We start from the raw sequence: 113,830 nt of genomic DNA, 5'->3' as shown, positions 1-113,830 counted from the left end.
TCCTGATTCCTGCCCCATTCTCTGTTTAGTGAAAGAAAGACAAGCAGCCTGTCTGGGGCCCACTCCAAATCTCAGCCTTGACAAGGGTACTTCCTGATGGGATGCAAACCACATAATCGCACATCAAAATATCATGTTAAACCCAGCCCAGGCCAATATAATTCAAAAGGATTAGGCAAGTTGTGGAAGATGGGTCTGTCAATGGCTATTTCAGTATTCAATTTGGGGGAAGGAGGGGTGGCCCCCAGCCGCTCAGCTTGCACCCCTGCGGGGGGAGGAGCGACAGAAGGTCAGGGGCACCCAACAGGAAGTCAGGGGGCAGGACCCCCATAGGCGCCTCTGCAGCTACAGGCCTGATTCAGTACAAGAAACCTTAATGGGTTTGGGGAAGCTGTACACGGAAAAGGGCTCGCCTCTACATCTCCAAACTCAACAGGCTGCTGACTCCTAAGGGCTCGGGAAGAAAAGAGCCTAGGCGGGCTTCCTTGTAAAAAAAAAGGCGACAGAACAGTCTTTCGTTTTCTTCTGAAACGCACCAAACCCCCGGCACGGAAGGGCGGAGCAGGCAATCCCAGTTAGTTTCGCTTTTGCAAAGGCCAGTCGGTCGGAGGGCGCCCCCCCCCCCGGAACGGCCCCGCCCCATTCCCCGAAATGACGTGGCGGGGCCCGGAGGTGGTCCGAAAGTGGCTGGCGCCTTTTCTAGGTGCGGAGGTGAAGCCACGATGAAGCCTGTGCGGTTTGTTTACTGGCGGCAGCTGAGCGGTTCCCGCGACGCGCTTGCACTTTAGAGGAGGAAGGGGCCGCTGCCTCTGGCGGGGCTCTAGCAGCCCAGGTAGGACGGAAGGCTTAGGGGAGGCGTGCCTGTCTCTAGGTATGAACTGGCCATGGCTTTCTTTTCCTGAGGAAGGGAGCAGCTTTGGGAGAGGCGTGGATGTGCAGTTCAAGATGCTTCCTCCCTTTTCGAGTTCTTCCCCTTTGCTACACTCGTCTGATTCTTCTACGCATTAGGGAGGAAGTCGTGAAGGAGATTGCAGCTCTTACCGATGTGCTCAAGGCTGCAGCGACCGTCTCTTTAAAAGGCTGCGTGCAGTCCAATTTGCACTTCCTCTGGTGAGGCTTGCAAAAAGCAGGGGTGAAGCAGCAGGTCGAGAGAGTGAGTTGGTGAGAGAAAGGGAGCCAAGGCGCTTCCCTGTCACCCCTGTGCAGCGTTACTTCCCAGTTTCCTTGGGCTTCGACTGAAGTTGCAAAAGGCTCTCGCTGCAAAATAAAAGTTAGTGGAATCTTTCAGCCTCTGGGGCGGCCTGTAAGAGGATTTGGATTCTGGCTCCTTGTTAAGGGAACGCCTGTTGTTTGCCCCTCCCACGAGATCCCCGACTTTAGTTAGGAAAACCATTTCCCTGCTTCTTCCTTGATCAACATAGGCGATCCTACCAGAGGGGGGTTACTTGGGTTAGTCTTCGTCAGTAAAAGTAAACAGGAGCCATATGGTTCCTTAAAGATAATTCCAGATGGTTGGTCAGCTTGTGGTAGTCCGTGGCAGCAAAAGAGAACAGGAATTCAGTGGTACCTTAAAGATGAAACCATAGATTTGGTGTAGGGATACCAGCCGAGGCCTGGGAATCCCTTGGAATTACAGCTCATTTTCAGACTACAGACATCAGTTCCCTGGAGAAAATTGATGTTTTGGAGAGTGGACACTATGGCATTATATCCTGCTCTCCCCAGGCTCCACCCCCAAATTTCCAGGATTTTTCCAACCCGGATCTGGCCCGTCCTTATTCTCTCCGCCCCCCCATCCCCTGCTGGTGGCCAGGGGGGACCTGGAAACCCTAATTTGGTGTGTGTGTGTATATATGTAGATCGTCAAGTGGAACCTTAACTTCTGTTTCAGTATGAGCTTATGCATGATTACAGATAGATATGTGAAGGGAAAATGGTTGGAATAACCCTGCATCAAATTATATGGTTATACTGATTTCTGGCAATTTCCCTCTGAGAATTTAGGAGAGCTCTCCCCCAAAGTGCTGGTACTCAGTACTAGTGAGTACCACCACGCACAAAAAAAGCTCTTTGTTTATATAATGTGGTTGATCTCTCAGGTGCCAGAGGGGACTCCTGTTTTCTTCAGTCACCTTCCAGGTTAAAACCTTTTTGTTAGTCTTTAAGGCTGCACATGGCTCCTGTTAGCCTTTACATGGTTAATGGTGCCTTAGTGCGTCTGAGTAATGTTGGTGAGGTGATGTATTTATTATTTATTTGATTCATTTATATAATGCCTTTCTCCCCAATAGGGGCCCAAAGTGGTTTACATAATTCTCTTCTCCATTTTATTCTCATCTGTGAGGTAGGTTAGGTTGACAGAGTGTGACTGGTCCGAAGTCACCCAGTGAGTTTGCATGGCACTAGTGGAAATTCAAACCTGCATCTTCCAGATACTAATGCAGCACTCTGAACCACTGACTTATATATATTTGGCCGCTGTGTGACACAGAATGTTGGACTGGATGGGCCATTGGCCTGATCTAACATGGCTTCTCTTATGTTCTTATGTTCTTAAAGTTTGCTTGCTTGCTTCAGAAAATTTGGCCTGCAAAGGAAAAGAATGAGAGCTTTTTTCCATCCCAGAGTTTGCAAACATGCCTCAAAATTGGTAACTTTTTGCCTAATTTTGATCAGTCTGTTATGGGACCAGTCAGGCCCAGGATCTGCTTTCCTGGCAATTCCAAAAGGTTATAGATTTGCCACTGGCAAGGGCATTGAAAATCTTAACCAGAACTGCAAAGCTGAGACCCCACTTAAACAATCTTCAAAGTGTAGGGGCAGGGCACAGAGACAACCACGAAATCATGTGATGCTTCAAAGACTAGTAATTTGTGTGGTATAATGACTGCATCAGACGCATGGCATAATCATTTAGCTGGTAGATATAGATAACCTTTGAAATTTATGGCAAGTGCTGTTGCCAGGGTAGGCATAAACTTCCATGTGACTCTTCCTATTTTGAATAGGTGTTTTCATTGAATACAAGTGCAAACTCCGGTTTACAGTCCTCCCTAGGATCTTAAAGCATTTCCCTCTCTTAATTTTAGGACTGGTGGATTGTGAATATGAAATTTGTACTGTTATGTTATATGGCAAGTATGAGTTCCAGTTTTTTAAAAAAAAACATGACCATGAGTATATTTTTATTGTTTTAGTAATAATAGTGGCACTCTGGATATAATCAAGATGAGTATTTTCCTTTTTAAAATAACAATTGATTTAAATATATTATTTTATTAAATATTATATTTGCTGACAAGCCTTTAAAATAAAGTCACATGATTTCCAAAGACCATGGGACAGTAGTTAAAAAGCATTAGGGTTTTTGGAAGGGTTTTAAACTTCAAGCACCTACTATTTTCTAGTAAATATGAACTTGAAATTCTTTACTTGGATTAATTTTTGTAGCAGTGCTATGACATTTTTAGCTTGTTCTGTTCAAATCATGTATAAACTAGGAAGTTAAAAAGAGGGACTTTGCTGCACCATTAAGGTTTTTTTTGCCTTCCACAAAATTGGTTTAGTTTTAAAATAATTTGTTTACAGTTTGTTCCAGTTTATGAAGTAACCAGAGGGGTTTTTTTTTGTATTATTGCAAAACATACCATTTCGTTTCATGCCTATAAATAAGTTTGTTTGCAATTCAATGCCTTAAGCATTAAAACTGATCAACTTATAAACAAGTGTTAAAATTTTCAACCAATTAAAAACAAGCAATGAACTCAAGACAATGTTAAACGACCATTTACAATCCTTGGAGGTGTTGCATATTACATAAATATTGGCATAGAAGTGAAATTTTTACATTTTCCCTTCCCTATAACATTTGAAGTTCTTCTCTAGAGATGTGAGATCCTGGGGAAAAACTGGACATTTTTTCTCCCTCAGTGCCTTCCCCTCCCTTAGCTGCTTCTGGCAGAAGAATTTGGGGGTAAGCACTGCAAAAAACCTACTTTTAAGTAAAATGCTTCTTAAGGAAAGGGTTTTTTTAACATTTCAAATATATAGCATGAAAAAATCTGAGGACTTACTACATTTTTCCAGTGGAAAAGAAAGACATTTTGGGGAGCACTGGAGAAAACCTCATATTAAATATTTTTATTTAGTGACTTAGAAAAAACTTGGAGTTGCAAAGCATTTCATTAATTCCCAGTGTACATCATGGAAAAGTCTTGAGGAAAAATTGGAAATTTTTGGGGACCACTGGGAAAAAACCCTTATTATGTAGGAAAGGAAAGGTCCCCTGTGCAAGCACCAGTCGTTTCTGACTCTTTCAAGTTTTCACGGCAGACTTTTTATGGGGTGGTTTGCCATTGCCTTCCCCAGTCATTTACACTTTCCCCCCAGCAAGCTGGGTACTCATTTTACTGACCTGGGAAGGATGGAAGGCTGAGTCAACCTGAGCCGGCTACCTGAAAACCCAGCTTCCGCTGGAATTAAACTCGGGTCATGAGCAGAGTTTAGGACTGCAGTACTGCAGCTTTAACACTGCGCCACGTGGCTCCTATGAATATGTAGACATATTCAGTATTTTCAGGATTTGTTTTGTTTAAATGCAAATAATTTTGGCAGCAATTCATACACTGTAATGTGTTTAATGATAATTATTAAAATCCAGTGTTTTCAGTGTTATAAAGTTTTTATCCAAACATGCTTGCAACTGTACATATTATGACTAAACATTGCAGCTGCAAGCATGTTTTAGAAAAATATTATGCTTGAATTTTTTAAAACCGAAAGTGAAAATATTAAATTTTAAAATTCCATCATTCTGCCAAACAGTGCAATTTCATATGCTGGTTATATATCATGCATGTTATGTTGTTCAATTAGGAAAAAGACTTTTAGATATGAAAGTCGCTATTGCATATATTTTACTTTTTCCCCATTAAAAAAAAGCCGTAGGGAAAACATTAATTTCCTATATGGCTTCTAAATTTCTGGAAATTTTCCATCTTGATTAAATTGAAGCAAGGTCACTTTTTTAAAAAAACCCTTTACTCCTTGTTTTTTACTGTTTGGTTCTTGAATGCACTAGTAGTGTCCAGAGGCCTTTGGTCTTCCCAGCCTTCTGAGCTAAAGATCAATTTTTTGCTATTAATGTGAGCAAGGATATACTGTGAGGGGTACAAGGTCATTGTCTAATGTTTTGCGTCCATTATTAACATGTCTTTTAGAGGTGGGTTGTGAAACTGCACCTCTAAAAACTATTGCTGTATCACAAGAAAATTAGAATTGTAATTGTGAGTCAAACCAAGAATAGCTGGAAACCAGCTTTATAGAGAGATTGCTTGCTTTTCAGTAAACTTCAGTAAGCTTTTCAGTGGAACTTCAAAGACTAACAAAAATTATTCCAGGGTTAACTTTTGTGACTCACAGTATGCTTAGTTAGATTCACTTGGTGCTTTTCAGGAGTCCACTTTATCCTCACGATCACCGCTGCCCCATAATGAGTGTTGGAGAGAGTAACTAGCCCAAGGTTACTGCATGAACTTCCTTGGCTAAGTGGGTGTTCAACTCTGAATCTCCTAGATTCTAGTCCTACACTATACCACTCTGGCTCCCCAAAGCTGACCATTCAGTCAAAACAAGCTGTTTAGTGAACTGAGAACATGGATCCTTCACTGGGCTCTACTTGAATGCCAGCTACTCTAATGCCACCTGCAGAAGCACGTTTTAGAAGCTGCTTTGAAAAATACCAGTTGCATACAGGTGAATCCATGAAGAAAGGACTTGTTTTCTTGATGAAGAGGGAAGTAGTTTGGAGCACTATCTAGGAGAGCCAATTTCAAATACCCCCTTTGACACACAGCTTCTTTGGTGACTGTGGGCCAGTCACAGATTCGCAGCCTAACCTGCCTCTCAGTATTGTTGTGAGGATAAAATGGAAGAAGAGAGAGAACTGCCCTGAACACATGAGAAAGATGGGATATAAAATGTACAAGAAGATATTGGATTTATACCTTGCCGTTCACTCTGAATCTCAGAGTGGCTTACAATCTCCTTTACCATCCTCCCCCACAACAGATACCCTGTGAGGTACGTGGGGCTGAGAGACCTCTCACAGAAGCTGCCCTTTCAAGGACAGTTCTGCAAGAGCTATGGCTGACCCAAGGCCATTTCAGGAGCTGCAGGTGGAGGAGTGGGGAATCAAACCTGGTTCTCCCAGATAAGAGTTCGTGTACTTAACCACTACACCAAACTGACTCACTATAATTGACTATTTGATTTTTTATCTTCAAACACTTGAGGTGTGAAAATATAGCAGGCAACTCTGTTTAATCCCAGTTTTTGTCTCCTGAAGAGTGTAGATTATTGCCATTTTGTATTTTAAAGCTGTTTTTAATATTTTTTCATCCCTCTCAAAAAATAAAGCAACATGGTTGAATACATATTACTTCTTTTTAGATGTCAGTGCTTTCGTAAGACCTAGTATGTTTATTTAGAAGTTTAGGTAGAATATATGGTCAGGTTCTCGTGAGACTTGAGTTCCACATGCATAAGTGGGCTTTCATGTTCGAATGTGTTCTCATGCAGTGATCCTTCAGATGTAGTGCTAGCTTTATAGAGTGAGCTAGTTGCTTTTAATGTGTCAGGTGGAGAATACCATATATTTCCTAGGAAAACATGGGATACATGTAAGAGTATCTCCTGTGTATCTCAAATAGATTCTGTCTGTCCCAATAATATCACCTGAGAGGAGTTTAAAACAAGCTATGGATCCCTAGGCCAGAACACTGTATCAACAGCCACCCCTCTCATAGTGGTCACAATTGAGATAAGTATAGTCAAATGGGCCAGTAATTTTTGCTTGTTTGTTTACTAGTTGCTTTTGATATCTTATTTACAAGGTTGGTGGAGAGTTTCTGGTGGCTTCTGATAATGCCATCCTAAGCAGTCATCCCATGAAGTCAATGCTTTAGAAGGGTATAACTTGTTTTAGGATGAGAGGTTGTTAGTACAACACATGATCTTCTTCGTAATCTCTGTGCTTCACACTTGTGGGATAGCGTGCCTGCGCTGATCCCTAGATCGGTACCTAAAAAGCCCGGGATTTTTCGCGCCAGGCCCCCTGTGAGCATGCACAGAAGCCCCAGTACACATGCTCACGAGGGCCAGCACGAGGATCCCACCAGTTCCTTTTTGACCGCCGCACTGAAAGGATCTCATCAGTTCTCCGGTCAGTACTTACCGTTTTCTTTCGGGTTTTCCCTTTTTTTCCTGCCTGTTGGCCTTTCTCCAATTTTCTCCTTTTTCCTGGACTTTGTTTCTACAAAAAAAGAGAGAGAGAAACTTTAGTTCTGGACTTTGCCCTTTGAGGCCCTTCCTTCTTGGACTCGTTTTGCCCCGTGTCTATGGCAAAACGTTGGAGGTTCTTCAAACGGTGCTTGCAGTGTGGAAGCAAAATTGCACCCCCCAATGGTCACTCTCTCTGCGTTCTCTGCCTGGCGAGGGACACCGTGTCAACTCGTGCCTACATTGCTCGAAATTTTCCATGCAAACGAGGAAAAATCAAGCGGCCAGGTTGTCAGCGGCCTTAGTCAAATCGGCTCTTCAGTTGCCAAAAATGGCATCAGGCCCTTTGGCACCGACTGGCGAGTCCACCCAGCCTGTGATTGCGGCATCGACGGGATCTTTGGCCGAAGCTACTCCTGTCAGTTGTGACCGCACCGTGAAGCGAGCAGCAGAGGCTCCGGCTGACTCTACACCGACAAAATAGCATCGGGACGACTCAGGATCCAAGCCTTCTGCTGAAAAAGCACAAGTCTAAGGAAAAGCATAAGAGACAGGATAGACTCTTTCGCACGCCTTCCCCACGCAGTGACACTTCGACACTGGATGCAGCGGCGGTGCAGACTGTTCCACCGCGCAAGCTCCTAGCTCTGCCTAGCCGCCGGAGAAGCCATCGGTGTCGGGTAGACTTGGCTCGCAACTGATCCGCTTTTTGGGGTTGGAGCAAGAAATCAACCTAACCCAGCAGACGCCCTCCTCTCGGTTGGGCTCCTGTCGGCGGAGTGACAGTGGATTGGTATTGGAAGTAAAGGCATCAGTTCCCACGGAACCGCTGGTCCCACTTCGACCGATCAGAGGACATTCACAGGAACAGGAGGTGGAATCGAGAGCTCCTTCGTAGACCTCCGCCACCACCTATCTGGGAACAGCGCCCGTGGCCATACTCTTATGGGGCTTATTCCTACCAATCACCGTATCCATGGTACCTTCCTCGTGAACGGTTGGACTGGAATCAGCACTCGGAAACTTCTCACTTCTCAAGGGTCTCGCACTGCTCGCCACCGCGTAACACCCTCAGTGTCGGTATTGATCCCCCCAACAGGCACAAGGAGAGGCTTGGGGAATCTCAAGGGAAACCATCGACACCGACACATCCTTGGGTTCACACGTCGACCCTGCAGCTGTCGGAGCATTCTGATGCAAGAGAGGTGTCCTCAACATCTGACTCCGAGGCCAGTGACAAGGACTTGGACAAGACACAGTTCGAACCATCACCTGACTCTCATATTGCGAGGGACCTTCCTGTTTCCCCCTCAGAAGATCTTAAGAACATAAGAGAAGCCATGTTAGATCAGGCCAATGGCCCATCCAGTCCAACACTCTGTGTCATACAGTGGCAATTTTTATATATATATACACACACACACACACACACTGTGGCTAATAGCCACTGATGGACCTCTGCTCCATATTTTTATCTAAACCCCTCTTGAAGGTGGCTATGCTTGTGGCCGCCACCACCTCCTGTGGCAGTGAATTCCACACGTTAATCACTCTTTGGGTGAAGAAGTACTTCCTTTTATCCATTTTAACCTGTCTGCTCAGCAATTTAATCGAATGCCCATGAGTTCTTGTATTGTGAGAAAGGGAGAAAAGTACTTCTTTCTCTACTTTCTCCATCCCATGCATTATCTTGTAAACCTCTACCATGTCACCCCGCAGTCGACATTTCTCCAAGCTAAAGAGTCCCAAGCGTTTCAACCTTTCTTCATAGGGAAAGTGTTCCAGCCCTTTAATCATTCTAGTTGCCCTTTTCTGGACTTTCTCCAATGCTATAATATCCCTTTTGAGGTGTGGCGACCAGAACTGCACACAGTACTCCAAATGAGACCGCACCATCGATTTATACAGGGGCATTATGATACTGGCTGATTTGTTTTCAATTCCCTTCCTAATAATTCCCAGCATAGCGTTGGCCTTTTTTATTGCAAAAGCACACTGTCTTGACATTTTCAGTGAGTTATCTACCACGACCCCAAGATCTCTCTCCTAAATCCTTAAATCTTAGATCTTAAGGGATCTAGTAAAGCGCATGGCACAAGCTCTCTCCCTCACAGTGGTGCAGCCGCAGCCTGTCATCGATGTTGTAGTCTTCAATATGATGCAACGAGACACGTCAACAGCTGTAGCTCTTCCCATCACCAAGGTCATTCTACAGGCAGTGAAGGACCCCTGGTCTAAGCCTGCCTCTATGCCAATTTCCTCACGACGCTTGGACCATATATACCATATTCAGGAAATGGGGGCGGAATTTCTGTTTACTCACCCTAAGCCCAATTCTGTGGTCGCCTTCTCAGGCAAACCCAAGGGCTCCCGTGCCCCAAAACACTTTCCTATGCTGTCCGCCATGCCCTCCTCGGCCCCACTCGCTTCCACCCCTACCTACCTGCTTGAAGGACCATCACCACAGACCAATGGGTCCTCTCCATAATAGAGAGGAAGTACATGATAGAGTTCGATCGGGTTCCGACAGATTCAGTCTTCGTCATCACACCACCCTCCCTCCCCCTTTGGTAGAAGAAGTTCGCAATCTTCTGGAGAAACATGACATAGAACCAGTTCCCCCCATGGTCAGAGGCATGGGGTTTTACTCCAAATATTTCCTGGTTCCCAAGTGGGAACAGTGGCCTGAGACCAATTGTGGATTTGCGGAACCTGAACAAATTCATCGTGTATCAGAAGTTTCAGATGTCCTCACTGCAGACCATTTTACCCTCCATCAACAAAGGGGATTGGATGGCTACCTTGGACCTCAAGGATCCTATTTCCTTGTCAGCATCCATCCATCTTTCAGACAGTACCTCCAGTTTGCAATTTCCAATACAAAGCCCTCCCCTTCGGGCTTTGTAGTGCACCGAGGGTATTTTCCAAGGTTTGCAATTTCCAATACAAAGCCCTCCCCTTTGGGCTTTGTACTGCACCGAGGGTATTTACCAAGGTGATGATAGTCATAGCCACCCATCTCAGACTCCAAGGTATCGTCGTTTTTCTGTATATCGACGATTGGCTGCTGGTTGCGGATTTGGAGAATCGGCTATCCAGTCACCTTTCCATCACACTTCACCTTCTCCAAACCCTTGGTCTGCAAGTCAATGTTTGCTCCCCTCCAGGAAAGTTCAATTCATCGGGGCACTTCTGGACACGGAGCAGCACCATGGCTTCCTGCTCCACCAGAGAGCGTTGGATGTCATTGTTCTTATTCATCTTCTCTGACTCAGAAAGTGGGGCACAATGCAACAGCTGCAGAGGCTGTTGGACCTGATGGCAGCAACTACCAATGTACTGCTGTTTGGGAAACTTCACATGAGGCCACTCCAAGTTTGGTTCTTAAAAAGGTTTCGCCCGCTATGGGACTCCCCCTGAAAGTTCCGGGTCCCTCCTCACGTCCTACAGTCTATGGAATGGTGGGGTGTGCGGGACAACATCTGTCAGTGAGCAGCCTTCCACCTACCTGTAATGGTAGTCACGATTGTCACAGACGCTTCCCTATGGGGGTGGGGTGCACACCTGCGTTCTCTGTGTGTGGGAGGGCCATGGCCTCAGCCACTGACTCTCTGCCATGTAAACTATCTGGAGTTATTGGCAATCCACTTTGCGCTCTGATCCTTTCGTCCCTTGATAATGGGCGCAAAGCTGTGGCAGTACTTACGGACAATACAGCAGCCCTCTGCTATGTCAACAGGCAAGGTGTGACAGTGTCTCGCAAACTCTGCGCACTCAACATCGAACTGTGGCGGGAGTGTCTAGACTTCAACATCTATGTGAAAGCTTCCCATCTCCCAGGGTTTCTTAACTTGCGAGCGGACTCCCTGAGCAGGGGAGCTGCATCTTCCCACGAATGGGAAATCATCTGGGATTACCTTCAACCAGTTTTTTGGCAATGGGGGCATCCACAGCTAGATATCTTCGCGACTGCTCTGAATCGGAAGTGCAGTTGGTTCTGCACCAAGGGATGGTGCAGCCTCCTTAGGAGACGGACTTCTGTTCCCTTGGGCAGATCGCTTCCTCTATATGTTCCTCTCCTGTTCCTGACAAGGGTAGTCAACAAGCTTCAGAGGGAATGGCCTAAATGTATACTAATAATGGCGTGGTGGCCCCGGCAGAATTAGTTTCTGATTCTTCTCCCGCTCGCTCAGGAAACTTTTCATCATTTTCCAGCAGAACCGGACCTCTTTTCGGCTCAGGGAGGTCAAGTGTTCCATCACAACGCACCTCTTCTCAAATTGATGGCATGGTTCATCGACCCTAGATTTTTCAGACAGGGTCCAACACATCCTCTTGAACAATAGGAAGTTGTCTACCCGCCTTTCCTATGAGAAGAAGTGGGCATGTTTTGTTAAGTTTTTGGCCGGAAAGGAAGGCCCGCCCCAACTGGCTGGCCTGCTTCTCATCTTCGACTTTCTTTTGTCTCTCATCGATGTCAGCCTTACCTTTTCCTCAGTCAGGGTTTATTTGTCGGCTATATCCACCCTGCATGTGCCAATTCAGGGACACTCAGTGTTTGCGCACCTGCAGACGAAACGTTTTTTGAAAGGACTTCTCAGACTTTATCCTCCATCTAAAGCGCCTACAATTTTGTGGGACTTGCCCTTAGTTTTGGATAGGCTGACTAGACGGCCGTTTGAACCTATGGCAACCTGTTCTCTGCAACTGCTGTCGTGGAAGACTGCATTTTTGGTGGCAATCATGACAGCCAGACGCGTGGGGGAACTCATGGCTATGCGTTGCGACCACTCATACTTAGTTTTTCATGAGTCTGGCCCCAGTCATTTCCTTTCTCCCCAAGGTGGTTTCTCAGTTCCACCTCAACTTAGAGGTCTGGCTTCCCACGTTTTACTCTACACTTACCTTGACAGAGGAGCGGCATCTGCATGCACTAGATGTCAAGCGTGCACTGCTCTTCTATATGAGTAGTTCCAAGAGCTTTCGTAGGGACCCACATCTTTTTGTGTCCTATGCTGCCCTTAGTTTGGGGTGCAAAATTTCCTCTCAAAGGCTCTCCAGATGGCTCACCAAGACTATTAAACTCTGTTACCTCTTAGCCAAGAAGCCGTTGCCTGAACCTGTCAGTGGGCATTCTACTAGGGCTATGGCCACGTTGACAGCGTTCCTGAAGGGTGTCTGCTTACTGGATGTCTGCAAGGCAGCTACGTGGTCCTTGCTGCACACTTTCATGAAGCACTACACCCTGGATGTGCGTACACAGCAGAGGACTAGGTTGGGAGCTGTGGTGCTGCAAGCTGTTTCTTTGGGTTGACCGTCTGTTCCCGCCTCCAGGTATGTCTAGCTTGCTAATCTCCCACAAGTGTGAAGCACAGAGACCATGAAGAAGATAAACAGGTTGCTTACCTGTAACTGATGATCTTTGAGTGGTCATCTGTGCATTCACACTACCCACCCTCCTTCCCCACTGCTGACGGTCTCCCTGTTATAGGGGCTTCCAGCGGTCAGAAGGAACTGGTGGGATTCTCACGCTGGCCCTCGTGAGCATGCGTACTGGGGCTTCTGTGCATGCTCATGGGGGGCCTGGTGCGAAAAATCCCGGGCTTCTTAGGTACCGATCTGGGGATCAGCGCAGGTGCACTATCCCACAAGTGTGAATGCACAGATGACCACTCGAAGATCATCAGTTACAGGTAAGCAACCTGTTTTTAAGATTGTTCTGACAGCATAGGTTGTGTTCTCTCCTCTCAGTAATTTTCAAAAGTAGAATTTAGAGTAAACCAAAACGCCTAGCAACAAAATATTAACCTTATTTCCAGTTAAGTGTTGTTTGGTATTTTAACTATCACGTGTTTGTGTGTATATTATATACCCTAGGAAAAAAGCCCTCCCCCAAATAAAAACATTTTCATTTATGTACACATACATACATATTTGAAGAGATCAATCTGAAACTTTTTTCCCAGCTAAAGCAGACTCGTAAGTGCTGGGCATTTAGAGATGCCTGGATCTTTCCTTGTGACTTAGTTTCACTTTTGCAATGTAGAATGTTTGCTGCGCTAGTTCCACTGATTCTTCAACTTGAATATTTTATTATTGATACATTTCCCCAGGAAAAATGTCATCAAAAGAAGAAAAACAAGGAAAAGCTTATTGCTCACTTCCTGTTATGGTTTCCTTCCTGTAGAAACCTTACTTCTTTTCATGTGCTTTTCATGTGCTGTTATGGTTTCCTTCCTGTAGAAACCTTGCTTTTTTCCTGACCAGTCAGGGTTACCAGACAATAGTCTTTAGTTGCTTTTTTTCTGCTCTTTAACTAGCTCAGTTATTTTACTGGTGAATACTCTTGTTGTTTTAGGTGGGATAGTTGTTGCATTAAAACTGCATTTTTTCCTTCTCTGTCAGAATGGATCCTTTCAGCTTTACAGATCCCTTTGCCTATGCTGAATTTATGAAAGCACAGGGGAATCATGACTTCAAAAATGGAAACTATTCTGTGGCCATCAGAAAGTATGATGAAGCAATACGTGCATTGCTTTGTTCACATCCAGCAGCACGGTAAGTTTTTAAAAATAAATGTTTGATGGATTTATACCCCACTTTTCCTTCCCAGTGATGATTTGAAGCACCTTCTGACATTTCTGTTCATCTTTCCTTTATCATCACAAAATGAGAGGCTGAGAGTGCATGACTTAACCCACACTACCATGGCAAAGGGGGATTTGAAACTGGGTCTCCTAGGCCCTAGCCGGACACTTGACTTTTTAATAACTTCCAGAACCTGGAGTACAGGTGGTGTTTGCTGTTATTGGACATGAATCGAGTTGCTTAAAGTTATTCATCATTTAATGATCATTTGAGGCTGGGTTTGTACACAAGGGCATCGATGTTGCATACAGCTGTGACTGTATTCATCTTTTTCATTCTCTACCCTGCTAGAGTAAGTATCTGGGCAAAGCGAGGAAAGATTACTGTGGCAGCTAGCAGAACCATCTGTGAGTTGGTCAGGGGTTAATTTAATCTGTTAAATTGTATATAATCTGCCACTGAGTATTTGCATAGCCTTACTGGGGATCACTGAGCCAAAAGTACCTTAAAAGAAAGTGTAGTGAGTGAATTCCTTAGGAATAATTAGTGTGAAACTAAGATTCAACAATGTGTTAAATCCTGTGTTAAAATTCATCCTAGGTCAACTCTATGTGTATTTCCTTTGGAATAGGAGAAAACAAGTCCCTAGCATCTCAAGAACATCTTTAAACTTGGGAATTCAGTAAGCAGAAAAGTGCAGGGGGACTGGGATCTGTTGTCTCCTTATTCTGCATTCCATACATTCCTGAGCCAAGAGATATTGTCAGCTGCCTCTTGCAGTCTAGAAGATAAAGGATAGCATAGCTAGAGTGAAGCCAGCATTTTATCTTTCCCCCTCATCTCTTCCATACAGGCCATCTGACCTCACTTTATTAAGGAATATGAAAGTAGCTGGCATGCTGTATTTGGTTTTTCTTTAAATACCTTGATAGTCCTTGATGCTTTTTGTAACTTTTATTAGGGGTCTATGTTGAAATGCTTTAAACATCTTGGACATAACCTGATTTGAATGTAACATTTCGTATGCAATGTTTACAATGGGGTAGATAGCTTTCAGTTGCTGACACTGCACCCCTAAGTAAAATTGTTCCATTAAAAAAAAAAATTAAAGGGAACAGTTTGCATAAAAGAAATTTGACAAATATAATCCCTCCCATGCAGTCCGAAGTGGTACAGTCTGCTCTACTGCCTCAGAACTTTGCCACTTAATTGTACTCCCTATGTATACTAGGCCTTGTATGTATGTGTTTCTGAGTGCTCACATATGTGTGTTCATGTGGGGCAGTGAAATCAGGGCTGCAGCACTGGAGAACGAGTACTTCATTGCTCAAAATAGGACCCTCTGGGCTGATTTAACACTGATACGTAAAAAAAGATGAGCGCAGTATTACATCCCCTTTTTCCCTGATCAATCTCTAAAATAGTCCAGGAGAATTGTTGCATTTTACATCCATTGAAGTCAAGGAGCTTAGAAGGATGCAACTCTGCTCAGAAGAAGGAAGAAAGCAAGTTTAGTTTATTGATTTAAATTAATTTTTGATTTAAATAACTTTTTTTTTTTTTTAAAGATGCTTCCTAAGTAAGGGTATGTGCTATTGGGCTGCTATAAACATAAAATATTGTTTTAAAACTGAAATAGACCTTAAGATCCAGGAGGGTGTGCTGTTTATGTTTAAAATATTTAACTTTATGAGCAACCTCCAGTCATTTTTTCAGCTGCTGAAAAGGGAACGAGGGAGTCCCCATTGTTCACCAAAGAATGCTTTGCTAGAGTTCATTGGACTTGCATGGACAGAAGTCTTGTGGGACAGGAGCTGTGGTAAGGAGGAACAGGCAGGACTGCATAGAAAAAGATGGCTGGATCTAGCCCCATATTTTCTACTATTTTTAGAAAATTATATTTTTAAGTAAGTTATTGCTCATTATCTCAGGTAACACAGATTTGTTTGTTTTTTTCTTTAAAGTCCTGCACCTGTGATTGGGTTTTGGGTTTTTTTTGTGAACTCGTGCTGGTTGGAATAAGTACCCACAGATTCCACAGCTTCTTTTTTAAACAGTGTTCCTTTCTAATTTCTTTCTGCCCCCTTCTCCTTTATCATATATCTGCCCTGCCTTCCAAAATTGAGCCTGCTTTGGTGAGGAGGGCGAGATATGGATTGAATAAACTATAAATAACCTCACTCAAAAGCAAAGGCTGGTGTTAGTTACTGGGAGGTGAATGTCAATGTATTTAGTCTTCATAAACATTTATAATTAGAGTATCAAGTCAGTGCAACAAACAGATAATTACTAGGCTTAAAAAAAGAATAAAAGCACAGCCAACTGCATCAGTGACTGACTTTCCAGTCCTTTGTCCCAGGTATCAACCCAGCGCATGAATTGTTGTGCTACAAGATGATTTATAATGCTGTTTCCTATGCAGAGAAAAACAGCCTTTTTTACAGGAGGGTTGTATCTCTTAAGAGTATGTTTACATTAAGTTCAGATTTCATTTTAAATCAGACTAGTTTTTAAATAATGCTGTGGCTGAAAATTGAAAACAAGCTTCTCTATGCACCCTGATGGTTTACAGGGAATGGATAAGTTGTGGGGGAGCTTGCTGTGGGACTGTTATGTGGAATTCACTGCCTCCAAACATGACTTTTTGGTTCTGATTTCCTCTTTGGGGTTGCTGTTCGATTTTACTGCCCTAATGGTAGCCGTAACTTGCAGATTCTGGACCAAAGAAGACATAAATTGCTTGGGTTCACTGTCCCAGTGATTCCTCAACATGCAAGCTTCCTTTGTGTAGCCACTTCCTTCCTGCAAATGCCACATTAGATCCATTTTGCAGTTTTTCTCCTTTTTTCAGCTTGAGGCTTCATTCAGATGTCTGCATAAAGCTTGACTAGTCTGGCACATGGTCATAACAGACCACATTTTATTCATTTATCTGGTTACCAATGACACGCCCAGTTTCTAAGCAGAATCTCTGGATGCTACTCTGAGCTCCTTGATATTCTCTGGCTGCCCGCTTGAAGCTTGCTGTGTAGGTCATCCATTTGCTATTGGCAGGGTGGGCTAAGTTGCCTCCCTTGTCAGATCTCAAATATTAGCTATCCTCTCCCTTTCTTTCCAGCTGCTTCGTTGGATTCCCTAAACTTAAAAAAAAAAAGCTCTTAAAATGAATGGATTCATAGCCTCGGTCCTTTCTTTCCTTCCATTTTACCGTAACAAAAGCTTGGGAAGAAAAACATGATCACTGATGGTTGACTTACTCACTCCATCTTGAGATATAACATTGAGACTGATCCGGAAACTGCAGTGGGTGCAGAATGCGGTGGCTCGCCTGCTGACTGCCCCACCTTTACGGGTGGGCATTCAGCCAGCACTCCGCAGTCTGCACTGGCTGCCCATTGAGTACCAGATCCGCTTCAAGGTTCTAGTGCTAACATTGAAAGCCTTACGTGGCCTGGGACCAACATACCTGTGGGACCGTCTCTTTCCATATATGCCCAGGAGGTCATTACGTTCGGCCTCCCAACATCTGTTGGCCATCCCTGGCCCAAGAGATGCCTACCTCGCCTCAACTAGGGCCAGGGCTTTTTCAGTCCTGGCCCCAGCCTGGAGGAATCAGCTCCCTATTGAGATCTGGGCCCTGGCTTATTAGCCTTCCGTAGGACCTGTAAAACAGCTGTTCCGCCAGGCTTTTAGCTGAGGCTGTGGGCGTCTATTCTTGATCTGGTTGGCCTCCCCAGCCAGCACTGTCATCTGTGCTAGGAACTGGAATAAAAACTGCCATCCCTATGAGATATCATGATGTGAGATGGCTAGGCTGGGCAATATGTGATGTCATGGTAATCTGAGTGCTGTTGAGTTGTCTGTTTATAAAATGTTTTTATTGTATTTTATTGTTTTATTATATGTTGTACTCCACCTTGAACCCTACAGGGAATGGGCGGAATAGAAATTTACTGAAATAAATAAATATAAGGGAGATAAATAAGGAACTGTGGGTAGGAAAGTATGGCAGATAATGGGCTGTGATTGATTTAGACTGTAACAATGTCCTGTGTAGCTTGATTCATATTGTATGTGTTGGCAAGGTACATAAGAGTAAGTGAGATCTTTTGTTCCATTGGCAATTAAATGATTTTCCCTCTGGAGCGGCTAAAGCTGCACAGTTCTGCTTAGTGAGTAATTAATAGGGGAGGGTATGTGTGGGTTGAAAGAAAGGAGAAAAGAAGGCACTGTTGATCGCTGAATCAACAATATTTTGTGGCTCTTTATACAGGTAGTGCTCCTGACTAAATCAAGATTTCTGCATTCAGAGATAACAAGTCATTTAATATGAACTACAGTTGACAAGTCAGGTGCAGACTGTGGTTTAGAATAGAACAGGGATCTAAATTACTAACTTAATGTTTAAACCAGAGATCCTGGTCCTTTTAAAAACCTGTGGGCACCTTCAGAATTCTAACACAGTGTGGTGGGCCCAGTCACAAAATGGCTGCTCCAGGAGACAGAGCCAACCACAATGTCAGATATAAAGGTTGTGCATAATTCTAATAGTAACTCTTCAACACGTCAGGTAGAAGCTCTGTTTTACTGGGACACCTTTTAATTTGCATAGCCAGTTGGGAATCACTCACTTTCCAAAAGCACTTGATGGATGCTGTGACGCCCAGGGGCACCATGTTGAGGACTCCCAGTTTAAACTGTATGGATTTGTTGACTAGCATAAAACTTGAACAATGGGCAAAATGTTACCTCTCCACTTTATGATCATCTATGCCTGTGGAACGTGTTATCCGGTGTTGGCCTTATTGTTAATAGTCTGTTTACAAGACTGACACCAGAACAAATTAACATGTTAATTTGTCTAACAAAAATCACTAGCAGAGCTAATATGTAACAATCTGTATGCAGGCTGAATTATGGACTTAAAATGGTAATTTGTTGGTAGTTTAAAAAGTTGCTTTATTCAACAAAATTTTCATCCATAGTTCAGAATCCTGGTTTAATACCAGCAGTCTTTCCTACTTTGGACAGCTTGCAGTCGGACATTGTTATGAACTTGAAACGTGATGGATTGCAGACCATGTTTATTTTAACCTGTTTCATTTAGCTCTTCAGTTTCTCCATTGATCTTCCAGCTTTTCTTCTCATAATTTTAAATGCAGGCAGTTCACTGAGACTGAAAACTGAAATCTTCAGCTGACCCCCACCCCAGTTTGACTGAATGCTTTAAGTACAGTGTTACTGGGAAAGGAAAAATTCTGTTTGCTAAGGTATCAGCAATTGGACATTGCAGTGACTTAGAGTTCAGTGAAGACTTTCTGCTGTCTTGGTGTGCCACATTGGGGTAGGAGGAAACTGATGTGTAGTCCAGCAACCCAGGTTCATGCCTACTACAAATAAACAATGGTTTGTTTGTGACATCTGAGTGCAGCCTTATACTGGGAAGAAGTGCTATAAGTTTTTGATTTATTAACAGTGCAGTCCTAAATAGAGTACTGTTAACCTTTTTTTAAACCTTTGTTTCCTAGCAGGATTCAGTTGGAGTTGTGCAGAGTAAATGTGGAATGTTTTACACTTTTTCCTAGATTACTTTTTCTTGTGTCAAGAAAGGGGAGGATATGTTTCTCTGGTTTGTTTTGTTTTCCCATGCTAGTGATTGAAAATGATGGTTTTGTTACATTGCAGTGCTTTTCTTGCAGGGCTTTTCACAGCCGAGAAATGGCAGTGTTGCTGTGCAATAGATCCAATGCCTTTTACAATCTAAATAAATGGGATGAAGCATTTTTCTCAGCAGAAGAAAGTATCCGCTATGATCCAACTTACGTTAAGGTACTCTGCACTCTGTGTTGTGCATCAGACTTTTTTGTTTGATTGTTTGTTTGATCCCAGTTTAAAGTTTTGAATACCAAATATTTTGAAGCAGTGCCCGACTTTGTAAGACGATTTGCAAGAGTGTGCTGCTGCTTTGCATTTCTGTTTAGTGAAGTGAAATGAGTTTGCTTGTGTTCCTGCTGCAGGAAGAACTATGGAATTGATATTTGTTTATTGGGTTTCACTGATAGGTTCATCACATTGGGAAACTCCTTATGACCTTTGCTTTGAAAGAGTTGCTTGAATGAAAAATAACATCATTTTACAGTGTGGCTACCAGTTAGAACAGTGATCCCATTTAAAAGCTACAGGAATGAATGGGAAGGTTCAGGCATCTACAGTGTTAGTGCCTTTGGAATACTTGGAATTCTATTTTTCTGCTGTATGTAATGCTGATGCTTTATAATTAATATACAAGTATTCTTCCAGTTGTGAATGAGATTGGTTGGGGTTTTGTGCTGGAGATTCAGTTTGGTGTAGTGGTTAAGTGCACAAACTCTTATCTGAGAGAACCTGGTTTGATTCCCCACTCCTCCACCTGCAGCTCCTGGAATGGCCTTGGGTCAGCCATAGCTCTCATAGGAGTTGTCCTTGAAAGGGCAGCTGCTGTAAGAGCTCTCTCAGCCCCACCTACCTCACAGGGTGTCTGTTGTGGGAGGGGGGAGGTAAAGGAGATTGTGACCGCTCTGAGTCTCTGAGATTCAGAGTATAGGGTGGGGGATATAAATCCAATATCATCATCATCCTCTTCTTCTAGCTAGTTACCAACTGTGCAATCTTTACACCCTTCTATGACTTCTGAAATGTTTCTAGAAGGGTGTAACTTTGCACTGTCTGGATAAGTTTAGGCCTGTGACAAAACCAGAAATCTTTAAACGTTCAAGTTTAATTTCAAGCTTGCATGGAAATAAAAAGCAGAGTGTTCTTTCGTGTTTCTCCACATCTATTCAAACTGCCTTTTTGGTGAGTATCATATTTGGCTATCAGTCATCGCATGTCGAGAAACCAACTGATTTAAAAAATGGGTCTGTTATAAGGATTTCTATGTCTAACTATAGTTTGCTTGTAAAACTCATTTTGAGGCTTCCTTGAAATATTTTGGTAGCAGAATGCGGAATCTCTTTGGTTGGACAAAATATAATACAGGATTCGGGATTAGCAATAAAAATTGCATTGTGTTGAATGAGTAAGAAATCTTTGGATAAGAATAAGTGTTCAGGTGAAGGATGTGTCATGTATTATGCTGGTATGTGAGAAAAGGTGGGCTAATGACTATAGGCCTCTGTTCTACCACTCTATATGTGCAGTCCTTTTCCACCCCCAGAAAGATCATTCCAAGGGTTGCAGGGTCCTGTTGAGCAGCTTAAAATCATTTAGCTTTCTACTGTTTTTATGCTCTGGTGAGTTTTTTAAATAGTGTCTTTTAGTTCATCACTTTTAATGTTTTATGTTTTTATAATGGTTTATTTCCTAAGCTGCCTCAGACAAGCTGTCCTGGAGAGGTACCTTAAAAGTTTTCTGGATAAGAACATAAGAGAAGCCATGTTGGATCAGGCCAATGGCCCATCCAGTCCAACACTCTGTGTCACACAGTAGCAAAAAACAAACAAAACCCAAGTACCATCAGGAGGTTCACAAGTGGGTCTAGAAGCCCTTCCACTTTGCCACACCCCAGGCACCGAGAATACAGAGCATCACTGCCCCAGACAGTTCCAATAATATGCTGTGGCTAATAGCCACTGATGGACCTCTGCTCCATATTTTTATCCAAACCCCTCTTGAAGCTGGCTATGCTTGTAGCCGCCATCACATCCTGTGGCAGTGAATTCCACATGTTAATCACCCTTTGGGTGAAGAAGTACTTCTTTTTATCCGTTCTAACCCAATTGCTCAGCAATTTCATTGAATGTGCACGAGTTCTTGTATTGTGAGAAAGGGAGAAAAGTACTGCTTTCTCTACTTTCTCCATCCCATGCGTAATCTTGTAAACATGTCACCCCGCAGTTGACATTTCTCCAAGCTAAAGAGCCCCAAGCGTTTTAACCTTTCTTCATAGGGAAAGTGTTCCAACCCTTTAATCATTCTAGTTGCCCTTTTCTGGACTTTTTCCAATGCTATAATATCCTTTTTGAGGTGCGGTGACCAGAATTGTATACAGTATTCCAAATGAGACCGCACCATCGATTTATACAGGGGCATTATGATACTGGCTGATTTGTTTTCAATTCCCTTCCTAATAATTCCCAGCATGCCGTTGGCCTTTTTTATTGCAATTGCACACTGTCTTGACATTTTCAGTGAGTTATCTACTACGACCCCAAGATCTTTCTCTTGGTCAGTCTCTGCCAGTTCACACCCCATCAACTTGTATTTGTAGCTTGGATTTTTGGCCCCAATGTGCATTACTTTGCACTTGTCGACATTGAACCTTATCTGCCACGTTGACGCCCACTCACTCAGCCTCAACAGATCCCTTAAATAGCCATGTGGGTTGGGTGTGCTGGAATCGAGAAGGACAGGGAGGTGAAATTTTTCCTCCTTTCTCTTCCACAAGAGCATCTCCGGTGAGGAAGAGGCCAGTTTCATCATTTCCTCTCTCTAGACAGCTGTTCTTTTGCTTTTCACTCCTATGATTTTTGTTCAGGAAGAAAGGCCATTATGCACTTGATGTTAAATTACTTGGCTCTGCCAATTCTATTCATATTTTACTGAAATATGACTGCTTTCTCCTTTTAGGGCTACTACAGAGCTGGTTACTCTCTGATTAAATTGTCACGGCCTCTAGATGCAGCTGGCGTATTTTGTCAGGGTTTGAAATTTCTGCTGAATTCAAGAGATGTGATTCAAATTTCAGAGTTTATAGTTGGCATCTTCTCAAGTGCTAACAGTAAGTAAACATCAGAAAGTATATTTTAAGTAGACTGTTGCACTAGGAGTAGATTCAAAGTCTAATGGCTCTGTATAAGACTGTAGTTAGTGTTATTCTTTGCAAAGTGGATTTTTTTAAAGCTTCCGTTATGCTGTAGAAGATGCTTCTGCTGCAGTACCCTTTTGTTTTAAGGTATTTGTTGTGATCCAGCAAGAGAGATACATACACCTGTATTACCTGGAGGTGGAGTTTTTCAGATTCTATTATCTGGTCTCCTGATTTGTAGAAGACTGGATTATAGGGTCAATTAGATACTGTGTTTATCTGTTCAGGGGATTGTCCTGTTGGGGCACTGTGTTTTTTGCATGGGTGATGGGGATGAGATGAGGGTTGTGTGAGCCCCAAACTTTCTCTTCCTGAAACCAGGCTGAGTAAAATGACATCTGAGTAGGTCTGGATGCAACCTATGTATATGAGAATTTACTTCATTTATACCATGCCTTTTTTGGGGGGGGGGTACTACAGCCGCTTCTCTCATGCTCCTCTAACTCAGTTTTATTTTCACAATAACCATGTGAGATCAGTTTGAGAGACTATGATTGGCCCAAGGTCACCCAGCAAGCTTATTTGCAGAGTAGCCATTCATTCCTGGCTCTCCCACATTGTAGTATGACTCTCTAACACAGTGGCCCTCAACCTTTTTGGCACCAGGGACTAGTTTCGTGGGAGACAATTTTTCCATGGACTGGTGGGGAGGCGGCACTGAGTTTTTTCCTACCCCGGGCTGCCCCCCACCCATGACACATCTCTGCCCCCCATAGGGGTCTTTAATGGGGGGGGGGGAGACTGGGGCTGTTTCAACTGATTGGCAGAGGTCTATAAATGAGGGGTAGGCTAAGGTCACAGCAGCTCTGCCCCTTCTGCTGGCCCAGGACCTGGGCAGACAAAAGAGTCTGGGCCACCTCTTTAGTTCAGGGTTGCTCTGTCTTGCTCCAAGGCCCGGTTGCTACTAGGCCACGGACCGGTACCAGTCCACTGCCCAGTGTTTGGGGACCCCTGCTCTAACAATTTAAAAAATGCTTTAAGATTCCATAATACAGTTCTTGGCAGATAATTTGAATGTTTAAATCTTCAGTGTTTGTCACTTTCCCTTTTGCGTTTAATCTGTGTTTGTAAATACACAATTTTAGTGTAAGCTTGAGGTGCCTTTTCTCCCCCTTAGATGAAAGAACTATTGCCCCACAGATTTTATCTATCGCTAAAGGAATTGTGAAAGAAAATTTTGGTCCATCAGCTTGGCAACTGGTGATTGAGAAGCTGGTCAGGAGAGGACAATGGCAGGTGGGCTTATATTTTTATTTATGTTGACATCTTGCTTCTCTTAAGCTTAGGGTAACTTTACAAATAGCATAAATTCAGACGATGTGGTTATGAAATCCTTTAAAATAACTGTGATCATTTGAGGTAAACTTGTGGGATCTACCACCTTCCAGGTTTGCAGAAAAATCTGAAGTTACGTTGGGGTTTAAATCCCTCTGCTGCCTGTGTGTGCAAACAGTGGACATGCCTTCTGTGTCTGAAGGAATCTTGGAGCCATTGTGGGTCAAATAATGACAATGTACAGGATCTGCTCTGGGCCTGGCAGGCAAGGGGGGAGGTCAAACTCATTTGTTAGGCAAGGGGAGTGAGAATGGGATTTTTCACCTCGAGTCTTGTGGGCCCCACTTTTCGTGCTTGTGTCCCAATGTAGTGCAAACAAGATGCTCTAATGCTGGCAAAAGGAAGCAAACCTCTCTTCTAGTGCTTCAGTATGCACACAGTGCTTCTTCACTTCTTTAAACAAATGTTCTCTCAAACAGGGTTCATCACATTCCTCCCCCAAAACATAATCACTGCTGTCCAAGCAAACAGCGTTGATCGTATTCTCAGAATTTGTGATAAGCAAATTCCCAGCATCTGTGAATGTTTGATGCTACATGGAAATTGCTGTGCAGATGAAGGCACAGTGTGTGGTGTAGGCAGCAAGTGCGTTACACTGCCTTGGCCCAAAATGGCTTTCTTCTTGGGCATTGATCCCCTAATAGAGGAGATAGCAAAAGTACCTTCAGTGGGGACTATGTTGCCCGATCTGCTGGTCACACCTGCCAACCAAAAGAGAGGTGCCTGTTGCTGCAACTTGGCTCCCATCTTTCAGGACAGCTTAATCAAATCTAAGTAAGAAAATAAAGCAACCAGCTTCTAACTGGAATCTCTCCCATCCATTGTGGTCTGGTCTGATGAATTCTGACTGAGTAGGTGCAAAAGCAGGATATAAGCTTGAAATACATCTCACAATTAAATTACAATTGGAGTAAGAAGTGCAGGACGAGGGCTTAGTAAAAGATAATATTACAAGCAGGGCAAACTTGCATTACAAGCCAACTGTCTTTCTGTTTCAGTGGCATTGCTATGCAGAATAGATCTCAAGGCTCTAGGAATGGGGCTTCAGAACTGTTTTTGTTATTTTTCTAAATGAATGGTAGTTGTTCATACAGACCCTCAGGATGATGCTGGTGTTAGAAACTGGTTTGAATTCCAGGCTAACAAAACAATTCTGGAGAAATTGCCTCCCTATCATCTGTGTCATTGATACCAGGCTGGTTTCTTGCAAACGTCACTGTAATCTGCAGAAGAATTGGCTTGAGTGTATTTCAGAGTTTATGTATATAAAAGGGCCATATGCTCACAAATATTTTTCCCCCTCTAGGCTTGTCTGTTGTTGGCTGCTGAAAAAGACAGGTTGCCAAGGGATCTGCGAGTCACCAATTTATCGTTGAAAGACCTGTTTGATGTGAGTACAGGCCTTCTAAAAGAAGCAGAGATCTGGATTTACCCTGATTGCCATTTGTGGGGGCCATGGGGGAGGGGTAAGAGGCAAGGCTGCCTTTTGCTGGTGGAGAGGGGTGGGGCCAGACCAAGCACAGGAAGCAGGGGCTCACCGTAGCTTGATGCGGGCCCTATAGGATGTCTTTGGGGTGGGTCAAAGGGCAGGGGGCAGCCACCAGTTACTTAGGACGCAGCACCACCTCTTCCTGCCCTCTTTGACCATCAGATTGCTTCCCAGCCCTTTAGTTAGGTGTTTTATCAGGAGTTGCATATGGTTTGTCTTTGGATTTTCTTGTCACAATTTGGTGGTATCAGCATGGGACTGGATCCATTCTCTGGAAAATTGGCCTGCGTGCTCACTTCCAGAGTATGGGGATCCTCTTAAGGGATCTTGGCATGAGGGGTGACTGAGGTGCCCAGCCCAGGGGCATGTAAACCAGGGGATTACTGTAAGAGAACCCGCTCCGACATTGAGGTGTGGAAAGAAAGATTTAGGAGACAATAAAAATTCCGGGAGACGTCTGACTATAGGAAAGGGGTGCGCACAAAGGTTGAGAGGGCATCTGTAGTCTTAGAAGACTCCTCTCAGAAGACTCCTCCTGCCTTTGTCCGTCCAGCTTTTATTGAAACCATGACCTCACATCATTCCACCAACATTAGCCAATTAATTATATGTGTCTGGTCAACGTAACCACAGATAACGCCTGCGCAGATCACACAAACAGCACGTTTCCTTATCATAACATAACAAAGCTTCAATACATTACATTCTGTGGCGCAGTTAAATTCTCTGCTGTTAAAACTGAATCCCTACAAATTACCCTCACGCTCAGGTGGCAGGGGAGACCACCTCTGGGCTTCTGCCCTAGTGGAATCTCTAACCTGCCATCCCAAGGTGACCAGCAGAACATCAACTGGCAGGCAGGTCAGTCAATGAGTGGGATCCTTACCCCATGCTGTGCCAAGGCTTACTGCAGCTGTAACCAATAAAAGTTGTGGCCAATTTTATTCCACTTTTTCTGAAAATGGTGTGGTTGTGTGTTATTTCAATTGAAACTGTAAACGAAACTAGAATGTGTTAGTAGGGAGGAATTTTGCCTGGGGTGCCTGCCTTGACTCCTCCCCTTGATGCTGGAGCCACAAGTTCATTCTCTTGGGACTGGTGAAGCAAACCTGGAAAATGGACTTCAGTAAGGGTTGTTGCATAAGTAGCAGATACAGTAGGTGATACCTGTTTAGCAACCCAGAAGTGCCTCATGCAGCACAAATACGCCCCCCCCCCCAATTCCCCTAAATTAGAAAAGTCTGCAGAAGAACAGTTTGAGAGTTTAATAGATCTGCCAAGAAAGTGGATCGATCGTACGTTTGTTGTTGCTTTTAATAATCTTTACCTTGATTTATAATAATGATTTTGCATTCATTCAGTGACTTTACCACATGTTATCTGTTGCGCAAATTAGAAATATGTTCTCTTCGGCCTGTATGAGAGAATGGAAAGGATACCCAAACTGGTGGAGTGGCTGATCTCCATTGGAGCAGACATAGACACTGTTGGCGCTTATTCTCTTCATGCGGTCATCAAACTTTGTATCAAAGCAAGTAAGTGCAAAAAGCAGTCTTTCCTAAATGAAGAGCTGCCTGAATGATTCTGCAGAGTATTTAAAGACCTAATTTGATGCTGAAGGCTATTTATTTATTTTCATTCACATTTTATTAATTATCACAATAACCAATAACAAACTTATAGCATTAAAGGAATTGTGAATGGTCTCACAATAAAATTAACATTCAGTTGCATTAAATAGTCATTTTTCACACACATTAAAGAGATAAAAAATAAAATACATATAGTTCCTAAACATAGGAAGTTGTTACTGTGTATTGAGTGAAGATACAACTGATTAATAAAATCAGGAATTCCTTCTCGAGGGACTAAATATTCCAATATTGGAAGCCATATAGGTTCAGAATTTATGTATTGAGTTATACTCGTTGATTGCTTTAAATTTTCTGAAGGTTTTCTGAAGGCTATTTATAAAAGAAGCACCTTGCATCGAAACTTTCGTCACAAACAACGAGGTGAATTTCAAAGCCTTCAGTGTGTTTGCAGCATGAGTGCTGTAAATGGGAAGGGCACAGGAGTTTGTGACTGTACTGCACTAGAATCGAAAATTGACCCCTCTGCTTATGGTATTGTCATGCTTGCCAGACTTGACTGCGTAGCACTGCTACCTAACTTAGTGAACAAAACTCTGTTGCTTGGCCTAGTAAAGAAAAAATGAACCAGTCTGTAGACCATGCACTAGTTTTATCACTCCTACATATTTCAGTCTTGACTTGTGGCCTGCTTGATGTAAGGAATGGCCAGTGCTGTCCAGCAGAGAGACTGCTTTTACCCAGAGAATAAATAAAATTAAGTGTGAACAAATGTGTTTTCGCAAGGAAGCTTACCTGCCCTCCTTGATCTTTGAAAAAGTGAAGTACAAAATGTGCTCTTAGATCTGCCTCTTAAATTATTTAGAAGGAAACCACCTTTTCAGATGGCTACTTGACCATAAACCTGAACTGAAGGCTCGTATCAACCAGCAGAATGAGGAGGGGTCCACAGTTCTTCACATTGTAGCATCCCAAGTCAGTGGATATTCTTCAAAGAGTAAGTTCAACATGATTGGGAACTTGTCTCCGTTGTAATATATATTTACTTTCTGTGGCACGAAATTGATTTCAGCTTTCAGCCTGTCCTCTCTCTTATAAGTAACGACCTTCAAGATACAAGGTATTAGAACACTTAAATATGAAAAAAATAAACTTATTTTTTGTGTTGTACCTGTTGCCAGCCATGGAAGTGTTGCTCTTATAAGAAGTTCTTTTGCAAAAGTTGCTTTCCCTAGAGGAGGGAACTTACAAACCCAAGGAGCAGCTGTCAGCAACTTCTCCATGTGATTTAGTGTCATTAGTGAGCTGAGGACACTGGTCTGTTCCATCCTTAGATGATCATGTGATAAAACCGTCTGTTCTTCCAAAGTAAGAGGAAGGTTTGGCATCTTAAATCTGCTGTAATTGACAAGTGCAGTTTCACTTTTGTCATTACTTTAGTGAAGCGTACTTTCATACATTTACATAAGTAAGTAAGTAAAATTTTATTTGTATCCCGCCCTCCCCCGCCAGAGCAGGCTCAGGGCGGCTAACAACAACGAAAAACAGCAATACAATAATAAAACATTAAATTAACCTTAAAACCAATCAATACATTAATTAAGAACAATTACTAACTCTGATAGCATGAAAATTAAATGAAATTGGATCTGACAGTAACATTGTTATTTGATGCTATGCCTGTCAGTTGGTATATCGATGGCGGATCTCTAAACTGGACCATTTTGATGTTTCCTTTATTGTACATTTATAGTTCAGCCATTCATAAACGCCAGTTTAAAGAGGGTGGTCTTGCAGGCCCTGCGGAACTGATCAAGGTTCCGCAGGGCCCGCACCTGCATAAGCATTGTGTAAACCAGTTGTAAATGATGCTATGATTTAATGTGACTGGTTTGCCTTCCTTTCTCCTTGAGTTCCTGTGTGGATTAATTTCGTTCAGAAATTCAAGGAGACAGCTACGGTTCTAGCATATTTGGCTTTACACAGAGTCAGAGCTGTTGCTGAGTCTTTCCGTGGAGTTCAAGTGTTCATCTCTTCTAGATAAGGGTAAAGGTAGTCCCCTGTGCAAGCACCATTCGTTTCTGACTCTGGGGTGGCGTTGCATCAACTTTTTTCACGACGGCAGACTTTTTTCACGATGGTTTGCCATTGCCTTCCCCAGTCATCTACACTCCCCCCCCCCCCAGCAGGCTGGGTACTCATTTTACTGACCTAGGAAGGATGGAAGGCTGAGTCAACCTGGAGCCAGCTACCTAAACCCAGCTTCCGCTGGGATCGAGCTCAGGTCGTGAGCAGAGAGCTTGGACTGCGGTACTGCAGCTTTACCACTCTGCACCACTGAAGTCTTCTAGATAGTGATCCACAAATTGAGGCTGGACTTTGGTGGCCAGCTGTAAAATGGAATCCCATCAGACTATTATCTGACTGTAAGTATAATATAGAGCCTGGACCAATTCAGCCATACACTGACTAGGTTCATAAACCCATTCATACACTTAATTTTTATTTTTTTCCCCTAACCCAGCAGGCATTTAGTCTCATTATTTTATACCTTGACAATTGTTCATCCTAATCTCCCTCACAGGGCTTTGGTGAGGGTAAAGTAGAGGAGTGAAGAACAGTGTACCCCGCTCTGAGCTCCTATTAGGAAAGGCAGGATTAAAAAAAATAAATAAATAGGAACCTCTCTTACTGAAAGGACTCAGTAGCATTTCAAATTTGTTTCAAATTAGAAGCATTTATTTTCCTCCTGGAGACTTGTTTAAGTCAGTGGGGCTTAAATGTGAGGCTTAAAAGCTAGTATCATCTTGCCCCAGGGATATATTTACTCTCTCCTTCCCCAGTGAAAAGCTTCCCTCATGGTTGGTGTCTTGGTTTTATAGAAGGCTATTTCTAGAGATTTTTGTGTAGAGCTGCAGCTGCGTTGTTGATTTTAAGCTTGAATTTTTCTTTAGTCCACTGGGTGGCACTGGGGAAACAGGTATTCATTCCAGCATCAGATGGCTGTGTGATTCATTCAAGTTCTCTTTCTGTAAAACAAAGATGGGATTATTAACATGGCTGGCTACCAAACCTGTCCCTTCCATCAGTTGTCCAGTGAGCATCATCCCTATAAACAGAAGACATTTTTTTTTTTACTTTAAAGTTAGAATACCATGATGACTGAATGCATAATTATCACCAGAATGGAATGGAGTGTTTGAGTCCAGCCTTCATTTGGGTATTTTGCTTGGTTTTTTGGCCTTTCGCCATCACCCCTCCCCACCTACTAGATCAGTGTCAAAAAGTAACATTGGGTCTTACTACTCTATACTGTGAGCTGGGAGGTATTAACAGGGTTCAGCCTTACCCCCCGGTGCTTTCCAACATCTAAATGAAACTGCTGGGAAAGCTTTCCAGCTTCTGTGTTCAGTGATGATTGGACCATTGTTCATCAAACATGCTTGCTTACCTTAAGTAAATGTAGTGTTTTTCTTCTCTTGTGGCTGAATATATGCACTCGTAATGGGTCAGACATAATTCCAGGAGCACTTTTTGTATCTGTTTGAAATCACAGTTTGAATTGCTGCATATCAGTTTTATAGTGGGGGAGAGGCTATTACCCTACTGGTTTCTCAGGGCTTTCCCCCTTGAATGCTTGGTAACTTTATATAAGTCCCGTTTGCTGAACTGTAGGATGCATCTGTGCCCCCTGTCACAAGGAAGGGACCAGGAAGGGTCTTCTCCTGGCTACCACCCCTCTGGTAAGGGTCTATCTGGGAGGGTCCAGAGCCCCCACTCAACTCCTGTCTCTCCCTTCTTAACAAACACCTATCTGTAACCAAAGAGATGTGAGAACCCAGGCAGTACAACAAGTTCATTAAAAGTGCTCAAGAAGAAACAAGTGGGATGTCAAAACTTTTAGTGCAACAGTTAATATGGAAACAGTAGAGGTAGTATAAAGCAAAATAGCAGCCCTAACGTGATTCGCTATATATGCCCTTCCTCTGATGCCTACAGACTCATCACTCCTTGGGTGAGGGAACCCTCCTGTTGCCTTTTCTCCAGCCCCAGCCTTTCCAGAGAGAACCCTCATGACTGCAGCCTCTCCAGAGAGAACAACTTCTCTTTCTAGCTGGGCTTTTTATTTCTTTCCTTCCGGGTCCCACCCCTCTTGACAAGTTGTCATGATCTTAAACCTAATGAGGCCTACAGGCTTCAGGAAACCTGTATCAGAGGAGCTACAGGATCCCCTGTGTCCCTCTGGGTGGGCAGCAGTTTTGGAGGGGACACTTGCCCAGATGGGTGGCACCTGGGAGGAAAGCATAAAAAGGCCAAGCTACAGACAGGGTGTGTTCTCTCTGCAAAGGCTGAACTGAAGGCAAGTTGCAGCTGTAGAGGGATCCCTCATCCGAGGTGGGTGAGTTGGTTTAATATTAGAAGAAGGGACCATTTTGTTACACTTGTTGGAACTTTCATTTCTTTGTACCAAGCTTTACTGTTTTCATATTCACTGTTGCACTAAAAGGTTTTACAAACCACTTATTGTTTTTGAACACTTATAATAAACCTGTTGTTGTTATACTGCCTGGGTCCTTCTTCAGTTACAGAGAGAAGGTGTTAAGAAGTGAGAGACAGGAGTGAGTGGGTGCTCTGGCCCTCCCAAACAGACTCCCTACCAGAGTGTTGGCAGCCAGTAGAAGGCCCTTCCTGGTCCCTTGCTGTGGGACAGAAGTTTTCCCTCCAAAACTGCTGCCCAGCCAATCAAGGACAGCAAGGATCCTGGGAAATGTAGGCTCTGTAGCAACTCTAACACAGGCTTCCCTGGAGCCTGTAGCCCTCACTAGGCCTAGGATCATGGCTCCCCCCATACCAACAGAATGAATTCTGCCAAACCGGTTGTGTAACTCTCACTTGTCTGGTGGATATTCCCACCTGCTGTATAGCAGGCAAGGATCAGATGAGAAGCTTGTGTGCTTTGGTATAGTGATGTGGAATGTAGCAAGTGGATAGATATTGGATGCACTTCTGACCATTTTCAAAACTGCTGTATAGCTGTCGTGTTCTGTTCAGAGGCTCTTTCTTCCTAAAAGTGTTGAACTCCAGATTTGAACATGTGATGTGATGCTTCTTCTGTTATGAATGGTTCTATATTCTTACATGTGTTTGGTAACTTAGGTCAAATTGAAGATGTGGTGATGCTTCTAAATGAAGGGGTGGATCCAAGGATCCGTGATGTGCACTCAAAGACTGCTATGGATCTCTTCAAAAAGAACAAGAAATTCAGGCCTGTAGAAATAATCAATAAGTACATGGAGAGAAATGCCTTGTTTTCTGAGGAATCATCAGGTATTTTATGGGACTTGCCTGTTCTGATCAGTAATTAGTTGGAGAAAATGTGTCTTTTGTCTGCAGTAGTCTACTGCAGATACTAACACTAAGCTATGATTGAAGGCCTAGGACTCAAAACTGGAACATTCTCCCCATATCCAGTCCCCTCTGTGCATGAATTTCCACAACTGTGATATCCATTTTAACCACCCGGCCTTGTCATTACATCGTTATGCATTAAAGCATGGTTAATGCTATCCAGGATGTGCTTGTAGTCAAATAGTTGAGTTTGAAAGTAGTGCAGAGCTGCTATCAATATTGGGAAGGTGTCACCAGTATAATAGATGGGCATTTGGTATCCAAAAAGGCTTTTTCTGCACATGTGGAGTTGGCAGAGCATTTTGGGGGTGGATTCAGGAACTGTTCCCTTGGCCACTAGCCTTACTGTCCTTTAGGCACCAGGACAAAACATTCTATTTTTAACCTCAGGTTCTAACTCCCAGATTCCCCCCCACAACCTGCTTTGTTTTCCCAGGCTGTTTTCATGGTCTGCATGTAGCCCAAGGGATTGTTTTATGGATAACATTTTAGGCTGCCAGATATTGTTTGATGCTGTTTTTGTGCATTGGCCTTTTTTAATATTGACAGTTCTTTTGTGATATTATTGCATTGTTTTTACTTGTGGGGCACTTCTAGCAGAGGCCACTGGAGAGGTAGAATATAATATTCCTCAGATAAACAGACACTCTCAATTAATATGGGACAAGGCTCAGCAGGGCCGGCAAGTATCCCACATGAATGAGCAATGACAATAGAATGCTCCCCTGAATTATGTGCAGTTGATGGCAAGTCCTTGGTGGGTGGTTGATACAGAAAGGTGGTAAGTTTGGAGATGAGGAATGAATTGTGGGTAGCTGGGAGTGGCCAGAAATGTTGTTCAGTCGGTTGTTATCTTGCTGTTTGGTGTAGTGGTTAAGTGTGCGGACTCTTATCTGGGAGAACTGGGTTTGAATTCCCCACTCCTCCACTTGCAACTGCTGGAATGGCCTTGGGTCAGCCATAGCTCTTGCAGAGTTGTCCTTGTAAAGGGCAGCTTCTTTGAGAGCTCTCTCAGCTCCACCCACCTCACAGGGTGTCTGTTGTGGAGGGAGAAGATATGGGAGATTGTAAGCTGCTCTGAGTCTCTGATTCAGAGAGAAGGGCGGAGTATAAATCTGCAGTCTTCTTCTGTATTCCAAATCTCTGAGTTCACCCCTTCCAAACAAAAAAGACTATTCAGTGTGCTTTTCAATGTTATTCAGTTGCAGAACAGACTGAAGCTGAAGCCTTGCAAGCTACTGTTGCTTTGCTGCAGGATGCTTTTGAGCAATTTGAGAGCTTTTGCCATTTGGAAAGCAGCGCACGTGTCACCAACCTGCTGGAGCATAAAGCTGTCCATAGGCTTTTGAAGCTGCTGTCTACAGTAAGAGGTACAGTGTGTTTCCTCCCTTGTAGTATTTTGTAGATGCTAATAAGGTTTCTCTGGTTTCTGAAGTGTGTCATTTTCTCTAAAGATGATTTATTGTTATAAAGATCAAGGTTAATGCCCTGACTTGGATGAGCCAGGCTATGCCCGATCTTGTCAGAGTTTGGAGGCTAAGTAGGGTCAGCCCTGGCTAGTATTTGGATGGGAGACCAGCAAGGAAGAAAGTCCAGGTTGCTATACAGAGACCTTGAAAACCCCACAGGGTCATCATGTGTCAGCTGGTGACGATGGCATTTTCTACCACATAGGTGAAAATAAATGCATGCTTTCTAATAGTAGTTACTTGCATAGAACTTTTGAGTATTTAAAATACTTCCATTACCAGGCAATCCTTGTAGTTCTTCTTAGGGCTTCCATTCAGAGTGCTAGATTTCTTTTTATGTTTGGGAACTTTTTAAAAAATGCAGATTCTCCCACATACTAGTGCAGTCTACCAGCAGCCCCTTGTTGCATCCATCGTTATTCCAAAATAATGAAATGCTTGAAGGAACAAAGGTGTGTAAAGTTTAAGTTGGTTTGCTTTTTGGATTAGTGTATTATGCTTATATAGGAGCTTTTCTTAGCCATGACTGTGACAGGTGGCTTTAGGGTAGCCACTTCTGAGACTGCATCCCTCATCTGCAGTATGAAGTTTTAAAAAAAGGTAAAAGCAGTCCCCTGTGCAAGCACCAGTCGTTTCCGACTCTGGGGTGATGTCGTTTTCACGGCAGACTTTTTGCGGGGTAGTTTGCCATTGTCTTCTCCAGTCACCTACGCTTTCCCCCCAGCAAGCTGGGTACTTGTTTTACAGACCTCGGAAGGATGGAAGGCTGAGTCAACCTGGAGCCGGCTACCTGAACCCAGCTTCTGCTGGGCTTGAACTCAGGTCGTGAGCAGAGCTTAGGACTGCAGTACTGCAGCTTTACCACTCTGCGCCATGGGGCTCATAAAATATGAAGTTAGGATATTTTTATATATCTTGGCCTAACCTACTTCCCAGAGTTGTTGAGAGGGGAAATTGGGTTTCCCCATTCTTATATGCCACCATGTATGTGCTTCTTAGTGGGACAGTAAACTGTAAATGGAACAAAAATTATATTCTACTTTTCTAACCCAAATATTATACTCAAAAGTAGATAAGGAGGAGGGATGGTGGCTCAGTGGTAGATCATCTGCTTGGTAAGCAGAAGGTCCCAGGTTCAATCCCTGGCATCTCCAAAAAAGGGTCCAGGCAAATAGGTGTGAAAAACCTCCGCTTGAGACCCTGGAGAGCCGCTGCCAGTCTGAGAAGACAATACTGACTTTGATGGACCAAGGGTCTGATTCAGTATAAGGCAGCTTCATATGTTCAAGGAATCTAGCCTAAGTATTAGATCTTGGGGAAAAAACTATCCTAAGCAGGTCTAATTAGAATTATGCCCTGTGTTATTCAGTTGGGCTTACTCCCTGGAAAGCGTTAGCATTACAGCCTGAATCCACAGCAGGTCAAGATTAAACAGTTTGAGCAGAAGAGAGAACAACTTTTTAAATTCACAATACTTTGCAGCATGGAATAAAAACCAGCATTATCTTACAGGCTGGTAGCTAATATTTCGATGAAGTACTTTGAACACTCAATCTATAGCCTCTGTATACATGTTAAGTATTGTTATTGACCAACATTATCAACTGCCTTTCTGAGCAAGTCACTAGCTTGGGTTTCATAGCATAAAACCCTGACAAATGGCAGTTCAGTTCCACTGAATACGGTGGCAGTTTCACTGCATTAATATTTGAGTGGGATCAGTGTAGCAAGTCAGGTCCTTGCCTCAAATTTTTTTAGGTTCTAATCTGGACAACAGACTTTGGATCTTTTAATGTGCAGAGAAAGCTGACCAGCTGAATTGAGGAACTGGGGCATCATATTGCATCATTGGATTATCAAAAGGCTTTGTCACCCTTGTCTCACTTAAAGAGCCTTTCAGTGTTTGCCAAGAAGTTTGACGTACCTTGGACTTATTTGTGATTTAGCGTTTATAATACATTTGTAATGGGAGAGGGTTCTGTATCCTGGTCACAAAGAGAAACTTTCTGAGATGTTGGGGAAGAAACAATGATGTTTGCAGCACATTGTTCTTATCTTAAATAGACTGGCGGAGGAAACATTCCCTGATTTTTAAGTGTTTGAGAAGACTTTATAATGCCTGTGTACTGTTTTAAACATCTTCCGCATACCCCTTTCTTTTAGCAAAAATATTCTCTGCTTATTTTTATGCATTATAAGACTCTGAGCTGGTATGCTAGTGATAGCATTTTTGTACCGATTGTCCTCTGAGAAGCTGGAAGAAGGCCCGCAGGTAAAGTGGTAATAGAGAAGAAGATGATGATATTGGATTTATACCCTGCCCTGCACTCTGAATCTCAGAGTCTCAGAGCAGCTTACAATCTCCTTTGAGAGCCAATTTGGTGTAGTGGTTAAGTGTGCGGCCTCTTATCTGGAAGAATCGGGTTTGATTCCCCACTCCTCCACTTGCACCTCCTGGAATGGCCTTGGGTCAACCATAGCTCTGGCAGAAGTTGTCCTTGAAAGGGCAGCTGCTGTGAGAGTCCTCTCAGCCCCACCCACCTCACAGGGTGTCTGTTGTGTGTGTGGGGGGGGAAGGTAGAGGAGATTGTGACTGCTCTGAGACTCAGATTATATGGCAGGATATAAATCCAATATCTTCTTCTTCTTTACCTCCCCCCCACAACAGACACCCCATGAGCTCTCCCAGAAGCTGCCCTTTCAAGGACAGCTCTGAAATAGCTATGGCTGAGCCAGTTGGATTGCCATTACAGACAATCTGGAAATGCTTCAGTGAAGCACATAGCAGGAATGATAAAAACAGCCAAGCTATGGTTGATCTGCTAGGCTGGAAGTCAGTGATGCATAAGATCCAGATTTAGTTTTGGAACTTTCATAGAAAAAAGCTAGGAACCCAATTTGTTTAATAGAATTTTTTTTTTAGCCCAGGTCCCCCATCTTAACCACGGTTCTTAAGTAGATTTGTAGATTTGCAAACTTACCTTCCAAGGGAACCTCATTAGATATGGTTAGGAAATGTACCACTAAACTGTGGTTACAACCAGCAAAAGAACAAAAAGCTGACAAATGTGCTGCAGGAACAGGAGGAGGCACAGACAAAATTCTGGCTCCTCATTTGCCAACTGTGGTGTACACTGAGCCACACTTTTGCTGCTGCCACCATCAGTGATAGGCAAGCAGGGTCACAGGGAATTCCAGAGGACTTGATGCAGTGAGGCAGCAGAGCACTGCCACTTGCAGAATGGGAGAGCAACTTGCATGTTTGTTTCTCTGAATTTTGGTTCTCGTTAGGCTGTCCTGTCCTGACTGTTGGTCTGTATGTGTGTGTTAACAGAAATCCCTGAAGAGATGGTCTGTGACGTTCCTCCTGTGTATGGTAGCAGCTTGATAAAGCTATTGCTAGAGAAGAAAAAGTGGCATGAAGTTCTGTTGCTGCTGACCCGAAAGGCCACAAAGGAGATGACGTCAGGAAACGGTCCTGTCAAAAACTGTGACCTCTCGGATCTTGACATCAGTGCTGTCTTGAATCACATTGACAGGAGTGATAAGCGACGAGTACAGCTCATAAGATGCTTGATAGAGAGAGGAGGTGAAAACTTTTGGATATTGAAATGTAGAAAATCTGAATCTTATCTATTCTCGACCAAAACAGATGTCTTAAAAGTCACAGTCTGTCTCCTTCATCTTTTGAAATATGAGGTGATATTTATAAAATACCCAAGAGGATCTTCTTTGTGCTCAGCTGTGATTTGAAAAAGCTGTAGTACTGTCTCATGGATAAAAGCTCATTGTTATTGGGGCAGCAGAGTCAGATCAGTACAGATAAATTCTGAGGGGGATGTAAGCACACTCGCTTGAAATTTTGGCACTGTGGCTGGCTTAGGATTCCTGTGTGAGCCATGTTGGCTCAGGAGAACTCTTAAATGACATCCATATCTGCTTCAAAGGAACAGGAACTAGTCTGATGTAATTTAAAGTGGTGGACTGATGAGACTCAAGTTCACATCCTGCTCTGCCATGAATACAGTGCATTGGGTCACTCAGTCAGACCTACCTCATCATGTTATTGTGAGGAAAAAAGTGGAAGAAGGGAGAACCATGTAAGCTGACTTGAATTCCTTTGAGGAAGAATAGGACAAAAACACTGTGGACACTATTAAGGGAAATTATAAGACATTCCAATTGATCAATTATAAAGCAGTATTTTATTTTTTTGCAAATACCCTGCTGGAAGAAGTGGTTGTCTACCTTCTTACACAAGGTTCATTTTATTCAGGATTTGGAGATGGATTACAACATCCTCTTCCAAGGGTATGTTACCGTCTCCCTTCCTCTATGTTTGGGCATAAGATTGGTAGCAAGACAATCTTTGGAGCTCCATCTTGCTTAATGCAAGGCAGTGCTATGAAGTCTGCCTGTATGTGTCTCTTAATCTGTCTTTAGCTGAAGAGGCTCTTGGAAGCTGTAAGAAAGCCCTGTTGCTGTTGCATAACAACTATCCTTTTAAAAATAAGGTGCTGTATCATGAAAGCTGCACATGTAGCCCATTTTGCCTTCTAGCTGAAGAGTCAAGACCCATGAGAACCTATTGTACCTGTCAGTAGCTTAAGAGGGCATTCAATGAAATTGCTGAGCAGTCAGGTTAAAATGGTAAAAGAAAGTGCTTCTTCATCCAAAGAGTGATTAACATGTGGAATTCACTGCCACAGGAGGTGGTGGCGGCTACAACCATAGCCAGCTTTAAGAGGGGATTGGATAAAAATATGGAGCAGAGGTCCATCAGTGGCTATTAGCCATGTGTGTGTTTGTGTGTGTATATATATGTGCGTATATGTATGTATGTATATGTGTGTGTGTACACACACACACACACACATATTGACCACTGTGTGACACAGAGTGTTAGGCTGGATGGGCCATTGGCCTGATCCAACATGGGTTCTCTTATGTTCTTAAGTGTAGATGAAAAGCTTTCTGGGTATTTGCACTAAATGTTGAATTTAATCTAAGGTATTCCATCACACCCACCCACACATCTCGTTACATATGACTATAATGTTGCTGTGTTTTGTAATCTGTTTTCAAAGCATCACCTGAGGGGACCGGAACCTTCTGTGAAAAACCACTTCAGAAATGCTTGCAAACCCATGATTTTGAGTTGGCGTATTTGCTGCTGAGCTCACACACAGATCCTCGGGTTTTGTCCATTGTGGAAGGTGACACTCCTTTACATGCTGCATTGTCCATTTGCTTTGACCACAAAGGTAAGAGTTTGGCTTGGAGAGGTTCATAAGCTTTGTTCTGTTAATGGTGCTGCTTCCTCCTGGTGCAAGGACCCCTTGCCTTGATGTCAATTTAAATAAAAGGTTTCTTGTGCTGTGTGCGGGAAGCACACTTGCTAATGGAATGATCTGTAAGATCCAAACCATTGACTTTTCTTTTGGGGGCCAGGAATGTCTATGGGTAGAATTGCATAGTTAGCACATTGTTTAAATTAATTTTGGAGAGTGAGTGGAAACCTGGGAAAGCTTCTACAACAGAGATGAACTTCATTAGGTGTCATACTGTGTAGTCCTAAGCTGAGCTACAGCAAGCTAAACCCATTTACTTCAATGGACATAAAAGTAGATTACTCTATTCAGAACCACACTGTTACAGTAGTAAAAAAAAAAAAGATTGATTTTTAAAAAAAGGATATTACCCCTCTTGTCTTAATATGCTCTTTTTCTCCCCAGATGACATTGGTTTGGAGTTCCTGAGCTACCTTTTAGATTTGCATGTTTCAAATCCATCCACATTTCCATACCTTAATCCCAACGTCCAAGATAAGAATGGAAATACAGTAATGCACATTATTTTTCAGAAAGGTGTGACAAAGCAAGTTAAGAAAATGCTAAGCTTGCTAGCAAAATTTGAGATTAATTTTAATTTAAAAAATACTTTGGGGAGAGATGTGCGTCACAGGAAGAAAAAAACTGATCCAGTGGTTATAGCGTGGAATGAAGCCGTAGCTGAGAACAAGAAGAAATGTCGATACAATGGAGTCCCGCAAGTAGCTCGGGTTGGAAAGTCAACTGCAGGCTGCAGCAAATCCCAGCTCAAAAGCACAAACCATTCTTCATCTGCACCAGTATCAAAAATACCACATGGAAAATTGCCATTGGATAGAGAGCCAAAACTAGATCCTGCCTGGGAAGAGGCAGAAGATGCTGCAGTGAAAAGTTTGTCATGTAGAGACATCAGCAAGCCACTGACACTACGAGAAGGTCTTGGGCGAGAAATTGCGCATTTAATCCAGAAATTGGCATTGGGTGAAGTCTTGATGAAAACTAGTTTGGTGACATCTGAAGCACTAAAGCTATCTACTGTTGTAATCAAAGATGAAAAGGGTGAGCATCACAGCTTGAGGCATGAGGGGTTAACTGATAATGTTTACATCAACAGTGGAGATCCAGTGGGGAAGGCCCATGATGAGCTTAATTACTCCAAAGAAGAAGAGGAAGAAGCCACTGAAGACGACCAACAGATTGAGGCACCCACTCAAGACTTCGATAATATGACATGGGAAATTGAGTGCACATCCGAAATGCTGAAGAAGTTGGAGAGCAAGGGCACTCCTCATTACATAAAGAAGAAAATAATCTTTGTAATTCAACAACTAGGAAATGGAGAATGGACGCAGGGTCTGCAAAAGCGGCTGAAGCATCTGAACACTGACATCCAACTCTATGAAGCAAAGTTGGACAAAGGGGCAAGGATGCTCTGGGAGCTTGCGATAGACTTTTCTCCCCGTTGCAGTGAGAATGCAGAAACGATCATAGAGCATGAGTATTCTGTTCATCCTGTGGAAAAAACAGGGAGAATCTACACTGAAATCATTCGGATATGGGACATTGTACTAGATCATGGCAAACTTGACCAGGCTATAAAAATCATATGTAGTGCATATAAGCGTGGGCTTTCTTGCATCCTGAGGAAAAAACTGAAAGGTATAAATACAGCTCTCATTTCATCTAACTTGAAAACGCAAAAGCGCATCCCTCGGTTTTATGTTGAAGACAGCAAGCCAGAGAAGTCAAAAGGTCGTGACATGCCTGAATATTTTCCCCCAGCTAGTGCAGTGGAAACGGAATACAATATAATGAAATTTCATAGTTTCAGTACTAACATGGCACTGAACATCATAAATGATATGACTTCTACCATTGAATATCCTTTCAGAGTTGGTGAGCTGGAGTATGCAGTCATTGATTTGAACCCCAAGCCGTTGGAGCCAATTATCTTAATTGGACGGAGTGGAACGGGGAAGACTACTTGTTGCTTATATAGGCTTTGGAAGAAATTTCACTCATACTGGGAGAAAGTAGAGTGTGCAGGAGGTCCATTGCTGGTCCGACAGATGTGGCACAGACTAAAATTTGAAATGCAGTTGGGAAATGCAGCAGTTGAGAAGGACGATCACAATGGGAAACAAGATGGTTGCAACTCCGATTCTGCCGAACTGGAAACAATTGAAAGTACAGATGATGAGCAGCAACCAGATGAAGATGACCAAGATTCTTCAGGGGAAAATGACCCAGAAGTAAATTTGGTTTATGATTGTGGAGCAGAAGATGGACATGCCACAAAAGAGTCTGAAAAACTCGAACATTTGCATCAGATCTTTATAACTAAAAATCATGTTCTTTGCCAAGAAGTTCAGAGGAACTTCACTGAACTGAGTAAATCCTCCAAGGCAACTAGTCATTTCAAGCCACTTGAAGCAAATATTTACAGACTTCAGGATGTTAAAGATGAAAATTTCCCCCTCTTCCTCACATCAAAGCAATGGTTACTCTTACTCGATGCCTCAATGCCAGACCCATTCTTCCATAGGAATGAAGATGGAAGTCTCAAGCACACCATTACTGGCTGGTCCATGAAAGAAGATTTTCTTATTTCAAATTGGCAAGAGGAGGAGGAGGATGTTGACGCAGAAGTAGATTATGATGAAGATGACAAGGCGGCAGAAGTTCACGCTAAAGAGCACGATCCTCGAGTCTATGTGACATACAGTGTATTTGCTAATGAAATCTGGCCCAAAATGGTAAAAGGCAAATGTCCATATAACCCAGCATTGGTTTGGAAAGAAATAAAATCTTTTTTGAAGGGATCTATTGAAGCACTGAGCAGTCCCCAGGGCGTACTGATGGAAGAAGAGTACAAAAAACTTGGCCGGAAGAGATCTCCAGATTTCAAAGAAGATCGTAGTGAAATTTATCAACTTTTCTGTGTCTACCTTCAGATAAAGTCTCAAAGAGGTTATTTTGATGAAGAAGATCTCCTGTACAACTTGTCTCAAAGACTGATGAGGCTTGATGACCTGCCATGGTGCGTCCATGAACTTTATGGGGATGAAATTCAGGATTTCACTCAGGCAGAGCTTGTGTTGCTAATGAAATGTATCGATGACCCAAATGCCATGTTCCTGACTGGCGATACAGCCCAGAGCATCATGAAAGGAGTTGCTTTTCGTTTCAGCGACTTGAGATCCCTTTTCCATTACGCTAGTAAAAACTCTGCCATCAAGAAACATCGTGTTGTACGGAAACCAAAAAGGATATATCAGCTTTATCAGAATTACAGATCTCATTCAGGTATTGGAATTTTATATTTGCAATTATGGAGCTGCCAGAATGGAGGGCTGAAAAAAGAGGTTATTTGCATTCTGTGATGCAAAAGCTCTGTAACAATCCAATTGAACAGCCAATAATAAACCTTTTGGAACAGGATGGCTGCATTCCTACATAACAATGAACTGAGATGAAGCAGAGACTTGCTGGTGTTTGGAACAAACACAATTTATTTGCATGTACATGATCCCCCTCCTCTCTTTTCATGTTGATTGAAAAATTCTCTTTTCAGTCAAACTCGAGCCATGGCACCCAAAAGTAAATGTTAGAGAAAGTTGCAGTGAATCCCCAAAGGTTGGGATTCTGAAACAGGACTGAGGCTTAAAATGTGAGTTAGTGGGCCCTAAAAAAACACCAATTCATACAGGCACCGGCATTTTGGTGTCATGACTAATTGCCGTTTGATCAAATCAGTCAGGTTTGATCAGGCTCAGCACTTATGAGAGGTGAGGAGAGCATGTAAGTGCAGCAAAGTGGTTGTGTTTGTGTCTGACATCAATAGACCTCTGTTTAATCCCAGTCTGTTGTGACAGCTGATGTAGCTGCTCTGTACCTTTTAAGCGGTATATTTTACCGAGGCTGAGCATCATGTTTTCTTCGACAAGTGCCTTGGTCTTAATATAATCCTGCAGTTTTGTCGCTGTGCCTTGGTGGTAGGCAACACTTGCAACAGCTCTGAGACATGATTTTGGCATTATCATACTTCTTCAGTGGGGATAGTGTCAGTTGGGTAGTCATGTAGGTCTGTAGAACAGCGGGATTTGAGTGTAGTGGCACCTTAAAAGACGAACAAGATTTCCAAGGTGTAAGCTTCTGAGAGGCAAGGCTCCCTTCATCAGATACAAGCAGGGATGGAGACCCCTCTTATCCCAGTCAGAAGATAGGAGGGGTGTTGCAGAGAAAAGGAGTCAGAACACAAACGTAGGATGCAAAATGCAGTCGGAGCAGGAGAGAAATGTTTAGAGACAGAAAATAAGCTATAGGCAGGACTCATTTCCTGCATTTTTGCCTACCCAGAAAATGGTTGTTTAGTAAAACTGTTGAGTTCTCTTTGGCTGCCTTCTGCATATGTTTGGCTATTGTGGTGGCATTGGTTGGCACACTAGTGTCAACTTAAATGGATGGGTTGTATTGGGAAGGCCATATTACCATGTCTGCTCCTGTGTATTTGTGCTCATGGGAAGACATGGCATGCGTTTCCTTGTTACTTAAAACTTTAGAAAACTGCTTTGGATCCCGATTGGGGAGGAAAAGTATAAACATATACATAAGCATGGACCTAGAATTAGTCATATTTGCCTCTTGCTTCTGTTCCACATCTACAAAACAGTTTATAGGCTGTAGGTCTGAAAAGGCCCTTTGCTTCAGTAACCATTTTAAGCCAGATATCTGCTGACTTTTAAAGATTAATGTTATTGTTTTTAATTCTCCTTTTTCTGCCTTGGAGACAATGTGACAATTTCACCCACTTGTCTTTGCAGGGATTCTCCACTTGGCCTCAGGCGTTGTTGATTTACTTCAGTACTATTTCCCTGAATCTTTTGATCGTCTACCTAGAGACCTGGGTCTCTTTGATGGGCCTAAACCCACTGTGTTGGAATCTTGTAGTGTTAGTGATTTGGCAATTCTGCTGAGAGGCAACAAAAGGAAAACACAGCCAATAGAATTCGGAGCACATCAGGTATGGATTACTGTACATGATAGATAGCTTGTGTGTGCAGCAAAATTCTGAGTTATAATCCACTGTTCTAATTATCCATAATAATGGCTTGGATCTCATGGAAGGAATTCCCATCCATGGTATGGACCTTCATCGCCTCCCTGACTCCCGCTTCATACCTCAGTAATCCCTGAAACACTGGTTCTGGAAGAGAGGGATTTCACCCTCGGACAGTGTGATGTGAGAGTTGGAGGTGTACAATGGCGTTGGGAGGTGTAATGGTTTAAGAGGGAGAGATCTGTCTCTGAGCATCCTGCTTTGAGGATAAGAGAGCTAATTCTTCTCTGTTTCACTGTAGGTAATACTGGTAGCGAATGACATGGCAAAAGAAAGGATTCCTGAGGAACTTAATTTGGCTCTTGTGCTGACTATTTATGAAGCGAAAGGCTTAGAATTTGATGATGTGCTCCTTTACAACTTTTTCACAGATTCAGAGGTATGAAAAATGCTTTACCATCTATCTTTGCAGAATTCACACTTGGCCTTCTGACCAGGGAAGCAATCTTCAGGTGGTTGTATCCCTTCTAGGACATAAATAGGAAAAAAACACTTCAAATGGCGGGCTTCCCCCTCCCTCAAAGTATTCTGCTCTGTAATCAGCTGCTGTTGATTTTCTTTGTTTGTGTTGAAACAATTTTGTAATAACTGTGCATCTTAATGGTTAGAATAGGGGTGTTGGATTTATTTGTTATGAAGGATGGATCTGATATAAATGTCACTTTATTGGGCCAGGTCATGCATGCCATAAAATATAACACAAGATACCAGAGATACAGACTTTATAAAGGTGATTTGAGATGTCAAATGGCAATAGCAGGTGAATGATAATAGCAGACTTGATTGGGTTAGGTGTAATATTTAGAGGGGTAGTAGGCATGGAGATACCAGCATTGATAACGAGACAGGAAACCTAGGTCTCAGTTCTATCTAGGAGAATTCAGTCCTGGAGGATGCAAAGAATAAATGGCTATGCCAGATTAGAAACCACAACATTCAGTTGCTGACCTAAAAGTAGCCGTGCTCTCGGAAAGGAATTGCAACGAGAAATTAGAAAGAGGAACTGCTGAATTGCAATTGATAATGAAGCTCAAGACCATGTATCATCCTTGAGAGCTAGTTTTTCTGTTTCCTTACCAATGTGTGCTATTATCGTTTGGCATCTGAAATCACTCCACTCTCCAAGATGTAAGGACTAATCCAAGACAGAGAGAGTCCGGAGGAGGGGCAGAGAGATAAACAGAGGAGGGGAGAGAGAAGGGCAGAGAAAGATGGGGGCAGAGGCAAACTGAGAGAGAGACAAAGAGGGGCGGAGAGGTAGAGAGGAGAGGGGCAGAGAGGCGGGCTTAACTTTGTGTATCTCCTGCATAAAGTAGCCATGGAACTCTCTATGTACCTGTGTGTGCATAAGAGAGAGCAAGGGAGGCAGAGAGAGGAAAGAGGCAGGAAGCAGGAAACGAAGATCCAGAGCTAGGGAAGAAGCAAGATGAAGGTGTAGCCGCTGTAGCAGACCTGGAAAGAGAGCAGGAGAAGGAGGTTGCTGGGGGAGCCTGAATTTGACCCCTGCATGAGCCGTATTTGGCCTACAGTCCAGACATTTGATACTCCTGGATTAGAATAAATCATTTTAGAGGTTTGTTTTTTAAAAAACTTAATCTGTGGAGGTGCCAGGCTGGTGTGGAGATGTACTCTGAGATATTATTTTTTTTCAAGTGGTTGAGTTTCTCTGAGGCATACAGTCTGATTGCTACGTTTGCGGTTAAGAGGGAATTTTACCACTGGCCAGGAAATGCAGTGGTTGTTTCTTGCTTAGCTATCTGGGGACATTAGTTTGGTAACTTCCTTTTCTGAAGTGTGCCTTTTGTCTGCTTCGGGAATGTGCACTTTCTGGATTGTGTAGGGACCAGGTTGAGGCGATGATGTTAAAATGAAGAATCTACTGCACAACTGAGTTGGACTGTTACTTCCTGCCAAAAGTAAACAGTTCTGATGATTAATGTGTGTTATGCTTCTGCTTGACTGTGTGTTGCACCTTTTCATGTAGTCTGTGTTTGATTTCATTTATTTGTGCCATTTCAGCTCACTCAAAAGTTGTTGTTTTTTCTTATCAGAGACAGATGGCATTGAGTCATTTTCCTAATACTGTTGCCAGTAACACATTGGCTAGCAAACTGGATGGCTGTCTGGTCTCTTTGAATGCTTTCATCATAGGGCCCCTAAACGTTTTGCTGGAGAAGGGGAAGAGAGATGGTACCTCCACCCCTGCCATTCTGTTGCTCAAAATAGGGAATTCTCAGAACCTGCTGTGTGTGAAAGCTTATTTCAGAGAATACACTACATGATTTAGATAAGTGGTCCAGTTTCTTCAGATCTGAGACCGACTGAGCATGGGGCTTGGTGAGCTGGGAAATTACATTGACATCAGGGTCATGGGATAGGAAGGAGAGACATAGAATTATTATTTCACTGGTGTTATGGCCATGACTATCTGTGGCAGACAAAAAAAAAGCTGGGGTTAGGAAACAAGCCCACTCCCAAGATGCATACTGTAATGGACAGGTCAAGGGTCACATCAATGGCACCCTTGTTTTTTTAAGCCACAGCTCCTTCCAAAAGGCAACAACAACAAAAAGAAGAGTTCCTCAACAAAGTAAGTAGACATCAATGTGTAGTCATAAGAGCCAGTTTGGTGTAGTGGTTAAGTGTGTGGACTCTCATCTGGGAGAACCGGGTTTGATTCCCCACTCCTCCCCTTGCACTTGCTGGAATGGTCTTGGATTAGCCGTAGCTCTCGCAGGAGTTGTCCTTGAAAGGGTAGCTTCTGGGAGAGCTCTCTCAGCCCCACCCACCTCACAGGGTGTCTGTTGTGGGGGGAGAAGATATAGGAGATTGTAAGCCTCTCTGAATCAGAGAGAAGGGCAGGGTATAAATCTGCAGCCATCATCAAATCTGCAGTCATCATAAAACTGTGTCAGAAAGCAATCTATCTAAGGATGTCTGCTAGAAGGGCACCCCATCTTATGGAATGGCCTGCCTGATGAGATTAGGAAGGCTCCTACTTTCCTGACATTCTGCAAACTACACAGAATTGAATTGTTTTTTGGGGGGTGTTTTTATACTTGTAATGGGGCTATGAACATATGAAGCTGCCTTATACTGAATCAGACCTTTGGCCCATCAAAGTCAGTATTGTCTTCTCAGACTGGCAACGGCTCTCCAGGGTCTCAAGCTGAGGTTTTTCACACCTATTTGCCTGGATCCTTTTTTGGAGATGCCGGGGATTGAACCTGGGACCTTCTGCTTCCCAAGCAGATGCTCTACCACTGAGCCACCGTCCCTCCCCTATATTGTAATGGAACAAGCAGAAACCTGCAGGGACTTGTGAGAGGCATCTCACTTCCTCCACTGTGTCTTCTTTTCCTTTCCTAAAAGCCCCCATAGCCTTTCCCTTTCCTGCTCCATTCTTTTATTCTATGGTTGCCATTCTTCAGGTGGAGCCTGGACATCTCCTGAAATTAACAGCGGATATCCTAACTACATAAATCAGTGCCCCCTTTGAGTTGTCAACTCCTGGAGATTTGGGGGTGGAGCCTTGGGAGGGTGAGGATTTTTGGGAGGGAAGTGACCTCAGCGGAATATAATACCAGAGTCCACCCTCCCAAGTAGCCATTTTCTCCCAGGGAATTGATCTCTGTCTTCTGGAGAAAAGTTGTAATTCCAGGTGATCTCCAGCCCCCACCTAAAGGTTGGTAACTGTGCATGGAGAAGATGGTTGCTTTTGGCTAAGGCATCTCATCTCCCCAAATCTTTCCACCGACTCCATCACAAAATATCAAGGAATTTCCCAACCTGGCTCTAGTAACCAACCCAACCTGGCGCTCGCCTGACCCCAATGAGTTCTCCCTCAAAGGCAAACACAGCCCTGGAAAGCCTTGCCTCTTCTCCCAGCCCATCATGAAAGCTGAAACCCATCATAGAATTTTACGGTTGCCTAGCAACAGCCACTGAGGGAATCCCTTGCTTAAAGCTTACAGTGCTTTTGTCATTTTGGGGTTTTTAAAAACTGCCTCCATAGGATTGTTTTGGAGGGAGGTTACTTCACATTTTTCTGCAAAGCTGGAGCTCTTTTCAAGTTGGTAGAATGATCTATCTTGCCAGTCACCACTCCAGGCACTTCATTTAAGTGTCCTCAGACTTAGCCGACTTCTCTGTTAAAAGAGGCTTTAATGAAGGGAAAGGGATTGTGGACTATACTATTGTGTGTAACACATACTATCTGTTATATTATGTGTTATCCTGCTGTGTAATTTCTTCATCGTTTTAACATGTCATGTTCATATTTATGCTTTGTTTTAGCTTTGTTTCTGAGCTCTGCTTGGTTTTAGATTTCTAGAATCTTAATCCTTTTGCATTGCTTATTGGATGGCCCATCCTGTTGATTGTATTGACTTCTGCTGTGCTTTGAGTCTCAGTGAGAAAGGTGGACTATAAATAACATGGCTACTAATAGTGCAGAGGGTAGAAGGGGCAGAGTCCCTGAAGGTCTCCATAGATTGAAGACTGCTGGCTGAGATGGCGTCAGTTCTACACAGTGCTCTCTAATGTTAGCTTGTCTCAGTTCACATATAAGAGCAGTAGGTTATACCCTATGAAATATAGGACATTTTATAGTTAAGCTATATTTTTTCCTCTGGTATTCTAGGCTTACAAAGAATGGAAAATAATTTCCCATTTCACTCCTTCATGTTATTTCCCTGAAGAAAACAAACTGATCATTGAAACACCCTTGGAAAAAGATGCTGAAGATCAAGGCAAGCCTCAGGCTCTGAATACAGAAATGTACAAGGTGATTATTCATCAAAACATAACCTTCCCAAGGCCCTTTATTTGCTTACTCATGTGACTAGATCCGCCAGGAGGGGCGGGGGGATTGTTCTTTAGACACCAGTCAGACAAATGTCATAGGTAAAAATGAAGTATTTGGTGGAGTGAGGTTTGAAAGCTTCTAAGATGAGTGAGTGGGAAGATAAAAGCCCTTGGAGACAGTAATATAGAATGGCGAAGACAGCTATAATCTTATTTTGAGGATGTACTCACCACTACTGAGTACTGGCACCTTTTAGGCAGGGGCTTTCCAAAGTTCTGTGGAGAGAATTAGTGGAAATCTGTGCAGCCTTATAAATAAGTATCAATATCTCTCCCCCTAACCCCTCCCTCCAGTTAATGTTCAAGGGGTCTCATTTCAGATACAGAACTAAACTTTTATTTTACACCTGTCTGTCACCCCCTTAAAACAGATGGGGGGTGTTAATTTGTGTTCAAGCATGAGGCTGTCATAACCATACATACCAAGTTTCCTTGCCATATCACAGCTCTTCAAAACGTCAACAGCATGGTATGGGTTTTGTTTCCTGGTCAGCTTGGGTTAAGTGAGGGATTAACCTGAACCCTAAATATGTACACTCTGGTGGAATTCTAACAGGAGCTCCTTTGCATATTAGGGCACACACCTGATGTAGCCAATCTTCCAAGAATTTACAAGGCTCTTTTTTGTAAGCTCTTGGAGGATTGGCTACATCAGGGGTGTGTGGCCTAATATGCAAAGGAGCTCCTGCTAGAATTCCACTCCATGTACACTTAATGTCATTCTGATATGTCTGTCTTTAGGTGAGATAATGATAAAAGGAATACAAAAACAGAGATAAGTTAGACCACTTTAGGTCATCTTTAAATTGTACTTTGATTTGGGCTTAGGCTAGTTTTCAAAGAAGGTAAGATATTAAACTATATTCCTGTGAGACGTCGTCCCATATGCTTTTAGGGATATTACTTTTTTTTACAAGAGCCTCGCTTTTGTGTTACACTTTCTCAAACTTGTATTTCTAGATGCTTAACGGAGAGCTAAAGCAACTATATACTGCTATTACAAGAGCCCGGGTCAATCTGTGGATCTTTGATGAAAACTGTGACAGGCGTGCACCAGCGTTTCAATATTTCATCAGGCGAGAATTTGTTCAGGTTGTCAAAACGGATGAAAATAAAGGTAAGAGCGGCATAAGATTTCTTTGCTGACAGATCTGGAATTGTTACTTAATTTTTTGCATGGCATATGCAGATATTGAGGTGACAAGGAGTTAACTTGGTGGCTTTGGGTAATTTTTACTTGATAGTGGTATGCTGAAGTAATCGACAGTGCAATCTGAAACAGTTACCCCCTTCTAAATCTGTCCACTCAAATAGGCTTGGATGGTAGTGACTCTGCTTAGCATCATGCTGTGAGTTTTTCATTGCCTACATCTAAGAAAATTCCTGTTGATTTCTGTCAGGTTAGTTAAAATGGAGCATGTTCTACATTCCTGGTCAGCAGCTAACTAGCAGAGGGAACTTTTTGAGAAAGGAGTAGTGGCAAGCCTAGCATCCTACTCCTGACACTACCCCACACACCACACCCAGTGATTGTCAGCAAATCCCATTCCAGTTTCTGCCACCTCTTTCTCACCTCTGTTTGTCCCTGGCTTTGTAACAGCTTTTCAGTCACTGACCTGCAGTGTACACTCTGGTATCATCTGTCTTTAGTAAACCTACACAACAATTAGCACTTCTGAATGACATTAGATGTAGCTGCTCTCCAGGCTGCTTCAGTGCAAACAGTAGTTGTATGTGGCATGTGTGAGAACTCACTGCAGTCAAAACTGAACAGAAATTAGAGAAGATAGAGATTAAAGTGTTTTAGCTGTGAATCTCCAGGATACAGGTGGCATGTTCTATCACAAGAATCAATAGTGTATCTAAATGTGTGCTTCTAATGTCAAGTCTAGAGCATTGGTGTGTGGATCTAGCCTAGAATCCTGTCTCTATAGCACAGAGATCATTTTCAGACATTGGTTGGGCAAACACGGCACTTCAGATAGTACATAAGAACCCCTGCTTGTAAATATACTACAGGTTTATTTATCAGTTTGTAGAATAATGTATACATTTGAGAAAAAAGGATCCTTGGAAGTGCTTCCAATATTGTTTTTGTCTGTGATTGAGAAAGGTATTATACAGGAAACGTCTTAGATTAATTTGAACCTACAGTCTGAAGTTGAAGCTTATGATGTGTCAACCTGGTTAAGCAGGCTGTGTGATAACCAGCTAGTTTAGAAGCACTATTGCCATGATTTCAGCTAATTGACAAAGATTTGAGATAGTATAATTACTGTGTATGTTTTATATCACAAAATTCACTTGGTTAAATTTGCTGATCATTCATGTAGCAGCTGAAATAATTTTCTCATTTACTTTTGATCCTAGATTTGGATGATAGTATGTTTGTTAAAACATCAACTCCAGAAGAGTGGATTGCGCAAGGAGAATATTATGCTAAGCACCAGTGTTGGAAGGTAAATTCACAGATTTGCTTTTAAAAATTCCTTTCTTCTTGGTAGGAAGGAGGCAGGTCCAGATTCAGCCCCACTGGCACCTTGGAGGAGGCCCTGCACATTGTACTGAACTCCCTCCCTCTCTGCCGAATTTTATGATACATATCTTCAATTCTGATGACCTTGTTTTTCATTGTTAAAAAAAATATACAGTAAAAGTGTGTTTTTTATTTATTTAAAATTCTTTAATATGTGTTGCCATTTAATATGAAAACAAATATATTAGTATTGAGGAAGAGTGATTAACTTGATTTGAAGAACAAAATGTGATTATAGTTTGTGTGATGTTATTGACATCATGCATTCTTAATGCATTTGTTATTAAACTTCTTGAAAATGCCAGTGATTATTTTTCAAATTACACAAGCTTAAGGTTGATGATGAAGGAACTGAAATTGTTAAAATATTTTCTGTTCTTTGGATCCACCATCAATCAAAGGGGAGACAGCAACCAAAAGCCATGAAGAAGCTAGAAAAGATTCTTAAGTGTAGGGATGTGTCGCTGACAACCAAGATCAAGAAGACTCATACCATAGTATGTGAAATGTGTTGGCTCATGAAAAAAGCTAACAAGAAGAAAGTCGATTCATTTGAAATGTGTTGTTGGAGGAGAGTTTTACAGATACTGTGGACTACCCAAAAAAGTAGGTTTTAGATCAAATCAAGCTTGAACTCTCCTCAGAAACTAAAATGACTAAACTGAGCCTATTGTCCTTTGATAACATTATGAGAAGGCAAGAATCACTGAAAAAAACAATAATGCTAGGAAAAGTTGAAGACAGCAGGAAAAGAGGAAGACCCAACATGATTGACTCAATCAAGGATGCCTTCAGTTTACAAGACCTGAGCAAAGCTGTTAATGATAGGATGTTTTTGAGGTCATTATTTCATGGGTTCACCAAAAGTCAGCATTTGCTTAATGGCACTTAAATGCACACGCAGAGTAGTATTGTCCCAAATATGCACTGTGATCTGCTGTCATGTGACAGACTATTTCTTCAAAATGAGCCCCAGAGAGCACTGAGGTCAGTGGGGAAAAGCAGACTGAATATCCCTGGGCCAAAAGAAGTTAAACTTCAAAGCACCCGCACCCGGGCCTTTTCTGTTGCGGCCCCACAACTCTGGAACCAACTCCCAGAGGAGGTGCGGGCCCTGCGGAACTTAGACCAGTTCCGCAGGGCCTGCAAGACCGCCCTCTTCAAACAGGCGTTCACCAATAACTGAATTAATGTTTACCGCCAGATTAGTAACGTTTACCGCCAATGTTGACTTAGGAATGTTTTAATTAATTATTGATTATTGACTGATTTTAATGTGAATTTTAATGTGAATTTAATGTTTTTATTACTATTGTTTACCTGAAATGCTGTTAGCCGCCCTGAGCCTGCTTCGGCGGGGAGGGCGGGATATAAATAAAATTTTACATTACATTACATTACAAAAGGTTTTTTAAAATAGTTTTGAGTAAAAACAGCTTAGTCATATCTTCATTTTGTGTTTGATGCAGGAAAGATTTATATGGGGTGAGCTGCCAGAACCAGTCCCCCCCTTAACTTCTATCTTTTCCAGGGATGTGGAGGCGGGGACCTGGTATTTTTTGGGTTCAGCTGTATTAAACCCAAAAAATATTGGTATTTCCTGATATTCCTGAATCCCAATACCAATATGGTATTTGGATTTGGGAAATACTTGGGAAACACAATTTTCCTTGGCTCTATTATACCCTGTGGGGACCATTCTAGTCTGTGGTCCCCATAGGATATAATGGAGAATTGATCTGGGCTGTTCTTTGAAGTAGAAGCATCAGATTAGCAGTGTAATTGCTGGTGGCTCTCTTCATATATGTTCAACCCCCGCTCAAAAGTTTTAAAACGAGTGGACCAGGGGGTCCAATACTATGGGCCCCCAAAGAAGATGCTTCCATTAATTTCAGTGGAGGGGGGAGGCATTTAAAGGGATTCCAGACCCTTTAAATGCCTTCTCCAAGCACATGACTCTGCAGCTTTAAGAACTCTAGAGGGCTTACAGTCCCTGAAGACTTTTAAAAGGGACTGCACACTCTTTAAATGCCTTTGTTCTCCAGGCCTTGGAGTTGCATGGCTCGGGAAAAGCATTTAAAGAGACCATGATCCCTTTAAATGCCCTTTAGGTTTATCTATCCAGAAGTCTCAAAAATTCTGAATATTTTTGAAATTTTTGAGGCTCGATCATTTTTGGATAGATGAACAATATCCGAAAGTCCTAGGCAGCTGGGGTTTCAGCCTGGAAACCTGCTAATATTTTCTTGTTAGGAGAACTCTGGCCTCCTTGCTGGCAGTGCAGATACTCCCCATAAAATATTTCAGTGGCAGGAAGGAATGCCCTCCCAAGATGCTTTCCACTTGTTTTTCTGCAGCCCAAGGTTTTTTTCCTCTCTCTGCAATGAATTGCTTCTTCCACCCCCAAAAAGCTCAGCGAGGAGCTGCTTTTCAAGCTTTCCTGGCATCTGCACCAATAGGAGTAGGAATTCTGTTCGCTCTACTGTAACAAGCATTTGGATCTGTTGCAATCTGTGAGTTCAATTCAGTGAGCCATCAGCAGCTCCTGCTGATGATAGTGGATCTGTCCTGCTTTCTCCTGCCTTGCAGCCATCTCCAGCCATGGGAAAACTATTCCTGGATTTGCTGGACCCTTGTGGAGTAACAGCCACATAGATTGGGAGGCTGCAGTGGAAGAGGGGATAATATTAGCTTTAAGCAACTAACAATTGACAATATTTCCATAATACGCTCAATTAAGATCCCATAAAAGATAATAAAACGAAAAGGAAAAATGCACATTTTCAACTACTAAAAGCCCATATATAAAATTAACATAACTTAATGGAATACAAGATAACTAGTTCTCCAATGAAGCATGGATAGATTTTGCTGTTGAGCAAAATTGAGCTACCTTCTTTGTACTCTGATGAGATTGATCTGCTAGGAGGACAGTAAGATAATATTTTTCTGGTCTTCCTGAGAATTTTCCTGTGACCAATAGCTCCATGAGGGTCCCTTCTTGGCTCTGGGAATCCACTCTCCCAGGGTTAGAAATGGCATCTGGGAGGAGCTGCTTGTGGAGGATATCCAGAATCCTATGTGGCCACTTGCAACAGTATTTTTCATGCGCTACCCTGGTGAGCTTTTAAAACCACAATGGGGTGGGGCTGGCCTTAGATTTTTGGCTTTTAGTTATGAAGCCTGTAGCTTTTGATAAAAGTGCACAGAGTTTTCCAATAAAGGTACTGTGTTGAAGCCTATATGCCCTGCTGATGTTTGCTGTACTTAATTTCCCCCCCCTTTGCAGTGCAATACAAATGCTTATGTTTTTATTGTCATTGTTACAGTGTCAACCAGCAGGTAGAGATCAATAATTGTGGAACAAATCCCACAATCATGTGAAGGAAAAAACTCTTGCCCCTGACATTCTGGTATATCTGAATATAATTAAATTGATATAATTTGCTAAGAAGCTGGATTCCTCACTGTTTTTCATATTTTTAACCCAGTAATCTAATTAACTATCCACTACATAATATCCTTGCCTTTCTTTGGATTTGTTTTTTGCACAGTTGAAACGTTTAGATTGTTCTTGTACTAGAAGATGAATGCTTTGTCGTTTTCACTGGGTTGCATAGCCACATTGGGTTGGATCCAGAGATGCTTTTCCACACAGAAAAATGCTTGTCACAGATAGCAGGGTTGCTTTACACCTAGCACTGGCTTGCAGAGTGAGAAAAGTGAAATTTGAATTCAGAAGTTACTAATTTGCTTGCCATGAATGTGCCCAACTTTTGGCTTAAATAGAAGGTTGAGAACTACCAAAGAACTTACCAGTGACAACACTGTGTGAATTCTTACTCAAGTGCCTAGTGGCTGTGCACAGTTCTTTGAATCCAACCCACAGCTTCGTTGTATTGTTGTGCATGTACCTTAGTTTTGTGGCATAGTTTTTGGTGTGATTTTTCAAAACAGGTGAAGACATTCATGAGTTTTATAGATATTGCTTTTCTAACTAGCAGGGATTATATGCTAATGACAGCATTAAATATGTTAATTAATATCACAAAAATGTTTTTCACATAATTAAAGAAAAATACCTTGAGAGAACAAGACTGCTCAGTGACTACTTTGAATTTAAGTCTTAAGGCTGCCAGCAGATCAGGAAAATGTTCCTGTATCTTTCAGTTACCTTTACTTGTAGAAAAAGTTTTTATGGCAGTGAGTTGAGGATTATCGCCAGCTAAGGCCCGTTGTTTGGGGCCTAGAAACAGTGGGGTGAAAAAGCTGGCAGCTTCATCTTGCCTGCAGTGTGCTGTTGTAATTATTGGCTAATTCAGTATGTCAGCGCCCCGAATAAAAGTGATCTCGTTTCAGGTGGCAGCCAAGTGCTATCAAAAGGGAGGAGCAGTTGAAAAGGAAAAGTTGGCTTTGGCGCATGATGCTGTGCTTAAAGTGCAGTCAAAGAAATGCAGCCCCAAGTAAGTGATTTATAAAAAAAACGCTGTCTGGTTTATATAAGAACTCACATATAGGTACTGTTGGTACACATGTGTGGAGTTGATTGGTTTTAAATCTCTTTCGGTTGATTGGTTTTAAATCTCTTCTGTCCCTGGCAAGTTCTGCCTCATTTCTACAGTCATTCCACAAAGGAATCTCTTGCTGCTCTCCTTTTCCATTTTCCTGTACTACTTGTGGTCTAATATTGTTCATAGGAGAGAACCACAAAAAAGGCCTTTTCTTGCCTTTTGAATAAAAACTCCTGCCAGTTTGAGAGCCAGTTTGGTGTAGTGGTTAAGTGTGCGGACTCTTATCTGGGAGAACCGGGTTTGATTCCCCACTCCTCCACTTGCACCTGCTGGAATGGCCTTGGGTTAGCCATAGCTATCGCAAGAGTTGTCCTTGAAAGGGCAGCTGCTGTGAGAGCACTCTCAGCCCCACCCACCTCACAGGGTGTCTGTTGTGGGGGGAGAAGACATAGGAGATTGTAAGCCGCTCTGAGTCTCTGATTCAGGGAGAAGGGCGGGGTATAAATCTGCAATTCTTCTTCTTCTTCTTCTTCTTCTTCTTCTTCTTCTTCTTCTTCTTCTTCTTCTTCTTCTTCTTCTTCTTCTTCTTCTTCTTCTTCTTCTTCTTCTTCTTCTTCTTCTTCTCCTTCTCCTTCTCCTTCTCCTTCTCCTTCTCCTTCTTCTCCTTCTCCTTCTCCTTCTCCTTCTCCTTCTCCTTCTTCTTCTTCTTCTCCTCCTTCTTCTCCTTCTTCTCCTTCTTCTCCTTCTTCTCCTTCTTCTCCTTCTTCTCCTCCTCCTCCTCCTCCTCCTCCAGCTGGCAGAGAACAGGGATAGAACGGCAGTAGTTCCTGCCTACCAAATCATAAAGCACCTTTGCACTGGGAGAAGATATGACAAAAATGTGTTTATTAAAAGGAAGGTCTCAGATGGGTAGCAAACAGGAAGTCCTGTGGGGTTGTAGGTCTGCTAGGAAGGAACAAAAGCGTTCATTAGACAATGTTTGCCACAACAGACACTGAAGAGTGTGTGAGAGGTGGCAGATAAAAAGCTGGAATCCAGCAGAGCGCTACCACAATTGGAAGGACTTCTGCCCAGGAAGCCTGATTTCTTTGCCTCCTCTATTCACTGCAGTCCTATATGATGCCCTGAAAGGTTGCCTTTTGGAAGGGAAAGGGAACCCCCAGAAATAGCATATCAGGGAGCATTTAGGGCTGCAGCAGGAGTGGACAGACAAAAATGTTATGCTGTTTGGGAGGAAATCTGTCCATGCATAATGTACCAAGGTATAGTGCTTCCCTTTCCCCCAGCCATGTTTTCCCTGCTCTTAAATTAGGGCCAAAAGCACTGCACTCCAAAGAGTGTGTCCCATTGCAGAGGAAATGCATGGCAGACTTCAGTGGCCTTCTTTCATTCCAGCTGGTGCTTGTGTTCATATTGTAATTGTTTGGGAAGCTTGGGGTGCAAGAGGCATGGACAATAGAGTCAGGTGAGATGAGGGTCATTTGTTTTCTTACTCCCCCCCTCCCCCAAAACCATTTTCTCATGTCTGCAGTTTGGTGTAGTGGTTAAGTGTGCGGACTCTTATCTGGGAGAACCAGGTTTGATTCCCCACTCCTCCACTTGCACCTGCTGGAATGGCCTTGGGTCAGCCATAGCCCTGGCAGAAGTTGTCCTTGAAAGGGCAGCTGCTGTGAGAGCCCTCTCCAGCCCCACCCACCTCACAGGGTGTTTGTTGTGGGGGAGGAAGGTAAAGGAGATTGTGAGCCGCTCTGAGACTCTTCGGAGTGGAGGGCGGGATATAAATCCAATATCTTCTTCTTCTTCTTCTCTGTCTCCCAGTTACAACCTCAGCTGGTATTCCCAATATAGAGATGTCTAGATATGTGACTTATTCATCAGGTTTTGCACTTGGTCTGCTGTTGTCACTACATATACTGGAACACTTGGACATCGTATTCTAGTATGCTGTCCATCACCTGCCATTGGCTGTCTGTCTGGATTTTTGCTTTTCTAGTACGTTTATTGCTTTTTGCTCCAAGAAGAACCAAGTGTAACTTTAAACCAGCAACCAGCAGCATTTGAATCATCTTTGTAAATACAGGCCTTAAAAATACCTAACATCATGTCATGAGGCACTTTCCCTTCCCCATGTCCTTCTTTATACAATTAAACATAATTTTTTGTGACCTAAAGCCTGAGGAAGAGTTCTGGAGAATTCAGAGGCTTATGTGTTGTTTGTGTCACCTGCTATTTAATTTTTTTTGTCTATTGTTGGGGCTTTAACCCACTTGTCTCTCTGTCTGTGGGCTTTACTTCATCTCTGTTATTACAAAATTAAAGATGTGAACATTGACATCCACTAATAATCTATGCATAGTTATTAATTTATACATACCTAAGTATTGGTATCTATTAATCACACTTGCCTTTGCTTTCCCTGCCCAGATGGCACCCAGCCAAGACTGGGAGCTAGAGAGATTTATCTGACCTGTAAGTTGTTCTCCAAGGCTTTGCCTTATCCCTTCTCCTGCCAACCAGACTGCAAACCTACAGGTTTTTCCAGCTTGCCAATAAATCTGAGCCTCAGTTCATATGTGCTTTACAATATACTCTGTCCATAGCAGAGTATTTGGCAGACAGATTTGGCAGACAGATTTTCTCTGGTTCTCTTCCTTGCTGATTTGGGATCTCCAGTGAGGAGTTAGTTCAGAAGAGATGGTTGGAGTCTCTAATGTGGCCTTGATCCAACTGAAGCATCACTGTCCCATAGTCATGACTGGCTAAATCTCTTTGCTTTAAGCTGGACAGGTAGGTCTAACTTTAGCCAGATCATGACCAATTTGTGTGGCTGAATATTTAAGGAGCAATTTAATTATTTGTTTTATTCTTTACCCAATAAATTTGCTATCCTTAAGACATCTCCTATTTTAATCAGTTAATTCATAAATTAGGATGAATAGTGTGTGTGTGTGTGGGGGGAATTCTCTTCCATCAGTTGACAGCCTGATCGTTAATTTTTTGTATTTTCACCTATGATTAACTTTCTGTTTTATTAATAGAGACAAGCAAATGGAATACATGGATCTGGCTAAAACCTACCTGGAATGTGGTGAACCAAACCTGGCTCTCAAATGCCTGATTCATTCCAAAGAGTACCAGCTTTGTGCTCAGCTCTGTGAAAAACTAGGAAGGGTGAATACAGCTTCTCTTCTTTCTTCTGATAGTTTTAAAAACCATGGGAGTCTTACTGCCCTGATATGGTAGTGTGCATGAGTTCTCGAACTTTTCCCTACTGTTTGGAAAGATAGATTTTTAATATCTCATAGAAGAGTAAGAAATCAAATCCATTACCTTTTGCCCTTATGATTATTCATGAAAGTGAAAACAGTGCAGCCTGAAAAGTCTTTCACCTGTATATTTCACCTTGCAGCTACTCTGTTGTTCTCTTTGTCTTGTTTGGCCAGTCTTCATATTTGTTAATTTACTTGTGGCCGTCAGGCAGATAAATCCCCCAGGTGCCCCACTGGCATTCATATATTGGAGTCAGTGTGAAGTATTATACGTAAATGTGGTAAGAAATTCACAGTGGGGTCCTAAGCCAAGTTACACCTTCCTAAATCCATTGAAGTCAGTGGGTTTAGAAGGGCAGAACTCCCTTTAGGATTGCAGTGTTAATATAGAAAAGAAGTTCTGCAGCCAACTGCACACAACCCAACTTGCTTGTTATTCTTTAGTAAATTATATAGTTGCAGCAGTTTGGCTGGCCATGGTCTTAAGCCTCATGACAACTTTGCTGAAGATACGTAGTCTGGTTCTGGTCATTGTCTGGGTGGGAGGCTTCTCTGGGATCTCTTTGGATGTAACCCTGAGATCCACTGAAGAAAGGCAGTGTATAAAAAAAAATGAAGTTTCTTTTTTATGGGGGATGACTGTTCACAAATAATTCAACCAGGTAGGACTGGTAAACACACGTACATATGTATGTGAAGTGAACTCCCATATACTGAATGCACAGCTGGGTGTGTGAGTTAATGGAGTTGAATCATACAGGGTAGACTCCAGTAGTACCCGTCTGTTAACTGTGGGATTGTGCTCTAAGAAAGCAAGCTTCTTGTGCTTTAAGAAAGCAAGCAAACAAGATGAAGAAACTCCACTGTTTCCTTAGTGGAAAGCAGTCATGGAATCCAGGCTGCTATTCTTGAATCAATGTAGCTAGCATGAAAGTTCAGTCTGTAGTCTCGGGGAGATGGCACATTCGAATAGACAAGATGCCATTTGATAGCTGTGCTCATCCATTCATGTGTGTACCAACTCCTACAGTATTGTTCATTTTGCTTTCCATTGGTACCAATAATTTTGAGGTGTACAGCCATCAGTTTATGCACTAATCAAAACCTGCTGAAGGGAGATAGCAGGGAAGGAGAAGACTGACTTGGCAGGAGTGGGGTGGGGGAAATGATAAGGGCAAGCCAAGCCAACAGCAGTGCTTGGAACCATCATCTTGGGTGCCTGAGGCATGAGGGAAGCAGAAGGGTGAGCCCTTCATACTTTCTGCTTCAGGGCAGTGGCCTACCCACCATCCTGTCTGCTGATGGGAGAAGGAGTTCAGATAGGCTTTCTTCTCCATTCTATTCCTCTGCATCAGCTGGTGGGTTGTTGCAGCCACAAGCTTGATACCAAAGATGCAAAGGATATATTTTCTGCTTCAGTCTTCCTTATCCCTCTGGCAGAGTCAGATTGAATGGGGGTCTGGTTGACAGGAGAGTTGGGAGTGTAGAAAGAGTCAGTGGAGAGTGAAGAGGGGGGGAGGGAAGGCAGAGAAATGGGATCCTGTAGGCGGTGTGAAAGAGACAGACAGAAAGTAGTGATTGGACAGTGGCAGGAGGGAAAGGAACAAAGTAGAGGGATATATTTGGGAGTGGAGGGCTGATGGAATCCCTGCTTGTAATACACTGTTGTTCTGCAGGTGAAGGATGCTGCATATTTCTATAAAAGAGGCCAGTGCTACAAAGATGCATTTAGATGTTTTGAACAGATTCAGGAATTTGATCTAGCGCTTAAAATGTGTTGCTCTGAAGACCTGTATGAAGAAGCAGCGAAATGTGTGGAAAGGTGCGTGTTTGAAGAATGTGTCTTAAATAGCCTTTTGCAAATTTGAAAACTATTATTGAGTTGAAATATATGTGACACTGATATAGCATATCTGATAGCCTGGCAGGAAAGCTAAATACCATGTTTCAGAGGATATTTTAGTGCACTTTGCAGAGGCATAATAGAAAAGTAGAAGTGCTTTTTAAAAAAAAAAAAAAAAAACACCCGATAGTTTTGTTTTTAAATCAGCTTTGCAAAATCATGCATGCAAATTATATGTCTTGGGCGCAAAATGTTATCTCCCACTCTTACCGTGCAGATGATTATACAAAGCCAAAGTTAATTTATTCAGCTCTCGAAAATATTACTCACACCAGGTGTGTGTGCGCATATGGGATGGGGGAGCAATTTTTAGGGATGAAAGTTGATTATCGGGGACAATTCAGTTCTCACTTCAGAACTTTTACCACTGTTATTTCCAGGGGTGCAAGAAGTAGGGTTACTCTTGTTTATTAGAAAAGCAGCAAATGGGGGTGTGAGGAGGTATTAAATATTGTGAAGCAACATAAGTCTGTGTTGTCTTCTCAGGACTGTTGAATTCGGAATATAGAGGTATGCATAGGTTGTGTATGCATACTTGAATGTTTTGCGTGCACCCCCACGCATTTGTCTTGGTGTAGGCCGGGTGATTTGTGAATTGGCTAAATAAATGGAGAAGTTCTGAATGGGGAAGCTTCTGTATGTATGATGCAGCTTTCAGCTCACCAAATCAAAGTGACTGTCACTGTTTCGTCGCTTGCTCTTAACAGGTGAAAAATTGCCAGTGTGGTTCCTGTTCTGTTTTTTAAATATAACATTACACAATGTTGGGAAACAAGAGAGCATCTCTTATTGTCCTGATCTTATGGTCTCATTTGCACTGAAATATTAATGTTTTAAATTGGATAAGGACTTCATTTCCATTCGAATGTCTGTTGTCTTAAACACAAAAGGATGGAGCCCCTGCCCCCCCCCTTTTTAAAAAGTGCTTTGCTGGAGTATTCAAAAGCCTGCTAGATTTGCGGTGCCATCTGAAGCAGACTTACATTATTCTTGAGTTCATTGAACCAAGACATAATTCAGTTTAGGATTGCATTGTAAATGTTTAACTGTATTGACTTCTAAATCACAGATGACATTTATCTCTATCCCCCCCCCCCCCCCAGATATGAGAAGATGCTCGGGAAAGAAAGGCAGCTGGCTTCAAAGCTTTCATGCACGGCAAGCCAATTTTATCTAGAAGCTGCTGCCAAGTATTTGCGGGCAAACAGGATCAACGAGATGATGGCGGCGCTCTCCCACCTTGATGCCGAAGACCAGCTTGTGTTCTTGAAAGATCACAAATACTTCCGTGAAGCTGCAGACCTGTTGAAGAGGGAAGGCCGAGATGAAGAGGCAGCAAAGCTGATGAAACAACACGGCTTTGTGTTGGAAGCAGCCAACCTCACTAACCAGAAAGATTTCCGAGCATCGTGTTTGCTTGCTGCCGCCCGCCTTAGCATCACAGGTGTTCATAAGCTGCAGAACTTAAAAGAGATCTTGGAAGAAGCTTTGGAGTTGTGCAGACAAGCCAACCAAAAATCTGGCAGTGCCGAGGCAATGTATCTGATGGGAACTGAAGAGAAGGACTTCTATATGTTGAAGAAGGCCTTTCACATGTTTTTGGATGTGAATCACCATGCTGGTGCCATTGAAGCACTTTTTGGAGCAACTCAGTGTGACGAAAAAAGTGAGAACATCTTGAGATTAGTAGCTGTATATGGCTTAGAAGCAATTCTGAGTCTTGTCAAAGCTTTCCAGAAAACAGATACGAATGCTGAAAAAGAAATGGTCAAGTCATGTTTTGATTACTTCGGGATTACACTGATAGATAAAAAACTTTGCCAAGTGTCCCAGAATGAAGCTGGATGTATTTTAGAGGTTTTGTCTGAACATTTCATCATCAGAGAGAAGAAAACAAGTGACCAGTTCATTGTAAGCCTGGAAGAAGTAAAATCTGGTCTGAATAAATATTTATTGAAAAGGCTTATTGCTGTTACTCACAACTTATTTGACCGGAATTTCCCCAATATTTGCAGGAAATTCATTGCCGGGTTGAAGTGTGAAGAAGAAAACTGTGAAGACTTCCACAGAACTCTGTCCCGTCATGAGATCAAATCTATATTTCAGAGCAAAAGGCATTTGGCTGCAATAAATGGTCTACTGTTGGAAGCAAAGCGAGTGTTCCCAAAAGATGTGTTTTGTGAACCTAACCCCATTGATGAATTTTTGACAGCTGATAAAATATGCATTGTGTAAATCCCTTATAAATGCCTTCTTTCCTAAACATTTTCATCTGAGAATGGTGTCTGAAAACCCAGTGGCTTGCAAAGAGATCCTAAGCCTTCACTGCAATGGCTATAGAACCTTAAATCCTTGCAAAATGGTGCTAAGGGAATACATCAGATCGGAGTTTAAAAATGAGACTACCCGAAACAGAAGAGAATCAACCGATCTGTGGCTTAGGGCGATGCATGTGTTTGCCTTGACTTCCAGTTACCCTGAAGAGTTTGAGAAGCTTGTTTTCAGTGAGGAAGACGAATATAACCGAGAATTAAAGTTGTCTACAGAAAGGGGAAGAGTAAGACTGAAAGGTATAGAGGGCAGTATGGCATGCTGATGCTTGACAAATATGCAGAAAATGCGGAAAGCACCTACTTGTGTTTCATCCGACTCTTGCAGAATTCCATGGACCAGCTGTACAGTCACAGAAACGTTGAGGAATGCAAATGGCTGTTCTACCGCTTCATGAACGTCCTGGTTGTGAAATGCATCGATCCTTTGATTCCAAGCATAAGAAACACAGTGGCTTTACTAGAATTTCAGTTTGTCTTAGGTTGTGCTGTCCTGATGCGTCTTTGCAAAAACATGACTCTTTGCCTTCCCAAGAGTTACATTTCTCTCTTCCACTACTGGGATTTTTTATTCAGAAGAGGAGATCATTACAAAGACTTCACGTATTCAGTTATACAAGACTACAAGCCAGAAGACACAAAGAAAGCCATCAGAGATTTTAAAAAGCACCTGATGTATTTAGCTGATGTTCTGTGTGGCTATGAAAACTTCAGTGTACTTGTGGATGCTTTTGGTGATCTTGATTATATCACATCAGGAGAAGCTGAGCGTACTGTGGTGCTTTGCTTAGTGATGTTGATAAATGCAGACCAGGTGCTCAGCTGGAAATGCAAAATGATGTTAGTGAAACACTTTCCCACCATCAAGGAAGGTCTTCTGGAACTGAAAAAGGACTGCCCTTCCAGAGTGCCTGAAAGATTACTTAAGATTGTGGGCCTGATGAGTGAAGCGACAGAGGTTAAAGAAGTAGTAGAAGGCCTAAAAGAGCTCTTGTATTGCCGAGACGAGGAATTTTTAGCTGACTGTCATTGGAGGTGGGATCCTAAAGGAGCAAGGGGAACCTGGCATGAGGATAACAAACTGTTGAGAGGCATCTATTATGAGGTTGCAGACTTGGGCAGATTCACATATCTCAGCCAGGCAGATGATTTTGAAGAGCCGGAAATGGACTTTGAAAAGGATGTCTATGTTGAAGAGAGAATGGACCCGCTGGCTAACATTGCCTCCTTAAGGCAGCAGAAGCAACAGCAGAAAGCCTCAGCCAAGCGGAAGTTGCGGTGCCTCTTCTTGTTTGTTCGCTGTTGTGTTCGATGGAAAAGGGTTTCCAGGTCAAAACCGGAATCCTTGGAAATGGCATCGGGTGTCTTTAAAAAAGCAGATATTGATCGAACGCAGTGCGATCTGTGTGGAGTGAAGTTCCTCCAAAGTCCTGACAACTTAATTGCTCAGAAAGAAGACTCTGAGAAAGAACCTGCCGAAGTGACAAAGCCAGTAGAGGGTGACTGGGAAGAGAATGTGGAAAGAAACGAAGGCATTATTGCTGGTGAAACTTTTGAGAGCCATATAATCCTAGATGAGCATAAAAATAAATACACTTCTTATCAAAGATACTTAGATTTTTTCAAAAAGGAGGTGGATCCAGTAATACGTGATGGAAGAGCTGTAGTGGAAAGCATTGGAGAAAATACATGCATCAGAAGTCATTTTGCATCTAAAGAACGTTTTAAAGTAGAGCGAAGAAAAATCCAAGAAGCTATCAAGAAGATTTCTGATACAGTGGAAGACATCTACAAGAGAAAAGCATGGTCGGATGGTAAGCCATTTTGACTGTTTTCATATAGGTCCCACCTTGGCAGTCAAGAAGGTCATTCACAAATAAGAAATACTGGGGCTGAAACAAAAGTCCCTCAAAACCATATCAAGAAGCACCTTTCCAGAGTCCTTGTCATGTAGATATGTTTTATTTTTAACAGGATCCTATGATAACAATAGGTTACTTCTTTGAATCAAGTATTATACTCACTTCAAACAATCTCTTAAATGAGACCATCACATACATGCATAGGATTTTCTCTCCCAAACTAGTTCAGTTTCCCTCCCTTTCCCGCTATGAATATCCACTGTGTGATTTGCAGTTTAATCTATCCCTGTATGTTCAAAATATGCTGGATCACACTTGATTGTTCTTGTTCCAACTATGGTTCTAACTTGTGGCATTGATTGCTGTTCTGTCCTAGCTGAAGAAACGATGTCCAAGTTGGCTAGGAATTTGTGTACTAACCTAGACGATGCACGCGAATGGCTGAGAAAACAGAGTCCAGCCTACTACAGGAGGAAGGTATGTGGCCTGTTCTACAAAGATCCAAATAAAGCAGTTTGCCATGTAATTTTTATGTACTAAAAAAAGTCTGCTTAGAAGGAAGACTGTCCCTGCAGCTTGTTAGGAATATTGCATTCTGCAGAGGAGGCCCGCTATATAACCAACCATGGAACATATAATTGGAGATGTTGGTCTCCCTGTTGAATGCCATAATGAAGTCTCAGCACCGTTACAGGAGAAGCTTTCCTTATTGATATTCTTCCTGTTCCTGGAGTCCCTTCACGCATCAGTCCTATTCATAGACCTAAGAATGGAAAGCAGTGACAGCAAGAGCCTCCTTCACAAAAAGAAAGAAATCTTTAGTGCTATGTACTAAAGTACTGACTTGTTTTGCATCAAGTGCACAAACGGTTTGAGCAGCGTTCCCTGAAGGCCAGACTGGAAAGAGGACAGCCTCGAGTATCTCTCTGTGAGAGCCAGTGTGGTGTTGTGAATAAAGAGCTGGGCTAAACCAAGAAGATAGAGATTCAAGTAGCAGCTCTGCCATGTAGCTCCCCTTGGGTCATTCACAGTCTCCCAGCCGTACCTCATAGCATTATGGTGAGGATATAATGGTTTATGGTTTATTGGATTTATACTCCGCCCTCCCCGCCAAGGCAGGCTCAGGGCAGCTCACAAAATAAAATAGCAAGAAACAATGTGAAGAAAGCCCCACTCTGGGTATGAGCCTCCCTGAGGTCCTTGGAGGCAGGATGGGATCAGTAGAACACATGAAAATAAATGATATTTTAGCAAGTTGCACCATTCAAAAATTTCTTTTCTGTGCTGTTATTAAAGGTATAGGAACTTTCTTTTTGCATCTCTTCTTTGGACAAACTCAGTCCTGGTATAGGCATCAGTTTTGTGTCCAAAGCAATGTCTGTACCTTGCTGTGAGGCTGTTCTTGCCCTCAGAATGTTTTATAGTCACTCGGGGTCAGGATATATCTGCTAAGGAAGGAGATAAACATTATCTTAGCATTTGGTCCTGCAGTTGGTTCTGTAACGTTTAACGCATGGCAGACTGACATGGAATTGCTGTGTCCTTCTGCAGCAGGATAAGGACAGCTGTTGAAAAGATTGCATCAGGTATATTGGCACTTGCTTTCCCTTGGATAAGGGGAAAAGGTAGGCCCAGGGCATCAGAGAAGCAGTGAGGTGGAAAGTCCAGCAAAACTGAATACTTCCAGTTGCTATGAGGACTTAAAATGCACGCCTCTATTTGAGGTAAAGACCTATCAGCATCCTTCACAAGCTTAAGCTTGCAAAGAAGTTTTCAAATGGCTCATTCCGAATTCATTTGGGTGGAAGTTATTCTCCCTGTCAAGAGCTTACTGCTTGGATTGGTTGAAAAGATGAATGACATGATAGAACCATTCTGTCATAATTGTGATTACTGTCTGAAGAACATCCCCAGTGCTATTTGTTCAGGGTTGGGGACCTTGATTGAAAAACCCCCAACAAGCTTTGCTATATGCTTGGCAAATGTATGTGTCAGTTCCTTTCCACACTGAACAGCGCCTTCCTCTTTTGTCTTAGAGTTTGACCATGACAAAGACTTGGACAATGAAGTGAAAGATGAGGAGATCAACTTTGAAGAACTGCACCGCAAGAAGCCCTCACGAAAAAACAGAAGGCACAGAAAATAATTTTTAAAACGCTGACGTCTTTCTGCCCTGATTTGGGCTCTCTTTTATTTACATTTGAAAAATGAGCATTGAAATGTATAAACTAAAGTTAAATGTGCCCACCAAGACTCCCCCCCTTTTTTCCCTTTGTAATTGGGATAACAACCAGTTCAATAGTGATCATGGCCAGATTTTTAAGTGTACTCAGAGAAGCTGAATTGCAGATGCAGTCAGATCCACAGGAAGACAGTATCTGGAATCACACGTTCGCCAGAGACTCAAGTCTCAGCTGGACAGCTAAAGCAGTTGGGAAGAAGATGTTGTTTGAAGTAATTCTGTCGTTAGAAGCCAAAACCAGAGAGGAGAAAAGACCATTCCCTCCTTTTCTACTTTCTATTTTCCACCGTTTAGTTCCATTATTTACCTGACAGCTACCCTAAGAATTCTTCAAGTTTCATTGAAGGTTACATTTTCAGGAATTTCAGAAAACAGCTTAAGCCAAAAAAAAAAAAGCCCCCTGTAAGTGTTTGCTTTTTCCAGAGCCTTGCAAAACTAGAAAGTGACAACAGACTTGTTTGTCCCCCACACTGCCTTTTTTAATACATATAAGCTGTTCTTTACAAGGTGTAAAAAAAAAATATGGTGTGTCTTTTTCAGGGAGTTGTGGTTTATATTCATTTTAAATTTGAAAGACTTTGTACATTTTAAATGCCAAAAAAATTAAAAATTGCATTACATTTTTAAAAAAAAATAAAGGAGGAACATTGCTGCAGTTGTAACCTGTCTTCTTGATCTTTCAATGGAGAAGTAAAATTGAGGGAATTGGTGACCTGCATAATATTGATACTCCTCTACAGCAGTACTGTAGTTCATCTCCAGTCTACTGTACAGTTCCACATTCGGGCTGCGCTTGCTGGAAACTCCTACAGCTATTCTGGTATTTTCTCAACACTCCAAGGGGAACTCCTTCCCCACAGAGCTGATCCGAGGCTTTCCCGCCTAAAAGTCACATGTTCTGCAGTCCTTCCCTCAGTCCTTTGTTTGCTGCTGTGTTGTGAGGACATGTTCTCTTCATCTTTGGTATCATGAGGTTCTTCCTCAAGGTTTTCTTGTCCCTGGGCTCTCTCCCTGACCTTTCAGGAGATATCACAGGCTTTATTTAAAAAACGGTACAAAAATGGCCCATTTTGATTAATACGTTGTCTGCCTTTTATGGGAGAAAGTGCTCTCTTGGTTTAATAGCCCAGCAGCGAAAGCATCTGCCCTGGTGGGGCAGAGCCTATCCCTGCCTTTCAAATCACTAGTTAGAACCAACCAACTTGTGAAAACAGCTGTCTCCTACCCTGCTGAGATTTCATAGGATAGAGGCACATTCTTGACACTTGCGGTGGCTCAGGAGGACTGAGGGAAAGGGGAGCTCCTCCCTGCAGACCATGTGACCATTAGGTGGGATGAAGGCCTCTAACGGGCCCTGCAGGGGAGGGGCTAACCTTGCAGTATTTAGAAAATACCAGAATAGCTGTAAGAGCCTCTGGTGGCTGGCCTGTGCTAGTGCTGTCCCCCTGTGTACCTGCCCGCCCAGAAGACACCTTGATGAACCACAGTTACAGGTAAATGCAACACAGTTTGCTCAAACTTCTAAAGGGGGGATCCACATTGCTTCTGCTTTGGGGGTTGTACCTTGCAGTGTAATGTCATGCTACTTTCTCCTTCCTTGATGCAGAACTTAAGAAGTTAACATTGAGCAATTTATGCTTTCTTGTTTACTTTATCCATGAGAGGGTTATGCACAGACATTGCTGTTTGGAATTTTCTTCAGATTTGCCGAAAGATAGCCTCGGTTGGCATCCCTTGAGGACTTTTTGGTTTTTATGGCAGCTGCCCATCCCTATTAGGTGTAACAAATGGGGGACCAATGAGGCTTGCCGGGGGGGAGGAATCCCATCCCCACCCATCAACTGGCATGTTCAGTGGCAGCCACTAAGAATGAAGATTGCTTATATCTACACCTGGTTTTATTTTGTCATGCTACTGTGCTGGAATGTGTGAAAATCAGGCAGCGCAAGGAAAGTAGGAACAAGTTAGGAATGGGTTTAGATCTAATTAAAAGAAATTGAGTTTTTGTGTTTCATCATCTTTAGAGTTCCCTTTTGATGTTGGAGTGCTGGTGGATTTTTAGTCTATTCCTAAGACGTTCCTGCACAGATACCAGCTGTAGAAGTGTTGTTTTTATAACCCACTTTGTCTGCCCTATGGAGTCTCAAAGTGGCTTACTATTGCCTTCTTTTCCCCACAACAGACATCTTGTGAGGCAAGTGGGGCTGAGAGAATTCTGAGAATTGTGACTGGCCCAAGGTCACCCAGCTGACTTCATGTTGAGGAGTGGGAAATCAAACCCAGTTCTCCAGATTAGAGCCCGGTGGTCTTAACCACTACCCCACACTGTAACATTGGTAAAGGTGAGTGGGAGCCACCCATAAATCCATCTGCATTGATTACCAGAGGCACAGGGGAACCAAAATGGTGCTAATCACAGCTGATGTCTTGGATGCTAAATGATGACCATACCTTTGCCAGATGTTCTGTAACTGATGGAGACACATGCAACAGCTCCCAGGCAGAAGCATGCTTGCGGTGTCCTGGTTGCAGCCTTGGCAAAACTTGCATGGCTACAAGGTAATGCAGAATCCTTGGATTGTGGTTGTGCTTATGGATTTCTGGACCTCAGCTGCCCAGCGTTTGTGTGCTGGCATTATGAGTCTTCTGGATAAAGCCACAAGGCTTCTGTAAGAAAACATTATTTTCTTACTGTGTTGGTCCTTTGATGTTGAATATTATAGTTTGGTTCTGGTTGTCTATTCCATTTATTAGAAAATTTCTGTAGTTTTCTTTTTCAGCGCAACCTTGGAAGGGTTTGTAAAAGCCCAGTTCCTGCAAGTGAAATCTTGTCAAGAAAAGGGGCAGAAGCACCTGTAAAGTATGTAGGAATTTAAATTGCTGTCCTTGATGGAGACAATGAAAGGGGGGAGGGGAGGGAGAAGGTAAAATGTATTGGATGAACATGGCCTAATGCAACTTTTTAGAGCTCAGTTTTTCTTGCTTGGGAAGATCATTCTGTGTTCTACGGGCAAGACTTCAATGAAAATCTTTTCCCTGCTTTGCTGCAGGTAGTCTGGAGGGGGTGCGGGGGAGACAGAAATTGGTTATCTCTTTTGACTTGCCCTTTGACCTAACAGTTGTAACTGAGATGTGCCCAATGCAGCATTCTGTTGCTGTGTCAGCCATCTTCTGGATTCTCATAAGCAAGGAACAAGGGTGATCTTTCCCTGGTCTCTTTTCCCCAGGACGTAGTCTCAGGTATCCATCCAAAACAGAGCTTGAAATGAGATACTGATTGGGGCTCTGGTTTCATCTTTGTAGTGTTGTGTTGTTTTTAATCCATGTATTGCTTTTGTTTGATGTACATCACCCAGAGCCTGTCTTAGACTGGGATGAGGTGATTAAGCAAATCGAATAATAATAGTAGTAGTAGTAGTTGTTGTTGCTGGCCTTTCAAAATGGTCAGTCAGAGAACCCCTACAGACTTTAATCTGCCACTTAACAACTACATGACCTAGAGGATCCTGAGGAAAGTTGTAGAATGTTTTCTCTTGGTTTGGGGACTTGAGGCATCAGTATAGGCCTATGTGATTTGAGAGTGTGTCCTACAATAGTGATTTTCAACCTTTCCAGACTCTGAACCCCAGGCAGCGTGTACTTAACTGTAAAGGTGTCATCAGCCACTTAACAGGAAGAGGAGGAGCTAAAGTTGAGACCTCTTCAGTATCAAGGCTATGCGCAACAGGGTGAGAGACCTGGGAACAGGAAACATAAATTAAGCTTCCTTTCCTTGGCTTCTTTTCCACATTGTCCTAATGTGGAAAAGAAGCCAAGGGTTAGAGCCATTCAGGACTCATCACTGAATGACTTCACCTTGCTATCCCACCTTGCATTGTGCATGCAAAGAGAAGCAGCTGATTTGGCACTCTTGCTCTTTGTGCATGTGCACTAGCAGCAGATCTCTCCAAAAAGCAGGAAAACAACATGGCAGTCAGAGCTGGATTTATGCACATGCTAAGCAAGCTGCAGTTCAGGGACCTCATACTATGTAAGGCTTTTAAATAACCCCCCCCCCCCCAACCTACAACTTTTTGAATCACTATTTTTGATACTGATATAGGGCCTCTTAGACATTGGTTTAATGCTTCTGCATATCTTCATCTGACCATAATGGTAGTTTTTAGGGATGGACATGGACTGGAAAAATGAAGGTTCACGACTTTCATGAACCACAAACTTCCACAGACTTCCCTGGTTTGTGAGGTCCGTGGTGCAGTGCGACCTAGCAGTGGACTCAGAATTAATTTAAATGCCTCCTGAACTCACTTGTGGCACGCTGCAGCGGTGGGACCACGAACTGCTCCCATGGACCAAATGGACTGCCTAAAAAAAATCGTGGTCCACAGGCAGTCCATCTAAATCATGAATGCACAGACAGGTAAAACAGACCATGAACTGGCCCCCTGGTTTGTGATGAATAAATCCATGGACTGGTCCATGCTCAGCCTTAGTAGCTTTATTCAACTCTGCTGAGTTTTGTGATTCAGGGGTTGAAGATGACATACCCTGGAATTAAAATGACTACCCTTAGGGCAGTGATGCTCTGTCTTCTCTTGGTTCTTGGTGGGGGGAACAGTGGGAGGGATTCTAGTGTCCTGGTTCCACAGATGGACCACCTGATGGCACCTGGTTTTTTGGCCACCGTGTGACACAGAGCATTGGCCTGGATGGGCCATTGGCCTAATCCAACGTGGCTTCTGTTATGTTCTCACATTCTCTTGTGTTCTTACCCTGGCTGTCACATTCCAAGGGAAGATCTATAGCAATTGTTTTATTGCTGGGAAGTCCTTCTGCTCTTATAGGTTTTTTTGAGCTCTCCTGCTAAGCTGAGGAACCACAGGGTTTCCCAGAAAGCAGCTTGAAAACTGCCGGACGAGGAGGCAAGTGTGTGACAAATGCATCATGTTCTATTGAATGTTCAAAAATACATATTTTAACTGCACTGTTTAAGATGAGCTACCCACACACAGAGCACTGCAAGCAAATGCACTCTGTTGTGATCAGGATGAGGCACTTTGCAAGTGGGTGTGCATGTGGAGGAGGGGACAAGATCATCTTGTAAAGAACTGTCTCTCATTTTTTAACTAGCCAGCATATTCTCCAGGAATAAAAATCTCTCTCTCTGCTGCAGATGGGGGAGAGAGTTTGGAACTTCTTAAGTCAAAACATCTGATCTTTTGTTGCTTCTCTTTCAAGGGGGTTGTGTGCTTATGACATATTAGTGAAACAAAAGGATGAATTAAAGTTTAACTGAACAAAGAAGACAAGAATCCCTGCTTGGAAGCTTAATGAGCAAGTTGTCTGCCCAAGAGCTCAAAGAGAGCCGCTTTTGTATTACATTAAATAGAGACCCTGCTTCTCCAGCCTACGCATTCCTCAGAAGTAAGACCCATTTAGAATCATAGAATCCTAGAATCACAGAATTGGAAGGGGCCATACAGGCCATCTAGTCCAGCTCCCTGCATAATGCAGGATCAGTCTAGAGCAGGGGTGGCCAAACTGTGGCTCTTTCACACATATTGTGTGGCTCTTGAAGCCCCCTCTGCCCCATTGGCCAGCTTGGAGAAGGTATTTTTCTCTTTAAACTTCTCTAAGCCGAACCAGCCAGTGGCTTGGAGAATGCATTTAAAGTTAAAATTGCTTTCTTTCCATCTCTCCCTCCCCATCTATTTTCCTCCCTCCCTCCAATCTCTGACATTCATGTATTGCAGCTCTCAAACATCTTGACATTTATTCCATGTGGCTCTTACATTAAGCAGGTTTGGCTACCCCTGGTCTAGAGCAAGGGTGGCCAAAGCTTCTTAACATAAGAGCCACATAGAATAAACATCAGATGTTTGAGAACCTCAAGAGAGGAAGGCAGGCAAATAATGGATAGGGGAGTGAAGGAGAGGTAGAAAGAAAACAACTTTAAATGCTTTCTTCAATCTGCTGGTCAATGGGGTGGTGAGGGAGCCATACAGTATATGTGAAAAAGCCACATGTGGCTCCCAAGCCATAGTTTGGCCACCCCTGACCTGAAGCATACCTGACAAGCGTTTGTCCAGCTGCTGCTTAGAGATTGCCAGTGAGCGGGAGCTCACCATCTCCCTAGCTAGCTGATGCCACTGTTGGACAACTCTTACTGTAAAAAAAAGTTCTTCCTACTATCCAGCTGGGACTTTCCTGCCCTTAATTAAAATCCCTCATTGCAAGTACTATCCTCTCCAAATAAATACTTCAGGAGAGCAATCATGTCCCCCCTCAACCTCTTCTTCTCCGGACTGAACATTACCAAGTCCCTCAGCCTTTCCCCACAGGGCTTGGTCTCCAGGCCCCTGATCATCATCACTCTCCCCTGCACCCTCTCCATTCTGTCCACATCCTTCTTGAAGTGAGGCCTCCAGAACTGCACACAGGACTCCAGGTGTGGCCTGACCGATGCAGTGTACAGCGTTTAGTTCAAGGAGGCTTTCTTCTGAGTAAGTGTACATAGCATTGCAGCCACAACATTGCTAAAAATAACATAATAGCAATCCATCAAAACCATTTCTGTGGCTCAAGAACCTTACAAATACTTGATGTACACAGAGCTGCATCTGTTGAACTTAAAAAAAAAACTAATTCTGTACCACCGAAAAGCTGAAATGTACAAGATGTATGTCTCATTCAAATCAAGTAAAAAAGGCATTTGTTGTTTTGAAACATTCTGCTTTTGCTGGTCACTGAGGAAAACATGGAACTATGCAGCCGATAGGTTTTTAGCCATACTGTGATTTCCCCATGCAGCATCTATATTATCAGCCATTTTTGAAGCCTTAAAGGCTAGAAAGTTAGCTATTATTTTTTTAAATAAAAGCAGAGAAAAGCAGAATAATGTACATTATAATCCATTCCAGATTTCTCTGCATTGCCACAAAATCATAGAATAAACCCAATCTTGGTGATGCATTGGTTATTTCAGGGATTACTAGCTTCTTATTTCTTGAGGGGTCATGCTCTTGTGAAAACCATATGCTCTATGCCAGGATTACATTTTGCTGCACAAACTATTAAGAAACTGGCTCCTACCTGGGTGAGTTCTGATCTCTTATACAGTAATCATCAACTTTAATATTTATAGTTGAGCTCGGTGGGTGGTGTACTTGGTTCTCTCCTCTTCCATTTTAACCACATCAACTTAGTGAGGTAGTAATAATATGTTGTAGAAGGCTTTCACAGCCATAATTCATTAGTTGTAGATTTTCTGGGCTGTATGGCTGTGGTCTTGGCATTGTGAGACCTGACATTTTGCCAGAACTATGACTGGCATCCTCAGAGGTATAATCCAGAAAACTGGAGTTCTCTCTGGGTCAAAGTGAAGTAGTGAGATTGGTTAGTTGAGCAAATGGCTGAGTCTCATCTTGAGTTTCATGGTGAATGGGGATTTGAACTTGGTCTCTCTAGGTCTAATGCAGCTCTCAAACCCACTGGCTTCAACTGCCTACAGGTACCTGTGGCAGAACATATATTGCAAAAGGTGACTAGAAGCAGATAAATGGTAAAAATCCCTCTCACTACTTAACACGGACACTTATGTGTGCATTGTAATCATGGTCTTGTATAGTCATTCAATTACATTATTCGGTACTGGTGACTGAAACAGTCTTTGTGTGATAGTTTCTGACAAACTCTAGTCCAGATAGGGAGAGTCACATGTGTGTCAGCTGTTGGAAGTTCTGCCCAACCCAGTCTTGCATGTTATGGACAATCAGACTCCTGAGAGAATTTTTTTTAAGTCTTGAGGAAACTAATGCTCATGCCTACGTCCTTCCTTCATCCCAGTCAGTCTGCTCTCCATCTGAAGGTCTTTGGGCTTGATAGTGAGTCCCACCGGTTGAACTGTTGCTCTGAAGGACAGTCCTAAGACAGAATCACTTCCATCTTCACTATTGACTTGGTAGAGAAGCAAGAGGAAGCTATATGAAAAATCAGTGGACTTCATAAATCCTATCAACTTCTTTGGTCCCCTTAAGACTTATGGGTCAGTATGGGATTCCTCCTTGTTTTTACAGATATTCCCACAAGATGCTTACCTCTCATGCCTGCCTTGCTGTCTTATCTGTTACATTTTTGGTTGTTGTTACACAAAATGGGGTCACATTATCTAAATTAATTTGAAACAGAAGAGGCCCATTATTTTAGTTGATACTTTTGAAGCTAATAGTTGTAAATGATAACTATATAGGCATGTTCGCAATACAGATAAAAGTGGGAGATCTTACTTTACATTGTAAATGTTAACTCACAAAGTAACTAATAGGGGGGAAACATCCAAGCACTGCCTCCCTTATCCATCTATTATTGTCTTCCCTTTCCTCCAGGATATTTGTCCTACTTTCTGTCTTCCCATTGTCTGATTTCTATGAAGAGCCCCAAGTGCTGCAGTTTTCTAAGCAAAGTCTTACTGATGCAGAAAAACCCTTAAAAGTTGTGTCTGGCTGAAAAAGGATGTAAGGGGTGGAGTTTAAAACTCACCTTTCCCAACAGAATTTAGCATGTTTATATAGAAAACAAAAGATATTCTCCTATTGCCTTACCAAGATGAATGACTCATTAAGGAACTACTCAAGAACAACTTCATGTCTTGCTTATTTGTTTTGCCTTTACTCCAACAGAAAAGTGTAACTCTGCTTAGGATTCCATGGTAAGGCCACAAAGAAACTAACAAGTGCAAAAATATAGTGCTGTGACAATTGCCTTGGTTGTCAGTTTAGTAGTCAGTCAGTCGGTCAGGTTAAAGGTTATGGTAATAAGCTTAAAGGCCCTATGTGGCTAGGGACCAGCATACCTGCAGAACTGTCTCTCTCATATGCATTTTTTGAACCAGTGCCATTTAGTAATCCCCTGCCTGAAAGACCACCCGCCTTGCCTCAACCAGGGCATTTTCAGAATCAGGGCCTTACAAGATCTATTGCAATTCTGGAGGCCTGTAAAATGCAGCTGTTCCTCCAGGTATTCAGCTGAGGTGGTGGATGTCAAATAACATTGGCCTCCCCTTCTTCGATTTCTCCATGAAGCGATCTATTTCATGATGCCAGGAGTGACATATTCCATCAGAATGTTCCTCCTCACCCCCCCCAAACCCCTGGCATGAGTGTAGTTTGCACTGAAATGAATCAAACAGTTGTGCGGTGATCTGACATTTTAAACTGGTTATTTAATTTTAAACTTAATTAAATTAGTATGAATTAACATTTTATTGTATGGTTATGTGCAGTATTGCTTTATTATATTATAAAATGATGTGAGCTGCCCCTCAGCCTGCATGCATGGGGTAGGGCAGGCTATAAATTCCAAAAATAAAATAGAACATGCATGGTTATATACTATGGTATGGATTATGCAGTAACCATGCCTAGGTATAACACAGTTGTTCTGCACTGTATAAGAAAAGCTACACACTTGGGTATGTTACCAGTGCCATCCTAAAAAGAGGCACACCTTTAAATGAACTTAGGAAAATTCTAACTGCTTAGGGGGACATTGTAAGTGACTTAAACAATTGATAAAGCATGTGAAGAAGATGATACTGGATTTATATCCCATCCTCCACTCTGAGTCTCAGAGTGGCTCACAATCTCCTTTATCTTCCTCCCCCACAACAGACAACCTGTGAGGTGGGTGGGGCTGAGAGGACTCTCACAACAGCTGCCCTTTCAAGGACAACCTCTGCCAGAGCTATGGCTGACCCAAGGCCATTCCAGCAGGTGCAAATGGAGGAGTGGGGAATCAAACCTAGTTCTCTCAGATAAGAGTCCACACACTTAACCACTACACCAAAATGGCTCTCAAATGCTTCTCAGCTGAAGCATTTGGACATTTCCCAGAATAGGAAGAAAATGCATAGGAGCTGGGACTCCTGTTTCATTGAGGTGCAGATGAGGTCATGTTGGCCAAGTGTAGTTTGTCATGTAAAATAGAAAAGCTGTACTTAAGTGGGCAGACCTATCCATTTTTATCCTATCCTTCCTTCCCGGAGGCAATGGTGGCAAACACAGTTGCCTCCCATTTTATTGTCACAATGACCCTGTGCAATAGCATAGTATAATGCCACAGAATCTACCTTCCAAAGCAGCCATTTTCTCCAGAGGGAACTGATCTCTGTCATCTGGAGAAAACTTGCAATTCTAGGAGATCTTTAGACCCCACCTGAAGGTTGGATAAGTGACCATGTGACAAAGTACAAGCCTGACAGCGGAATCTTCCATCTGTTTCACGTGTATACTGGATAAACACCACTTGCTACTTCTTTCTTGGTGTGCAACTGTGAAAAGCATTGTTGCCCTGCCTGAGACTTCTTACCATCAGTAGTCTGGTAAACCCTCTCTCTGATGAGGCCCATTCAATTCTTGACGTACCTTCTGCTTTAGCCATCTTGCTCAAAGCTCAAACATATCACAGGAGAAATATGGGGAAAAGACATAGTGCTCACTGATGTGATTGAATACTTAGGGTTGCAACTAACTTCAGGTGGGAAATGTCTGGAGGGCATACCATACTGTCCACTCTCCAAATTGGCTGTTTCCTTCAGGGGAGCTAATTTCTGTGATTTGGAGATCAGTGGTGATTCTAGAAGATCTCCAGGATCCACTAGGAGGATGGCAACCCTATATGAGAGGGGGAAATAACTCACTAGCAAAGATGGCTTTTGGAAATTAGGGCCTGTCATCAACAGGATTAGGTTATATTTCTCAATCAGTTTAGCTGAGAAGAAAATTTCTGCCATTTATTTTATTTTCCAAAAGGCTTTTTCCCCCTCCCCACCCCCTTAAGTTTTCTAAAACCTGGTCTATCTCTTTCCATAATTCACTGGTCTTGAATATGAGAAGGGAGTGAGAAAACAAATAGTTGTAATACAGTTATATGTATATGCAAATGTTAATTCAGACTTCTAAAACAGTGGGGAGAGAAGTGCTTCATGATCTTTGACTGGCTTCCCATAGAGCTACTGTCGCAATTGTGTAGTTAACAAACAGGCTAATTTCTCTGTGTGATTTCCAACTTCCAAATTTCCAGTTCTAATGGCAAGAAATGTTCTGTTTGAACAAGCCAGCCAGTGCCAAAATGTTAAAAGCTCTGCTGAGGGAGTCCTTTTCTTCACTCTTTTCAAGCTAAACTATATATAGTTAAGGGGGGGGGGGGTGGAATCCTGCAGCGACTTATCTAAAAAAGGCTTTTATATGGGGAGTTCTTTTCAAAGAATGTTTTGTTTGAATCCTCTTCTATTATTTTCCCCATTTTGAATACAAAATGTATTTACAGACTGGACCAGGGATAAACAGAGTCATCTTGATTCAATTCTTCATTGAAAATAGGGCTTGAGAAAGAGTATCCACAGGGTATTAAAGATGATGCAGATCGGTTGCCATGGTAGCAAAGCAGAGTCCCGAGGCTCCAGGCCTAATGACGAATCCTCCTTCTTGGCCTGGTGGGCCCTTTCCTAATAAGCGGAGAGGGATTAGAAATGCTTTCCTAAGTCTGTTCTGAGAAACTTACTTTCTTCAGTTCCTTCATATCGTCCTCCTGTCACAGCACTAATTTTCAAATTTAAAAACCCTCAAAATGACTGTTACAATTTTCTATAAACACGGTGTTTGTAATTTTCAGAACATTCTTCATTATTTCCCCTTGATGATACAACATAAAGTAATCTAAGTAGATGGCTTTTAATTGATTAACTACGTAGCTTATTTTTATCCTAGATTGCCAAAAGCCCCACACAAAGGTTCCTTCTGGGACCCTGGTCACACTACCCAGGCATCATAAGAGAATAAATTGCAGCTGTTAGCATGAATTATAGCAGGTTCTCTCTGTGTGACCATAATTTTCTCTCATGCCTTCCATTTCATATCCCATCCTTCCTCCCTCTGAGCAATATAAATTTTATCCTTACAACAACTTTGTGAGTCAGGCCTAGAAATGTTCTGGAATTACAGTTGATTTCCAGACCACAGAAATTACTTCCCCAGAGGAAATGGCTGCTTTGGAGGGTGGACTCTATGGCATTATACTCCTCTCTTCTCCAAGCCCCACCATTCCTAGGCCTTACCCCCAAATCTAAAGGAATTTCCTAACCTGGAGTCGGCAACCCTGTCTTAAGAGGTATAGGTTAGAGAGAGTAGTGTCATTATCCAACTATCTGTGGTCATTGCATTGTGTGTCTTTTCTATGTTTCCCTTCTGCTGCAGCCTTCTAGGATCCCCCAGAATTAAAGCTTATCTCCAGAGATAAGTTCCTCTGGAGAAATTGGATGCTTTTGAAGGCAGACTGTATGACTTTGTACCCTACAGAGGGCCCTGGGCTCCATCCCTAAACTTTTCCAACCTGGATCTGGCAACCCTACCCCGCCCCCCCCCATCCCCCACTAGTGGCTAGGGGAATGTAGCCTCGAGGTTGCACATCACTTTTTGATAAAAGATCTCTGAATATAGCTGTAGTAGCTTTGTTCTTCCCAGCTAGCTCTACTGCCAATACTGTTCTTGCCTAAGGTATACTTAGGAACAGGGCTTTTTTTGTAGAAAAAGTCCAGCAGGAACTCACTTGAATATTAGGCCACAAACCTTGACACCAAGCCAGCCGGAATTGCATTCCTGCTAAAAAAACCCCACAACCCTGCTTTGGAATGGTTTAGACTTGGGCATTTTCAGTTGCTTCCTTGTGCTTCTGGAACAACTTGCTAGAAGAGGGGGTTTTTTTGTGGGGGGGGGGGGGGCTCCTACATTTTCCTGGGAGTCTGCGAAGTTTATTTTGGAGAGCTTTGGGGGCACTGAGCTGGGACAAGGGAAATACCCAACTGGTGGGGGCATATGATGTTTTAGATTTTTTTTCAAGTCTGTATACCTGTTTTAATGTTTATTTTATCAAATTATTTTTATGTTTTTTACAATATTCTCCTTGTATAGGATACTGGAATGCTTGGGTGAAAGGTGAGCATGTAAATATTTTTTAAAGAGCCAGTGTGGTACAGTAGTTAAGAGTGTCAGGAGTGATGGATGGATGGATGGATGGATGGATGGATGGATGGATGGGTAGGTAGGTAGGTAGGTAGGTAGGTAGATAGGTAGGTAGATAGATAGATAGATTTATTGTCATTGTTCTCAAAAAAGAAAATGAGAGCAACGAAATGAGGTGCTCTTCCACAAACATACCAAAAAATGTTTGGGTGACAGAGTTCAAATCCCCACTCATGCCTAGGCATGCCAGTCCCTGGGTCTGCGTAGGGGATCCCTCAGGTTTTTTGGGAAACCCTAGCATGAAGAGCAATGTTCCTGACATGACATCATGTGGAAATGATGTCATTGTGTCAGTGATGTCTCATGCCAATGTGCTGCTTTTTGGGCAAAACTCTCATTTAAGCCCAATTTTACCATAAAGTCCCTGCTCATTCCCAGAACATATGAAGCTGCCTTATACTGAATCAGACCCTTGGTCCATCAGTGTCAGTATTGTCTACTCAGACTGGCAGCAGCTCTCCAGGATATCTCAAGCTTAGGTTTTTCATGCCTATTTGCCTGGATCCTTTTTAGTTGGGAGATGCCAGGGATTGAACCTGGGACCTTCTGCTTACCAAGTAGATGCTCTACCACTGAGCTACTGTCTCCCAGATCCCCCACAAGCATGACAAGGGGACCTGGCAACCCCTACTTATGCTATGTAAGTTTGCTGGGTGATCTTGGGCCAGTCACACTCACCTACCTCACAGGATAAAATAGAAGAAAGAAGAATGATATAAGCCACCTTGGGTCCCCATCTGGGGAGAAAGGCAAGGAACAAATTAAGTAAACAAATTTAAAAAAAAAATCACTTTACCTTCCCCAGAATCTTGTCACTCTTGCACCCAATCTTGGCAGCTCTATTTTAGCAAATGCCAGGAGAGAGCCAGTTTGGTGTAGTGGTTAAGTGTGTGGACTCTTAACTGGGAGAACTGGGTTTGATTCCCCACTCCTCCACTTACAGCTGCTGGAATGGCCTTGGCTTAGCTGCCCCGAGTCCGTTTTTGGAATGGGTGGAATATAAATCAAAGATAAATAAATAAATAAATAACTATTGCAGGAGTTGTCCTTGAAAGGGCAGCTGCTGTAAGAGCCCTCTCAGCCCCACCCACCTCACAGGGTGTCTGTTGTGGTGGGGAGAAGATATAGGAGATTGTAAGCCACTCTCAGTCTCTGATTCAGAGAGAAGGGTGAGGTATAAATCTGCAGTCGTCTTCTTCTGAATTGATTTATTAAAATATTACAGAAGCAATACAGCTGACTTTTAAAAAATTTTTCCACTTGGATCCCTATAGATTTCAATTGACTGGCTTCAGAGTCATTTTACTGTAGATGGTAGTCCTAGGCATGCATACTTGAATGCATTGAGGTTGACTTCAGAGTAAGCACACTTAGCAACAGTTGTTGGGTTCCTTCCCTGATTCAAAAGATGCAAATAGGTAGCTCTACCACAGAGCTGTGATTAAAATTGAACATAATGATTGACTAATCATGTCACCATCTTGATAACAAGGTCACTGGATGTTTGGAGATGATTTATTACAGAACTTAAATAGCAAAACAGAAGTGTTCCTCCTCTGAAAAAAACGTTGCTTCCTGGAGAGTCAGTTTGGTGTAGTGGTTAAGTGCACGGACTCTTGTTTCAAACAATTTTATTAGTAACATATGGTAATAAATTTCAATTTCTTATATCATTAATAATTTTTTTTATCTATCCCATATATTACTTTCTACCCACCCCTCCCCCCGTTACTTGACCCCCGCTGGTGTTATATACTTAAAATCTTAATATTAAAGGTACCCTTAATTAATAAGAACCAAAATTAATATCCTCCTCCCTCTTATACTTAGTCATTATCAAAAATTGTCCAATGTCCTTTTATTTTCAACTCTTTTTCTACGTATCTTCTGAACGTTTTCCACTCCATCTTAAATACTTCTAAATCATAGCCTCTTAAGGTTCTTGTTAACTTGTCCATTTCACTCCCTGTCATAACTTTTACAATCCAATCCCATTTCTTTGGTATTTTTTCTTGCTCCCACAACTCAGGATGTACCTCATTCCATTGCCACGTAATTTTTCTGTCAATTTTTTATATGCCTTTGTATCAGTTAGCACTTGTCTTGGCAGTTCTTTCATAATTCTTACTCTACTGCCTCCCACTATCAATGACTTTTCAAAGTTTTTATTCATGATCTTTCCCACCATTTCTTTTGTCATAAATCTTATGACCACATCTCTTGGCAGATTGTTCTTTTTTGCATAGAGTGAATTTACTCTATACATATAGTCATGCATATTTCTATTCCCTTCAGGATCTTCCTCCAAAAATTCTGCAATTATTTTTATTATGTATTCTTTCAGGTCTGATTCTTCATCTTCAGGTACACCTCTCAGACGGATCTGAGTTTCCATCAGTTTGCAGTCATGAATTGTCACTTTTTCTTTTAATTTTAACAAGATGGAGTCATGTGTTTTCACTCTCTCTTCCACTTTTTGTACTTTCTTTGTTATTACCACAGTATCGTTTCTGAGATTCTCTATTTCTTTTTTTAATTCTTTTTTTGAGTCCTCAATATCCTTTCTTATTTGTTTTTTAGAGGCATTTATCATTTCTTTCACCCCCTTCATTATCCTAGCTTCCATTGCTTCTAATTGGGCTTGCATTGTTGGGAGGACTAAGTTTTTAAAGTGACTGGGACATTAAAAATTGGTGGAGTTAACAGATTTGGCAATTAAAAAATTACTACTGTTGGATAGTAGATAAGAAGACTTAGTCCTCCCAACAACAATGGCCACTGATGTTTCTCTCTGGTATTATAATCCTAGAGTAGGCTGTTTACTTCGTTGACTTCCTTCTTCTTCCTCCAATACTTCCTGCTTTTCTTGCCTTCAAATCTCGTTTCACTGGTAGAGAAATCTCACGATATCTGATGTATTTCCTGTGTTGATTGTGAATGCTGCAGATCTGTAATGATGGGGCTGCCTCCTCAACCACAGATAGACTAAACAATAAATTCCTTTCTTCTTTTAACACTGTCTTTTAAGTTTACAAAGTTCAAATTTAGCCCCTTATCTTCTTCTCCTTTCAGGCTTTCAGTATTTCCAACTCCCAGCTTTTACTTTTGTTTTGTTTAACTTTAATTAGTCCCAGAATTAAGAGATAGCAATCAGTACCTTTTCCCCATAGTTTATCCAAATTAATACAAGTCCCTTGTAGATTAGATGTTTAAAATTGTAAAAGAAGGTTTGGATCCTGTTGAGCTTATGCCAAATTGATGACTCTGGAAACTTCTGCAGATGATGAATATGCAACTTCTCTCTGGAGATCCCTCAAAGCCTCAAAGGAGCCCCACCCCCGGGACTCCCTTTCAGCCAAGGGAAGTCTCCTCAAAGTATCTGTGCATATCTTGGACAATTCTCTAGCTGAGAAATGTAGGCAGAAGGCATTAATTTGCCTTTTACTACCCTGAACAGAAGTGTCAGCCTGCCCCCGTTTGGGAAAGCAACTCAGCTCACCATTTTCCAACCCCGGAAGTCCCTGTTAAGTGTGCAGACTCTTATCTGGGAGAACCGGGTTTGATTCCCCACTCCTCAACCTGCACCTGCTGGCCTCTTGCCCAGATTGCCCGAAGGTACGGGCTAGGGTGTCACCAGTACGCTGATGACACCCAGCTCTATCTACTGATGGACGGCCAGCCGGTCTGCGCCCCGGAAAATCTTGATCGGGCACTACAGGCCGTGGCTGAGTGGCTCAGACTGAGTGGGCTGAGGCTAAATCCTGCGAAGACAGAGGTCCTTTGCTTGGGTCGCCGCGGGCCGGGAGGGGGAATCCCCCTACCAGTTTTTGACGGTGCGCCGCTGACAGCGGCGGACAGGGTCAGGAGCTTGGGGGTGCTATTGGAGCCTTCCCTAAAGATGGAGGCTCAGATAGCAGCCGCTGCCAAGTCCATTTTTTCATCTTAGGCGGGCAAGGCAGTTGGCCCCCTTCCTGGAGCACGACAACCTAGCAACAGTGATCCATGCTACGGTCACCTCGAGGTTGGACTACTGCAATGCCCTCTACATGGGGCTGCCCCTGTCCCGAACTCGGAAATTGCAGCTGGTGCAGAATGTCGCGGCCCGGCTGTTATTGGGTGTCCCAAAGTGGGGACACATTCGGCCGGGTCTTCGGACCCTGCACTGGCTTCCAGTGATATACCGAGTCCGGTACAAGGTGCTGGTTATTACCTTTAAAGCCCTATATGGCCTGGGACCTGCCTACCTGAAGGACCGTCTCTCCCCACATGTTCCCCAGAGAGTACTGAGGTCGGGAACACAAAATCTCCTCACTATCCCTGGGCCAAAAGAAGCCCGCTTGAAATCCACCAGAGAAAGGGCTTTCTCCGTTATGGCCCCTACATGGTGGAATCAGCTGCCGGAGGAGGTGAGGGCCCTGCGGGACCTTGTCCAGTTCCGCAGGGCCTGTAAGACGACCCTCTTCCGGCTAGCCTACACCTAGCTAAGATGAGAACTCAATGTAGCTTGCCAGACTTCTGTTTTATGTTTTATATGTATTTGGAACGTTTACTGGTTTTTAAGGTTTTAACTGTTTTAAATGTTTAATGGTTAAATATTTAAATATTGTTTAATTTTTATGTTGATCAATTGCTGGAAGCCGCCCTGAGCCACTTGTGGGAAGGGCGGGATACAAGTCATAGATAAATAAATAAAATAAATAAAATGGCCTTGGGTCAGCCATAGCTCTAGCAGAGGTTGTCCTTGAAAGGGCAGCTGCTGTGAGAGCCCTCTCCAGCCCCACCCACCTCACAGGGTGTCTGTTGTGGGGGAAGAAGGTAAAGGAGATTGTGAGCCACTCAGACTCTTCAGAGTGGAGTGCGGGATATAAATCCAATATCATCTTCTTAATTTTTTGACCAGGCAGAAAACTCAGGGCTAGAATTACCAACCTCCAGGTGGGGCATGTACTTGTCCTGAGATTACAAGTGATCTCAGGTGAGATTGGTTCCCCTGGAGAAAATAGAAGCTTGAGAGGATAGAGAAGGATGGAGGGTGGAGAAATTGAAATTTGTCCTAAGTGCTGCCCACAAGTGTCCAGGAATTACCCAAGCTAGAGTTCACAGCACAGTTCACAGTTCAGGGCACATGTGTGAACAAAATGCACTAAATTCTGAACATGTTTCTGTAATTATGGATTGATTTCACACACTCCAATATACAGATTGGATAGACATTAAGCCACCAAACAGCAACCAGGTAATGATAGCCTAGAGCAACAGAAGTTGAGCACCCCAGGAATTTCAAGCTGTCTCTGCCAGCCAGCCAGTCCCCCAAACAGGGACTTCTTGGACTAAATCCAAAGTTTTGAAATCACCTGGTTTATCTGCTGTCCTCAGCGGAGGCAATTTGTTTGAGTTGTCACCTGCCTGTACTTCAGAGCCAAGAGAAAGAGTGCTCTTTACCCCCCTTAAGCGTATCGCAAGCTACCCAGCATTACAGTTTTCAAACCATTGCAAGCTTCCTTCTTTTCAGGAGTTTAGCAGACATTTCAGGAGGTTAGTGTTGCCAGGACAACCAAAATTTGGCTCAACTCTTTCAAGAGGAAGTTCAAGAAGCCCATAGTGTATTCTCAGCTTTCCACTCTATAATATAGTGGGTTCTATGCATAGATGAGACAAGGTAACAGTGATAAATAGCTATCTTCAACTGCCTCCTAAAAATTGAAAGAGAGGGGGCCATGCATGCATTCCTGGGGAGTGGCTGTGGCTATTAAGGAGGGGCTGCGGCTGAATGGTAGAGTATCTGCTTGGCATGCAGAAGGTCCCAGGTTTAATCCCTGGCATCTCCAGTTAAAAGTTCTGGCAGCAGGTGATGTGAAAGACCTCTTCTTGAGACCTTGGAGAGCCATTGCCAGTCTGAATAGACAATGCAGACTTTGATGGATCAAAGGTCTGATTCAGTATAAGGCAGCTTCATGTGTGTTCATGCGTTCCATAATTGTGAAAAGGCCCTCATGTACCAACCAAGGAATATCTTTGAATGATAGGTCAGTCATTCTGTGAACTTAATTCCTGGACAGGAACATATGGTAGATGATAGTCCTTCAGATATCCCATTCCCAAGATATCTAGGGCCTTAAAGGATAAAACCAACAACTTGAATTGTCTCTGAAGTGAACTGGTAGCCAGTGTAATTGCTGTAGTACAGAAAACCATATGCTCCCAATAGCTGGCCCTGATCAGCAATCTAGCTGCAACATTCTACTCTAGCTTGCACCTTCTAAACGCTCTTCAAGGGTAGCCCCAAGTAGCTCCAGTTTTGAACTATATTTCAGAAAATGATCTTCTTCCATCTAATCAGTTACCATTTGTGGTTACACTTTTGAAGGTTCTGCTATCTTATCTTGTCATTGGGACTCCTGTTGTTGGTCAGAGGCACCTCCGTCTCTTTGTTTTAACTCACAACTCCCACTTCTGAGTGCATATTTGCTACAGTTATATGAATTAGGCTGTTTTCACATTAGCGTTTACTCTGGGGTGGCATCCCATTTACCTCCAGATCTTTTGCTCGATTTCGCACATGTTGCTCCGCAGTCACGGTTTGATCTGCGGCTTCAGCACTTTCACCGCGCAGTATCTGGATGTGCATGTTAGCGGAGTTTCCTAAAACCTGCGGATCCACTCTGCGGAGTTTATTATGGGAAATTCATCCCATTCCGCATCGACTGTTTTGGGGGCGGCACCCTCCTCTGCCTTTCAGTCCTCCCACTCCATCCCCCTGGGACGTGCAATGCAAATCATGTACGCTGCTGGCCTGGCCAATCATCAGCCGTATAACCTAGTAGTGTGTGTTCATGGTGCTTCAGAAACGTGCCCGCCCGGCCATTTTTTTAATCATGAAATTTCAATATATCAAGGAATCAATACGCTGTGATTAATAACATATTTCTTTGAATGTTAAATTGCCTCAATTGCCATTTCCATAATGGTTTAAATATAAGCCAAGACAGCTCCTCAAAACAGGTCCTGCATTTTCCCTAGAGCTTACGCTGAGTAAAAGCCTAAACCATTTTTTAAAAAAAACGTAAACAGTTTTCATTTATTTCAATATAGGAAATATAAACGCTGGGGTTTTTTTTACTTCTATTTGATTGCGTTACTGCGATATTTCGCAACTACGGAATTTCATCATATCTCTAATGCAACATACATCAGGTTCGATCCCTGTGGACATTTTTTTGGGGGGGGGGGAATCTCACGAGAATTGCGACTGCTGTACGAGGATCAGGGAATCGCCCACATCACTGTGAATTAGCCAATGCTGGGAGGCTTCTAATGGGAGTGACAAATCAGGATGCGAGTAGCAGCGATCGTCACAATTTGCATGAGCCGAACAGAACACTGGGAGGAAGAAGGGACCGGTATTACTGCGCGCCATTGCACAGCTTACTGCCTCTACCACAGCACAGCAGCTACGTACAAAGGCATCCAGCAGCAAGCTGATCAGCGCTCGTGGTGTTTCCTGGCGTGAGAGGGAAACAGAAGCCTTGCTGTCCATTTGGACTGAGGATAAGATCCAGAAGGCACTGGCCGCTAGCCACAAAAACATAGATGTTTACGAGGGCAATGCATCTAGGGCAATGCATGCCATGGGACACAAGAGGTCAGCGCATGAGTGCCGCACTAAGACTAAGGGCTTGCGTGGAGACTACCGGAGATGCGTTAGCCACAATGCGTAGACTGGAAGATCCCCAGTTTACTGCCCTCACTATGATGTGCTGGACTGCATCCTTAGGAAAGATAAGTTCGTGCATCCCCCAGTCATCAAGAGAAGCTGGAAGATGCAGTTTTACAAGGCAAACAAGGAAAACATGCTGAATCAAGGATCAGAGAACATCTATTCCGCGGACCTCCAAACAATTAACACTGCTGATTTCGGGATGCACACCACTGAATCAACTCCTGGTGAGTATCCAGACCATGCAGTGCTCCCTGCCGTGTACTGCTTATGATTTAGGCTCCCTTTTTACACGTAATGAAACCCACGTAAGGGATTCCTATAACTTAGTCATGTACTCCAACCTTCACACCTAGAGTGGTTGCTGTGGGGTGGTCGGTGATAGGAAGCCATGCTGTGGAGGCATCGAATGACAACTCGCCTCCCAGTGCTTCGGATGCACCGTTATCCAACGTGCGACTGGAGAATCCCACGTGATGCGGATGGGGGACACTTTAATGAAGGGCAACGTGGTTGTTTGCCTTATTATACTCGCTACACTTCTCTGTCTTCTGTCTACCCTCCCTGAACTAGCGCAATAGCATTGATTTTTTCAACATTACTATAGGCTCCAGCAGCGTGAACCCAAGCAATGCATTCCAGGACCAGGACCAGGACCAGGATTTTACTGCTGAACATCCAGCCAGCGCTGAGGGGTAAGTGCGGCATGCAGTGCGGGGTAAGTGCGGCATGCAGTGCTTTGGAGAACTGTTATGTGGCATATGAAAGCTTTTAGTGTAACTTAGAAGCATTGCCCAGGTTAAAATTGCTGAACCCTTGACACCAATAAACCTACCAACACAATTCAGCATACAAAGATCAATGCATGTTGGAGATGTCATGGATGCTGCGGTTACTGCTTCATGTATGAGCAGAACTGCTCCTGAAGAGATGGCACATGAAAGTATTTAAAATTAAGCATAGGCTTTGGACCACTAAGCAGGTTGAGGAATGAGTCATGTATCAATTTTAGATGACATTGATGAGGAAGAAGGGTGCAGTATCCAAAGCCGAGGATCTGGAGATGCTGTCCTCTCGGAACAGGAAGGAGGGGAAGGAGGTATGTTCATGGGCTTTCTGCTTAATCCACAGCAGCGATGCCAATAGCTGCAGTAGAGTAGTACATGTCAGTAATGGGAACTTGTATAGTTACTCAAACATGGGGTGTATGGCCACAGTTCTTCAGGCAATGTAATCTTTCCATCCTTCTGCTTTAATCCTTCTGTTTAGAGGGATTCCGTAGGGCCTGTAAGACCCACCTTTTCAAGATGGCCTTCAACTAGCGAAAAAACTTGTGACAAAACTAGATATGCTGCTAGAAATGCTTTTATTCTTGAAATGTTTTTACTTCTGAAATTTATTGAAACCTGTTTATAACGCCATACTGTTATGTTAATTTTAATACTATGTAATTGTTTTAACCATGTTTTATAAGTATAATTGATGTAATGTGTGTTTTATGTTGTGAGCCGCCCTGAGCCTGCTCCGGCGGGGAGGGCGGGATAGAAATAAAAAATTATTATTATTATTATTATAAGATGCTTCAGGAGAGGAGCTGCCGGTATCAGCAGCACAGCAAAGAAAGGATGAGAGTCTGGAGAACGAAGGTCAACGTCAACGAAGGGTTGCCATGCTGAATACTGTAGCTGAAAAGATGAGTCAAAGTCTTCTGGATCATGCTGACACCATGCAGCGCTTTGACAGACTGCTATCCAATGAAGACCGCAGGTTCTCTTTCTTAGAGGGGGAGCGTGACAGGCAGGCTTTGAAAGAGGCCACAAAGGAGACTGTGGATGTTATGAGGGCAGCTGGGGAGATGCTAGGCAATATTGCCCAAATTATCAGGGAAGGTAGGACACAGGCAAGGGTAGGTGAGGTACCAGCCACTGCAACATCTCCACCATCTGTCACACATAGGCAGCTACACCTCAACTGTGACTGCAGCAATACTTGGGGAGCACTGCCTTCAGATATAGCTTACCCAGTTTTGGCAGTAGACTCTATGCCTGAGAGTCAGAGCCTCCTGTGTCCTGCGGCCTGCTCAAGTGGCAGTGTGGTGGCTTCCCGTAGGGGCAAGATAAGATCTTGCACTGAAGCAGAGGGTGTATTTTGAGCTCTAAAACCATTTCCTTTGGGATATCTGAGGATAACTACCTTTAAATATTGGTTGGCTACTTCACATGTGCAATACTTTAACTATGACAGATGCAGTTCCTGCTGCTCTGCCTATTTATTTTGCTGCGTTTTTCAGCACTTCCACTTTATGGGTACAAGAAGGGATGCCCATCAAGGGAGGCAGTGTGTTGCAGCCATTGTTTACTTGTTATGACTGCTGTTATCGATGATGTTACTTCACTTGTTACACCTGCACAGCCAGGGTGTCCCTATCTTAATTCTTAATATACAACAGCTGTAAATCTGATGTTGTGTTCTTCTCAGGTTGATATAGCTGGAGCAATACTGCACTGTTACCGCACTTGTAATAAAGGTATGTTTTGCACAAGTCCCACTTTGGTGTTTAAATAACACACAGCCATATCTTAAGATTTAACAACAACAATTAATTTATTATAACACCATAAACAAACAACCCTATTCCCCAACACCCCCCCCCCCTCAGTTCATTCAAAAGTGCACACATGGCTCTCTGCTCCCTCTCAAACCGACGCATCCTCCTCTCCATGGCGTCCATGCGTCTGGTAAATGCACTGACTGTAATTTAGGAGAAAACCAAGTTAGTGCAATGTCCTCAGGAATGCATGCAGAGCACTCTCAGGAACTACCCATCATGCAAAATATTGAGCACTCACATGTAGACCTGCAGAGGGCCTCTAGGCGTGCTATGGCGGCTAGGCCTGCTTCCGGTAGAACCACCGGCGCAGCTGGCAGTGGTCCTCCCAATGGCCCTGCAATGCAAGCACACCATACATATTGAAAAATTTTCTACCATGTGACGCATTGCGTAACAACGCTTCCTCCGTAAACCTTGCCTACTTCAATTACTTTCAGCAAATTGGAGGTGGTGCTTGTGCATTGCCCATAAAGGACCATTAGTATTGTAGCAGGCAGTGCACTACTTTAATCATCTCACAGAGCGGTTTGAAGGGTTGCGATGTGATGCACATCACTTTTATTTCCACCTCGCCCACCATGCCTTTTGCTTTCTATCAGCATCTCCTTTCCTTGCTCCGGCAAACCCACCTGCTTCCTCTTCTTCTCCTGCAGCAGGCTCAACAGCTTCCTTCCGTTCTGGAGATCTTCCTCCTGGGCTACTGTCACCTAAGATGTGTCACATAAATTATTTAATCCTGGAGAAGCAGTAATACCTCAAGCATTGCATGAGCATAGGTGGATTGAGCTTGGAAATCATCTGCACGCGTATATATGCATTCCTTCCTACCGCCCTACCCGCCACACTTCACACCTCCCCAGGCAAGCTACGTACCTGCCACCCTTCAGACACTCCCTCCTTCCTGCATGCATTACTTAAAGCCTTCCTCACCCCCTCACCAACCCTCCCTTGCTCAATAAATGAATATATGATAAGCAATATTTGCAATGCTTGATTTTCCGCACGTGAGGCCACAGTACTGCCCATTTCAATTCCACATCTGCTTGCTAAGACGCATATTAGGTTTGGGTACCCCTGCGCACATCACTGCTTATTGCGTTTAGTGCGCAGCACCAAAGAAGTGGCTGCTTCGTCAGGTAATGTACCTTCTTGCTCCTCCACCGCCACTTGAGGACCCTTCCTGTCGGGATCTCCACCACCCTCTGGATCCTCGTGCTCCTCTTCCTGTGGTTGGCCTGGCTGCTCCCCTTGTTCTCATGGACAGTTGTCGATTGTGGCATGTGATGGGAAAAAACCAAGGAATACAACTCATACATGCAATTAATGTGAATGACATCACATGATACGTGTGAGGGCCTCCATTGGATAACAAGCACACAGACTGATCAGTGCTTGAAAAACGACAGTGCCATAAGCAGTGGTGCATTTAATATGCCTTTTAGAATTCCTGTGTGTGCACATAATATTATCAGAGCATAAAAGGAGGTGGGGGGGGGAATCATCTCATGTGTTACAGCATTAATAAAAAAGGGGGGTGGCGTGCCTATCCTCCACTTTCAAGAGTCAACACCATTGCATTGCTGAGTGCTGGCCCATGCTGGCATTGGCTCTGTACTTAAAATTGCTCTGCAATTTGCAGGGCCCCTTTTTTGGTTCAAGAAGCCTGATCAGAGCATTAAAGGAGGTGGGGGGGGGAATCATCTCATGCCTTACAGCATTAATAAAAAAAGGGGGGTGGCGTTTGTGTGTTGTGATCATATTCACAATCATGGTGCCTATCCTCCCAACAGGGTCTGCCTGCGAGCTCCCACAAAAGCAGCATTGCATTGTGGTAGGGTGTCCTCCCTGACACCTTTGGAATCCTGCCCCAGGCCTGTAGGCTGCCCATGAAGTCACAATGGAGCCTTTTGAATTTTGACCGGCACTGGGCTGCGGTCCGGTCATATCCCCTCCGTTGCAACCTCCTGGCTATCGCCTCATAAATGTGCCTTGTCTCCAGGTGCATGTTAGACATAAGCTGCTCAGCATGCCTGCTCCTCTCAGCTATGTCTAGCATCGCAAGAACTTCCTCCTGCTGCCAAAATGTGCCTCTTCTCCTTCTGGTCGCCATTTCGTAATAACGCACTTTTGATTTTGAGAGATGGTGCTCCCCCTTTTCCTTTTGAGTTTTCCAATCAGGCGGCAATACATATGCTGATCGACAGGGGACAAACTAAGAGAGGCAGGAGCACATTTAAGAACCCCTTGTGTATGTAAATATTCCTCCCCCCCAAAAGAAATAAAAACAAGGACATAGTTCTCTTCCATTTATACGTCCAAAAAATTTATTTGCTGTAAGAGAAAGCAGTCGCTGAACGAATGCTGCCATAACTTTAATAAATGGGCAGTTATTACATGGATAACTTTATTACATGGATATAGTGTCTGGGATACAGGGAACACTTGTTTGAATTGGCGTAATTACGCAACAACGCAAGCGCACAAGCGCAAGATACAAGGTCCAGCTTTCAGGAACAGGCGGCAGCAGCTGCAAAATCATCTCCTTCTTTGATACATATACTCCTCTACAGTATCCCGCACAATCTTCCTCCTTTCTAACTGCCTCCTGTTAATAACCCTATAGTCTTCCTCTTCTGGGTCTGGGCAGAAAGCTGTCCCCTTATCTGGAATATCCAGTGTAACCTCATGTCCCTTTTCCTCACATATGTTGTGCAGAATAACACATGCGGTCACAATGGAGAAAATGCTGTCATACTGTGCATTGAGTCTCGATTACAGGACACGCCAACGAGCCTTAAGTCTTCCGAAAGCACGCTCCACAACGTTCCTGGCCATGGAATGTTTCCTATTATAGTGCTTCTGGATGGCCCCTCTCGGTGTCCTGAATGGAGTCATCAGCCAAGGCCTAAGGGGGTACGCTCCATCTGCCAATACAAGCGCGGGGATGCTTACATTGCCCAAAGTCACATTTGGGTTCCCAGGAACGAAGATTCCTGCATCCATGTTGTGGTATAGGTTGCTGTTGGCGAATACGAAGGCATCGTGGGTCCTGCTGCTGAACCCAAACTCCGCATTAATGAAGCATTCGGTGTTATTGACCGTGCCTTGGAGGATCACCGAACAGAACTGCTTCCGGTTGCAGAACTCCTCAGTTCTCCCCCCAGGCACACGTATTGGAATGTGCGACCCATCCAAAGCAGCGATGGTATGCGGCACCCCAGTTTCCCAAAACCATCCATAATCTGTTGAGAAATGGAGCACAGTGGATCAGGTCACAGTTATCACTGTAGTGCAATGCAACGGCCAATATATTAGCAATAGGAAATCAACCACATTACGTTCTGACATACCAATATTGCGTTACAATGCAAAACTGATGAAGGAAATTTTAAAAAAACCCCATACCTTTCCAATATTGTCACCGAGGCATACGACCTTGGAAAACAAACGGGACTCGAGGGCTTCGCAAACCTCCATCACAATTCCATGAACGGTGGAAACACTGATACCAAACTGTGTACTGACAAGCTGATAGGTGCATCCGTTTGCGAGGTACCATAGTGCTGCCGCGAGCCATTTTTCAGAGTGGACTGGAGACCTCATCCGTGTGCTTTGTCTGTCCATTTTGTCCTTCACAGTGGCATAAATCTCCAGGAAGTTTCCTCTGTTCATCCGGAAGTGTTCCAGCCATTGCCCGTCACCCCAGAAGACAAGCACAAAATTCTCCCACTGACCCACGGGGGTACACCCAATACCTGGGTGAGAACCGCAATCCTTCAAGATAGTGCCATCTAAGTTCATGGCGGCGAGTGCCACCTGCATTCAGTCCAAGGCAGCCATCGGACATTTCAGAAGAGAGCAGAGCCCTAAGATTTTGTCTCCGGGATCTCCTTGCATATTCATTGATGAGTTGGCGTCCGGTGTACAGGCACAAAAGCAGAACCTCCACTGTGGAATAAAGACATGCCACAGTCTCGTTATCCAGATTCTCCATTGCGAATGCTTCTGCCGATACAGGGCTGTGGAGGATGCAACAGCTGCAGCCAATACTTAAGCAGAAGCGGCACACGTGATGCGGTTTGCCCACGAAAAAAGGGGGGAGGAACAGCAGTGACGTCTCACTGTTACGTTGTTACGCAGTAACGCAACCAGACTTGCGCTTAAAAAAAAAAGATTGACAGGGCCTCTAAGTCAAGTCGATGCTAGTGCGAAAACAATTTGACCCGGGGCTGCATGGAAACCGACTGCGCAAAAGAGACCATAGTGCGAAAATGAGGGAAATGGTCCGGACAGAATTCCTCCGCGGAATATCGGTAGCAAAGTGCAAAAACGGCCTTAGCTATTCAATTAAGCATTTCTGCCACTAAATGTCTTGGATTTTCCTCATGTTTGTTCAGTTTAACCCCATGCTCAATATTTCTTTTTGATATTGTTCTCATGTTTTTTAACGGTTTCTGCTTTTATTGCCCAGTGAGTTGGTATTTCAGGTCATCTTGATTAATGCTTTTGATGTTTGTATCTTGAATAAGTTATTTGTAAATTTGGGGGGAGGTGGGTAGCCCCAAGTAGAATTCATGGCAGTAGTCAGAGGGGGGGGTTGTAGAAAAAGCCCAGCAGGAACTCATTTGCATATTAGGCCACATCCCCTGATGCCAAGCCAACAGGAACTGTGTTCCTGTGCATTCCTGCTCAAAAATAGCCCTGGCAGTAGTCCAGTCTGGATGTAACTAAGGCATGGCTAGTTCTGACTGAACCAGGAACAGATGCAATTGATGCAGCAGCCAGACCTGGGCAATCACACTCCATCTGGTTTTCTAAGGTGACTGCTATGACCAGCAGCACTCCCAAGCCATGAACCTGGCTTATCAAGAAGCCATGGCTACTGGGGCTGGTTTGAAAGCTGGAAACCCTAGTTTTGTGCAAACTTGGCCCCCTTAGAAAAGATTCATTAATTGATTAGGCGACCTGATGCAGTCTAGCTTAGTCAACCGTAAGGGACAGAGGCAATATGATTTCTCTCTGACCGTGTCCTTCTTCCACTCTGCCTAGTCTGCTTTTTCACATGGATGGAGGAATGCCTAGCTGAGAACTCAAGACGAAGGGAATTTTTTTCCTCCTCAATTTTTGTAACAGGACAAAGAATGCAGTGTAAAGAATTAGATTTTGATGCTAGAATTCACAGCCCTGCTCAGCTATAATATGCACTGCAGGATCTTGCATCAGTTTTCATCTCCCAGCGTCCTCTGTGTTTTAGGATTGTTACCTGGATAAAGTGGGATTGCACCCATTTACACCACTCCAAGGTGCCATGGACTAAGGCCATGTGAAAACTATGATTAAAAAATAATAAACACATTTCTCAAATTGACAGGGATGACAAGGGCAGCAGCTGTTTGTGCTCACTTGTTTTTTACCTACAGTAACAGTAAATGCTTTTTGCAAGATGACAAGAGCTTTCTGGCTCACCTTGAATAACTAAATGAAGAGTTAAAGTTACCAACTTCCATCTGAATCAAGAAAAGATGTATAAGAAGGTTAAGTTTGTTTTCTTTCATGCACGTAAGTGCACATTAACTTATTTTCTAAATGTAGACACACCCAAGGGAAAATAAATTCTTCAGATGTAGGCATTTAAAGGGCATCTTCTCTGGTATGCAGTGTTATCCCAAAAAAGAAATCACTCAGCAATCACTCAGGTTTGTCTCTACCTCTGGCCCATAGAATGAGGACATGCACTTGTTACTTTATGCATGAATCGATTTCACTGCAGAATGCTGGATTTCCTTTCAGCCAGTAACACAGTCACAGTCTCTGAAAACAGATTTCTTTTTTTAAAAATCTTCAGAATTGAAACTTATTTTTAAATGAATATCTACTGATATCAGTCCTCCTGAATAAATGCTTGAAGACTGCATTCGGATAGAAAGTAGAGAGAAATAGAGATGGGAGTATTTATTTAACAATGATTAACCTTTGTTATACAGAAAAGTATGAAAAAATGCAATAGTATAATTTTGACATGATAGGAAAAAATCCTGGTATTTATATATTTACTTTAGGATGTCTGCCCCACATTTCAGTAAAAACCACCAAACCAATTAATAACCAGAGCAGAAGTTAAAATCATAATCAAATACAAATTTATTAAACGGAACCAGCCGGCAGATAACATCCAAGGGGAGTGACTGCAAACCCAATGTCAACAGAAATGAGAATCAAGCAACATCTAGGACTGCCAACTTCCAGGTGGTTTTCCTGAGCTTACAACTGATCTCCAGGTGATGAAGATCAGTTTACTTGGAGACGGCCCGCTTTGGGAGATGGAGTCTGTTTCATTATACCTCAAAGCCTTCTTTCCTCAAAGCCTGCCTTTCTCAAACTCCACCCCCAAAATCTCCATATTTCCCAATCTGAAGCTGTCAACCCATAAGAACGTAAGAGAAGCCATGTTGGATCAGGCCAACGGCCCATCAAGTCCAACACTCTGTGTCACACAGTGGCAAAAAATTTTATATACACACATACACTGTGGCTAATAGCCACTGATGGACCTGTGCTCCATATTTTTATCTAAACCCTTCTTGAAGGTGGCTATACTTGTGGCCGCCACCACCTCCTGTGGCAGTGAATTCCACATGTTAATCACCCTTTGGGTGAAGAAGTACTTCACTCCCATCAATGCTCCCATCAATGGAGCATCTCCTCCAAAATCACCATTAACTCACTCTTCCCAAACTAACAGAAGAAAGCTAGGCCAGCTGGCAACCTTAACAGAACTCCTGAGAATAGGGAGGGCTGAAATCACATGGCTCGTTCTGGGTGTGGGAAGCCCATGTGAAGCAGAATTTTATGTCTGAAGGCTGCTGATCTTCAACTGGCTATCGCAGATTCTGATTTTAGTTCTGGGGGTAAGCTGACTGGATCCCAGCATTGGAGGTATGGTGTGTATATCACTATCCCCAGGGCTTTTTTTGTAGCAGGAACTCCTTTGCATATTAGGCTACACCCCACTGATGTAGCCAATCCTCCTGGAGCTTACAGTAGGCCCTGTACTAAAAGCCCTGTAAGCTCCAGGAGGATTGGCTACATCAGGGCTATGTGGCCCAATATGCAAAGGAGTTCCTGCTACAAAAAAAGCCCTGACTACTTATCTTCACATTAACAGATAAGATGTATGGCTCAGGTCCCGCAATCTTTTTGAGCCTGTGGGCACCTTTTGAATTTTGACATAGCATTGTGGGTTCAGCCACACAATGGCTGCCACAGGAGGCTGAACCAACCGTAAAACAGCTGCCATGGTTTACCTCCAGCCACACATAGAAGATCCTTGTTCATGGTGGCCGCTGCTACAAAAGCAACATTTCTTAAAAATCTACATATCCAATGAACTCTCCTGTGGTCAATATGAGGTGTTACCCTGCTTGCCCCCCCTTTCTAAAAAAATTGGTAACTACCGGGAAGGGTATTAGTGGGTGCCGTAGGACCAACAGGTACCACATTGGGAATTCCTGATGTATGGCTTGATATGAATGTGTATTCATGCCACTTAGGAGGCATCTGGACATCTGTGGTCATGAACCACAACAGACGCTGCTGGATGCTGATACATACTTTAGTACATTGCACTAATGCACCACCAAGCATAGAACTGCAAATTTACTATAGAATTCTGGATTTTTCCATAACTTAGAAGCCAACTACATTTGCAAATTTGTGATTCAGCTTGGACCCGGCTCCTAATGATGTTTTTACAAACATCTCAAGATGTTCTTGCACCTGCTATACTGCAGAATTAGACTGTTAGACAGTTGTAGTCAGTGAACTTATATTGGAGTCAGCTTGAGAATTACACCTGTCATTTTCTAAAAATGCTTAGAGATCTTTCAATGAAAAGTCTAATAAAATTAGAGCTTGCTTGGATGGACAATTATTTGTTCCGTTTGCTATTGAAAATTAAATAACCATAGCAGATGGACAGTCTTCATTTTTCCGCATTAGTAGTTGTTGAAATGGTTAGGGTTTCATGTCCACACCTGCACAAGTGATATGCATACTCTTCTAGTTTTCTAAACAAGAGTCTTGGTACTGACTCTCCTCTCTGCTATTTGCCTAGACAGCCTCTTTCATTATCATAACCTCTTTTTCAGAAATTGAATTTGGGCCACTCCCCCCATATACTCACCCAAAGACACCTCATGGAGTTCTTCCTCCCAGCTGTATAGTTTCAAATTAGTTTGTTGGTGCTGAAAGACCCTGATGAGCCATGGCCAGTCTAAGCAGACGATACTGATCTTGAAGGACCAATGTCTGACTCAATCTAAGGCAGCTTTGTGTTTGCTTGTCTCTGCCCTTAGCAGAATCCAAACCAGGGAACAAACAAGTGGGAAACCAGCCTCCGTGCCTGAGGACTGGAAGGTAGTAAATGTCACCCCCATCTTTAAAAAGGGTTCCAGAGGAGATCCGTGAAATTACAGGCCAGTCAGTCTGATTTCAATACCGGGAAAGTTGGTAGAAAGCATTATCAAGGACAGAATCTAGAGCGTGCAGCCTGCAGCGAAGCTTCGTTTGCCTCCTTGGGAGGAGGAGGAGGAGCTCGCCCGTTTGGGCGCGCAATTGAGGGGCAGAGCATAGCCGTGTTAACGGCTAGCTCTATACTCCCCTTTTGGCACTTTGTCGATGATCGGCCCTCCTGCCCGCCCTTTATGTTATGTAGGCTTTGCTGGTTGCCTCATTTGAGGAGCCGGGTAGGAATTTTTTACGCTCCGGCTGTTTGGCTGTTGCTGGAGTGTGTTTTTTGCCTACCCTGCATAGCATTACAGTGGATTGTAGAATTGGCTTAGGGATGGTGCCTTTAAATAGGTGGTCACTTTAGTTGGCAGGTTTTTGGGGTTTAGGACACTATGTGGCTAGGGGAGGACTGCGAAGCATCCACCTTTTGGGGAATTTGGGGTGTGGCATATCAGCCTTGGGTTTGGTGACCCGGGTTTGGAGAATGCAGACTGTCCAGGAGGCTCAGCTAGAGAGTGCCTTTCCGGCGAGACGTGCGTCTGGGTTTGGGCCCTCTGGTGTGGGTCTCCCTGCTGGGCCTGCCTGGAGGGAGCTGAGTTGCTCAGCTCCGGCTGGGGGGCTGGGTCTCTCACCCGTTAATGGCAGGGGAGTGGTCGCGGTGACCCCTAGCCCTGGCCAGGTCGCTGGTGGGGTGCCCTTGCTGTTTATTCTGTTATAGTTAATAAAGTGGCCCAAGTTTATTCCAATGTATTGTGTCCGACTCTTTATTCCGACCTTGGGGGGCAATGAGTAGGCACATTGATGAACACAAGTTATTGAGGAATACTCAGCATGGGTTCTGTAAGGGAAGACCTTGCCTCACTAACTTGTTACAGTTCTTTGAGGGGGTAAACAAACATGTGGACAAAGGGGACCCAATAGATGTTGTTTACTTTGACTTCCAGAAAGCTTTTGATAAAGTTCCTCATCAAAGGCTCCTTAGTGTCATGGAGTAAAAGGACAGGTCCTCTTGTGGATCAAAAACTGGCTAATTAATAGGAAGCAGAGAGTGAGTATAAATGGGCAGTCTTCTAAGTAGAGGACAGTAAACAGTGGGGTGCCGCAGGGCTCAGTACTGGGTCCCATGCTCTTTAACTTGTTCATTAATGATCTGGAGTTGGGAGTAAGCAGTGAAGTGGCAAAGTGTGCAGATGACACTAAATTGTTCAGGGTAGTGAGAACCAGAGAGGATTGTGAGGCACTCCAAAGGGATCTGTTGAGGCTGGGTGAGTGGGCGTCAACGTGGCAGATGAGGTTCAATGTGGACAAGTGCAAAGTAATGCACATTGGGGCCAGGAATCCCAGCTACAAATACAATTTGATGGGGTGGGAACTGGCAGAGACTGACCAAGAGAGATCTTGGGGTCCTGGTAGATAACTCACTGAAAATGTCAAGACAGTGTGCGATTGCAATAAAAAAGGCCAACGCCATGTTGGGAATTATTAGGAAGGGAACTGAAAACAAATCAGCCAGTATCATAATGCCCCTGTATAAATCGATGGTGCGGTCTCATTTGGAATACTGTGTACAATTCTGGTCACCACACCTCAAAAAGGATATTATAGCACTGGAAAAAGTGCAGAAAAGGGCAACTAGAATCATTAAAGGTTTGGAACACTTTTCCTATGAAGAAAGGTTAAAATGCTTGGGGCTCTTTAGCTTGGAGAACGTTGACTATGGGGTGACATGATAGAGGTTTACAAGATTATGCATGGGATGGAGAAAGTACTTTTCTCCCTTTCTCACAATATAAGAACTCGTGGGCATTCAATGAAATTGCTGAGCAGTCAGGTTAAAACGGATAAAAGGAAGTACTTCTTCACCCAAAGGGTGGTTAATATGTGGAATTCACTGCCACGAGGTGGTGGCGGCTACAAGCATAGCCAGCTTTAAGAGGGGATTGGATAAAAATATGGAGCAGAGGTCCATCAGTGGCTATTTGCCACTGTGTGTGTGTGTGTGTACACACACACACACACACATATATATTGGCCACTGTGTGACACAGAGTGTTGGACTGGATGGGCCATTGGCCTGATCCAACATGCCTTTTTTATGTTCTTATGTTAAAGGCTTTTCCTGCAAGAAAATAAATTACTACTTCTCCACTTAATTCGTTCCCTGAGGAACTTTCCTTGCTAGGATTTTTAAAAATGAAACTTGCCACAGGTGAAATTTCTGAGAAGTGGAAAGGTAAAGATGAGCTAATGAAATAAAGATATCTGTGGAGAAAGAGGAGTCCCTCTGTCTTGCTTTCTCTTTTGAAGTCTCTTTTACCACGTATCTGAGAAACCAGACTGCTACTAAACGAAATGCCATAAGGGCAGACAGTTGATCTTACATCGGAATTCCTGGTTTTGAAATACATTTTTCATTCCTCATTTTTGTCTGTAGGGATGCCTGACTCCAAGTGGTACCCGGGCATCCCCTGGAATTACAGTTCATCTTCAGACTACAGAGATCAGTTCCCCTGGAGAAAGTGGATGGTTTGGAGGGTGGACTCTATATCATTCTACCCCACTGATGTCCTTGTTCTCAGGCTCCACCCTCAAATCTCCTGGAGTTTTCCAACCTGGATCTGGCAACCCTACCCCCTAACTCCTGCCGGTGGCCAGGGGTAACCTATCAACCCTATTGGTCTGTAACCTGAACCAACGGCAGGGAAATATCTTTCCAAAACAGTTTTCTTTAAATCAGTGTGCATAAACACACCCAAATCGACCTCAAATAGTGTTTCATAACACTAGTGCATAAGTCAGCTTTTCATGGTAATTAATAACACTGAAAAACAATATCTCCCATGAGCTGCTCCCCCAAGGATGTTTTATCATCTGCCTCAGAGCAGTAAGTAAACAGATATGCAGCCATTAGATGCATACACAAACCTTTCATTTCTACAGCCTGTAGGCCTGACAAACATATTTTAATGGCATCTATATTACGGGGGATTTCCCTGTAATGGTACAACATTCAGCATCTTATCCTATATACTGAGATTTCTTAGGTTCTAGGATTAGGAACTTTTAGAAAGACCCAAATACCGTGGTGCTCTTCGTGAAACTGAGAGTTGTCTGTGTCTAGCAATGCATTATAAATAATAAATCTTACGGAGAGTTTGTTACTTGGTTTATATAAATAAAACATGGGTAAACAGTTTTTCCACCAAGTTATTTGCTGATAGAGTAGTAGAATGGCTGTCACCCGAGCCTTCGTTATCTGAGTCTCCCTAGTTATCCAAAATTCAGTATGCCCTCCATGCCATTGTAACAGTGCAGATAAAACTCGCCTTAATTATATTAGCTATGGTAAGCTAGAAATGGAGCTTCCATGTACAGAGGCAATTTAACCCTGAATACCAGATACTTGGGACACACAACAAGGGGAAAGGCACTACCTTGATGACCTGCTTGCTTCTGACTGCTCACTGAATCCTGAGCTAGCTGGGTTTTGGCCTGACCCACATTTTTCTCTCCTTTGAATCCTTCCCTTCCTCCAGGGAACTCATGTCAGTCAAGTGCCAGTATATACAAGTTCCCACATTAAACTTCACAGCAGTGCTGTGAAATAGGTTAGACTGAGAAAAGGTTAACTGGCACAGAGGCAAAGACTGCTGCTACCCTGCATGAGCGGCTGTGCAACATTAATTCATATATTCTTCATCTAAAGTTCTTTTCTAGACATTTGGGCTAGAGTCTAGGCTATTCAGATCGAGGTTTGTTCCTCCTTTAGTCAAAATGATAATGCAGAATACTGGGCTGGATCCCAAGGAAGAGTTCCATGTGCTGCACTCTCCTTGTGCAAATAGAGATTTTAAAATTACTCCTCATTGCCTGTTTGCGCTGAAGTGCAAATGATTGTATTACCTCTGTCTTTTCCCTGTGTGCAAAATTTCGCACAATATAATTTCTTCTGAGGTGATTTCAAAAACAACTTATTTAGTTCACGTATATCCTGTTTATTTCCACGGTGTAAACCCCAAGTGGCTTGCAGTCTTTTCCTTTTCTCTTTTTTATCCTCAGAACAACCCTGTGAGGTAGGTTGGGTTGAGAGTGAATGACTGGCCCAAGGGCACCCAGACAGCTTCCATTTTGAACCTGGGTCTCTTAGATCCCAGTCCTCCACAGTAATAACTACAGATGAAGTTACAGAGACCCTCTGTTGTACATTCCCTTACTCCAAATACACATTTTTATTCCTTAGAAGTTATTTTAAAGTGCTAAATGTTGCATCTGGTGTGTTACTGCTTGTGCAAGTGAAGTTGGCCTAGGGTTTCCAGGTTCCCCCTTGGCTGCCAGTGAAGGATGCGGGTAGGGTTACAAGCTCCAGGTTAGGAAGTGCCTGGATATTTGGGGGTGGAACCTGAGGACAGGGACTTCATTGGGGTACACTGCCACAGAGTTCACCCTCCAAGGTATCTATTTTCTCCAGGGAACTGATCTCTGTAGTCTGTAGAGGAGCTGTAATTCCAGGGGAACTGCAGGCCCCATCTGGAGGCTGGCTAGGGTTGCCAGGTCCACCTCAGAAAATATCTGGGGACTTTGGGGATGGAGCCAAGAGACTTTCCCCTCCCCAAAACAAAAACACACCAGTGTATGAATACAGTCATTTCCTCATCCCCAACAGCTCACTTCCACTAAATGAAAGTAAGCACGCATGCACACACACTCACAAAGCAGCCAAAATAAACACCGCACACACACACAATTTTGTGATTTCACTGGAGCAATTTACTCCTGGAAGTTGCTGAATGGAACCATCTACTGTATTTCAACCAACTTCTTCAGACTAACAGGAAAAGGAAAGCAGAGCAGCCTAGGGGGTGGGGTTTTCCTCAAAACACAGAGGGACTCTGTTCCCTTCTCTGTCTTTCTCACATGGTTCACACACTCACCGGGAAGACCCACTGATTGTCTACTCACTCCGCCCTTTTCAGCTTTCCTTTTGCTCAGATTTAAAGGCACACACACAGTCCAAGACAGGCAGTTCTCAGGCTTCTTTTATGCCTGCAGAGATTTAAAAGCACATGCTGGCTGTTGGGGCAGGGCTTCCCCCACTGGACAGCTGGTTGGTGAGGGGGAGGAGCCTACAAAACCAGGGGATTCCCCCACTGGGACCTGGGGGTTGGCAAGCCTAAGGATGACATCCCTTTGTTGAGCTAAGTACATTTTTTTTCTTTCCTCTCATAGATTGCTGGATCAAACTCAAGTGTCTAATATCTACTATCTATTTCTTAATTCTGGAGCACAGTTATTACAGTAGCCAGGGATGAGGCATCTCCTGTTCTGAGATCTCTAGCTATTGTATGCAAGGAGTATGTGTATGTGCGTGTGCGGGTGTTAACAAGCAGTAAAGCCACACTGCTTTACCCTGGTGTCTTCACCTGGCCAAAGCTGGGTAAGCTTCAGATCTGATTCAACATGGCAGGTACTTTTTGTTTATGTTTCCTACAATCACAGTGTAGTCTTAGCAGATTTACACCCTTTTATGTTCATTGGCTTCAAAGGATTTAGAAGGGTGTTACTCTGTTTACAGGAGCCCCGTGATACAGAGTGGTAAGCTGCAGTACTGCAGTCCAAGCTCTGCTCATGAACTGAGTTTGATCCCGGCAGAAGCTGGGTTTGGGTAGTCGGCTCAAGGTTGACTCAGCCTTCCATCCTTCCGAGGTCAGTAAAATGAGTATCCAGCTTGCTGGAGGGAAAGTATAGTTGACTGGGGAAGGCAATGGCAAACCACCCTATAAAAAAAAGCCTGCCGTGAAAATGTTGTGATGCGACATCACCCCAGAGTTGGAAACGACTGGTGCTTGCACAGGGAACTACCTTTACCTTTTACTTTGTTTAGGATTGCAGCATTTACTCCCATTTGTCTGAATGTTATACACTCCATATCAGTTTGCCTTTACAACCATATACAGATGGCACAAATTAATTTATCAAGAGAGGATTAAATTGTGTTTGAGCTATCTTTGAATCTGAGCCAGGGAACTCAACCCACGCAAACGTTATGATTGTGAAAAGCTGCTCCGAGTGATGCATCCTTTCTGAAGTATCTATCTGGGGACAGGAGGTGGGTGGAGTGGAGGTGTATGTGCGTGTGTGTTTGTGTGTGTGTCAACACAACCACTGCATAATTCCAAAACAGTTAACTGCAGCTCAAACACAAACCACACATCATAAAACGTATGTTGTAAAAGAGCACAGAATGCCAAGCAGTCATCAGTTCTGCTAAATTACTCTGAGGAAAGATTAAAATATGATACATTAGCCATTTCAGGAGAAAAATGCAATGATCAAGAATTTTCGCAGCTTCTGTCATGAGTGATAAAATAACCAACTTCTGCTATATTGTGCCCTCTAATGATTCTGTATTTGTATGGCTCAATTAGTTTAGAATGTTATTGCTATGTCATATAAATCCTTTTGAATCTTCTGAAATGACAGTATTTCAGATCTGATTACTAGAAATCTGCCTCACACTGACTAACCTGTGTCAGAAGTATCATTGGGAGTTAATTCTCAGTGCTAGCATTCAACCATGGAAAACTGTCCTGTTTGTCACATTTTTATCCCTCCTTCCTTCAAGGAGTTTAGAGTTCCTTCTCCTCTGTTTTATGCTCCTGAACCCTCTGCATGGTAGATTAAGCTGAGAGAGTATTGCCCTGTTTACATTACACTGAACGCATGTACTACTTCCCTATAGATGTGTATACCTGTTTGTAAGAAAGAGTCAATGCATGCTCACTTTACAAATGAAACCAGGGACCACAGCCTATATAAATCTGGAATCTGTACCACAAGTTCAGCTGTATATACATTGAATGTAACATGGGAATTACTTAATGCGTATATTAATATAAACCAAATGTACACTGTACATGGTTTGTACGTGCATTCGCTGTAACTTGTGAACAGGGCTGGTGACTAGCACAAAGGCTAGTAGCCTGCCTAGACCAGTGTCAAGATACCTAAGTTTTTCTAACATGACAAATAGCACCCACCCGCACCCACACCATTTATCTTAGGAAAATGGCCTCTTGCCAGCAACCTGCATTGCCCACAGCCAGTCAATGTGGTGGCAGGATAAATTTCTTTCAGAAAGTCAGCTGCATGTGCATCATTATGTCACTTCTGGGGAAAACCCAAAAGTTACATGGGTAACTCTAGGAACTGCTGTAAAGTCTATGGCTTTACCATAGAGTTTCCTATGATTCCTAGAGCGTCTCTTCTGGGTTTACCTGGAAGTGATGTCATGGTGTATGCAATGCTGTTCATGCCATGTCCCTGGCCCCAAGTTCCTGCTGATTGCCAGGCTTTGTCTGGCAACCTTATATTTCCCTTCCCTAGTCCCAGTTTGAATTGGACTCGAGTGACTTAAAAAAAAAAATTACTGGGAGCTCCTGACATTGGAACTCCCAATGTATCATCTGGATCAGCCTCATACTGAATACAGAGATGTAACCCCAGTCTCACTGATGCTAGACTAGGGCTCTGTTACTACACACCTGGCTCCCCAGCAATCATTGGAATTTCTGCTGATTACATTTGGCCATGCAAACTTGTACATGGGAATAGTCATGAGAAGAAAAAAAACTTGTTCAGTGAACCTGTAAACTTTGCCCTGAACGCTAATCTCAAGGGGTCATATCTACTTCCATTAAACATCTCCCCCAGGTCTGTGTACATGTTTCTGCCAAGGGGAATAGGTACACACTGTAGTACTCTGTTATTGCTTTTATTCCTCAGTGGGTGAGCTTACTTGTATGGTATTGCAATTTGTGCAACTGAGTCCGCCCACTGGGTATATTACTTGGGGACCTGCACCGTTGCTGTGCAACTGCCTTTGTTCTGCTGTGTGTGTGGTTGTTGCTATGTCTAGCAGGACTGGTCTCATAACATAACTAAATATTAGGAAGGCTCGTTGCACCGATTCTAGGGTTCTGTTGCTGTACTGTTTCTTATGTGACCATGTTGAAGGAAGGGAAGAACCATTACCCTTTCCAGCAACCTGGTGGGTATTGGCCTCTGCAAGACATCTGACTGATATTCTCCATAACAGCCAGTTCAGCTTCAATTACATGCCAGTTTGTGGCATTTTGTTGATCTTTTAAAGATCCACAAGACTTCTGGTTTTGGTGCAACAAACACAGCGTTTGTGATTGGTTCATCATGAAATGTGACCCAAATGGTGGTGGTAGTGTGTGTAAAGCAACTTTGCAAACAGAGTGTTGTGCAAAGAACTGACTGCTTCATCCTTCACCACCTCCAGTCCCAGCCGTCCTACAGACATGACCTTTCCAAGCGCAGTGGGTGGCTGCAAGCCCAGCATGCCTGGGAAGAGAGTGGGGAAGCAGGGAACCACCTGCCTTGTATAAACTCGCATGGCCTCTCTTCCAGTCCCTTTCTTCCCCAGCAGAGAGATGGCAGAGATCCAGCGATCCCTGGTCACAGAGAGGAATGAAAGACAGAAAAAGAAAATACATCATTCTCTTGAATGTTTGAGGGATTTTATTTCACCAATCATACTTTTTTCCCGTTTGACAATAGAGCTTTTTCAAAGCATATATGTCTGCATCCTGGCATATCTTGTATTTAATAGCTGAACTCACTGCAGCTGGCAAGATCTTTAGCACCACTGTTAGTGCAGGCATGTTGAGAGCAATACTCCCTTTAAGCTGTGGAGACTTGTGAGCTCTACTTCGTGAGCTACTGGCATTAAAGTTGTGAGCTGCTGCATAAATTAGTTGGCTCTGGGGCCATTTTTCCCGAGCAAAGAAAAAAGGTGTGAGCCGGAGGCTAAAAAACTGTGAGCTAGCTCACACTAACTCAGCTTAGAGGGAACACTGGTTGAGAGCATTAGCTTGGGCATGTTAAGAGTCCATGGTGCACACCATGGTGAAGACATTTGTGGTGTGGATACCAGTTCACTGAAAGGCTACTAGCTTTGGCCAATTAACACCCCTGGGCAGGGTGAGGGATTGTTTTTGCTATTGTCAGAACCTCAACAGTCACACAATTGCTGCCTCCTGGTGCTCTTCAGTAAGATGTGTGTATGCATGTGAGAAAAAAGAAAGTTTGGAAGAAGGCCCAACTACATGCTACAAAATCATATCCAATCCTCCAGGACTTTCAGTGCACTGAGAATTCCCAGGTGTATTGAAATTTAATTCAGACCAGGGTCATGGTATGTGGAGAAAGGTCACATGTGGCTTTCCCCTGCCATGTGCATATAAGTTCCCCCAGTAGGTCACATAGTGGCTCTTCGGGAATATTTCAGGTCAAAAAATAATGCTGGGGGTGGGGAGGAGTCTAAAGCACCTTGTCTTCCCATGCCATGGTCACACAACCAGTATTCCCTCTGAGTTAGTGTGAGCTAGCTCACAGTTTTTTAGCCCCTGGCTCACACATTTTTGTCTTAGCTCAGGAAAAATGGCCCCAGAGCCAACTAATTTATGCAGTAGCTCACAACTTTAATGGCAGTAGCTCACAAAGTAGAATTTTTTGCTCACAAGACTCCACAAGCTTAGAGGGAGTATTGGTTGCAACCTGAAACAGGAATTGAGCTCCTTTTGGGAAGCCCTCAATGCATGTCTTATTGAAATTCCTTGCAGCAGACCTCGACATGACCCAAGGATTTTGTTAACTTGTATGAGCAGTCAGACTCTGATTTAAGTTGGCTGAAGTACCCTAGAGGTGCTGGATCTTTCTCTTTCTGAGGATCTGATATGGGGGTAGCCTCCCCCATATCCCTATGAGAATGCCTCTTTTGCTTTCACCTGTGCTGTAGATGTAAATAAAGCACATTACCATCAGTCTCCAGTACTCTGTCCCACAAAGGGAACTAACCCAGGTGAGTGTTACCCTTGGAACCCCTTGTCACTTAAAAGAAATAGAGAACCCTGTTAAAGATACAGGTAAGAGATGTTAGTTGCTGCTTGGTCTGCAAATAACATGCTGATCAGATACGGTCTGAAAGAACATGATTCCTAAGGACATGATTCCACAAATAACACATGAAAAGTCATGATTCCACAATAGCCAGGAACATCACTATTATGATGCATTACACTAGTGGCCCTCAACATAGTGCCCACGGGCACCTGGTGCCTGCCAAGTGTTTTCAGAACATAGGTGAAGCCAGGTTGGACTTTTGCTCAGCAGAGCTTCTGATAGGCCATTGGAAATCAGATTAAAGTAATGTTTTGGCAGCAGCTGCTACCAGTGTTGGCTTTCTTCTCTCGCTCAACCTTCTTTCCCAGTGTATTTTCAGAATTACCCCTCTTCTCCCCTGCACTTGGACTTCCTCTGGGTGTGTGTATGGCTCTGCCTCCTATGGCAGCCATTTTGTGGCTGTACCCACCATCGTGTCAGAATTCTAAAGATGCCCACAGGCTCACAAAAGTTGGGGACTCAGGGATTACGTGTTGGTGCCAATGACAATCTCGTAGCACCACAGAGGATTAGAGCTGCCAATGACATCACAAGAAAGGCACAAATGCTGCTCTTTAGTGGGTTTAAAAACAATGCAATTCCATCCCTGGATGCTACTTCTATAAATAAAAGTAAGCACAAACCGATTGTACTATTGAAGTGATAGTACAAGCATAACAGCCCCTTATTATTTTCGTATTCTGTTATGTGACAGGTGTCTGTTAATCAGCAGGACAGATGGTAGTCCCCGGTAGTTGCTGAAAATAAACTATTCCAGTTTTAAAGCAGTTAGCATCTTGCATGCACAAGACTGCCATCCTGAATTTTACAAACAAATGGAATCAAAACATTCGGGCCTACTGGAGAAGTCTGTAGCACTGATTGGCAAAACCTGCATTTTCTTTCTTTCCCCACTGTTTACAATAGATACCATTAGAGGGAAATGGAGCAGGAATTAGGGCCATCTTGGTTCTCCAGATCACAGTCCTGCTTCTTTAGCTCTTTGGTTTTAACTCTGGTGTCACATTTTGATCCTCAAGGAAGAACCGTTCGGAAATTTGGCTGACAGTCTCATAGTAAAGGGTATGTTTTGTACTGTCTTCATTTGTTTTCATTCTGTGCTTGAAGTCTTCCAACTTTAGATGCTGCTTCTATGGGCAGAGGTGTAATTACAACCCTGCTAAAAAGAAAAAAGGAAAGAGGAAGCTGTGAGAACAGACCCATAAATATGTCAGGTGCTTTCATTTCAGCCATCCACGGAAAGCAGGAGGTCACTAGCCAGCCTCCTCCTGTAATTACAGTGCTCCATGCTTGACTGCATAGTATGGAATGGGGACGAAGCAAAGTGACCGTGAAGAACTACACAGGGATCTAGTAATCACTATAGCAACTTTGTTGGCCACACAGCACCAAGGCTGGCTCTGCCATTAGGCAGGATGAGACGGCCATTCCAAAAAGCAGTTTTGGTGGGGTATCGATAATGCATGCTTTCTGCCCCATGAGGTATGGCACATGGATTTTCTGTTACACAAATGAAAATGTCCTGGCTGTCTTTGAATAGCAATGCAAAACAAGGAACACTTATTCATTTGTGTTTATTCATTTGAATCCATGTATTTGGTTTCATAACCAACTGGCTAAATCAAAAACAGACTGACCTTTACAAGCCTTAAAATGGGACTGTCATTATTCATCCTGGTCTCAAAAGGATAAAAAGTATTGTGCTGCTTTTAGAAAATGCTTAAATCCGCCCCCCCCCCCCCCACAAAAAAGGCTTCTCATATTGCTACATAAAACTGTTTTCAAACTGGTGAAAGTGAAGAAGGATTTTGGTGGTCATAAACTTCCAAATCTGGCATAGTGGAAAAAATTAGATCCATCGCATCTCAGACTGGGCCATGAGCATGTTATCTGTGAGCCCCACCCATAGCTCATTCTGATTGACTTTGGCAATGGTATTTTTCTTCTGCACCTTGTCTAGATTTTAACAGGCTAAAAACAGCCCTGGGGTCAGACTTGGACCATGGTCCTGGGGCAGGAGAGGATTAATCCATTCTCCTACTCTGTTGTCATAGAACGGCAGAGTCGGAATGGGTGCTTCTAAGGCATCTAGTCTAGCCCCCTGTTCAATGTATCGCTGATAGGTCTTCTTTATTTACCCCCACCTTTCTCCCCAACAGAAACCCAAAGCAGTTTACACCATTCTTCTCACCTCCATTTTATCCTCACAATCACCACCCTGTGAGGTAGGTTAGGCTGAGAGTGTGGGGCTGGCCCAAGATCATCTGGCCAGTTTCCATTCAAGTCTGGGTCTCCCAGATCTTTTGTCAGTACTCAAGGCCTGAATCTCCCAAACCTTATCTCCCTGGCTCTCACTATAAAACTTCTGCTCAAGAAGCTCTAGAGAGGGTGAACTCCCAGCTTCCCCACACTTAGTTCCATTGTCCAAGTGTACGCACCATGAGCAAATTCTCCTTTTGTCCAGGGGTGGGGGGAAGAGAGAGAAATGTGAGAGGGCTGAGTTCTCTTCACCACTGAAATAATCCCTGCTGCCTATGACTTTTCATAGACCTTTAAGCAGCTCAATCAATCAACATCCCAGATCACCATGACTTAGTCACTGTTCAAGTGCAAACCAGTACTTACTAATTAAACATTCCTTGTATGATTTGGCCTTTCAGCATTACAAGGCAGGCACAGAACAAAAAAAAAAGGAAAAGGGAGAAACCACTCTTGAGCTTTAATGGAAATGTAATGGGTGGACAACCAATGCGGGGGGGGGGTGCTTTTACTGTGGTGGCGCTGCACTTGAGAGATTTCTGCTTAAAGACAGGATTTCTGTCAGGAAAAGGTCGAAACAGCAGGGAAAGGTAATGTACCCAGGAGATAATATGCTGCAGAGTTCTGGGTCAGTTTTATGTAAATGTGTGAGAGGCTGACATTCAACAGACCGGCAATTCAATTCTGGGGAAAAAGCCTTCACCTGTTGAATTCTTGCACCTTATGCAGCTGTTGAAGATAAAATGCCTGCCAGGAAAACCACAGATCAGCTACAGAAGCTATTTTATAAAAACAATAAATAGGTTGATATAGGTTCTAGTTTCTGAAACTTCGTTAAATCCAATTGTGTTTTTCCCTTGTCAGGAACCCATCTTCTACAGATCCAGGTGGGCAGCCATGCTAGTTGAAAGCAGCAGAACCAAGTTTTGAGTGCAATGGCACCTCTAAGACCAGGGGTGGCCAAACTGTGGCTCTCACACATATTGTGTGACTCTTGAAGTCCCCACTGCCCTGTGTGCCAGCTTGGATAAAGCATTTGTCTCTTTAAATCACTTCTCCAAGTCAGCTAGTGGCTTGGGGGAATGCATTTAAAGTTAAAGTTGCTTTCTTTCCACCTCTCCCTCCATCTTCCTCCCCCATCTATTTTCCTTCCTTCCTTCCTTCCTTCCTTCCTTCCTTCCTTCCTTCCTTCCTTCCTTCCTTCCTTCCTTCCTTCCAACATCTGACATTCATGTCTTGCGGCTCTCAAACATCGGATGTTTATTCTATGTGGCTCTTATATTAAGCAGGTTTGGCCACTCCTTTCTAAGACCAGCAGTTTTATTCAAGATATAAGCTTTCGCGTGCACGCACACTTCTTCATCATAGGCAAATGATTCAACAGGTGTAGCCATCACTACGTCTCCGGAGGGAGCGGGAAGCCTGCCTTGCTGACCTGTTGAATTCCTACCATCTAGCTCCTTGGGGCGGAGCTTCGGTTCAGTGGTAGAGCATCTACTTTCCCCGCTGGTGGTCCCTGGTTTCCTCTTGTTCAAATGAGCGGGCGCTGTGAAAACTCCCTCTGAGACAAGCCGACGTCGCCGTAAGGCCGATCACAAGAAGCCCAAGTAGAGACACCCACGCGCCACTGAATTTGGAGGGGGGGGGGGCGTAATATGTGGGTGGGCGTGGGAAGCCGAGCGAGCCCAGTCAGTGGCTA

General features: G+C 43.2%; 1 protein-coding gene across 1 annotated transcript; it reads left to right on the top strand.

Annotated features, from left to right (window-relative positions):
- Positions 1 to 651: 651 nt before the first annotated feature.
- On the top strand, positions 652 to 68,628 carry TRANK1 (tetratricopeptide repeat and ankyrin repeat containing 1). Its single transcript, XM_060247604.1, is given in 27 exon segments — positions 652 to 832; positions 13,684 to 13,836; positions 19,566 to 19,695; positions 22,474 to 22,624; positions 23,829 to 23,947; positions 25,353 to 25,436; positions 26,932 to 27,070; positions 27,993 to 28,124; positions 32,285 to 32,455; positions 33,739 to 33,906; positions 37,340 to 37,594; positions 39,093 to 39,269; positions 39,741 to 42,641; positions 44,159 to 44,358; positions 44,696 to 44,833; positions 49,097 to 49,240; positions 50,281 to 50,437; positions 51,691 to 51,779; positions 56,216 to 56,319; positions 59,406 to 59,538; positions 61,313 to 61,458; positions 62,643 to 63,756; positions 63,758 to 64,118; positions 64,121 to 65,683; positions 66,108 to 66,173; positions 66,176 to 66,208; positions 67,768 to 68,628. Coding segments are annotated over 26 exon segments (8,937 nt in total). The 5' UTR covers positions 652 to 832; position 13,684; the 3' UTR covers positions 67,878 to 68,628.
- The last annotated feature ends 45,202 nt before the right edge of the window (positions 68,629 to 113,830 follow it).

This window comes from Heteronotia binoei, chromosome 10, assembly GCF_032191835.1.
Source record: "Heteronotia binoei isolate CCM8104 ecotype False Entrance Well chromosome 10, APGP_CSIRO_Hbin_v1, whole genome shotgun sequence".
Lineage (NCBI taxonomy): Eukaryota > Metazoa > Chordata > Lepidosauria > Squamata > Gekkonidae > Heteronotia > Heteronotia binoei.
Note: the sequence above shows the minus strand (reverse complement) of the source record. Positions and strands in the feature narration are given on the sequence as shown.